Here is a 129,229-nt window from a genome sequence, read left to right as displayed (position 1 = left end):
ACCCGACAAGTTCATAGGGGAATTCTATCAAACATATAAAGAAGAGCTAATGCCCATCCTTCTCAAACTATTCCAAAAAATTAAAGAGGATGGAACACTCCTAAATTCATTCTACAAGGTCACCATTACTCAATAGCAAAACCAGACAAAAATGCTACCAAAAAAAATTTACAAGCCAATATCTCCGATGAATAGAGATGCAATAATTCTCAACAAAATATTAGCAAACCAAATTCAGCAATATATAAAAAGGATCAAACACCATGATCCCACCAGAAAACTACTAGAGCTCATCAAGGAATTCAGTAAAGCTGCAGGATACAAAACTGATATACAGAAATCTATTGCTATTCTATACACTAAAAATGAACTATCAGAAAGAGAAAGCAAGAAAAAAATCCCATTTAAAATAGCATCAAAAAGAATAAAATACCTAGGAATAAACTTAACCAAGGAGATGAAAGACCTAAACTCTGAAAACTATAAAACACTGATGAAGGAAATTGAAGATGACACAGAGAAATGGAAAGATATCCCATGTTCTTGGATTGGAAGATTAATGTTGTTAAAATGTCCATTCTACCCAAACCAATCTACAGACTTAATGTAATCCCTATCAAAATACCCATGACATTTTTCGTGAAAGAAAAATATCTCTTTCATAGATGCCACTAATCTCATTCTTGAGGTCCTATCTTCTAATACCAAAGGTCCTATCTTCTAATACCATCACACTGGGGTTTAGGATTTCAATATAAGAAGTTTTGAGGGGACACATACATTCAGTCTAAGGCTGAAGATTTTGTCTATTGATCTTGTTTCTGGTCACATTGTTGGGCTCTGTTACTATTTCTAATAGTTTGTTAGTTGATTCTCCTGGAATTAAAAAAAAATTATCTGAATACACATAGGTCATTTTTCTTATTTGTTGCCAATATTTAGAGATTTTCTTTCTTATTTTGTTATAACTTTCATTATAATGTTGGATAGCAGAAATGAAAACAATCATTCTAGATTTATTTCTGACTTTAATGGAAACCATTCAAATAATTCACCTTTGTAGCTGAGGATCTTGGGGGTTGAGGATTTGGAGTTAATAACACCCTTTATTGGGTTAAGAAGGTTTTTTCTATTCCTACTATGCTAAAAAGAATTTTTTATTAGATATACATGTTGAAATTTATCAAATTCTTTTATCTATTTATATGACTGTATGATTTTCATTTTTAATCTAGTAATAGAGTGAATTATATTAATTTTTTTCCAGTGTTGAACCTCTTCTGGGATAAATCCTGCTTGGTTATGATACATAAATCTATTAATACATTACTCAATCTGATGTACCAACATGTTCTTCAGCATTTTTGCTTTAATGTCCACATTTGTCCCAACTGGTCACTTTCTGGTGGCCTAGGATTCTTCCTGTTCCCTTTATCTGCCCTGAGTCAGTAGCACATTTGAAGTCATTTCCATTTTTAGGTAGTAGCTTTTCTCTGTTAACATTATTCCATCTGCTTTGCATATTTCAGGATTCCTTATGATAATTTCTGGCCCGCCCAGCGTATTCATTTCTGTTTTCTAGTACTATTATGAATTTTTTAAAAAAACAAAAAAGATCTGTCATTTCCACGAATTTGGAATGGGAGGGACAGAAACCTTTGCATGGCTCTATCTTCTATCTTGTTCAAAATTCAAAATTGATGCCATTTTTATTTTTTATTATTATTATTTTTTTGCGGTACGCGGGCCTCTCATTGTTGTGGCCTCTCCCGTTGCAGAGCACCGGCTCCGGATGTGCAGGCTCAGTGGCCATGGCTCACGGGCCCAGCCGCTCCGCGGCATGTGGGATCTTCCCAGACCAGGGCACGAACCCATGTCCCCTGCATCGGCAGGCGGACTCTCAACCACTGCGCCACCAGGGAAGCCCTGATGCCATTTTTAGATTCTTGCTGGAACTTGATTATTTCTGGTACTTTCCAATCAGTTTAAATATCACCAGAAAACTAAGCACATCTACCTAACATTTTCTTCCCTTTCCATAATATGCTTTTTGGTTTAATTCCATAAAGTGTTAACTGTTAGGAAGAAAGGCAGTAATACATTAGCCAGAGTTGTCTGTTATGGAGATATGTCACAATATACCTTTCCTACGTGACTTTTCAACACCCATTTGGGATAATTTTTTTTTTTTTTACCATACAAATGCTATGGTTTATTTTCAGTATAGATCTGTATTAACCCTGAGAATGTGGGGCAATAGATCTCCATTTTTTTTTTCTTTAAGTCACAGCTACCTGAGATTTTATTTTTTTTATTTTTGGGGATAAATTCTTTAAATTTCTTCTTAGAATGAACCAACTTGGTCAGCTACCAACATTTGTTTTCTCCTCTGCATCAGAATAAGGATTTTTTTTTTCTCCAAATGAAATGCTGGTTACCTCAGCAACATTAAGAAGAGTTTTCTTTTTAAGTACCCTTTCCCTTGAGGTGAAAAGGATATTGTACTTTCTAGCAGTTTCTTTTCTTCAGAAGTTTATCACAGACAATCTTTGGCCCAAACAGGGGGGCAAACTGCTTTGGGGTGGTTTGTTTAAGGACAGAGGATCAATTCTTGTCTCAGAGTTTCCCAAATTGCAAAGTTGGAACTGCGTGCACATATCCTAAATTCGTCCTCGGAGGACACTGTTATTTCTCTAGCAAGCAAGACTTGGCCCAGGAGGAAGCCTAGGATGGCCAACTCAGGCTATCTTAGGAGACTGCGGTCGTACAAGACATGCTGCTGAGCAGAGACTGCACTGCCTGCATCCCACATCCATTCACTGAGTCTTGATATGTATACCAACAACATTCATTCATTCATTAAATATGACTGACCGCCTACTGTGTGCCTGGCAGTGTTCTGGCAGTGCAGATTCAGCAGTGAACAAGATAAACAAGATTCTTAAAATATAAATGTCCTTTTAATACCATGCTGTGTTTTGAAAGCTTCAATTTTGTATTAGATTTTTTGATGCTGAGGTAATATGATCTTGGTAGGGAGGGCAGAACCTTTTTTTCCTGCAAGGTACACTGTGAAATGATATACCATTTCTTTCCTAGGAAATGAGATATGCAAAGAGATCATTGGTTTGTTTGTCATTAGATATGCTAGAACTATATTGGATAACCAGGTTTCTCTTAACTAAGGTCCTAACCACTAACCCCACCCCTATCCCCCAACCTGCTCACATTGGGGCATAATTCTTTGGCGGATGACACCTTCTATAGGTACGGGGAAGGGAGGGTTAAGAGAGAAAACTGCCTCTGATCAATACAGCTGCATCATCATCATAAATAATTTAACCACATACTCCGTTTTTAGTTTCTTTGATCTGCTTCTATCATGATGCCTGGTTGTGTTACTGCCACAGAAGTTTGCTCTTTGCGAGGCTAAAGAATCTCCTTGCAGGACCTCAGTCATCCTCCTGGGGCAAAGGTCCACTTTGTATTATTCCTCCTGCCTCATAGCTCAGCATCGATGGTTTTTAACCATCCTGAAGGATCCTGAGTGCATTGTTGCTTTGAGATGTTATAAGCCAGGGATAAAGGAAATTACTTATTAGTGTTGGGAATAAGATAAATGGGCTGGTTCTCACGACCATCTTCCTCTAATTCCTTGTTTATTTTAGAGGGTTGTTTGTTTTGTGAGAGTTAGGGGAGTGAAGATATAGGAGGAAGGAGAAGGGATCATTTTCAGGACCTCATATTCAGATCTGGTATTGGTTTTGGCAGCAGTGAGTGAGGAGATGGGGGGGTATTCTGAGGAAGAAATTAGTGTAAGATTATCATATAGCAGAGTTTATTGGCTCTGGCAAAAGTGATAAAGTGTGTCTTTGTTTTATTTTGCCACAAAGACATATTTTAAAAATCTCCTTCTTCTGTCACTGGTCGTCAACAAAGAACACAGCTCATATCTCCATTAATTGGAAGTTAAAAATGTTAACAACATCAATATTGGCCACTGACTTATTGCTTAATCTAAGTATTTGCTAGGGCTTCGAGCACTGCTGTTCTATTACAGAGGGGAGAAATATCTGGGAAGGAATTTGCAAAGTAGAAGAAAATGCTAAGAAAGGGATTCTATAAGCATCGTACTATAAAAATAGTGTCGACTTTGAGCAGTAGGAAGGACAAGCTTTTGGCCAAGAAGCAGCCACATTTTCACCTACAAACTGGCCAGCCAAGGCAGAGGGAAGCTATGGTGTATGCTTAAAAGTTTTAAAACAGCACCTTTTTCTGAATAAGATTAATGGCACAACGGGAAAGCACACTGAGAATTGTATTTATTAACCTGTCTGCTGCTTTTCTGTAACTACGATATGTACTCCCTTCCCATAGAACATCTCCTTCAGAGTCTGGCTCTTCTTGCTCAGTTCTCCTCAACAACTCGGCTTTACTTCAATCTGCTTCTTATTTGAATCCATAATTGAAATGGAGGGATCTGAGTCTTTCGTGATGTGAAACAGATATACTCTCTTTTAAGGGCTCAAACCACTTTTGCGGCCCCTTTCCTAATGCCCACGCATCTTCAACTATGTCCCGAAGCTCCCAGGAACTCCAAGGTTCCCCCACAGACACTGCTGCCCATGTACTCTGGCAAAAGAAAACGGGGAATTCCATAGTTTGACTGGTGTGGCCAGGGTCAGAAGGTAATTACAATCAGTAACAAACTGAGAATAAACCGCAATACCCCAGGCACAGCCTCACGCTCTGACTCTGAACTCCTATCTCTTCATTTACTGAGACATGCACAATTTTGAATTCTATCAGGGGAAACGTTATTATGACACTTCCCATTATAGAGGATTCTACTATGATTTTCTTTCTAACATCATTTCTGGAACACAGTGACACTATAAGTATTTCCCTAGAGAAGTAGCAATATAGCTACATCAATATAAATGAGAAGAATATTTGCTGCAAATATATCTATTTTAGATTTCCGTCAGCTTGCTACGGGGGGAGCGCTGTATTTCACCCAGGCATTTCATAGTATATTGTTTACTCTTAAAAAGGAAAATTGTTAATATTTATCTTCTAGTATCCTTTCACGTAAAGATTCACAGTACGCGTTTTACTACGTGTAATGTGTACCTAGCTGAAATCTTTCTATCTCGTGATTCCAGAAGGAGTTTTAAATTTCTTTTTTCAATATTACAAATTTGGTTTACCTGTACGAAAAGAAGTACTTTCTATTTAACGGTAAAAGTACTCACTGAGTAACAAACTCTAAATAATTTGTTACGTTACCCCATTATTTTGTTAACAATGAGACAAAAATGACTATCATATATAAAGTATCCAACACCTACTAAGCCCACAAATATATATTCAGTGAATGAATGAACATATCTACCTTACAAATGGAGAAACTGAAGTCAAAAGAAAGGTTTTAGCCATAATCATGTATAACTCAAGAAATCCCCTGAAAATCTGATTCAAATATTCTTTTCCCTTCTTTTCTTAAAAGACAAGTGAAAGTTCTAATAATGGACATTTACTCTTTGAAAGGGAAATCTGAGAGTAGTGGTGTTTTTTTCTTTGGCGGTACGCGGGCCTCTCACTGTTGTGGCCTCTCCCGTTGCGGAGCACAGGCTCCGGACGCGCAGGCCCAGCGGCCATGGCTCACGGGCCCAGCCGCTCCGCGGCATGTGGGATCTTCCTGGACCAGGCACGAACCCGTGTCCCCTGCATCGGCAGGCGGACTCTCAACCACTGAGCCACCAGGGAAGCCCAGAGAGTAATGTTTTGTAGATAAAAAACCTTCAGATTAAAATTTCAGAATAAAAATAAGGAAGAAAATTATTTCATCTAAACACCACTTTTGTCTTTCTTTTAATTGTAAAATACTGAAAAGACCATTTAAATACTATGAAGTTACAGAGTCTCATCAATTATAACTCGAAATTGTGGATAAGAAAAAGATGGAAATCTTCGTAAAGTTCTAACTTTTTAAAAATTGCATATACCACCTTGTCTTTTCTAAATGACTACTGCAAGTGGGAAATAAAACCAGAAATACAGCCTTGTCATCACCTTCTACCAGCACCACAGTTCTAGTCTGAAAAACTATTTTACAGCACTTCAGTCCAAAATTTATTTTCTCCCCCTTCTTTGTTATAAAACCTTGATTAATGTGCTCAACTTAACAAACAAATGAACAAACAAAAAACAAGCAAAAACACAGCCTTCTTTGTAGCTAGGGGTAGCCAATGAGATGTCACTGGAAGTTGTTAGGTGGGGCTTCTGGGAAAGCCCTCTGCCCCCTCCTTCCTTCTCTTCTAACTGAAACACAGTTCTGAGGCCTGGCATTCCAATCCCCATCTTGGACTCCTGAGGAGAACCTGAGGATAGAAGTCACGCACTAGGATGGCTAGAGAAGAGAAAGAGATGAGCCCAAGTCTCTAGGAATCGTGGGGCTTCCATTCTAGCCTTGGACTACCTACCGCCCACCTTCTTTCACTCAAGAGAAAATAAAACTCTAACTTGTTTAAACCATGTTATTTGAGTTTTCTGTTACATGCAACCAAATCTAGTCCCGACTGCTAAAGCCACATTATAGCTATTTGACCTTTAGCTATTCATTTAACTTCTCTGTATTTCAGTTTATTCATCTATAAAAATGGGCACAATAATAGTCCTGGCTCAGAGAGTTGTTATAAGGATTAAATGAATTAATACATGTAAAGTGATTAGAATTGTAACCAGAGCAGACTGACCACTCAATGAATCCCATCTGTTACTATTATTCACTTGCACCATCTATAATATCATACCTGGAGTTTAAATGTGAAGGGAGAGGGTGTGTGAAGAAACGAAATCACTGCATTTGTTTCTTGCCCCATTCTTCAGGGACGGAGACCTGAGCAAAGAGCAGAACAGAACCCTGATAATACGATAATGCACGCTTCTCAATTAAAATCACTTTACAGATTACCAAGCACCTTCACATAACTGAGTTCCCCTAAGCCTTACCAGAGCTCTGAGATGAGGGTGAACGTTGAAGCTTGTTTGTGTTGGCAGGTCATTAGCTGACTGGCTCAGTGGCCAGAGTCCAAGTTCACTGTTCCAGTGAGGGCCAGTTGGCTGGATTCCATTTCATAGCCCTCGATTGTGCAGCATACTTAGCCGTGGTTAACTGCTCTCTGAACATGATTCCAAGTTTAAATCGTGTGGGAGAAGACCTGAGGGAGTATAACTCAGCCATGCTGGAGAAACTGAAACTAAGTGTCTGCCTTCTCCACCAGCCAGCAGGTACATGTGGGTTGTGAGGCTTTTTTTTAAAAGAGAGATTTCCTGAATCTTTTTCAGAAATCTGACGTTTTTTTCAGCTAGTTTATTTAGAAAGCTTCTGAGCCTTAGGGTTTTTTTTTTTAAGTATTTATTTATTTATTTATTTATTATTTTTGGCTGTGTTGGGTCTTCATTGCTACGCGCGGGCTTTCTCTAGTGGCGGCGAGCGGGAGCTACTCTTCAGTGCACGGGCTTCTCATCGCGGTGGATTCTCTTGTTGCAGAGCACAGGCTCTGGGCACGCGGGCTTCAGTAGTTGTGGCATGCGGGCTCAGTAGTTGTGGCTTGTGGGCTCTAGAGTGCTGGCTCAGTAGTTGTGGTGCACGGGCTTAGTTGCTCTGTGGCATGTGGGATCTTCCCAGACCAGGGCTCGAACCCATGTCCCCTGCATTGGCAGGCGGATTCTTAACCACTGCACCACCAGGGAAGCCCGAGCCTTAGGGTTTTAACTTGAGAATGCCTCTCAGATTAGCTCCACTCTAATCTTAATATAATAATGATAACAGCTGATATGTACTAAGGCACACACTCTGAGTCAGCACTATTGTAAGCGCTTACTCCTACCATCCCATTTGATTCTCATGAAACTCTACAAGGTAGGTAGTATTATATCCGCCCTTCAGAGAAGGTCATCCTAAGCCACAAACAGTGGAGTGACTTGCCCAGCATCACCGGGAGAGGCAGTGGCAGAGCCAGGAGAGAGCCCATGCTCTTAGCCAGCACCTTGTATCTGTCTTAGAGTCATAAACTCTCCACTTTCTGTCTTTACACTCCAAGCTTCAGTCCCTGCGGAAGGAGGGCAGAGGTGTGATTCTTTGACCAAGTGCCTTTGATTGTGGCCATATTTTTATCACTTGTCATTCCGTATTCCACTCTCTCTTTACTCACAAAGGATGGTAAACTCTCTCAGGCAGTGCTTCTACCAGATCAGATACCAGGATTGTACTGTTTTCTGTTCTGGGGGCGCTTACTGCCTTTGGTTGACCCTTCATCTGAGCTCACTATGAAAAGCCCATGAGAACCTCTGGTTTGCAGCTCCAAGTCAACTTCTCCAGGGAGATTTTTTTCTGAAGAGTCCATTCCTGCTAGTGATACCCAGTTGGGGAAAAGTATTTCCTGTAACACACGCAAGAACAGAGCCTATTTCCTTGATCCTAATTGGCACTATCCATGTAATAACAGCGTTTTGGCAGAGTCGGGGGGCGATAGGGAGGAAGTGACACAGAATTTTTAAAAATCAGAAAAGTATAAAAATGTACTTTACTTCTATGATCTTCCTCCCAAAACCCGTAACCCCAGTCTAACAATGAGAAAAACATCAAACAAATCCCCAAGGAAGAACATTCTACAAAATACCTGACCAGTACTCCTCAAAACTGTCAATGTTATGAAGAAAAGTCTGAAAAACTGTCACAGCCAAGAGGTGACATGATAACTAAATGTAATGTGGTATCTTGGATAGGATCCTGGAACAGAAAACGACACCAGGCAAAACCTAAGGAAATCTGAATAGAGTTAATAATGATAAGAATGCATTAATATTGGTTAATTAATTGTAGCAAATATACCCTGCTAATGTAAGATGTTAATAATATGAGGAACTGGGTGCAGAGTGTTTGGGAACTCTCTGTATTTATCTTTGCAATTTTTTTGTAAATCTAAAACTTCTAAAATAAAGTTTATTAAAAAAACAAACATGGGCAGTGTTGTCCAGTCCTATTGTATATGTAAAATTCTACTGGGCTGGCTGACATACTGTCCTCACATTTATAGAAACCCTGAACCCAACACCCCTCCTCTCCTCTGAAGAGCTTTGGGCAGTTTATAGAGAGAGACACCTTAGTTTTTGTTTTTGTACCAATCTACATGGCACATTTTATGATCCCCGTGTTATAGAGTAATGAGATCTGGCACATGCAGTGACTTGCTCAAGGTCACCAGGATGGGGGCAGAGCTGGGCGTGGAGCCCTGTTTACCTTTCCTGGTACCACTGCAGGCTGGGCAGGGAAACCGGCTTAGATGAATTCAATTCCATTCAATTCAACCGACGTTAGCTAACGCGTACTAGTATTGTGAGCACTGGGAATTTTAAACTGAATGAAATTCAGCTCCCTGCTCAAGGGCCATGTTGTGGTGCAGTGGGGAGAGACAAATACATCAAGAGTTATTTTCAATACAAGAAGCTGAGTGCCGAGCAGACATGTGGAGAGTGTTGAGGGAGCTGGGACGAAAGGCTCCCCCAGACAGGAGGTGGCTATTTAGCTCTAGGAAAAATCTCAGCCTGAAGTGCAGGTGAGCCCTGATTAGGGAAAATGTGTTTCTTGGTTCCTTAGGGCCCCTGCTGCATCCGATTTCTTACAGTCCCAAAGGCTCTTCTGAAAGTTCACTTGGTGGCAGGAGTGGGACTGCAACACTGAAGCCCATTTTCTGGCAGGGCATAAATCTTACATTCAGTGGCCCAGATCTTGTGAGAACATGAAAGGGCTTTGATATACATGAACAGCAAAATAGCAAAAAGAAGAAAAAAGGCCAAAAAAGTTACAGTCCAATTTACTCAGCTTCCTCCTGTGTCTGTGAGGTATAAATGAAGGGAGATCCGTGCAGGATTTTCTCTACTGTGAGGTATGTTGGCATTCCTAAGAGAGTATGACAGCCTGAATTTTCTGTTTGTGCTTTTAGCTAGTCGGGACAACGTAAATTAATGCTATTTTCTTATACCCTTTGATAGTGGGGCATAGGCATTTCTTCTGTAGGTTGTGAACCACTTCCTGGGCCGACTTCCTCCCTGTGGGAGATTTGAGGAGCCATGGTAACTCGTCAGTCCCCTAGGCCATGATCTGAGGCACTGTACAAAGCCCATTTGGCAAATGCAAGAGATTTTTTTCTTTCTTTTTAATAGTGAGTGTCTGAATTAAAGAAGCAATTTCCTAAACTGGAGGTTCCAAATCAGTTGTTTCTGCTAGTTTTATTCTGTATATTTTTGAAATTATTTGCTCCCTTTCCGTGTTTTCTGAAGATGGCGAGCAGCCAGCTGTTGGGTCCTCTTCTGTCATTGCTTGGAGTCTTCTCTGTCACCACCAGGCCCTCTCTGGTGTCCTAGAAGTTCCTGCTCTCAAAGACGATGCCCACATCATATCCTGAGAGAGTTAACATCCTTCCCCTCACACTCATTTTCCTAAACTCAGAAGAGAAGAGAAAAGAAACTCTATATGCTTGGCTTTGTTCAGCGTCTGGTGTGGTCTCACAGGCTGCAATTCCTTGGCAAATTACCCCAATGATTCTTCAGCCATCAGGGGGAAATTCGTCTTTTATAACATCTTCCTTTAATGAGTCTTCCTAACACCGTGAAATGACCTTAACACGCAGAAGAGGATTTTAAAAATGGTGTGTACGTGCCGCGGAGCGGCTGGGCCCGTGAGCCATGGCCGCTGAGCCTGCGCATCCGGAGCCTGTGCTCCACAACGGGAGAGGCCACAACAGTGAGAGGCTCGCGTACCGCAAAAAATAAATAAATAAATAAATAAATTTAAAATGGTGTGTAGAAAAGGCTGGCTGAGGATGTGTGTGGACATAAGTTCACCATACTTGGGGAAGAAAAAGGATACAATACAAGAATGTGATTTTTAAAGTGGATGCAGACCAACTAGGAGTCAGGATTTTTTTTTTAGTGTTTTTAAGGAAAAAGTGATCAGTCTTTAGTGTTACATTTTTGGAAAATAAGCAATGAACAGTGATTTAGTAGACAGTAGTCATATCAGAAGATGTTTTTTATCTATAACTTATTTGATATGATTTAATTTCTCTTTTCAATAACTTCATTGCATTTAAAGTATATTAAATTGTGCAAAGATAGAACATAATTTTACATCTGGCCTGAGGGATAAGAAATGGGTTTACATGCTATCCTGCATTTCATGAAACTGGCCACAAATCAGAGGAATAAAAACAGAAATATTTTGAAATGATTTATATATACAATATACACTACTGTTTTAGGAAAATTACTTTCCAGTAAAAATGGCCAAGATTCGCTGATTGATTTTTCCAATAAGCATGACTTTCACACCTACCATGTGCTGTGTCACAACTTAGAAATTCAAAAAAAAAAAAGAGATGAATAAACCAAAGCTGCTGACAGCAAGCGCTCACGGTCTGCCTGAGACAATGGACAGTAAACAGGTAATTACTGCCCAGCGTGCGAAGTTCTCTAGCAGAAGCACATAAGCAGAACCAGGGAGCAACAGGGTGGGAGAAAGACTATAATGGGCCAGTGTCTTGCTTTGTCTAATTCAGCTGGGCAGGTGAAACTGGACTTTTAAGTTGACAGTTGAAGGATAAGAGTTCAGAAGGGCAGGTAGAGGATGTTCTAGGCTGAGAGGCGGTCTGAGCAAAGTCAAGAACAGAGAGAGCAGAGTGCCTTCAGGTATCACGGGTTGGGCAGAGGGGAATGACCAAAGGTGAGGCTGGAAAGGGAGGCAAGGGCTTAGGTCTCCAGGGCCTGACACAGCATTATGCTAAGGAGATACATGTTACCCCGTGGACAGCACTTCTCTAACTTTAACGTTCACAAGACTCACTGGGGAGCTCATTAAAATAGATGCTGATTCTATGGGTCCGAGCGTTACCTTTTCTAACAAGTGCCAGGTGATGCTGCTGCTGCAATGAAGTGGTTTTCAGGCCTCACTGAGGTAGCAGATATTCGCCAATTCCAATAGCTGAAATGGATCACCTGTGTGCTAAGATATGCCACCTTTAATCCTTTGAGAGGAAGGGTTTGGGGTGGGACCTGGGCCAACAGAGCCTCTAGAATTGTGCCCATAAGCTGCCTCCTGGGCTTACTGTGGGTGCCCTACCACCTTTTCTATGTGTTCTATGATGTGAGGAGGGTGGAGAAGGCAAGCCAGTCCAAACAAGCGGCTCTGCACTGTAAGAACCACAATCTGGTTTTCTACGGAGAAAACACAGTGCTGCAACAAATAGCCCGTTACCCAAAGCAGCTGATATTGGTTGTAGGCGTGGCCCAGAGCCTTCCCTCCTCAAGCATTAAGCATTAGGAGATTGAAATCTTGGTTCTAGTTCACCTCTGCAGGGGACTCAGTTCATCCAGGCTGTGGTGGTGTCTGCGGCAGCCCAGCTCTACCAAGCTCAACGTTTCCACTACGCAGGGGCAACAAATGAGTGGTGGAAATGAGAAATGAGAATCTTGTTCTATGACTTTCCAGATATCATCGTTTATTTTTTATAAGTTATTTTAAGTCATTCCTTAGTCCTTTCTCAAATTATAACAGAGATGATTAAATTGGCCATTTTTCCTAATAACCGGTAACAGAAATCTGGAAAAGGAAAATGCCAGGCTGCGTAAAATAAATGAAAACTTGAATTTCTGCTGAGTTGATTGGTCTTGAGGTCACCATCATATGTAAGCATGTAAATATAAACACATTCACACATATGTGGTTGCATGTGCAGGTCCTTTTATAGAAGCTGGTCACACATATTGCCTCTGCAGAGGGCTGCAGAATGGGGGTTGGTGTGGGAGGAGAGTTCCTCATCAACAGTACCCTTTTTGTCCTGTTTAAAGTTTTTCTGATATAACTGCTTACCTTTTTAAAAAAAGAGAAGACAGATGTCTCAGTGGTTGAAAAGCATGATGACACTTGCAGCACCCTTTAGTCTGCTGGTTTGGGCAGTAACACTTTCCTCCTGGGCCACCTCGTCTTGAAGCTCTTTTTGTTCTGTGTGTTTAAGGGGAAAAGATGAAAGTCATCAGGTCTCCTGAAGCTAAATTACCCAGAGCCTGAGTAATTTATTAAGGAACTAAACCTTTGAAATAAATTCCCCGGAAGTCAGAATTTTTTTCAATTGTGTCCTCAGTTGACAGTTTCTGCCCTCTCTTCAGAAAATGGTGAAACATAATAGAAATGAGATGTAAGATTACAAAATAAAAATGAACTGGAAGGAAAGACATATCTTTTTAACACAGGGAAACATCTTCATTGATGCCCTTCCTACCACCTTCTCTTCCCCAAACACACTATGACAGATCTCTGGGGAAAAGCATATTCCAGATAGATGCCATACTGACTATTAACACTTAATGGATAACTTTCATTATGGTATTATATATTTATAAGCAGAGAAGAAGCATCGTGTCTTCCATAAACACTATGAGTATTAAACATACAAGTTATAACCCAGTTTGCAACCTGCTCTGACTTAAAATCTCATTTTAGTGAACTGGAGTGAGCTCTCTGAAGTCATTTAGACACTAAGGTAATACTGGTACATGCCTGTTGTAGAAATGAAAGCTGAAATAATTTGGTTTGGAGCTCTATGTTCTGTAATCTGTATTTCCTCTCCTCATAGAAGGTAGTACAATGTTTGAAAAAAGAAGTAGCACTTCCTGAAACTCATTTGTCTACTTACATATTAATAGGCCTTCCACTTAGAAATTCTCCCTGCATTTTTAGGTTTCATCTAGGAGGGATTTAGAGATAAAATCTAAATATTTCAACGTAGTAATTAACATTGAACCAGTCCCCACTTCCTCAATGTTTTCAATAAAAACATCTTCCTTCTCCAGTGCTGGACATAACCGCATCGAGCTAGGTCTGACAGAGAAAATCCAAGAGCTGCTGGGATCCTTACCTCTTTTGTTCTCTTCCAAATCTTCAGGCTTCTTAGTACTGAGGAACTTCTGGTGTTGGGCAGGGTGGGGCGGGGCCGCGTGGGGCGGGGCCGCGTGGGGCAGTACATACATATACTTTGCCTCCTAAAGACCCTACTCCCAACTACCATTTAAGAGACATACATTTGTCAACCTGAAGTCACCTTAAGCTCATCTACTCTCCATGTTAGAATGGACCTTTTGAGTTATTTAATAGTGATTCTTAAACCTGACTTCTCATCAGAATTACCTGTGGAACTTAAAAAGATTCCTGACTCTACCATAACCTTCTGAATGAAAGGCTTTGGAGGTGAGTCTCATCTTTTTAAAGTGCAGTTCTGAATTTGTCAATCCAAATTCTGAATGTATCTCTATAATATGAGAAAAAAATTTTGTATAACACAAACCATTATCACAACTAACAAAATTTAAAATAATTATTTAAAATCACTAAATATCTATTTCATATCAAATTTCCCTAGTCCTCTCAAAAATGTCTTTTGAAAGTTAGTTTGCTTAAATTAGGACCCAAGCCCAAGTCAGGTCCATGTGTTCCTATGTCTCTTACATTTCTTTTAATCTAGAACAGTCTACCTTATCCCTCTCCTTCCACTTCCTTATGCCATTGGCTTGTTGAAGAAACCAGATTTATCTTTAGGATGTGCTACCTCTGACACAGTTGGATGCTTCCTCGTGGTGCCATTTTACTTTTCCCATTTCACTGGTGAGATCTAGACATTAGCTCTAGCAGATTGATTAGCTTCAGTCTCTGCTGTTTTTGGCAAGGATGCTTTGTAGCTAGTACTGTGTACCTCACTCTGCATTAATCAGGAGGCTCTTACTGATTGTTCTCCTTTTAGAGACAGCAGCGTTGATTAGTGGATTCAGGTGCTGGCAGCATGAGCCTTCCTTTTTTTTTTTTTTTTTTTTTTTTTTGCGGTACGCGGGCCTCTCACTGTTGTGGCCTCTCCCGTTGCGGAGCACAGGCTCCGGATGCGCAGGCTCAGCGGCCATGGCTCACGGGCCCAGCCGCTCCGCGGCATGTGGGATCTTCCCGGACAGGGGCACGAACCCATGTCCCCTGCATTGGCAGGCGGACTCTCAACCACTGTACCACCAGGGAAGCCCGAGCCTTCCATTTTAACATTCTCCATCACCTTTTCTCCTAATGGTTTCAGTATCCACTGATGGTTTTAGCCTAGAATCTATGAGCATTTTCAAAATAATTCTTTTCTGCCATCATTCCTTTTACATTTAAACTGAGAATTTTTCTGAAAACTGGAACTTTCCCTCATCAACTAGGATGATTTGTTTACTCTGAAAATGCAGGTTGTTCAAGAACAGGCAATAGGAATGTTGACTTTTAGAGAAATGAGGTAAGGTTCTAAAATAATGGTGTCTGTTTTCCTGTTTGACACTTCCCTGTCCAAACTGACTGTCATCTGAAAGTGAGTCTAGATATGCACTGCCAGCCTGCAGTCCTCTGCTTCCTCCCTGGCTCCCAGCTGAGCTTACCTTCTCCAGGGCAGGGAGCTTACTGGTTCCATTCCAGCTTCACACAGCTCTGACGTTGCAGTCCTTTATCTTTCTCACATACGGATTCATTTATCAATTCCACTATTCGAAAAATATTATTTGTTGTGCATGTTTAAAGTTTTGAGCAGTCCAGTTACTGGTGGAGCCAGAATGTGACTAAGGAGGGGTATATGTTAAGATTAACCCCTAATCCTCACATGCTCTAAAGCCAGCTCAACTGATCACACAATAAAAAGAGTTCGGTGATATGCAAATCAACTTCAAGGCAAGTCCCCTAGGCCTCACCTTCTTAAGATGGCCACCCCCTAAGCCCCCACTAAACAGAAATTCTAGAGTTGGCACTGAATCTAAACCTTATTCCGCAGAACGGCTCTTCAGCTATTTGAATATGATAAATATGGCCCATTTCTCCTTGCCCCCCTAGAAAGCCTGATCTTCCCACTTCTGACCTTTTTAATATGTGGTACCTTGAAACCAACAGTACACAGTGGTGTCATCACCTCCTTCATTTTAGCTGCCCTATTTCTATTAAAATGATACTTTAATAGGCAGGGATAGTAACTTTGAAAAACTGTCGATTGTTTTTGCCTTTGCATTTCTTGTTCCACCAGAGGCACTCATTTACCTTGAGAGGTTTAGCATATTACAGCAATGAGGAAGGGAGGGAATAAGCAGCTTTAGAGTTTGTAGCAAAATAAGAATCATAAAGCTAGCCTTTGTCATTTGAGAAAGGATTTTATAAATTAAACTGCAGTTTAAGGACTTCCCTGGTGGGGCAGTGGTTAAGAATCTGCCTGCCAATGCAGGGGACACAGGTTCCAGCCCTGCTCTGGGAGGATTCCACATGCCGATGAGCAACTAAGCCCGTGTGCCACAACTACTAAGCCTGCACTCTAGAGGCCACGAGCCACAACTACTGAGCCTGTGTGCCACAGCTACTGAAGCCCATGCGCCTAGAGCCCGTGCTCCGCAACAAGAGAAGCCACCACAATGAGAAGCCCACGCACAGCAACGAAGACCCAATGCAGCCAAAAATAAGTAAATTAAAAACAAAAAAAACCCCTCCAGTTAACATGTCAAGGCAATGGTAGAGAGAACTCAGAAAATGAAGAAAGTCCCTGCCACAAACGAAGGGGAGAAATCTTATTTACTCCCAGCCCTGGGAAAGTGTGGAAAGGATGAAAGAGATGGGCAGAGGAGAGGAGGTGCGTGGAATGCCTAGTTGCAAGGTCTAGACAGGTGTGAAGGAAACTAAGGACATAGGGCCTCGTAGTCTGTCAGTACAGCCCTTAGATCCAGGCAAGAGCACCCCATTCCAATGCTCCCCATAAGACTGGTGGGTCCCCTTTCTAGAGCATGCCCCCAGCTACCAGAGATCATGGAATTCCCATGTGAGCCGACTTCCAGGGCCTCCATGGGGTTCTCTCTTGGGTCCCTTTTGGACTGTGCTGCCAGGGTGTGTGTTCACACTTGGGTCCAAGGTGTGATGATGGAGCAGCTGCCTGGGGGAGGTGGAGATGACATAGAGCTTGTCAAGGTGTCGGAGGGGGCCTAGGGTGGGGAAAGAGGGCTGGCCATGGGCTGGGAACCCTGAGGAGGCCAAGATTTCTAGATCTGAGCCTGAGTTTCCTTTGAGATGCTTGATAGGGTGATGTTGGTAGGGTAGGAGGCTGGACATGTATGTGGGCAAAGATCACCTGACTCAGACTGTGTGGGGTAAAGAGAAGCTTGTGCTCAGATGGAGGAGGTGCAGGGGGGTGGAGAGAGATCAAGTGGGTGTGAAAGAGCCACCCCCTACACTCCCTCCAAGAAGAAGTGGATGTGGAATCTGTGGATCTCTCTAATGACTGCAGGGAGCCAGGGCTGGCAGGCTAGCAAATCAGGGAGAAATCTTTCCCCTTTGCCTGCTCTGCTCCAGCCCAGCAGCACCGACTGCCAAATCATGGCCTGGGGTGGAAAATGAAGTTAATTGTGCACTTATGCTATTCACAATTATTTGGTATGACTTGCTTTCCCCCCCACCAAATCTGTTATTATATTTGTCGGTCTAGGAGGATAGAACATAATTTTCTGGTGTGATTTGTAACTCTTAAATATTTAGACACGTGGTACATGAGGTGGCCTTCTGACCTGCTTTTCCAGGCTTCCTAGAAGAGGCTGCAGTCCTAGGAGAAGTAGTTTTAGCTTACCTCTACACCCAGGGTGGCTCAGTACCATTAAGTGGAAGGGGAGGTTACTAGATAAATGAAATGACAGTGTTTCAGGAATAAAGACCTAGGAGCTTCTGCATAGGCCAAAGAGATGGGGTGGGGTGGGGTGTGTGTGTGTGTGTGTGTGTGTGCGCGCGTGTGAAGGGGACAGGAGGGTGCAGATACAGTGTCACTAAAATCAGGGAGATTGGCGGTGGCCTGGGATTAGAGCAAAACGGCCATAGCGCTGGGACTGTGCAATTAGCGGCAAGTGGCAGCAACCCACCTGCAAAGGCCACACTAGGCCGGCGGCAGACACCTTAGTAGACACCAGATCAGAGCAGCAACCTGCAACAGAGGCCCCCACGAACTGCCAGGAGGCACATATACTCAGCCAACAAGGAGCAAGAGAGAAAAAAAAAAAAACACTGATATCAGAAGAGACTGAGATTGTTCGCTGACAAATTTAAATGGCCCCGCTCCTTAGCCTCCGCTACCTCTTGATAGATGAAGATACAGGCAAATGAAGATTGGGTCCATTTGAGAAAATAAATGTCATATTTTCTTTGCATAGCTGAGCATTCATTACATTTCAACGCTATTACCACAAACTAAGATCACATTAGCTTTTTTGGGGTGGGAGCAAAGAGCACATCGTTGAATCGCACTCAGCTTACTGTTAACTAAAACTTTTTAAAATTTACATTTGCAAATAATTATGGGGTTCTTACTTGCTTCTCCTGCCCAAGCTGCTTTTTCTAAATCAGTGATTGGTTCTCAAATTTCAGTGTGCATCAGAGCCATGTGAGGGCTTTCAAGAGTTTTAAGATTTTCTCATACAGCTTTTGGACCTCAAGTTTACATACACGTTTCTTGTTTTTTTTTCTTTTTTTGCAATCATAAAAGGGCTCTTCTCTTCAAGAACATCTTCTAACTAGTTTAGGTTTATATACATATATAGTCTTTTATTCTTTTTAGTAAACATTTTTATTGAACTGTAATTATACGTACAGAAAAGTGCACAAATCATAAGTGTACAGCTTGATAAATATTCATAAAGTGAATGCACCTATGTAACCAGCACCTAAATTATGAAACAGAACATCGCCAGCACCACAGACTCTGCCTTGTACTCTTCCAGTCCCTGTGGAACAAAAGAAACCAGTTGAAAACTAATGCGTTGATTATGATTCCACTTAAAAGAAAGTTCAAAACCAGACATAACTGATGGTGATTTAAGTCTTGATAGTGCTTACCTTTGAGGAGGGAGGTAGTGATTGAATGAGGGCACTGATTTCTGACACCATAGACAATTTTGCCCATTTTGAACTTCATCTAAATGGAATCAGAGTAAGCACTCTTTTGTGTCTGGTGAAGGCTACTGATAGTTGTATGTTAGTTGTATGCAATTGCTACTTTACTAAGTTCTCTTACAGCTTTTCAACAAATTCCTTTGTGCTTTCCAGATATAAAATCATATTTTAAAAGTTTTCCTCTTCCTTTTCAATTCACCTCTTTGTTTTCTTTTGTCTAATCTCATTGACTAAATCCCCCAACACAAAGTTAAAATAGTAGAGGAGATAGTGGGCCTTGTTCCTGACTTTAGTATCGACATTAAGATGCTGGCTTTTGGGCACAGGTACACTGTCAATGAATTACTCATCAATTTCTACTTATTAAGTGTATTTAACATAAATGTTAAATTTTGTCAAGTGTCTTTTCTGCAAAGATGGAGATAATCATATGATTTTTCTCCTTAACTCTTTTAATATGATGAATATTAATGGATTGTCTAATAATATTCTTGCATTCCTATAATAAATCCAACTTACTCATGACTTAGTATTTTTTGAAAGTGCTGAACTGTTTGCTAATGTACTGTTAACATTTATGTACTGATATATTCGTAAGTGAGAGCGGTCTATAATTTTCTCTTTGGTACAAACTTTGTCAGGTTTTAGAAACAATGCTTATCATGTTCACTTTACAAAATGAATTTAGAAGCCTTTTTTGTATTTTTTGCCCTCAAGAGTCTCTTTATAGCCCCTGGAAATGTTTAAACAACATTAGGATGATTTAATCATGACAGTTTGGTAGAAATACCCTTGAAACAATCGGGGCCTGATTTTCTTTTTGTAAAGAGTCCATTTGTTTTGAATTTCTGTATCTACTTTGGTAATCTTGGCAACTGGCATTTTTCTAAGAAAGGTTATTATTTTCTAATTTATTATATAAAATTACTCAAAGTAGTGTTATAATTTTGAAAAATTTCCTGTTTTATGTTCTCTCTCTTGTCATTTAAACTTTTGTGTTTTTGCTTCCTCCCTTTTTTTCTTGAAAAGGTTGTCTGGTGGTTTGTCTATCTTGTCTTCCCTCCTTCCCCCTTTTAATTAATCCCTTCCCTTCTACTTCCTTTTGGTTCGCTTTTTCCTCCAGTTTTTAAGACTCGATTGTGTAATTCTTAGCTTTTCTCATTTTTATTGATATTGCTCTAAAATTATAAATTTCCTGTCATAATGGCTTTTTTTAATCAATAAATACTAGGTTTTCATCAGTCTTGTGGTCATGTCCTGCTGGTGTGCTTCCAATGTCTGTGGGGATATTGGGCTGCTTATTCTTTTATTCCTTAAAACAACTTTGAATGGGCTTTGACTGTAATCCTTACAAGGTTTTGTTTTTGTTTTTGGGTGAAATGAGTTTTCCTGTACTTTTAGGAGGAAGGGGTGCCCTAGGACGACTTTTCTTTGCTCTACGGCCCTAAAGTTCCTCTTTCATTTTCACAAAGTGATTTAAAAGATTATCTATGTCCACATATAATGTCTAGGTATATTGACTTTCCCTCCCAACATTTATCTGGACTCTCTCTTCTCTTTGTCCTATTGTACCTATCCTGTCCAATTTGGATTCTAATTCTAGCTAGGCTTTATCTCATTAGTCTTAAGATGTATACAGGACGGGCCCAGACTGCTCTAGCACAATCATCAGACCATATCATATTGCTCTAACACTTACCTGCAAATGGGGACCTGTAGAACCCCTCCCAGTTTCAGCTTTTGTTCTCAGACTGGCCCACTGTACTCTCTAGTGAGAAACTGGGGGGCAATGCTATAGTTCTATTCTCAAGGCTGTCAGAAACCAGCTGCCTGTCTTTCACCTCCTCCCACAGAGATGCTGAAACTATGTTGGTCAGTGGTTTGTCCTTATAAAACTGTATTCTAAAGTTCATGGGGACACCCTGTCATCTAGTTTTGTAGAATAGCTATCCTAGTTACTCTGGATTCGAATGGGGAGATTCAGAAACTACAGTGCTGCCATCATCTTCCTCGAGTTTAAACTCTGTGGGATCTCTATTACAGAAAAGAGAGGTTTTAAAAACAATTTTATGATGGTTATGACAAATTATAATTAGGAATTTACTTTATTTACTTAGTACTATGCTAAGTACTTTATATGTATTACCTCATTTGATCTTCAAACAATCTTGTGAGTTAGATTTTTCCCCCCTCATTTTATCAAAGGGGAAGTTAGGGTCCAAGATTACACTGGTGAACTGGCAGATCTAGGATTTAAACCCAAGTCATCTGACTCCAGAGCACCTCCTTACTATACTGACTCTCAAATATTATCAGGCCCAACAGTTTCAAACTATGTACCACTGTTGGCAAAACTTCTATTTGAATTTGAATATTTATAAATAATTATTTAAGATCTAATTAAAATGTACACATATTATAGGTCAAATCTAAAAGCACTGTAGATGATAAATAGGTTGAATTGTGTTATATGACCTGATGAACCTTGTTTTCATGCATATGCTCAAAACAAGGCCTCTCCTACCATAGTCTAAAAAATACCATACTGGAGTTGGCCGTAGAGCATAGGGAACAGAATTACTGAGACTTCATATTCCCCTTCTTATTCTATCACCACTGCTAAAGAACCAAGTATATATATGAAATAGTGCTTATAATTTATTTTATTAATACTTTTCTTGTAGGTAACTATTTAGAAAAAGTTGGGAATAGTTTCTCCACAATTCACAATGGGCTGGTATTTTTTTTGGTCAATATGCTGCTGTGGAATGTGAACATTCACTGGCCCATAAAGTTTCACAAGGAGGTCTCTCACGAGTATATCAATTAGAATCATATTGTAATATATAATCTTATGCTATTAAATTACACAAGGAGTTAGAAAATATTTAGTAGTTTTTTGAAATACTTTGACCTTGGAATTCTCCTTCATATGAATACGGTTACTATTACTAACTTTTTAAGCTTCCAACCACTAATGGCAATTCAGGAAAAAAAAAAAAATGGGGGCTTTTTGAATAGTTCTAAAGCCGTTACATATATGCCATTTTAACTCCTCATGTCTACGAAATGAGTTAGTTTGAGATGTAGATGTCTTAATTTGTCAGAATTTAAACTGGTACAAACTGGAATAACTCATGGAAGGATGACATCTGTTGTTAGGCTTATTTTATCCCCACCATCAGAAAACTGATTTTATTTCTAATTAAAAAAACATTTTTTTTTGACTTTGGCAAATTGAGGTTTAAAACTAAGCATGCCAATAATAAATGAATCATTTCTCCAAGTATATACTAGGTTTCCTTTGGGAAGGACCATTGTTTAAGGGTATTTTTTCTCCACTCTAGGAAAGAAATTAAAATAAAAATTTAAATATTATAATACCTAAACAGTGATATTAGTAACTTAGTTTTTATACTGATACTTGTAAAACTAACAATCCAACATTTATTATCACCAAGACTTTAAATGAAACCCAGTCCCTCTGGTGAAGAGACTTCCTTCTCCATTTCAGCACTACTCTCATAACTTTGAACGTCATAGAGCAACAGTGACAGATGTAATTTATTGATAAATTGATTACTAATAAAAATGAGTTTTTATACTAATTCCTTTACAATTAGCTAGGTCACAGAATGAAGAAAACAAAACAAAGAAAAGCAAAACCCCAGTCCTTAACCCCTAAATGGTACATTTCCTCCCCACTTACCTGAAAATACAAAAATATGAATGACCGTGTATGGAGCTACACCATTAACTTTACTTGAGTGGTGCTATTTTTTTTACTTAAATGTTTACTTATTTCATTTGAAAAAATTAGAAAATCATCAGTTTGAAATTTGAGCAGCTAACACACTGGGGCAACAAACTAAAAACAAGAATCCAAATGGCTAAAAATAACTCAGTTATAAAAGTACAAGTATAATTTACAGTATCACATATCTCAGAAAAAGAAACAAAACCATTAAATGGCTTTCCTTCTAGATAAGACTGTTTGCTCTGCAGAAAGGAAAAAAAAGGAGCTAATGATTTGAGATTAACATCAAACATAACTGTTATTTACCCCAGCAACATCTAAAATAAATGACCCGCACAGCACAAAACTTCCCCATTCACAATCACATACAGTTATATTACTTGTCCCTCAGTTACATAATAGTCTTCTTAAAACAATCTCCCTTTAGAAAATTATTGTATTAGTTAAGCCTATTCATTCTTGCTATGAAGTTAATTTCATTTGTATAGGCCACAAAAGTTTAATTGGCACATTTTACTTAAGTCAAAATAAGTCTTCTTTTTAAAAATTCTGGGATCATCTGTTTTCAAAGAATAATCCCAGATACTTAATTCATTAAAGCAATGTTCTACCATCAGCAGTCAAGCTTTTTAAATGATCACTAAGTGTTCACCTGAAGATTATCAATGCTATGTGAACTGTAAACTTTTGAAGATTTGTATTTATGATACAATTTTGTACTGAAGAGCATTTTAAAAAGATAACCTTCATACATACAGTTAGTTTGCCTCAGAGAACTTAGAAATACAGTATATAAACATTTAAGAACCACAACAGAGTCCACTGTGGTTCAAACTTCAACAAAGATTTCCTTGAAACCTAGTACGAAGGTTACTGGCTCAAGACCATATACCAAAGTGACATCAGCACAAGATTCGATTGTAAGACTCTACCTCTTAAAAAAAAGAGCACACTTGGTTATACATGGCTTTTAACCTTGAGCTACAGTTAGGCTACAAATCCCCCCACCCTCCCAATCTAAAGTTAGTCATGTGGAGAAGTGTACATTCTCTGAGCACTGTTTAGAGTCCTTGGTTTTCCAGCTCTGATGGAGATCTCGAAGGCGCTCAGAAGTCCGTGTGCTTACGTTCAGGGCAGGATGAACTTTACAAATGCCACTTTCCTCCATTAGTGACAGGCCACAAATTCCAAAGTATGCATGCAAAGCATCTGAAAATAAGGCAGTTTTATCACAACAGGCATTCTTATTTGTACAAAATATTTTAGCTACTTATCAGCCCATCACTACATTAAAAATAAATTTAGAAAAATACTAAATACAGTTTTTGAAATATTTGCTGTCTCAAACCCCAAATTTTTAAAAACCAGGTGATCAAAATCAGATGATACATTATTCAAGAAAACATCACTAACAAAGGAGAACAGTTCCTAGCTGAAGAAGTGACACTACCAACATCCTCTGTGATTAAAGAACAAAAAGGAAGAGTACCAGTGATATAAAAGACTTCTCACTCTAATGGGTTTTCCCTTTTGCTTACTATAATATATGGAAACAAGGAGCTTTATATCATAAACAGAAGTTTTTTCTTAAAAGTGAAAATAAACCTCAGAATCTAAGTAGCATTAGCCCTCCCCCCTAAGTTTTACCTCTGACAGTTCCTAAACCATACATGATGACAATACTATGTTAAATGAAAGAAGCTTAGGCAAAATAATCCATTCTGGAATGCTGTACCATATTTAATTTCCCTATTTCAGGTAATGTCAGTCATTCTAAAAATATATGACCTGACAATAAAAACAAACTCACACATTCTATTTGGTCATAATAATGTGAGTGTTCATACCATAACAATTCTTCTACAGTGGCCTCACTACTGTTTCCCATCTTTCAGGGGGCAGCAACTTTCTTCCATTAAATGGCCACTGAAATCACAAGGCTGTTGCTTGCCTGAGAGCCTTATATGACTTCTGAAAGGGCTCAGAGCTCTGCAGTTATGGGAACGCTACAAAATGCAGATTTTGTAGCAGTCAAAATTTTTTTCTGTTTTTGAGTTCGTCATCATTTATGGTCTCATGAGCTATTAAAGTTCAAAACATCTTTTGTGTCAAAAGAATTAAAGAGAAAGTTTTACTCACAAAAGTATCATTTACTTTTCAAAAAAGGAATGACAGATAGTTGTGCTTACTCAATGTTATTTGTGAAAAAGTTATTTCACCAATGAATGTCCATGTTAATCCCCTTTTATGTCTTTTTCAGAGAATACTTAGGTTTCTTCTAGCTCATTTTCCTCTAATTTTCAGACCACAAAAAATAAACTTGATGTTTCCTATACTATTATAGTTTTCTTGCAGTTTTTCTAAAATTAAAAAGCAACATTAAATTTTATTGTACAGAAATAAGGAAACTTTTCTAGGAAAAGAATGCAACAGAAAATACACTTAGAATAAATAAAATAGGATCTTACACTTTCCAGTAATGTAAGAATTTTTTTTTCTCAAAAGGATGTTTTGTAAAAGCTAATGAAATAGAAGGTAATGTTTCAATCCTCAAAAACAAAAAAAAAACAAAAAAAAAAACCCTCTTTGTCTGTAGGTGATGACGTATTCAAGCACTTTAGAGTTGAAATATATATTTTCCTCATAATAAAACTTCATTTTTTCATAAGTTTTTCCTATAAATGTACATAAAATCTCTGTGTGTCAAATCTGCTACTAGATTGATTTATTAGAACCAAGAATAAGCTAATTTTAAAAACTCTTACTAAAATGATTTTTATAACAGCTCTGGGAACAGATCTTTTCCACATAAATTCAATTTATCATACAAACACTTCCTATGCTCTGTAATGTACAGGATCTGAAGACATTGTAACATATCTATAAAAAATATTACATCCAAGTATTTACTCAAATGTTAAACAACTGATCTCTCTAGAAAAAAGCTCCAATAATTTTCTTTTAAAAAAGCTACTGTAAAAAATCAAAATGTATCTCAATATGTTTATATAACAAATGCTTTTCAAGAGACTGTCATTTCCCTATTCCCATTATTTGTTAAAACAGTACATTATTTTTTAAAATAGTACCATGTACTGATTGAAAACAATGGAATCAATACCAAAAGAACTGTTTTCTTGAGGCACTTTTCAAACATATTTACAGCTATGTGTTATAGATATCAAAATTTAAAAATATTATTTTGCTTTAGAAATTAAAAGCATTGTACATTTTTTAAAAAGAAGCATAGTTTGCATGAAAATACACGTAAATATGGATGTCAGGAAATATTCCTGACATGATTCCATGAGCCCCTTATTTGTACTTCAATTCAGGTACATATTCTGACCGTAACTGTTCTATGACAAGAGAGGAGGTGAAGAGGTTCTAGACTAATAATAAAAACCATGACACTACTGCAATGCTGCAAAAACAATCATTCCTTAAATCTAGTGTCATATATTTATAGCTAATACTTGGTCAATTTGCTTATGAAAAGTGTCAGTGTTCTGACTTATTTTTAACAAAGTCTTGAATTGAGTTTTTTGGAAGCTATAAATAGATTCATTTTGTTGGAGGTGAAACCTAAGGGGGAAGCGCAAGCAGCTTGGAGAACGATGCTAGCGGTGGGAGAGGAGCCAAATCCTGGGAGGGCCTTGTGTGCAGTGCCAGCTGACTCTGAGTGCTAAGAAAGTTTTTCAACAATTGTAACAGACTTAACAGAAGAGTTTAGATTAGAGGTTCTCTTTTGCATCAGAGATCCCTTTGGGAGTCTGAAAAGAGCTTTGGCCCCTTTCCTCTCATTTAAGCGAATGTACATACACACACACGGTGTCACTAGGAGGGGCACTGGACTAGAGGAAGACTGGTAAGACATTTTCAGAATCCTAGGCCTGAACTTGGGCCTAGTGCCACCGAAGTTTTGGGGCAGGGCAGAGCACGGAGATGATGAGCTGTGCTGGCAGGCTAGGCCTGAGGGGTCTGAGATGGCATCCATGTAGTTACTGACTTTATTATATTAGGGCATGCAGCTTAGACTATGGCCTGTCTAGGTTTGGAAAATAGCAGAATTATCCACATATTTTGAAGAAATGTCATTATTTCTGAAGAACCCTTTTAAAAGTACTTATGAAATACAAGAATCTTTTGTTCTTCACATCTATGCCTTTCCTGAGCTGGGAAAGCATGGAATATTGTATTGTCTGAATCTATTTGGTTCCTGAGTTTTAGAGAGTGAATGGTTTGAGAGTTCATATAGCAAAAGTATTCATCTAAAAAAATAACCTGAATCTGCCAAAATTCAGAGAATAAGAGTATGGACAGTGAGGGGCACCTGTATTCAGGATTTGAGATTTCTGATTTAATGACTTATGAAAAGAGTAAGAACTAGCTCCCTTTTGGATTTAAGAGTAATTTATTCTGCAGAGCTCAAGTGACAGCTAGTAATCCTAAAGATCTTGGATGAACCAATTCTATTTTGGACAGGGACCATTCAGACCATCTGCCTTACTGCCCGCAACAAGATGAAACACTGCTAAGTGAAATATATGGAAAAAAGGGCAAACTATACCAATACATCTTGATAATCAAATCCTTCCTTTACACCCCAAAGACCCTAAATCTACCATAAACTTAAACAATTTACCTTTTTAAAAACATTATTTAAAGTAAGTTTACAACTGTGCCTATATTTTCTATCATATGCCCTTTCTGACAAAGATGCTTGAAGATCTACTCAAAAAATAAACAAAAGTTGTTCTGGATTTATACAAAAAATAAATTACCTGGATGACTATCTGGCCACTTGGCAAATCCCCCTACGAGGCGATCTTGAGTTGATAAGATATAATTTCTATTTTTCTCGAAGTTAGTATACTGGAAAATTTTCAGAAGCTGAAATGACATGACAAATATAAATTTATTGACATTAAACTTTCATATTGACCTTTGGCTCAATTTTCAGATATATGTAATTTAAATATGCTTTTCTCTAATTAAGTAAGGCTCTCAGAGCAAGCCTAGGGGGCTTGAGCATTTAAAATTCTCAACCACATTAACTTTTTTTTATCATCTTATCAAATATACTCTCCTTTTCTTGACCCACTCACTATTTCCTTCTTTTGAACCATACCCAACTGACTTCTCTGCATCACATTTAGCTACATTCAAAACACAACTTCCCAGTATGCTCAACTTCATCAGTTATTTTTAAAAGGGCAATTTAATTAACCTATATTCTAACTCTTATGACAGGCTTTTGAACTATTAGTTACAAATTGCTGGTAATGAAAACTAAAAATATTTCAAAAAAGAGCAACAAAAATTATTAACCACGTGCTAGAGACAGTTTTGTTTGAGAATAGTAAAAAATTAAAGCTCTTTAATTAGGAAAGATACAAGGTGAGACAAATACAATTTTAGCATAAAAAATTATGTAGCTTAAAGATTTAGGACATGTATTTGTCCTTTCTCTGAAGATCCCATTCAATAGAAAAATATAAAGGATTGTCAAACTGTGAAGAGAACGGGGTCGGGGAGTGGTGAGCAGTAGGTAAGAAAGTTCAAGAAGTGTCACAAAGCAGCTGAAAGTGTGTCAATAAATCAGAGAGCCACGAAAGGTATTAATGATTAATAAAGAAGCATTATTTCTCAAAAAGAGAAACAAAACCAATAATAAGGTTATGGTACAAATAAGAAACCAACTTATTCATTCATTTGGTTTAATTAATAGAATATAAGCAGAGACTCTTTAGACTCCTGATGCTAGAAACATTTTTCATCAAGTGGCACATAGGTCATTACATAGAAAGAAGGAACAATAATCTTAACACTGTACTTGGTTTAGCAATAAAAAGTATTTATACAGCCCTAATATGTGATTACTGGTTTTCAAATTTTAAAATCAACCTAAAGGCAAAGCATAAAATATTTGATCATTGTTACTGAACAAAATATGAATGTCACCTAAGCTGATGTTGTAAAAGTAAAGGTAAACTGAAAGGTTTAGAAGGGAGAGGAAGAGAGATGGTTCAGAACTAAAAAAAATATATACCAGTAACAATCTGCTGGAAAAAGGGGAGGCCAAATCTTCATTTTTCATAGTTGGGAATATGTTTTCATAGCTGAGATAATGCCTAAAGGTGTTAAGTCAAGAAATCAGCATATTTAAAGTTATTATTTAAAGTTATCCATAAGAATTAAAAATTTTAAAAAGGTTTAAAAGTAGTTGCCTTTAGAAAGTTGTCAAAGACCACCAAGGTCATATCAAAAAGACTCAAGAAACAACTTGAAGGGGCTCCTACTGGCTAAAGATGGGACAATTTGAGCATTAAAAAGAACAATGTAATGGACTAAAATATATTAAAATCTATGAGTTCACAGTGATACTCAAAGGTTAAAAAAAAAAAAAACCCTAAAACCCAATTATTTTATTGGAAAACTTTAGAGGATGCTAGGGAACCAACTCACTGACTGAATGAACATTATTAAAATTAAGAGAAAGAATCATCTGCCTTTCTCTGTATAACCATACCTTAAGTTAAAGTGAAATTCTTCTTTATAAAAGAATCCTAGTTAATAAATTTAGAGGAAATGATAGACTATCACCATATAGCAACCCCCAATGACATAATGGACCTAAGTAATGATCCCCAACGGCTGCTAAAACCATTCCGTAAGAAGATGATGAAGCTTTTATACATCGGCAACAAACAACCCAAAAGAAAACTAGGAAAGCAATTCCACTCATAACAGCTTCCAAAAGAATTTAAATACTTAGGAATAAACCTATCTAAGCAGGTGAAAGATCTGTATGCAAAAAACTACCAAACACTGGTGAAAGATTAAAGATCTAAATAAATGGATAAACATTCCATCATCATGGATAGGAAGACCTGACATTGTTAAGATGTCAACAATACTCAAAGCAATCTACAGATTCAATGTAAACTCTATCAAAATTTCAACAGCCTTTTCCCTAAGAAATGGTAAAGCCAATCCTTAAATTCACATGAAATTGCAAGGGGCCCTGAAGAGCCAAAACAATCTTTAAAAAGAAAAATGTCAAGAACTCATACTTCCTGATGTTGAAATTTATTACAAAGCTACAGTAATTAAAACAGTAAGGACCAATGCAATAGAATGGAGAGCCCAGAAATAAACAGATGATTTTCGACAAAGGTGCCAAGACAATTTAATGGGTAAAGAACTGTCTTTACAACAAATGGCATTGGGAAAGCTGGATGTCCACATGTGAAAGGATGAAGCTGAAGCTCTTGCTTTATACCATATACAAAAATCAACTCAAAGTGGATCAAAGACCTAAGTTCAAGAACTAAAACTATAAAACCATTGGAATAAAACATCGGGGAAAATCTTCATAACATTGGATTTGGCAATGATTTCATGGAATAACAACCAAAAGCACGGGCAACAAAAGAAAAAATAGATAAATTGGACATTTCTCCAAAGAAGATACACAGGATGGCCAATAAGCACATCAAAAGGTGCTCGATATCACTAATCATTAGGGAAATGCAAATCAAAACCACAATGAGATGTCACCACATAGCCATTAGGATGGTATTATAAAAAAAAAAACAGAAAAAACAAGTATTGGTGAGAATGTAGAGAAATTGGAACACTTATACATTGCTAGTGGGAATGTAAAATGGTGCAGCCACTGTGGAAAATAGTTTGGTGGTTTCTCAAAAAGTTGAACATGTAATTACCATGTAATACACCGATTCCACTCCTAGGTAATTATCCAGAAACAGATATTTATTTTACACCAGTGCTCACTGCCACCATATTTACAAAGGCAAAAGGTGAAAACAATCCAAGTGTCCATCAACAGATGAACAGAAAAACAAAATGTGGTATATACATAAAACAGGTATATTTACTCAACCATAAGAAGGAACGAAATTTTGATGTATGTGACAAAATGGATGGAGCTTGAGAAATATAAGCCAGACACAGGACACAGTAGATTATATGATTCTACTTATATGATGTACCTAGAATAAGTAAATTCACAGAGACAAAAAGTAGAATAGAGGTTAGCAGGGGCTGGAGGGATGGGAGAATGGGGAGTTACTGTTTAATGAGCACAGTTTATGTTTAGGATGATGAAAATGTTTGGGGTATAGACAGTGGTATTGGTTACATAACACTGTGATTTGTACACTTATAAATAGTTAAACTTTATTACATTACGTATATTTTAACACCATAAAAAAAAAGTGAACAAAGAAGGCTCATGGGGAACTTTATAATGGATGAATCAGTTTTGACAACTCTGGAGCCCTTTGATCAAAAGGAGAGACAGCCAGAGATTATATTATATGCCTCTTGATGTGATGCAATAGGAAATATATATCATCCTGACTTGATATTTAATGATAAGGAACTATGGCTGATTTCTTAGAAGTGATACTACGGTTCCATTTTTTAAAAAGCTCTTTTTGTTTAGCGATTATACTGAAAATTTTCCAGATAATATAAAAAATGGTATCTGGGATTTGCTTTAAAATATTAGTCAGTGAGGGTGAGGGAAGTGGATAGGTATATGGATGAATGAAGGCTGGCTTTGGGATGACAACTGTTGAGATTGGTTGATGAACATATTAAGGGTTCATTATACACTATTCTCTCTTCTTTTGGGTATGTTTGAAATTTTTCATAATTATAAAAATTAATATGGTGCACCTGAGGAATGGCACTAAAAGTGAGGAGACAGAAGCTACTGCCTTCATTTTAAATTGTTCTATTTTCCCAATTCATTTCAACCACATGTATGAATTTTGTTTAAGAGAAAAAAATTAGGATATTATAGTAAGTCCCCACATACGAACCTTTAAGTTGTGAACATTCAAAGATGCAAACGTGCATTCACATGTCCAATCGCGTAAGTCAGTTCACATGTCTGGCGTACATTGTCACATGCGTGCATCCTCTACAAGTGGTTGTGCTTTTTGTGTACTCTACTGTACAGTACTGTATAGAGTACAGTAGTACAGTATCTTTATTTCAAGCTAGATCTGCAAGAGGACGACTTCATTGAATTCCTTGCTGTGCAACAGGAGAAGTTTACTAATGAAGACCTGATGGAACTGGAGGCCCAGAGAAAGGATGAAGAGAGACAAGAGGAAGAAGTAGTAACTGAAGAACCGAAGAGATTCATGATGCAGGAAATGGCAAGGGGATTTTCTTTATTTGAGGAGACACTGTTAGTTTTTGAGGCACAGGACCCGAATGTAGAACGGTACACGAAGGTTGCAGCAGCCATTCAGAATGCAATCCAGTGCTAGCGTGTCATCTATGACGAGAAAAAAAGAGCTACTAACCAGACATCACTGGATCGTTTTTTCAAGAGGGTAGATAGAACTGAATCCAGCAAGGAACCAGAACCTGTGCCATCCACGTCAGGCGTGAGTGAAATTGCAGCTTGCCCTCCATCTCCTGTTGCTGACGATCCTTTGGCTCTACCATCTCCCACCTCCTCTCCCTCCTCCAGTCAGTAACTCTTCTTGCCTGTTCACTCGATGCCAGCCCCTGTATGCCAGCTGTGGTACTGCACTATAGTACTTTTCAAAGTACTATACTGTAGGATTAAAAATGTTTTACTTTTTGTGTTTGTTTTTTACATATTATTTGTGTGAAAAGTATTATAAACCTATTACAGTACAGTACTATACAGCCGATTGTGTTAGTTGGGTACCTAGGCTAACTCTGTTAGACTTACAAACAAACTGGACTTACAAACGCACTCTCGGAATGCAACTTGTTCATATGCAGGGGACTTACTGTGTATAGATGATGAACATAGACTTTTGTTAGATTCCTGAATATCAGGCCTAGGTGATATGTTTTAAAGGCAAAAAAGGCGATTTTAAGGTATTGAAAACTTGTGGGTATGCAATGGCTAATAAGCTTATGTATTTAGGTACATCAAAAGGTAGTAGAGATGGGGAAAATGTATGAACATATTAATCAATACATTTCAGAAGGCTTACACAAATAAATTAATACAAAATAGAAAACCTTAGATGGTTTCTAAAGAAATGACCCATGGTTTATCCTTTAAGATTAAATTTTCCCATAAACCCTTTACTGGTATGTTCAGACAGATCTCCCCACTAGACAGACCACTGATCAGTTTCAGGTAAAAGTTTTTTATGACATTACACCTACTTTCTTACATAGGTTCTGGGACACTAGAGCTTTATAAGAATAGAAATTTCTAAGTAGTACAACAGATAATTGAATTCTGTGGAAAAACCATACAGAGACTAGCTTTGCCAGAGCAACAGGAAAAACCTTTTGCCCTAAACCTAACAATATTTAATGAACATTACAAAGACCAAACCCTTTACACACAGTTTTTTTATTAACAAAGAGTAAAGGTTTCTCATTTTTATTATTTCTCTTACCTTTAGAGTTGCTCCCACCCAAAAAGAATAACAGGTGTCGACAGGCTTATTAGGTCTTCCATGATAACCATTTTGTTGTCTCATTATACACCACCTCTTTATCCTGTTCAATTCTTTTTCTGAAAAAACTTCTTCTAGTTTACCCATCAGGCACAGTGATGCAATGCCACAAAAAGTTGATCCTCCTGTTAATTAAAACCACACAATACTTTAAACTTATTAGATGTCTAGGAAAATAATATGAAATGATTGAAGAAAAAAAGGGTTAAATAACTCTAGAAAATAGTGAAATAAAATTAAAAGACAATTAATTTTACTTTTATTTCACTATTTTATTTACCTTAATTTCACTATTTAAAATAACCACTAAGCACTGGAGTCTTCAATATGAACTTGATGAAATAGAAAAAAATTAAAATAACTTAAGGCCGTAAGAACAATTTTTTAAATGAAAAAAGATTTAGAAAGTAGTTCAAAATTATATGGTTAATGGGAGAGTTGAAACTAAAATCTAGAACTCCTACTCCCTGTCTACTACTCTATCACCTGAGTCTGATTTTAATTCCCTTAAAGACAGTGTATTGATTATGAATTGAGGTTCCATCTGCCTAAAGCTACAGACTGATTTTCACATATAACATAAACTAGAAGCTTATATGTCAGCTTAAGAAATTTAAGGAAGAAAAGTTTTAGCAAAGGGCAAGAGTGTGTGTGTGTGTGTGTGTGTGTGTGTGTGTGTGTGTGTGTTGGGGATGGGGGTAGTGTGGAGAAGAAAACTGTATCTGGAAGTAGATGCACAATACAGGTCCATGCTCACTATGGTAGACTGACTAATGCCCCCCAGTGATATCCAGGTCCTAATCCCTGAACATGGGCATGCTACCTTATATGGCAAAAAGGACTCTGCAAATGTGATGGAAGTTAAGGATCTTGAGACGGGGAGATTATCCTGGATGGGGTGTACCCTAAGTGTAACCACAAGTGTCCCTATAAAACGGGGGCAGAGGGAGATTAAACCACAGTCAAAGAGGAGGCATTGTGACTATGGAAGCAGAGACTAAAGTGATGAGACAAGAAGTCAAAGAATGTCAGCAGCCACCAGAAGCTGAAAGAGACAAAGGAACAGATTATCCCCTGGAGCCTCCAGAAAAAACCTGCTCTGCTGACATCTTGATTTGAAGCCCTGTAAGATGCAGTTCAGACTTCTGGCCTCTGGAACTGTAAGAGAATAAATTTGTGTTGTTTTATACCCCTAAGTTTATTAAAATGTTACAGCTTCAATAGAACCAATATAGTCACAAAGGTAATTACTTTCCTCGGGAAATGAAAAGTCAGTATTTTTCCATAAAGGAAAAAACAACAACAAAAAAACCCCCACCACTTTCCATTGGCGTTATCTGCTGTCAACTCCAAACAATTTGAAAATACTTATATTTCCAACTTATTACAACTTGACCTAGTGATTTTTATTAATTCCATCTCTTTAAATAGATTGTTCCTAATATGCCTCATCCTGTAACTTTCCTTTTGGTGTTACAAATCTTGGCTGTATTCTCTGGCAAAGGAAAAGTGAGCATTCTCTCTAGAAAATGCAAGGCAGCTATCACATTAAAAGGGTCACTGTCAAAAAATAAAAATAAATAAATAAAAGGGTCACACTGTAAGAACTATTTAGTCTTCAGAATTTTTCCCAATGGAAAAAAAAAGGGAGATCTATGTTAGTCATGAGTGAATTAAAACAAAAGTAAAACAAATTTATCATAACCTTTTAGAATAATTTCTATTCAGCAACTATCAATCTTATTTCCCCTTCAATGACCTACTAGTTTCAATTTCTCTTTCATGAGAAGCTGGCCATGACTTCAGGTATTATTACATCATTAAATATAAAGCCTCTAAAAGAAAGTACATAATCTTTAAAACTATCTACCAAGAAATAAAGACACACTTAATTGTTACTCTCCAAAATAATTGTTCGGATTTTTTAAAGCAAACTGGCACAATTCAAAATAAAAATACTCTTTACTTTGCCCAAATGACCAGATTTTGAAAATGACAATTTCTGAAGTAAGCCTGGTCTCTGAGTAGCCAAACACAGTCATTACAAAGTCTATTCTTTAAGCTAAAATTCACTTATCAACATTTACCCCTGAGAGGTTCCTGTGTAAACAATTTTAGAACACCAGTTCTAAAAACCTGGATTAAAAGTAGGATGTTAGAAGAGTGTTAGAGGCAGACAAAAACAGCAAGAAAAGACAGGTAACATTATGACAATAAGTACAGTAAGAAAAAGCAGGCACAAGACCTCAACTAGAATATCCTTTTGGGGCTAAATAGGATTAGGTCAATGATTCCTACAAGCTTCAAAAATCTTCGAGAATGTTACATCACTATATATATTAAAGTACAATTTAAGAATTCCTTCTCATAATAATGATCTGAATTCATCAAGAAAAGATAAAATTCTGTTCATTATGCCCTGGTTGAAGAAGGTTATGAAAATAACCTTCTGTATCGAAGGCATGTAAGAGTACGAGAATATTAAGACACATGCAAATAAGAGAAAGATTTCCACCTGAAATTGCTGAAAGTTTGCCACCTAAAGTGGAATGCTTCAGTTATGTGGATAATTAATGTACACAGAATACCACTGTCATAAAAAAATCACAGCTGGGAGGGACTGGTTCTCTCTTTACAACCTACCCCAGTTCTTCCAGTTGCAGGGTAAAGGAGGTGTTACTGACTCTGGTTCTGTTTGCTATGCTTTACTTATGTTTTAACTTATTGTTCCCATAAGGTTTTAAAGCTCGTTTTTAAGCATTCTCTTAGTATCTATTTGTATATACCAAATAATTTGAAAGAATCTATGTGCTCTGAAATGTGTAATTTAAGATGGTCAACAAACATACAGCTAAAGTAGAAAGCTAAGTAAACAGGTACACAAATAAGTACATCATTTTACTCTTAAACACCACATGAAAAAGGTAAAGTGAGGTAGATTCAAGGGAGTTGAATGCTTAGACGAAATCAGGCCAAGTAAAGTTTAATACTTCTCTTCTGGATTAAGGAGTAGAGATATTCTGAAAGAATCATGGAATCAAATGAGTATATGTGAACTCTTACATTATGAATCTCAAGAGGAAAAGTAGTTTCAATCCTAGCAAAGTAGGAAAATCTAATTCTTCCAAAACACATGAACATTTTCCCCTAAAACTGTACTATCATAAAAGAATCACTAGGATAAACAGAATCATAACATTTGATAATCATGGCCTAGAAGGGTACAGTGTGCCTATTTAGTTCTCGTGACAAATGGACTCCAGGCTAAGCAGGTGTTGGAGAACAGCAGTTGAGTTAAAGAGAAAAAGAAAACAGTATATTAAGTAGCATTTAGACTGCAGAATTAGGACAAAGAACACATGAAAAAACTTGATTAACATCAAACTGTAGCAGAAGTACACATTCTAAATTCAGCCTTCCCAGCTTTCGGATGCAGAGTGGAATACAGCATAACTAACTCATCGAATATGTACTGGACAACTACAATATTCAAGGGCATATGGAGTATGACATAAATAAGACACGATCAGCTTACAACCTAGCAGAGAAGGTAAATAGAAGTAAATGGTACGAACCAAGTATTACGGGAATATAGAAAAGGGAGAAATTGCTTAGGGCTGGGGGGACAAGAAACAATGAAAGATTTTACAAAGAATGTGACAGTGAAACTAAGCATAGAAAGATGGGTAAAATTTGAAGTTTAAGGAAAGGGAAATGAAGAGAAGTAAAGGGGAAGCATTTCAAGTATAGGAAAAAGAACATTAGTAAAGTCCAGGGGTGAGAAGGCATGTAAGAACATTTGGAGAATACATTTTCTCTGCAACCTAGAGCACATGGAAGGGATCTCTCACATTACAAAGCTAGGCTGGCACTGGACCACGGAGAACTACACTAAGAGATTTAAATATGGGCAGAATGGTACTGCTGAACAAGCATAGGGTTTCAAGACACTTACCTGATATGTGAGCCTAGGAGTTAAGTTACTTACCTTCTCTGAGTAAAACGACAATAATCACTGTGGTGGTTTTATACTGTGTTAACTTGGCTAAGCGAGAACTGTTTCCCAGAATCCCCTTCTTTATATGGTCTGAAGCTAGAGAAATCTGTGTGAGATCTCTAAGGTGGAAGTGAAGCAGTAGCCATTGCCCTGGTTGTGGGCACAGAAGGTAAGAGACAAGGGTAGAGGTGCTGTGAGAGTCTAGCTTGCCCTTATTCTCCCATATACTTGGAATCCAAGTTCTTTCTACTTCTTGCTCTAGTGACACCAGGCCCACGAATGGATGTACGAACAACAGCCTTCCAGTTACATTCTGGCAGCTGCATGCACCTGGCTCTCCAGATTCCCCTGCAAGGTCTCACTTGTCCACCTGTGCCAGTGCCTCAGGAGAGCTTGTCAGTGACTCTTTCCTGATCCACCTACTACTCCTTTCAGGGCCTTACTTCTCCATCTTCTTCCACAACCATGTAAAATCTTACTCCTATAATAAATTCCTAGTCTTTAATATTCATAGTGATTTTGCTTCTGATTGAATCTAACTAATACAAAGATGTCCACTCTCGGAGGGCTAGTGTGAGGATTAAGTGAGAATAACTGTTAGCTGGCACAGAGCAGCTGCTTAATAAATAAATTCTTTTCCTTTTAAGTCCGTAAAAGGTTATAAACTGGTGACTAACGGAGGACTGGTGTGACTGGCAAGTTAAGAACAACAACAACAAAAAACAGAACAGGAGATTAAACACCCCAAATTCTGGATTTCTGGCTCTCTGAAAAATCAGTAGATCAGAATAGTTCCACATTCCTGAATAGCAAAAACAGACTTGGAAGGAAGGAAAGAGCAGAATGATGGTTTTTAAAAATGTGCAGCTTGAGAGATATAAAGGTAGCTAGCTCTGCCTGGCAGGCACACAGAAAGGCAGTATGCAGCTCAGAAGCAACAGTATAGATTTGGAAACAAAGTGTGGGTGCCATCACCCCAGGGATGATTGACAGGGAACCATCTGTTAGTTCATTTAACTATGTGCCACATGTTACAAGTGTGGGAGATAAAACAGTGAATCAAACAGGCCAAAACCTCTGATCTCATGAGGCATATATTATGTGGAGACAGACAATAAACAAATAAATAAAATAAAAGTGATATGGAGAAAAATAAAGCCAGAAAGGGGGACAGAGAATGGGGTATGTATCTGTGGTTGGTTTGCAATTCTAAACAGGAGGTGTGTTAGTGGGTGGTTTGCAATTTTAAAAAGGGGGCTTTTCCAAAAATATCATTTGAGCCAATACCTGAAGGATGTGAAGTGAAGCCAGGTGTTTGCTAGGGATGGGAGTGGAGGATTCTATATAGAAGGAATAGCAAGTATAAGAGTCCTGATATTTAGAAAGATGAATGATCCAATGAAAAGAAGGAAGTTGGACTAAGATAAAGAGGTGAGAGGAAGAAACAAAAATAGTGAAGGAGCCAGAAACAACTTGTCAGGAAGAAGGACAAGAGGAATTGATACTTCAAGAAAGAAGGGGGAGAGGCTAACAGCTTCATTTGCTTCAATAAATAGAAGATGAGGAATGAGAAAAAGACACTGGATTTGAAATGTAGACCATTCATGACTTTAAAAGAAATATTTAAGTTGCCGAATCTTACACAGAAAAATTAAAGAACAAGCCATTTGTGTAGAAGGGCAAATAGTATACCTGGACTACTATTCTAAAAAGATTAATAAAAGGAGAAAAAGGGAGAACACCATGACTTCAGAGTGCCCAATCTGCAAGACTACTTTTTAGAAAGAGGTTTCTCTTGCCAGTGTAGACAGTGATAAGATAGGGAAGGGAGGCTATACCAAAGCCTTCTAGAGTAGTACTTCTCAGCCTATCTAACCTCACAGCACACAAGAACATTAAAACGTCTGACATTTGCAGAACACACAGCGGTGACCTGAGGAGCGAGCTCCTGGCACCTAAACGGGAGCTCTAGACACCTAGGTCTTGGCTGCTCCAAAGGCTCAGGCAGCAATAGCTTGGCATGCCTACAGCCCATTTGCAGCACACCCTGTACTGTGGCACCCTGCGTAGGAAGCCCTCCTCTTGGGCTTTAGACCTTAAATCTACCAAGACAAAAAGAGTGCAAAAGGAAGGTGTAAGCTTTTTGGCATGAACCACAGCCCATCAATGATGATCTTGCTGGGTGTGATCCTACTCAAGTCATACTGACTCCAAATCACTACTTGTGTGACTCAGCAAGACTTTTCTTCCATCCAAGAGTATCAAGTTTGAGCGGCCCTCTCTGTTTCATATCCCAGAGAACGTAATCCCATTTTCTGGGGAACAACAGTGTTTGTTCCACAGGTCTCCTGCACTGCAAAGTATCTCCTCCGCCTGAGTGCCCATTAACATCCTTTACGATAGTGAGCCCAGACCTCGTCTTCTCAGAAATTCTTATAGATGCCAGATTTCCTCTTTGTGCAACTACAAGTATATCCCTCCTTACCAAGTAGTGATGACCAGTGACATAATTGCTACTGCCACCCCCAATCTCATATAGACATACACAAGAATTATGATGTCCTAATTATAGTATGGCTTCAGAGGAAAATCCAAGACAGTTTTCTATACGCCCCTTAGTGACACGTATACTCTACAAATACCACCGAAGGAGGGAGTGAAAATGTCAGAGAGGGAAGAGATACCTGATAGGACAGGTCCTAGGGAAAGCACAAGGAATGTGTTTTAAAAAAATGTTTATACATGGTTTACAGTTTACAAACCAGTTTCCCTCATATCTCTAAAAATAATTTTAAAGAAAGATATAATTATTTCTACTCTGTTGATGAGGAAATCCTCAGAGAGATTAAGTAAGGGGCCTAAGCTACATAGCTAGTGTTAGGGCTGAGACCTGAATATTGATGTGTTCTTTCTACTCTATTGTGCTAGCAGAGGGATGGACACACAGGTGAGCACAAAAACACTGCTGTGATGAAGAGGAAACAAGGATTTCACTCAGAGAGCCTCCCTGATCTGGGCTCTTTTTTAAAAAAAAAAAAAGGAGCAAGGAAGTGCATTTACTTCTACATGATATATTCCACTTGAAAGAGTTCAGGCTATTGATGTTTTGACAAACTAAGTGACTATCGCTCACTCTGGTTCTGCCAAAATTGAGGAAAAGTGTGAAAGGAAAGACTGTATTAATGTACGCAGTGAACATATGCTATGTGGCAAAATGTTTTATCACTATGACTTAGGACAATTATATTAAGGAAGGTAAAAAAAATTTTTTCTTCACAAATTCATTGATTCATGTTTAATATTCTGTATCTAGCTTTTTAGTATTACACCAAAGAAGAAAACGTGCTGTTTTCTAACAATATTTTAAATCATCCCAAGATGTTTTCATGCAACTAACAGCTGAAATGATCACCAGAAAGTACTGTTTGAACATTCTGGTCTGAATAATCTCTGAATGGTTACTGACCTAGGAGAGGCTCGAGTTGGCACAGCAGTGTCAACAGAGAGAAGTAGGAAAGAAGACAGTCAGGCTGCACCAAGAGTTGAGACAGACTTCTGAGGTCCTACATGTTGAAGATACCATGATGTTATTTGAAGGAACAAAAGAAACTACATGTCCATTTATTTTAAGATGCCTTACCATGAGATTCAAGTCCAGCTCCCTGTGCCAACCCATTGTCATAGGACTGAAAAAGAAAAATATGTTCAGTTTAATAGGGAAATAATAATAAATAAATAAGTTGTCATTATGCTAATTTTTTGTCTCTTGATCTAATTTTAGTTCTCCTTTATATTTTTCAAAATATGCACTCTTTCCCACAATGAAATAGATCTAGGCATTTTCAAGTACCTGCTCTTGTCTTATTCACCAAGCCAAATCAGTAAATGTATGCACTAGGCATATTCTAAGAATAGACTGTCCAAAGATGGCACCTACATATTTAATTTCTACCCAATAAGAAGCCCCAACCTTTATTCCTCTCTCACTTTCAAGAATATATGAATTTAAGGAAAATGTAAGGATTTTATACTCCTATAACATTATAAACACAAATCTATTTTGAGGCTCTTAGGTAGCCAATGATAATGGTGCCTGCCTAAATTTGAATCTCCCCACATATCCCACAAAATCAAAACAGGATAAGAACAATACAACTACATAAAACTGAAACCTTGTCAAAGCTAGAAGACATGCTCAAGCTTCAAATTTCCTTTCTACAGAAGAAGAAACATCAAATCCCACACTCCTGAAATACTTTTGCAGAGAGCAAGGGCAATCTATGAAAACTTGTGAGGAAGAGAGAGGAGGGACGCTAATGGCAGGTCTGAGATTACCTAAAATCACTAGCTTAAATCACTAGGAAAAGCCTCAGTGTGAAATACAGGCAATCCTTGCTTTGCACAGTTCCAATATACACAAATTCCAGGTACCCCCGCTTAGTTAAGTAACATAGTATGGTTCAAATTTCAGTAAAAACAATATATTAACAGTTAGCAACTGCATAAAGTACAAACTTGCTGCTAGCTCCTCAGTCCACAAACCATTACATACATAATAGATGTGTATCACAATCAGTGACCAATCATGTCACCTTTTTCAAAGTCTGTAGTAATTGGTCACTGCACATGTTTTTCAGTTCACACAGACAGCAATGTATGTGGCTGTGCTGTCTCTTTGTCTTTTAGTGATAAACCCACATGATGTTTTAAAAACATAATCAAAAAAGGAGATTGGCTACCAAAGATGAAAGTGCAGTAAAGAAATGAAAAGCAGTTAACACTGAAAGTGAAATTGAGATCAAACAGAGTAATATAAGAAACAGCTATCATGACAGTGCTGGCTGATTGAGACTAGATATGCAGTCAGAAAAATCAAGTGAAGGCGAAATATCTACATAAATGAGGAAAGTGGCTCTGATGAAAAAGATGGAGATGTTCTAGAGAAGAGATGCTGGCAAAAACTTCACATAAAAGGAACTCTCAGATATTTCACAACAATGAAAATACAAAGGACAGAATGTTGGAAGCTGATACAAACTTAGAAAGGAGTATGATCATTTACCAAGACAGAAAAGATGCCTGCTCCATATTATAAATTATATAATGAGAAAACAAACAGTGCTGTTCAAGCTACTATTGATGAATGTTTTTACACAGAAAACACTTTAATTTTCAATATTGCTAATGTTTTAAATTATGATGTACTAATAAATAAACATTGGTTTTACCATTTAAAAATTCTGTATACATTTATAACGGTAATAGTTTTTAATGTTTTGGCAAAAAATTATAAAGGTCACAGAACAAGTGTCATTTTTCCCACTGATGATTAAAATCACTGTGCATCATTTCAGCCTGCAAGACCATCATTACAGTCTGGCACTACCAGGCAAAGTGAGGATGCCTGTACTGTAGGAGCTCTGGTAACGCTGAACAGTGACTACAGAGAAAAGACCGAGGAGAGTGTGCAAGTCAAGGTGGCAGCATTCAATGGGCATAAGTCTGGTGAAGACAGTTAAAAAAGGAAGGGAGAAGGGCCCACTGAAGACCAAATAAATGAAAACTCCAAAGAGCAAAATGCAAAAACCCGGGAAACAAAAGAGAACCTTTCTCCTACCAGAAAATCACAGAACTCACAAACCTTCCCCAATCACTGAACAAACAAACAAACAAAAAGACACTCTAAATTAAAGAAACCATACTTTGTTTCTCTGCACTGAAAAGAGGGCACTCTTAAACTAGGAATTCTTGTAAGAAAAAAAAAAATCCACTAATGACTAAACAGAAAAAGACAAAGTAACTCTGAGATGAAAACACAACAATCAGAATGAAAACATCCCAGTATAGGAAAATCTGCCTTCACCTCCAAAAAATGGTGATAAAGCAAAGGAAAACTGTAATACAGCACCCCAAACTCAATTGCATATCCTCAAATAAGCATTCGGAAATATGAATAGAGATTTAACGTTAAAAAATGAAAAGGATAAACAGTAGGAAGAAATAAAAATTAAATGATTTCAGGAAAACACAGTAAGGGACATTTAAGAAAGGCTGAAAACAGCAAAGAGAATAAAAATGAGATAAAGAAGTAAAAAGGGTCAGAGAGAAAGTGGTTGAAATGAAAGATAAGCAAAGAAAGAAAACACACTAAATTGGAATACCTAAAGAAAAAGGAAAAATAATGGACTACAAGTAGGGGTCAGCAAACTGGGGACTACAGGTTAAATTTGGCCTGTGGCCTGGTTTTGTACAGTCCTAAAGTTAAGAAAATGGTCAAACTCATTCCTAATAAAATAAATGCAAATTAAAAACACTGAGATACCATTTTTCACCCATCACATTGGTAAAAATAAAAACTGTGTGAAAACACATTCTATTGGTGACACTGTGTGGACACAGGCACTCTCATACACTGGTGGGAATATAAATTGGTTCATACCTTTTGTAGAGAAAATGGGCAATATCTGATAAACTTTATGTATGCATTTACTTTTTTTATACAGCAGGTTCTTATTAGTTATCTATTTTATACACATTGGTGTATATATGTCATTTCCAATCTCCCAATTCACCATACCCCCCGCTTTACCCCCTTGGTGTCCATACTTTTGTTCTCTACATCTGTGTCCCTATTTCTGCCTTGCAAACTGGTTCATCTGTACCATTTTTCTAGATTCCACATATACGTGTTAATATACACTATTTGTTTTTCTCTTTCTGACTTCACTCTGCATGACAGTCTCTAGGTCCATCCATGTCTCTACAAATGACCCAATTTCGTTCCTTTTTTATGGCTGAGTAATATTCCATTGTATGCATGTACCACATCTTCTTTATCCATTTGTCCGTCGATGGGCATTTAGGCTGCTTCCATAACCTGGCTATTGTAAACAGTGCTGCAATGAACACTGGGATGCATGTGTCTTTTTGAATTATAGCTATCTCTGGGTATATGCCCAGCAGTGGGATTGCTGCGTCATATGGTAATTCTTTTTTTTTCCTTTATGTTTGTTTTATTTTTTCATTTTGAAAAAAGCATAACATATGCTTTTTAAAAATTATTAAAATAAAACCCTAGAAAAGCATAACATTTTTTTAAATTTATTTTATCAAAGGTATATACATTCATCATTTAGAAAGTTAAATGGTACTGAAAAATTTATAACAAAAATTTGTAACAAAACAGTGATTCCCTGCATCATTCCTCACACTCCTCCAGTACCCTTTTCCAGAGGCAACCACTTTTCAGTATTTGGCCATTTCTTCTGGAGTATACATCTTGGTGCTTCCAAATAATATGCCTAGATCATACTGTTTTAAATTGTGACTTTTAGACATATTCTATCATTTATTATGGTAGATAAGCATCCAACTCTCTTACACCCCATTCCCCTCTGTTCCTGTGCCCCATGCTCCGAGGATACTACACTTTGCTTAAATCAACTTCTGTGATTATGTAACCTGTCTACGAAAATACAATTCACAGTTGAGCATTGTGGACTATGGTTGTTTATTTTCTTATTTTTCCTGAAATTAACTGTTACCTTTTCCCCCATTTGTGTGCTTTACTTTGTACTGACCGTCTAATAGACACAGCTTCTGATAGACACAGTCAACCACCATTAGACACCTACCAATGTCTGTCTTTCTCTTGAACAGAGCCCCCCACTCCTCCATCCTTGTCCTATCTGGGTTGAGTGCTCTCCACACTGTTGCAGAGCTGTCATCTGGGGACTTCCCTTCACTATCAGCCTTGGAACTTCCTACGTTTTTCACCTGAGTTGGATTTCTTATCTTTTCCTCTTTCTTGGTTTACTCTTTTGTTTTGGTGGAGAACATCCTCTAGGAGTCAAGGCAAAGAAGGATCTTTCCTTTGTCCCAGTGTTATGAAATTTCACAGTAATGTTCCTGGGTTTGAGCCTATTTTCATCCATTATAATGGGCCCTCAGTGGTCCTTTCAGGATATCTGGAAACTCAGATCTTTCCCTTCTGAGAAATCTTCTTGAACTTTTTTTTAACATCTTTATTGGAGTATAACTGCTTTACAATGTTGTGTTCGTTTCCGCTGTATAACAAAGTGAATCAGCTATACGTATACATATATCACCACATCCCCTCCCTCTAGAGTCTCCCTCCCACCCTCCCTATCCCACCCCTCTAGGTGGTCACAAAGCACTGACCTGCTCTCGCTGTGCTATGCAGCTGCTTCCCACTAGCTATTTTACATTTGGTAGCGTATATATGTCAATGCTACTCTCTCACATCGCCCCAGCTTACCCTTCCCCCTACCCGTGTCCTCAGCTCCATTCCCTATATCTGCATCTTTATTCCTGTCCTGCCCCTAGGTTCATAAGAAACATTTTTTTTTTAGATTCCATATATATGTGTTAGCATACGGTAGTCGTTTTTCTCTCTGACTTACTTCACTCTGTATATGACAGACTCTAGGTCCATCTACCTCACTACAAATAACTCAATTTCATTTCCTTTTATGGCTGAGTAATATTCCATTGTATATATGTGCCACATCTGCTTCATCCATTCATTGGCCGATGGACACGTAGGTTGCTTCTATGTCCTGGCTATTGTAAATAGTGCTGCAATGAACATTGGGGTACATGTCTCTTTTTGAATTATGGTTTTCTCAGGGTATATGCCCAGTAGTGGGACTGCTGGATCATATGGTAGTTCTATTTTTAGTTTTCTAAGGAACCTCCATACTGTTCTCCATAGCGGCTGTATCAATTTACATTCCCACCAACAGTGCAAGAGGGTTCCCTTTTCTCCATACCCTCTCCAGCACTTATTGTTTGTAGACTTTTTCATGATGGCCATTCTGACCGGTGTGAGGTGATACCTCATTGTAGTTTTTATTTGCATTTCTCTAATGATTAGTGATGTTGAGCAGCTTTTCATGTGTCTCTTGGCCATCTGTATGTCTTCTATGGAGAAATGTCTATTTAGGTCTTATGCCCATTTTTTGATTGGGGTGTTTGTTTTTTTAATATTGAGCTGCATGAGCTGTTTATATATTTTGCAGATTAATCGTTTGTCCATTGCTTCATTTGCAAATATGTTCTCCCATTCTGAGGGTTGTCTTTTGGTCTTGTTTATAGTTTCCTTTGCTGTGCAAAAGCTTTTAAGTTTCATTAGGTCCCATTTGTTTATTTTTGTTTTTATTTCCATTACTCTAGGAGGTGGGTGATAAAAGATCTTGCTGTGATTTATGTCGAAGTGTTCTTCCTATGTTTTCCTCTAAGAGTTTGATAGTGTCTGGCCTTACATTTAGGTCTTTAATCCATTTTGATTTTATTTTTGTGTATGGTGTTAGAGAGTGTTCTAATTTCATTTTTTTACATGTAGCTGTCCAGTTTCCCCAGCACCACTTACTGAAGGAATTGTCTCTTCTCCATTGTATAGCCTTGCTTCCTTTGTCACAGATTAGTTCACCATAGGTGCGTGTGTTAATCTCTGGGCTTTCTATCCTGTTCCATTGATCTATATTTCTGTTTTTGTGCCAGTACCATATTGTCTTCATTACTGTACCTCTGTGGTATAGTCTGAAGTCAGGGAGTCTGATTCCTCCAGCTTCGTTTATTTCCCTTGAGATTGCTTTGGCTGTTCAGGGTCTTTTTTGTCTCCATACAAATTTAAAGATTTTTTGTTCTAGTTCCGCAAAAAATGCCATTGGTAGTTTGATAGGGATTGCATTGAATCTGTAGATTGCTTTGGGTAGTATAGTCATTTTCACAATATTGATCCTTCCAATCCAAGAACATGGTATATCTCTCCATCTGTCTGTGTCATCTTTGATTTCTTTCATCACTGTCTTATTGTTTTCTGAGTACAGGTCCTTTACCTCCTTAGGTAGGTTTATTCCTAGGTATTTAATTTTTTTTGTGGCAATGGTGAATGGGATCGCTTCCTTAATTTCTCTTTCTGAGCTTTCGTTTTAGTGTCTAGGAATGCAAGAGATTTCTGTGCATTAATTTTGTATCTTGCAACTCCACCAAATTCATTGATTAGCTCTAGCAGTTTTCTGCTGGCATCTTTAGGATTTTCTGTGTATAGTATCATGTCATCTGCAAACAGTGACAGTTTTACTTCTTCTTTTCCAATTTGGATTCCTTTTATTTCTTTTTCTTCTCTGATTGCCATGGCTAGGACTTCCAAAACTATGTTAAATAATAGTGGCAAGAGTGGACATCCTTGTCTTGTTCCTGATCTTAGAGGAAATGCTTTCAGTTTTTCACCATTGAGAATAATATTTGCTGTGGGTTTGTCGTATATGGCCTTTATTATGTTGAGGTACGTTCCCTCTATAACCACTTTCTGAAGAGTTTTTATCCTAAATGGTGTTGAATTTTGTCAAAAACTTTTTCTGTATCTATTGAGATGATCATATGGCTTTTATTCTTCAATTTGTTAATATGGTGTATCACATTGATTGATTTGCGTATGCTGAAGAATCCTTGCATCCCTGGGATAAATCCCACTGGATCATGGTGTATGATCCTTTTAATGTGTTGTTGGATTCTGTTTCCTAGTATTTTGTTGAGGAGTTTTGCATCTATATTCCTCAGTGATATTGGTCTGTAATTTTTTTCGGTAGATCTCTGTCTGGTTTTGGTATCAGGGTGATGGTGGCCTCATAGAATGAGTTTGGGAGTGTTCCTTCCTCTGCAATTTTTTGGAAGAGTTTGAGAAGGATGGGTGTTAGCTCTTCTCTAAATGTTTGATAGAATTCACCTGTGAAGCCATCTGGTCCTGGACTTTTGTTTGTAGGAAGATTTTTAATCACAGTTTCAATTTCATTACTTGTGATTGGTCTGTTCATATTTTCTATTTCTTCCTGGTTCAGTCTTGGAAGGTTATAACTTTTGAAGAATTTGTCCATTTCTTCCAGGTTGTCCATTTTATCGGCACAGAGTTGGTTGTAGCAGTCTTTTATGATGCTTTGTATTTCTGCAGTGTCCGTTGTAACTTCTTTTTCATTTCTAATTTTATTGATTTGCGTCCTCTCCCTCTGTTTCTTGATGAGTCTGGCTAAAGTTTTATTAATTTTGTTTACCTTCTCAAAGAACCAGCTTTCAGATTTATTGATCTTTGCTACTGTTTTCTTTGTTTCAATTTCATGTATTTCTGCTCTGATGTTTATGATTTCTTTCCTTCTACTAACTTTGGGTTTTGTTTGTTCTTCTTTCTCTAGTTACTTTAGGTGTAAGATTAGATTGTTTATAGGTTTTGGATCATCGTGTTTTTGTCATTTGTGTCTAAGTATTTTCTGATTTCTTCTTTGATTTCTTCAGTGATCTCTTGGTTATTTAGTACATATTGTTTAGCCTCCATGTGTTTGTTTTTTATGGGTTTTTTTCCCTGTAATTTATTTCTAATCTCATAGCGTTGTGGTTGGAAAAGATGCTTGATATGATTTCAATTTTCTTAAATTTACCGAGGCTTTATTTGTGACCCAAGATGTGATCTATCCTTGAGAATGTTCCATGTGCACTTGAGAAGAAAGTGTAACCTGCTGTTTTCAGATGGAATGTCCTATAGATATCAATGAAATCTATCTGGTATATTTTGTCATTTAAAGCTTGCGTTTCCCTGTTAATTTTCTGTCTGGATGATCTGTCCATTAGTGTAACTGAGGTGTTAAAGTCCCCCACTATTATTGTGTTACTGTCGATTTCCTCTTTTATAGCTTTTAGCATCTGCCTTATGTATTGAGGTTCTCCTATGTTGGGTGCATATATGTTTATAATTGTTATTGTTTTCTTCTTGGATTTTGGTCCCTTCATCATTAGGTAGTGTCCTTTCTTGTCTTTTGTAACATTCATTAATTTAAAGTCTATTTTATCTGATATAAATATTGCTACTCCAGCTTTCTATTGATTTCCACTGCATGCAATATCCTTTTCCATCCTCTCACTTTCAGTCTGAATGTGTCCCTAGGTCTGATGTGAGTCTTTTGTAGACAGTATATATATGGATCTTATTTTTCTATCCATTCAGTGAGCCTGTGTCTTTTGGTTGGAGTATTTAATCCATTCACATTTAAGGTAATTATCAATATGTATATTCCTATTTTCTTAATTGTTTTTGTATGTCCTTTTTTTCTCTTGTGTTTCCCACTTAGAGAAGTTCCTTTAGCATTTGTTGTAGAGCTGGATTGGTGGTGCTGAATTCTCTTAGCTTTTGCTTGTCTGTAAAGCTTTTGATTTCTCTGTCGAATCTGAATGAGATCCTTGCCAGGTAGATTAATCTTGTTTGTTGGTTGTTCCCTTTCATCACTTTAAAATATCCATGCCACTCCCTTCTGGCTTGTAGAGTTTCTGCTGAGAAATAAGCTGTTAATAACCTTATGGGAGTTCCCTTATATGTTATTTGTCATTTCTCCCTTGCTGCTTTTAATAGTTTTTGTTTGTCTTTAATTTATGGCAATTTGATTATTATGTGTCTCGGCATGTTTCTCCTTGGGTTTACCCTGCCTGGGACTCTCTGTGCTTCTGGGACTTGGGTGGCTATTTCCTTTCCCACGTTAGGGAAGTTCTAGACTATAATCTCTTCAAATATTTTTGCGGGTCCCTTCTCTCTCTCTTCTCCTTCTGGGACCCCTATAATGCAAATATTGGTGCATTTAATGTTGTTCCAGAGGTCTCTTGGGCTGTCTTCATTTATTTTCATTCCTTTTTCTTTATTCTGTTCTGTGGCAATGAATTCCACCGTTCTGTCTTCCAGGTCACTTATCCATTCTTCTGCCTCAGTTATTCTGCTATTGATTCCTTCTAGTGTATTTTTTATTTCAGTTATTGTATTGCTCATCTCTTTTTCTTTGTTCTTTAATTCTTCTAGGTTGTTGCTAAACATTTCTTGCATCTTCTCGATCTTTGCCACCATTCTCTTTCTGAGGTCCTGGATCATCTTCACTCTCATTATTCTGAATTCTTTTTCTGGAAGGTTGCCTATCTCCACTTCATTTAATTGTTTTTCTGGGGTTTTATCTTGTTCCTTCATCTGGTACACAGTCCTCTGCCTTTTCATTTTGTCCATCTTTCTGTGTATGTGGTTTTTCGTTCCGCAGGATGAAGGACTGTAGTTCTTCCTTCTGCTGTCTGCCCTGTGGTGGATGAGGCTATCTAAGAGACTTGCGCAGGCTTCCTGATGGGAGGGATTGGTGGTGGGTAGAGGTGGGTTTTGCTCTGATGGGCAGAGCTCAGTTCAAACTTCAATCCACTTGTCTGCGGATGGGTGAGGCTGAGTTCCCTCCGTGTTGGTTTTTCAGCCTGAGGTGACCCAGCACTGGAGGCTACAGGCTCTTTGGTGGGGCTGATGGTGGACTCTGGGAGGGCTCATGTCAAGGAGTACTTCCCAGAACTTCTGCTGCCAGTGTCCTTGTCCCCATGGTGAGCCACAGCCTCCCCCCACCTCTGCAGGAGACCCTCCAACACTAGCAGGTAGGTCTGGTTCAGTCTCCTATGGGTCACTGCCCCTTCCCCCTGGGTCCTGATGCGCACACTACTTTGTGTGTGCCCTCCAAGAGTGGAGTCTCTGTTACCCCCAGTCCTGTCAAAGTCCTGGCATCAAATCCCGCTAGCCTTCAAAGTCTGATTCTCTGTGAATTCCTCCTCCCATTGCTGGACCCGTATGTTGGGAAGTCTGACATGGGGCTCAGAACCTTCACTCCAGTGGGTGGACTTCTGTGGTGTAACTGTTTTCCAGTTTGTGAGTCACCCACCCAGCAGTTATGGGATTTGATTTTACTGTGATTGCGCCCCTCCTACCATCTCGTTGCAGTTTCTCCTTTGTCTTTGGACGTGGGGTATCTTTTTTGGTGAGTTCCAGTGTCTTCCTGTCGATGACTGTTCAGCAGTGAGTTGTGATTCTGGTGCTCTCGCAAGAGGGAGTGAGTGCACGTCCTTCTACTCCACCACCTTGAACCAATTCCCCCGTATGCATTTACTTTTTGATTAAGCAATTCCACTGCTAGGAATTTATTCTGAAGTTATATCCCCAACAATACATAAGCACACATGTAGAAGGTATGAATTTCAACACTGTTCGCATTTGGAAAATATGTAGCCTATATATAGAAGAGCTGGAAAAAGCTATGACATGTGCACGTGATGGAGTACTACAAAACTGTTAAAAAAGAAATGAGGAAAATTTCTATGACCTGATATAGAGTGGTTTTCAAGCTATATTGTTAAATGTAAAAAGCAAACTGAAAAAAGTACTCTTTTGAGTAAGAAAGCAGAAATAAAAATGTACATATCTGTTCATCAAAAAGAAGTACAGGGAGGCCTAACCAAAAACTAATGAGAACGTTTACCTACAGAGTGAATGGGAACAAGGTGGCAAACATGGGAGTTAGGAAGGGGGTGGAGATAGAAGCAACAGGAAGCCCTGTGAGTTACACATCTCTGAATATAACTTTTTGTATAGTTATGACTTTCAAAACCGAGTTAATATTTCACATATTAAAGAAATAAAATCAACAAAGTTGGGGGGAATCCTAAAATAGAATCCAAACAGAAACAAATAAACAACTTTATTTCAAATAAATTAACATAAACAAACTAAAGGTTGGGGGTGGAGGGAATAAAAGAAGTAACTCAAGTGTTTCTTAAATATAACATTTTGACTATATACCTTCAGGCTCTAAACAAAAAGAACCAATGTATTTTCTGGATAATAGTAGACAGGTTTGTCACTCTCTGAGAAGGGAGTTACAAATGAAAAAAGGAAGGTTAAAATGAACCTAGTGGTATTGGATTAAAATTTGAGGTATTAGTGTGAACTCACGGTTTTTGATTGATAGAGAAAAAGATATAGATGTGTATAAGTGTGTAAGGGGGATGTCTGTGTATATATATATATACATTTCCTACCTCTGAGAGAGAGGCTAGAAGCAGTGATATCCCAGTACCAATAAGTACATTTTGTGCCCAAATCGTGGTTTCTAAACATCACCCTCCAATAAGAACTAGAACTCCTTGAAGAAATGACCAATTTCAGAACTGAGGCTGGGAAATTAAACTATGAACCTGGAATATCTTGTACCAGAAGACAAGGAGGTGGTCAAAGAATGAAGGGGACATACCAAAAGGGCACAAGGGGTTTGTGCTGGCTGAAGGGGTGAAGGGGTTTTTGCTGGCTGAATCTGGGACAGCATCAAAATAAATAATGATAGTTACAGATAATAACCCATTGAGTAAAACAAGAATCTAGAGTGCCTGTTTAAATTAAATAAATAAATAAGTAGATAAAGGTGAAGGGAAAGCTTTCCATAACTGTAGAATTTTAACTGATAATTACAGAATGAATGATAGAGCTGGAAAATATCAATGCATACTAATACTAGTGGATAAGTTTGATGAGGGACAGGATATTTATACAGTCTCCAAGTATCTCACCATGAGATACTAAATAATTACAAAGGGAAAAATGCTAACTTTACAGAGGAAAATCTGGCATACACCACCTTAACCAAGTGATTAAAGTTAACATCACCAATGATAGAGCAAATCAACATGTTGTACCTCCAAATACAATGCACTGAGAAGAACATGGTGTTATTTCTGCAATATTCATGCCAAAATGTATATCTCCCACCTTTGTCTATAACATAAATCTCCTTTCCTCTTAAAACTCCTTTTATAAAGCACACCATTGTAAAGCAATTATACTCCAATAAAGATGTTAAAACTCCTTTAAAGGTTTCGTCTTTCTGCCTCCACAGGCTTTTAAAAACCTGTGCTATTATAGATTCTATAAAATCTGATTCACATTCACACATTCAATTAAAAATAACTCCATTCCTCTAAGAACACATTTTTGTTCTGAAATATGGACTAGTAAAAGTTGAATTAACAGCCTAAAATATTCTAATCTATAAAACTTTCATATTTAGGAAGTAAAATAGACCTGGGAAGCAGCACTTCTATTTCTCTGGTTGTATATGAGAGACTAAAAAGTAGAGCAAAGGATAGTTCTGGCTGAGACTAAACTAAGTTTTCCTTACTATTGTTGATAAAAAGACTAAATTGTATTGTGTGAAAGAATAAAATTTCTACTTGATATTCTCCTTAAAATAAACCTTAGATTAAAAAAAAACCCCACATAAAAGTATTAAGAAACCAAAAGTGATCCAAAAATCTACTGTCAGCCTAGTCAATCTTGGTAGTCAAAACAGTTTAAGGAACTCACACCTCACACCCAATATAGGAATAATCTCACCAAGGGCACTGTAATTCTCCTTTATGCTTGGCTGCAACTTCCCAATGATCCCTATTAAGATAGGTTCAACATTTACCTTTGAGATTTTACTATTTTTTGCTTCTAAGGCTGACTAATCTCTTTCTGCTAAAGACAGTTTCTTTGGACACAATCAGATTACATTTAAAATTTAATGGCTAAAGAGTCACTTCCTTGAATATTATTCTTAAATGGCTATTCTGATATATGATGTACCCAGAAAGCAATCTTATTATCCTTATTTCCAAATTATTGCTAGAAGAGATGAGGCATGCCCCAGCCCCCATATATCAGCAGTAATAACTTAAAACAAAGAGTCAATTTATCAACATAACTCACCATACTTCTTCTAATATAGTTGATGGCTTTTTTCATATCCATGCCAGACCAGTTGTTGAGCATATAGCAAATACAGGAAGCACAGTATACAAATCGCATGTCATTTTCACTGCCTTCAGGTACTGCACAAAAACTGAAAATAATAACCATATGATTTACTGTACTATAATTTATTTTTTTGTAGGGGGGTTAGTTAGAAACACCTACTTCATGTCTTCACTCACAGAAAAAGCTATCACTAAATACAGATTTAAAAACCATATACTACTTGTATTATTCAATAAAGGACTATTAATTTGAATAATATAAAACTATCTCTAAATCAACACTGTACTCCCAAGTTCAATTTCTGGGTAGCTTAACATACTACCACAGTTACTCTTTCCCAGATGCCACCACTCAGAGTAAGTTTCTTTGCTCTCAGCCATGGAAAGCTATGGCACAGTGGCTTGAGAATTAACAGCAGAAAAAGTAGCAGGGACCTATTGGGTAGTAAGAAATTCTCAAGCCCAAGTTCTGCTTATGTGAAATTTCTTCTCAATGTATATATAGATAACCATTAATTAACTGATCATATTGGTTTTTGTTTTTGTTTTTGTGGTACGCGGGCCTCTCACCATTGTGGCCTCTTCCGTTGCGGAGCACAGGCTCTGGACGCGCAGGCCCAGCAGCCATGGCTCACGGGCCCAGCCGCTCCGCAGCACGTGGGATCCTCCCAGACCAGGGTATGAACCAGCGTCCCCTGCATCGGCAGGTGGACTCTCAACCACTGCGTCACCAGGGAAGCCCTGATCATATGGTTTTAATTTAATTTTCACATATTTAATTAGTTTTAGAGAAGTACATAATAGTTTGTATTTCATATCTATTCTTTTATTTATAAATAAGGATAAGATAGCAGTGACCAAAGACTATAATGAATTATTGAGAAATTAGTCACATGTACTTGCTGAGGTAAATATTTAGTTTTATAGTATTTCCAATTAATGTCAATTTACCTTATATGTTTCCACTAATTTTCCCCTCATCAACAGCAGTGTTTTTAAAATACTGACAGGAAAATAGACACAGCAGTAGATGGACTACAGCTATAACAACGTGGCAGGATTTGTTTGCAAAGTCTTTTCTTTAGATAGCATCACTACTGTTTTATCACTTCCTAAACTTAAAAAAAATGTTTCACCTTAAAACTTTTTTTTTGTTAGACACACCACTCAAACCATCAAATATTAGTGAACTCACTACTTTTTCTATCCTTTAATAATATCACAGAAACTACCTACACTAGAATATAATAATATTCAATGTTCATCCCTTTTGCCCCCATCACTATGTCTTAAGGCATAAAAGTTTAGATTAAATGTATGTCTGCTTCAAAATGTCCATTTTTTTTACCCAGAATGTAAATTAAAGTAGATCCTAATCCTGAAACTATTAAACCATTTATTTATGGATCTATTATCACCTTTAAAAAAAAGAAAAATGAACTGAGAAAAAATGGAATTGTTATTGTGATTACTTTTATTTTCATTCACATAAGAAATATTTCACTGATTAGGCACTTAAACCGTATGTATACAGTGAACTTTAGGTGGTTCTAATAAGAGTTTATGATAAACTCTACAATTCTAGTATAGGATTATATCTATTTTTAATTCCAAATGATTTTTCTTAAAAAAAAAAAAAAAGACAAGTAACAAAGAATGACCCATACCTTCCATCTTCTAGCTGAAGGGCTCTCAAGCCTGCTAAGCAAGCTTCTTTATTTACTCGGCTTAGGTCATCTCCAAGAATAACTAAGCATGAAAGGCCAGTGTAGGTCATTGCTATGTGGCCACTATCATAAGGATGAGCTGTTCCAGGATTCTAGATTCAAAATTAATATAATGTTAATTAGAAAACTGAAATGAGATCTTATTTCATTATGCAATTTGACAAGAGGTTTTAGTAAACAGTAAAATTAAATGTTGTTTATACTGATTTGCATAGACATCTGATAGAGACAAACAAAACTCAATTTCGTGTATGTCTCAACATAAGTATTATTGCGTACTTTCCAGGCTACATAATTTTCAGTTTTATCCTCAAGTTTATGGAAGTAGCTCTGATATTCAAATAAGCCAAATTATTTCAACTTCCTATTTGACCAACCATATCACTTATAATTTAAGTCTTATAAAGTTAGAAAAGCATGTAGAAATAATTATTTTTTATGCTGTACAAATTCAAATTAAATACCACAGTAGTGATCACCATTTAAAAATCCTACAAAACAATACAGTTGAAAAACATTATTCTATTCTCATATGGTTTAATTATTTGAGTCTCTAATAATATTAACACTTAGAATGACAAAAAAATGCAAAGAAGAGCTCAAGATACTAATATTGAAAAATTCTCTAGAAATAAAACAATCTAATTTTTAAAGTTTAAATTACCAAATGAGTATTGATTGCAAAAAGTCTTTTGTGAAGACTGTTAGACTAGTAATTGCCCAGGCAGAGCTGGGGAGTCAAACTAGGAAACTCATATAACCAGAATATTTATTAGATTAGTTTCACTGATTTGACTGTTTCAACAAAACTATCAACAGTTATCAAAGATCTCTTAAGGTTTATAAAATATGTGACTCCTTGTAGGAAATCCTGTAGACTCTAGCTGGCACTGGCATAGATAAAATTAATTTAAAAACTTATTAAAGTAAAAGTAAAAATGTAAAACCAAGTAACTTTACATTCTGCAATACACAAAGCATTTAAAGTTTTATAATTATTTTCCAATAGCCAATCCTGTTTGGTTATTTTAAAAAGATAATTTCACTTAAAAAATGTAAAATTTCACATTGTACTATTTCTCAGTTTAAGAAAGTTTTAATTTTGATAGAATAAGAGTGTATTTTAAATTCATCTTTCTCACAGGATTTCCTTCTGTTTTAGTTTGGGCTCATCAATAATTGCTTCAAATACTAGAATAACTGCCCATAACATTAGAAAGTTAAAATGAAGCTTGTACCAAGATTCTGGTTAAAACAGACTCCTCTGCTTTCTACAATAAATGTTAACTTCTACACTACTGTAAGGCATCAAATCCTGGCTCTACTACTCACTGCTGCATTTTCTCATTCTGGAAAATGGAGATATTAGTACCTATTTCACAGGGTTACTCTGAGGATTAAATAAAATTACTGTCTATACAGATGCTACTTATCTTACTGATGATGATGCAAGTGCAAGGCAAATATCAAAAGGGCCACTACTTCTTTGGAGTCACGACTCAAGGGTCTTGAAACCACTAGTGACTTAATCAGAATACTTTGCTGCTCACTGACCTTCTGTAGTTCTTCATAGAATAAGTTTGCAAAGGTGTTCAATATCCTCTATAATCTGAACTCACCCCACCTATCCAGCCTTACATATACAATTCCTTATATGGTCTCACAAATATGACAAGCAAATTTTCACCGTGGTATTTCTTTCATTCTGAGCTCCTCCTTAGAACTCAAGCTTTAATTACTCCTGGATATCCTATTCCACATTTATAATTGCCTTCTTAGAAATCCTGTAACGTTTCATTTTTTGGTACTCACACTAAATATCTGCTATGTTAAAAACACTGTGGGGAATCCGAACAGAAATCAAATGTGGACCTTAACCTTGAAGGGAGAAGAGGGCTACTTGAATAAGTACAGTACAAAGTAGAATGCTGTATGTGTCATGATGGAGATACAATAATACATGGATAAAGGATTGTTTTCTGCAGCAGAAGAGGAGTTTGGTTAGGTACAGATGAAGAGGTGGCGTTACAGGTAGAAGAAAAAGTAAAAGGAAAGCAGAGAAGGAAGATTCCAGGCTATGTAGTATGTGTTAAGGACAGTACATAATTTAATAGAGGATATGGGATTTGTTGAAGGATAACAGTGAGAAAAGGGGGTTGAGAAGATCCATTAGTGTTTCTCAAAAAGTGTTCTATGGCCACTAAAGGTCCTGGACATTTTTCAGGTAAGTGAATGGCCCATAGGTGGTTTCAGACGAAAAAGCGAAGATACTATTTACATACTGTATTGAAAAATCATATGTGCCTCCTCAGATTCTCTTGGCTTCATCTGTCTCCTGGATTCTCAGCCACCACCCTAAGTGACAACTCCTGTGGCCCTATATGATTCCAGCTAGAGTCTCTAGCTCCCTCTAGCACTCAAGATTCAGATTAATGCAACACAGAATGGAGTGAGACCTAGCTTCCCCAGAAAATGCCAGGGTCTCGATGAATTCAGGGCCCAAAATGGTTTCAGGAGACTCTGTGAATCAACGGCAAAAAATGTTTTTTCCTTACATTTTATCCTTTTGTTTCGAAAATGCCTTGGAAGGGGGTGAGGGGAGTAAGGGGGCTGTCTCTTAAAAGTAATGTTATCAAAGAACTGTTTTACCCCAACAAGTTTAAGTATACATCTGTATAGGGTATGGTGCTGTATAATGGTCATTATTATCAGTGTCATGACTTTTAGATATCTTGTTCATTATGACTAAATGGAGAGCTACCTCTATTCAGGACTGGCTTAAATTGGAAAGTATTATATGTATGGAGAAAAAGGACAATTTTTATGGATCCTTAGTTTCCAGATTCTCTGTTAAAAGCAATTGGCATACATGATTGGAGACACCTTAGCAAAGTCATATGACTTTGACACAGGCATGCTGGTCTACAGCTTAGGGCAGAGGAAGAAAGTTGAAGCAGTGCCTCTATCAAATCATGTCACCTTTTCCAAAATCACTGCTATTTATTCCAAAATTTTGAAGCAGAGTATGGAAAAATTGGCAACATGTCATTTACCTTCAGCTTGGAAAGGGATATAAATCTTGATGTACTCAGTGTAGCCAGATATTGGCTTGTAACCATTATATAAGCAGACTGACCCCCATCAAGGAAAAAGTTTCTATTTTGTGAGATCTCTTTCCACAAAATGATGAAGTTTTGCTCTGCCTTCTATTGTAGAAAAATATTTTATGCACAGATGAAACACCTACAAAAGTTTGTTTGGGGTCTGCTTCTTTGAAGAAGAAAAAAAGCTTCTCATATGTTAGGATTCACTGCTTTCTATACCTGCATGTGCTGGTACCAAAGCCTCTGCCTGTAAGTCTGAAGACAGTCTGCCTACCGTCAGGAATGTCATCGTAATTCATCACTACTTGGGTCTCCAATCACTGCTTAGCAAGAGCTTTCTCTTTCATTCCTAAGAAATGTGAACCAAATATAAAGTCCTTCTGTAACACACGGTTCATTGGTTTCTTAGAGAACAAGTATCATGTTCTTGAGTGCTTTATTTCCATTTTCTCCAAGAAATCACCAATAATTTTTACACACACACACACACACACACGATAGTAAGAAAGACAATTTTTTAACAACAGGAATTTCTGTTCATTTATATACTGTGCATTCTTCCAGAAGTAAGGTGGGTATAGCTTTCCCTTAAAAAGTTCCAGTTCATAACACACAGTTTATTAGACAGTATTTAGCTACACTGAAACTTGGAGGCCTGGTTCTTTCTGTTACTTTCTTAGTTTTCTTTCTTACTAAAATCTCTCCACTCCCTCTCCTCCTTCCTCCTAATGCAAAGAGAACTAACCTTTGATGGATTGAATGGAATACCCAGGTATGAAGAGCCTCGGAAACCACAGCGATTTAGATTTGATCCTGGAAAATAAAAATAGGTACTTATTTTAAATGTACCTTATTTTTGTACAGATTCTAAAGCAGTTCAGTTATACAGTCTCTCAGAAACAGAGTATTTTAGTACCAAAGTTTTGTCACTGTCTCCATTTTCATGCTAGGCAACACTGAATGTCTGGTCTAGGAGCTTTATGGGAATTTCTTCATTTAATTTCCAAACCAGTCCAAACCAAAACAATGACCTCCTACCAGGTACCTTTAATTTAAACCTAACTCACTGAGTACAAAATGCTTTCATACTTTTCCTAAATGACCATTTTCATGTCACCAACATATTCAATCCCTCATGTTACAGAACAGAAAGCAGAAGCCCAGATGTTAAGTGACATGTTCAAGGTAATAGCTGGTTAGCAACATAAAAGGATCTAGAAACCTAATGTCCCATCTAGTGCCTTTTTACTTTAACTCATGGCTTCTTTACAGGGGAGCAAGGTAAAGGTATAAACTGCTCTACAGTCACAGAAAATATATGTACTTTGTATTTTAGTATTAGACCTTCATTCTAAGTCCAATACTTTGCTTTGAAGTACAAAAGAACATTGTAAGTTAGCACTTAGTCTCTAGTTATTCAAACTATGTTTACTCACACTGATATTTTTCCTACCTAAAATTTTTCAAGATGTCAATGGAATATAACTGGGAACTTAACAAAGAAAATATCTACATCCATGAAAAGGGAACTCTTGTGACTACTGCTGGGAATGTAAATCGTTGCAGCCACTATGGAAAACAGTATGGAGGTTCCTCAAAATATGAAAAATAGAACCACCATGATCCAGCAATTTCACTTCTGGGTATATATATCCCCCCCAAAATGACATCATTATCTCAAAGAGATATCTGTACTCCCACGTTCATTGCAGCATTATTCACAACAGCCAAGACGTGAAAACGACATAAGTGTCCAAAGATGGATGAATGGATAGAGAAAATGTGAGCTATATACAGATAAAATGTCATATGTGTTACACATACACAGACAGAGACACACACACACACGGGAATATTATTCAGCCATCAAAAAGACGGAAATCCTGCCTTTTACAACAACATGAATGAGCCTTGAGGGCATTATGCTAAGTGAAATAAACCAGACAGAGAAAGACATATAGTGTATGTTCTTACTTATATGTGTAATCTAAAAAAGCTGAACTCATAGAAATAGAGAGTAGAATAGTAGTTGTCAGGGCTGGCAGCGGAGATGTTGGCCAAAGGGTACAAACTTTTAACTATAAGATGAATAAGTTCTGGGGATTTAATGTTATGTACAGCATGGTGATTATAGTTAACAATACAGTATTGTATACTTGGAAGTTAAGACCTTAAATAGTAAATCTTAAATTTTATCACCACACACACAAAAAGGCAATTATGTAAAGGGAATGGAGGTGTTAACTAACTTTACTGTGGTAATCATTTCACAGTATATATGTGTATCAAATAATCATGTTGTACACCTTAAATTTATATATATGTCAATATTATCTCCAGAAAGCTGGAAAAAAAATTTAAAAATATAAATGAAAAAAATGGTCATACCCACAATAAGAAAATAAATATGGTTTTGAGAACTATTATAAAATCAGCATGATAAAAATAGAAGGTAGGAATGTAGTACCAACAGACTGTACATGCATTGCTAATAAAAAAAAACCAAGTTGGGCTTCCCTGGTGGCGCAGTGGTTGAGAGTCCGCCTGCCGATGCAGGGGACACGGGTTCGTGCCCCGGTCCAGGAGGATCCCACATGCCGCGGAGCGGCTGGGCCCGTGAGCCATGGCCGCTAAGCCTGTGCGTCCGGAGCCTGTGCTCCGCAACGGGAGAGGCCATAACAGTGAGAGGCCCGCGTACCGCAAAAAAAAAAACCAAGTTGACTTAAAAACAGGTTCCGAGGTGAGGAACTAGCTTCATATCTCTTATGACTGGTACATGACTAATCATAATAACTGGTTTTCAGGTACTATAAACTATTCAGCTTTATACACCCGAAATACTTAGAATAGTAGCTTATACATTAATTCTTTGAGTAATTTAGGAAACTATCCCTAAATTTAAAACTCTCCACCAAGCATCTTCCCCCATTAACAAAAAAATTATTTAAAAAAGAATGCTATCTAATGGTGATAACGATTTTGATGAACATGGTTCTCTTATCTTTGCTTAAGAATTTTAAACTGGTAAGCCATTTAAGACTTGCCAATATATAATGAGTTATACAAAGGCTCATACCTTCTGACTGGTAATGATACACCTGAAAATCCACTCCAGTAACTTCAAATATGAGATGGTCATATGCACAGAAACACTCACTATAGTATTATGATGGTAAAAATTTTGAAGTGACACAAAAATCCAACAGGTTAAATATAACATACTATACTCAAAAGAACATTATACTGCTATGAAAAGTAATGATTAGGGAAAACTACATAGTAACATAGAGAAATATATGCTCAAGTTAAAAGAAAAAGCAGGATACAAAAATATATGTGAATTATGTTTATAATTAGGCGAAGTGGGCTTATCATCAAAGCCTGGAAGAGAATAAAATAATACTGTGTGGGAGGATATGAATAAAGGTGAATTTTGTTCTCTTTATTAGTCATTGTTGTCATCACAAATTACTACAAACTTAGCAACTTAAAACAACACCCATTTATCATCTCACAGTTCTGTAAGGTCAGAAGTCCAAGGCAGGTCTCACCAGGCTAAAAATCAAAGTGCTGGTAGGGCTACATTCCTTAATTAGAGACTCTGGGGAACAATCTGCCTCCAAGTTCATTGAAGTTATTTGGCAGAATCAAGTTCCTTATGGTTTTAAGACTAAGGTCTCCATTCCTTTGCTAGCTGTCAGCTGGGGGACCCCCTTAGCTCCTAAAGGGCACTCTTGCCATTTCTTGCATCTGGGCCCCTGTATCTCAGAATCAGCAATGGTGCTCAAATCCGCCTCATGCTTAGACTCTCTCTGGCTTCCCCTTCTGCAGCATCTCTCTTTTGCCCTCTTTAATCTGCAGTTCTCTGACTGACTCTTCTGCCTTCTTCTTTACTAAGGGCTTATGTGATTATACTGTGCCTGTATGTATAACACTCATCGACAATCTCCACATTTTAAGGTCAGCTAATTAGTAACCTTAACTTCACCTGCAAATTCTGTAGAACTCAGTGTTTGATTAAATAACCAGGGAACAGGAATTTTGGTGGGAGAGGGGGCAACATCTTTAGAATTCTGCCTAATACTCCTTCCAATACTCCAAATTGGATGTTAACACTGTACTTTTAAAATCTAAGATTAAATTATCCCTTCCTTACCAAGCCATGGGTGCCTTTATCCTTTTATCGTCACTTGTTTTAATCCATCTTTAATTGGGCGAGGGGTAGTGTCAAAAGGTATATTTTCCTAGGCTCTATATTTGATCTGATGCCTAAAATGTTTTCCTATTATGACTTAAAATTTTTGCAATCAGTTTTATTTCCTTCAGACTGCCTTTTTAAAAGTTATCCTTTCAAGCTACTGATTTGCTGATAGTTTTCTATGAAAATCAAATCCTATTTCTAGTTTTGATGGAAGAAAGCTCTGATTCCACGTTTCAGGTCTGAGTTTATACTTCCCTTAGGAAGCCTTTCTGGAGCCCCCACTAAGTTAGTTAGGCTAACTAAGTAACTTAGTTAGCCTCTGTCAGCCTTACAGAGGCTGACATACAGTAGGGGTTTAATAAATATCTGTTTCTCAATGAAATTATTTCCTTAGAAATAAATGAATGGAATTTCTATTTGCTCATTTCTGTGTTTTTATGTCACTTAAATTATTAACTTTTCTGAAAAGTAGCAGAAATATTGATGCTGAAAAATACCACATAAGGTTAGGAGCTGTGGCATGGACACTTGGAATCAAACTCAATATCCTATTCTTGCTAGCATTGTGTTCTATAGGCAAGTAACAACCTCTCTGAGCTGGTTCCCTCCATTTTTGAACTAGGAACAATAATATACTACAATCAATATTTAGCAGGGTTCTTCTAAAGGTTCAAGGGCATGTTTAGATGGTGTTCAGCACAGTGACTAAGGCTCAATAAATAGTAACCATTTAACATCAGCTAATTAGATGTTATCAAAAGTGAAATAGGAGGAAATTAACAGCTTCTGTTACAATTTATCAAGGAAAGTTTTCTTTAAAATAAAAATACCTTTTCTTCCATTTTCAAAATGGAGTACATATCATCATCTTAAAAAATTCATTAGGCCATTCTTTCTGGTTCCTGTCAAGATTTGTCTGCTATTGTGCGTTCTTTTATAATTCTAGTAAGCTTACCTATTCATGATAATTATTAAAATATAAACATGCAATTTATTCCAAATTTACAACTGCATGCAAATTCAGGATACAGTTTAAACCTCTTTGGAGGTTTTTAGATAGCACCATCTAGTGTTCCTATTCAGTAGTAACGAAGCGAACAAAGTGTGATCCGGCTGACCAACAGAATCAAGTACAGTTTGGAAAAATATAGATGCTCTTGGGTCCTAACCTTGGCCCACATCAAAACTCTCACAGTAGGGCCTGAACAATCATATATAAGAAAGAAAAATAATCCCTGTCTGATACACAGTCAGAATTGAGAACCACTGATGTGGTGAATGCATACATAAAGTCAAACTAGTTTCCTTGTTTTATGGAAGCAGTCTAGATAGCTATGTATCAAAAAAAACCCAGATTACTTTAAAAAAATGAAACTGGGTCTATGGAAAGAAAAGGAAAATAGCAAAAATGGGCATATGCAGATGGATATAATACATATATGTGTATTTATGTGTGAGCATGTAGAGGGATGTGTTATTAGAGAATATAACATGTTTAGCTATCAACCATAAGGAAAACAATCCCTTTATCTGCATGCTTGCACATGCAAGTCAATTATTAAGCTACAAGGCTGACTCCTGCTTGATGACTGCGTCATATCTCATTTACAACCTAGGATTTTACTACTAAGCTCATATAAACACCAATTATATGTCAAGCATCACAAAGACAATGCATTTAGATATTCTCTAAAAAGCAAAGAAAATGATTATAAACCCACAGAATGTAAAACTTTAATGAGTTTAAAAAGACTTATTTTAATCAGCAGTTATTTTGCTTTTCATAAGAAAATGTGTTTCCCCTCTTTTAGGAGAAAATTTTATTGTGAATGATAAAATAAAAATACATTAAAAAATTATATTTAGGTGCTTCTAATAAAGGACAACTCTTGGGCTAAAATATCATATTACTAATGGTGGTCATGCTGCTTAAATATAGTTCAAAACTTGTTTTGGTCATCTTCTTAACTTTCTAATTCTCATTTTGAATGTTAGGTTTTTGCAATAAGCAAAGAGAATTCAAGAGAGGAATGTGGTGATTTAATGTAAAAATTTAAAAAAAAAACGTTTATATTTTATGGCTATAGAAGTAATTCCTCACAGGTCTCAAGAAACACAAGGTTTCCTAGTAAAAGGACACACCTTACATAACTGTTTCAGGATGTCAAGAGAGACCCAGACAAGGTACATAAAATATTATATAATTTAAAAAGTGGTTTTTTTAAAATCTATTTTCTAAATTTCACAGATTAGTTTTAGAACAGGGCAATTAAACAGAAGGCAGGTGGGAGATTTTCTCTCATAAGAGATTAGAAATTTAATAGTGTTTCATCCAACCAAATGGTAAACTGATTATTTGGAATTGCAGGTGGACTGTGAAAAGACCTGTAGTACAGACTACCAGACATGTGACTAGGGGCAACTGGGGACATCAACCGACCAACCACTGTGAGACTATCTTTGCAAAAAGTTCTTGATCTACAATGCTTCCCAAACAGGTGCTCTATAATTTCTAAAGTCTGCAACATGCTCAATTTAGCCACATGAAACTATACTTACATTTTCAGCATGTTGTTAAAAAAAAAGGCACAAGCTGACTGAAAAATCTACTAAAAAACTGAAATCATTCAACATTTTACCTTTTAATATTAAACCACCTTATCTACAATTCCAAACACTTAATTCTAATGTTTTATGAGCTCTGTTATGGAAGAGATACCAGATTTATTTTCCTTTATCACCATAAGACAGCCTCAGAGTTCTCATGAAAAAATCCATATCTTACAGAAAAACATACATGATAAACAGAGCATCTATTGCATGGGACTAGTATTAGAAAAACTGAAAATTAGAAACGGAAAACTGTGTTCTAATTTTGCCCCTAGCATTAACTAGCTGTATGACTGTGGACAAATCATTACTCTCTCTGGATCTTAATATCCTCATTTGTAAAATGATGGACTATAATATTCCTTGTTTGGTTCTAGTTCCAAAATTCTCTGGTTGTGTCCCTGATCAGAGAGGGTAACACAAAATTCCCAGCCTGATCCCTCGTGTTTCCTAAATACTTCCTGATATTGATGAGAAGGGCCCCAACTCTCCAATGGTCTGACCACACACTTATTACTAGGATACCACAGGGTCTTTACAACCCTGGAATTAAGTGGAAGGCCAGGGTTAATTGTGATTAAATATTCACAATGTACTTAAGTTCCATTCATGATAGTCTCCACTAGGGCCCTATATACTTCACCAGTAAAGCAGCACTGGGGCCTGGAGTCAGAAGCCAGGGATTTCAGTCTGACTCTATTACTTTCCATCTGTATATGGCCTCGGGCAGGTCTCTTAATCACTCTGCCTCTCATTTTCTTCTCCACTTCTGGGGAAGGCAGATTAGGGGAAGAACAAATTTGATGATGTCTTTGAAAATTACAAAATATTAAATAATGTACAGCATTGCTTCTGCCAGTAGCAAAATATGGATATTTGTGTATAATCATATAAATGGGTTTAGTTTTTGTTTATTTTTGTTGTGTTCTGAAGAGCGGTTAAGCTAAAGTTTTTAAAGTTGAATTTTAATACAGAAACATATTTATTCTAAGCATTCAAACAATGCAGATATATAGAATAAAACTAAAGTACCTTATCCTGCCATCCCCTACCTCTGTTTTCATCTACTTCCCCCTCCACAAAGACTGTCTATGCACGCTTTCAGAGTTTTTCCTATACATTGATGTTAACAGATGAGTAAAACAAAACACCCCTGTACATGTTGGCATTTATCATTTAACTATATTTGATGAACAGTTTCATGTCGGTACATATATAGATCTACCTCACTCACTTTACTACTGGGCTGTACTCTTTACTGAACCATAGTTTATTTAACTGTTTCACTTTTGGTGGATATTTGTTTCTAATTTCTTACTGTAACAAACAATGCCAAAACATTCTTCTATACAGATTTTTGTGCACATGTATTAGTTTCCTGAGGTTAGTAACAACTTACCATAAATCTGGTGGCTTTAAACAACAGAAATTTATTCTCTCATAGTCCTGGAGCCCAGAAGTCCAAAATCAAGTTGTTAGCAGGGTTGGTTCCTTCTGGAGGCTCTAAGGGAAAATCCATTTTATGCCCACTCTTAGTTTCTGGTGGCTGTGGGGAGTCCTGATGTTCCTTACCATGTGGACCCATCACTCTAATCTCTGCATCTGTCTTCATATGGCCTTCCCCTCTGTGTCTCAAATCTCCCTCTCCTTTCTCTTGGAAGGACACCAGTCACTGATCTTGAGATCCTTACTTTAATTATACCTGCAAAGACCCTTATTCCAAATATGGTCACATCCTGAGGTTCTGGATGGGCATATATTTGGGGGGCCATTATTTAACTAATTACAACACACACGAGAATATGCAAGGATAAAAAGTTACACTGCTAAAATGCTCTTCAAAGGCTGCAATAATTTTTACTTTCACCAAAAGAATATTAAAGTGCTCTTTTCCCCACATTCCTACAAACTTTTAAAAACTTTTTGCTATATTGATTTGTTAGATAAAAAATAATGTTAACATCCTTGTTTCTATTGCATCTCCCTAATTTCTAGTATCCATTAATCCTCTTTTCATGTATTTAATGACTATCTGTACTTCTTTTGCAAACTACCTATTCATAAATTTTGTCATTTTCTAAATGGCAATGTGTCTTTTTTTTTTATTGTTAACAATTCTTTATAGTTTGGATATTAATATTTTGTCTGGTATATATATTGGCACAATTTCCTCCAAGTCTGTCAGTTATCCAACTTATTCTTTCCCTACATAACATTTAAAAATATTTATTTAGTCAAATCTACCAAATTTTTCCTTTATGGTCTCTGGGTTTTGTTTAACACTTTTAAGATTTTTAAATTCCCTAAGATTTTATGTGATATCACAAAGTAGGACAAATACAGAGCTAAGAGTTACAGAAAGCATGTTCTATGCAGTCTGCAAATGTCTTATGAATGAGAAAATATTTGAGGAGCCAGAGGACGCTCTAGGCTAAACGTGAAAATAGAGAAAAGAAGAAAAGTAGGAAAAGGTGTAGGTAATTTAGCAGTCCAACAACTGTTGATAACATAAAAATGCTCTAGGCACCAAAAGGGAAAAGAAATGTAAGACTGACACACTCACTGCCCTCCAGAAGTTTACAATTCAGATGTAAGCAAAAATATTTTAAGCAACAGTTAAGCAACAATGACTAAAAAAATTAAAAAATTAGCAATGGGCTTCAATCCAATAAAGTCCATGTAGTTGAAAGTACAATGGGAAAGAGAATTCTGATGGATCTTAAGAGATGGTGAGTACACCCTAATTCAAAAAAATTTTTAACTTTCATCAAAGTTAACTTTCATCAAGTAATGAACTTCTGCAAAGTAAACTCACCTGTATAACTAGCACTCAGCTCAAGAAAAAGTGCATAACCAGCAACCTAGAAGCCCCATTCTACTTCCTTCTTGTCACTCCCCAAAAGCTCAGATTCGTTTTACCTACATTTTCACTTTGTATTAATAGAATAATATACTATATACTTCTTTATCTCAAAACATGTTTGTGACATTCATCCAAATTTCTGCACATAGGTCTAAATTGTTCTTTCCCATTACTGTATACTATTCCATTGTGTGAATTATAATATCATCATTTATCTATTATATCATTTATCTATTATATATACTATATATATCATTTATCTATTATTTATCTATTATCTATCATTATATCATTTATCTATTATACCAGTGATGGGTAGTTTGTATATTCCTACTCTGGACTCCTGTGAAAAATACTGCTATCAACATTCTAGTACATATCTTTTGGTGAATACATTTTTTCATTTCTGTTGGATACCTACTAGGGAGTAGAACTGCTGGTTCACAGAATGTACATATGTTCAGTTTTAGTAAATATTGCTAAATAGTAGTTGTAAAATAGTAGTTACAGTTGTGCAACATTCTCATCAACATTTGATATTTTCCATTTTGGCCATTCTAGTGAGTATGTAGCAAACACAATTATTAGGGATAATATGAAAGTCCAGATAACAGCAAAGCTCTCACAACAAAAGATCAAATAATGAGAAAAGTAAGAAGGCTTCAAAAAGAATATGGATATTAATTAGCTGGAGCTGGCAAACAGTCCTTAAAGGTAGATAAAAATATAAGAAAAAAAAGAAAGTAGGAAGCATAGTGAATAAGTGACTAGTGTTCTGGTAACTGTAACCTATAGCGTGAGTCTCTCACTAAAATGCTATGGTCCCTACATTTCTAGAGAGACAATAGCTATTTTATTCCAAGGAAATGAATATCATAAATAATTTTAAAAATAATATATATTTTAACAAAAACTTATACAATAGCTTTCCTATGTACCACAGTGTATAATTTCATATCTGTATCAGTGAAATATATTTAAGAAAATACAATGTATAATTTGATTAGGACATGTATTTTTAGTAAATAAAAATTATACATAATCTAAACAAAACTACCTTACATCTGTCTAATATCTAAGTTTTTAAAAAGTTCCAGACTTTCACTTAAACTAGTGAAAAAAAAATCCTGATTAAAAAAGGAAAACACAAATTATTCCCATTTTGTAGGTGACTAGAACTGTGACCTCACCGCAGCCACAAGCTCTCAGGGAATGAGAACCATATCTTATAATTTATCACAGCCCCTCTCCACAGGTTTAGCAGAGTACTCTTAGCAAAACATTCAATAAATCCTACTCACCAACATGTTAGAATCTATAACTACTCAGAAATATATCATATATGCTGCTTCATGTAGTTGGTGAAAAATGATTAGATATTTATGTAATAAAATTCTGATAGATCTAAAAATGCTTAATCATTTTTTAACAAGAATTCATCAACAGGCACAGATTTTTTAAATTATGTATTAAAAAATACTACAGGGCTTCCCCGGTGGTGCAGTGGTTGAGAGTCCGCCTGCCGATGCAGGGGACACAGGTTCATGCCCCGGGTCCGGGAAGATCCCACATGCCGCGGAGTGGCTGGGCCCATGAGCCATGGCCGCTGAGCCTGCGGGTCCGGAGCCTGTGCTCCGCAACGGGAGAGGCCACAGCAGTGAGAGGCCTGCATATGCAAAAAAAAAAAAAAAAAAAAAAAAAAACTACAAACTTCAAGAACAATAAAGTAGAAAGCCACAAACCATGTCCAACAGCATCTGCTAACAGATCAAAGCACTTTATTTCTAAATAAAGCTTTAGCTTATTATTTCCCCAAAGTTCACCTGGGTGAGATTTATACATCATTACTCCAACCAATGAACCACACAGTTAATTTATAAATGCTGACTCTTAAAAGAAAGGTAAGTAGTGACCACAGACAAAAATTGCATGATTTTCTGTGAGTTTATCTGCTTGCTCTAATTCAATTCAATGTTAGAATTTCTAACATTTATAAGTTAAATAGATATTAGGTATTTTACACTTAATGGAGTGAACAACAGAGTTTATAAAACTTGTGTGTATTTAGCTGATCAATAATTTATGAATTTTGAGAATTTATTTAATTGATCAAGATGTATAAAGTTTTAAGAAGCATAAAAATGACTGAAGTATAAATAAGAGCTCTAAGAAACCATTAAAGAAATACTAATGGAACTTTAGAGGGAAAATGGCCAAGAGATTGGAATGAAACTTTTTGACAGCAATGAGTTTTTCACTGAAGACACAAAAAGAATGGTTGGGAATGAAAAATAGAGTGAATGCTACAAAACTAATCAAACATAAATATGGACTACAATACTGCTCAACAAGCAGTCGTGAGCATGGAAATATGCAACACAGCATGGTGTACAACTGTGAATCTCCATCCAACCTTAGACATTGCTAAATTGTTCTCTCCAGAGATTAATGACTAACTAGACTTGGTCAGCACTGTGTTTGAACAGAAAGAGAGTGTTACAAGGAAAACACAGATGAATAAAATATGTTAATAGTTTAAGAACAAATACTAAGATTTCCGAGTGCAACACATGTTATGCCAGGTACAACTAGTCACACCAAAAACAAAATGCTAAAAACTCACTCACTGTCTTCTGTGGGAAGGACCTGCAGGGAGTAAATCCACTCGATTATATCATCCTTGTTCACCACATCTAAGGAGTCCAACATATCCAGCCCGGAGAGCGCAAAAAATGCAATAGTCAATCTTAAAGAGAAAAATATAAAATTCCATCTTAAGTATCAAACCAATGAAGTCTTTCTGGTTCAGAAAAATAATAAACTCATTCCAACTTTACGATAATTTAAACAATATTCCCAACTTGCAAAAGCCGAAAAAACCAATTTATTCTTATAAGTTAATAGTATCAATCAAACCTTTGTTTTAATTTTTAATAAAGGGACATTTAAGGGTTAAGAAATCAACTCTACTCATCTGAAGTATACATGAATTCACTGAAACCAGTTTATGAGCAACCTGAGGGCTAAAAGTAGATTTGAAAAAGAGAATTCCCTGCACCTAATCAGTATACATAAGGCCAAAAAGGTGGAAAATATATAAAAATCTCAATTTTCACTGATTTGCCAAGAGCAATTATGCTTGTAGCTGGTGCTTAATTCTTAAGGATGTTAGAATAAATCTATCATTATTCAAATTTGTTTATGAATAATGGGACCCCTTGGCAAAAATTTATAATGAATTTTGGGGAATAAGGAACACTTTTAAAAATGCAAATGCATTTCAGTTTCCATTTTCCTAGAGACGAACATTCTTCTTCATTCTTTTTTTCTTTTTCTTTTTGCTGTACTCGGGCCTCTCACCGTTGTGGCGTCTCCCGTTGCGGAGCACAGGCTCCGGACGCGCAGGCTCAGCAGCCATGGCTCACGGGCCCAGCCGCTCCGCGGCATGTGGGATCCTCCCGGACCGGAGCACGAACCCGTGTCCCCTGCATCAGCAGGCAGACTCTCAACCACTGCGCCACCAGGGAAGCCCGAGACGAACATTTTTGATGAAATGGAACACTATAAAGCAATATCTTTCCCCTCCAAGATTGTGCACTAAATCAGAAATCTACGCCTTGTGCTTTCACATAAAAACTAGTCCCCTTAGTGGTAGCTTTTTACTTAAAGAGTTTGTTTCATATATTTCCTTTCCTGTTGAGATGCATTCTACAATGTTGTTTGATTGAGCATGGTTATCTCGTTTCCATATTCTAATAATTCCTATGACTAATACTGATAAACTAATACTTCAAATTATCTGGTCTAAAATCTTCTAGCAGAGCCACTTGATGCATTCTATAACCTTCTAAACAGAGATTCCAGGAGAAAATTAAGCCTTAATGCCCTAAGGCAACCATTGTATATAATTAACTTCTCTGCATCTAGAATGGTATTACCAACTTTAGGAGAAATGAGAAAATAGTCACTCATTTTTTTAAAGGGTATAATTCTCTCTCTGATCCCTGGTTGAAAAGGCTGGCATCCATTAGATAACAGGAGGAGAAATCAGAGAGCAATTTAATTCCAACCAAAGCTTAAAGGCAAAAACTAAAACTGAGATACTGGTACACTCAAGAACAATACATTTTAGGGCTTCCCTGGTGGCGCAGTGGTTGAGAGTCCGCCTGCTGATGCAGGGGACACAGGTTCGTGCCCCAGTCCAGGAAGATCCCACATCCCACATGCCACGGAGCGGCTGGGCCCGTGAGCCATGGCCGCTGAGCCTGCGCGTCCGGAGCCTGTGCCCCGCAATGGGAGAGGCCACAACAGTGAGAGGCCCGCGTACAACAACAGCAAAAAAAAAAAAATTAAGAAAAAAAGAACAATACATTTTAGGAAACTCACATTATCGAGAGTATTACTATGTATTAGGCACTGGGCTAGGAAATTTCTCATATATTATCTCAATTTAATTCTAACAACTCACTGAAATCCACTTGAATTAGGGAGGTGATTTATCTGGATAAGATCAGAAATAAATTAAGGGCAGTGGAACACCTTTATGTGGGGAGCAGTAGTTCAGAGCCCAGATCTGCAAGAAAATGAGCTAGCCTCAAATCCTAGGTTGGTCAATTTCTAGCCATATGTAATCTGGTTAGGTTACCAAACCTTTTCTAAGTCTTTTCTAAGTCAGCTTCCTTATCTGTAAATCATTAAACTTCACACAGTTATTGTGCTTACCTGCTCAAAAGCAAGCACTAAATAAGTGGAAGCTATTATTATTGGTATTTCCCTGATTTGAAGGGACAGGACTTAAACTTACACTATACAGGCCTTTTCATTAGTTGCCAACTTCCACCATCCCCCCAATTGCTCTTCTCCAAAACAAAATATTTTAGACATGGGGAACATTTCTACCTAACAGTACTCACATGTGAAAATCACTGCTCTTGGTGCTAATTATGTTTCATGAGATAAGGTCTGCCTTGTGCATGATATGCACTCAATTTATTGAATTACCTAACAAATAAAAGACCTGCAATACTACATCTAGCCCTCCTGGAGAGCTATCATAGGGTTCAGTTTGGCTGTAATCTATAAAGTGAATGACGACAGTCTGGTAAAATTAAGCATCTAATATTTGAGTTTATTAAATCATTATTACAGAGAAAAGCAAAAGGAAGAGAGATAAAAGTGAGGAACAACATGAGGTGTTGATAAAACAATCATCTTCCTGTTACTAAAAAATGTTGTAAGAAAACATATCCAAAGAGCTATAAAAATAAGTAGGTATTATTTCCTAAGTTAAAAGCAGAAATTATCTAGTCCATCTCTTTAATTTTCTAGTTCAAGATAAGAAAGTCCAAAGAATTCAAGTAACTTGAGATTTCAATGCTAGATAACCAATGAAAACTACTCAAGGAATTCTGAGTCCAAGGGGTGTTTCTCAAATGTGGCGCAATTAGAATCAGCTTAAAAACAAACAACTTAATACACCACCAACAAAACCAGGAGAGGCCTAGGCCTTACTCCACGACAAAGGTATCATAAATTCTAGATGGAAGGTAGGGTCTGGGACCTGGTGTTTGGGTAAGTGGGGACGGGGTGGAGGATGGGGAGCTTCCCACATGATTCTAAAGGGCAGCCAGGCTTTAGAAGCACAGCGATTCTCCACTAGGGCAATACTGTTCCCCAGCGGACATTCTGAAGACAATTTTGGTTTTCACCACTAGGGAAGGGTGCTATTTGGCATCTAGTTGGTGAAAGCCAGGGATGCTGCTAAATGTACTATGATGCACAAGACAGCCCCAGTCAACAAAGAAGTGTCTGGCCCAAAATGTCAACAGTGCTGAGGTCTAGAAACTCTCCTCTAAAGTCATACTGTTATCTGTATATAAGAGATACCTGAATGATCTGTTTTTCTGTTTTACTTGCTCCACGGTATGGATGCAAACACCAGAATTCAGTCATCCGATGGTAAACTATTTTGAAGTCCTGCCTACTTAACTATTAAAAGCTTCTCGAGGTCCAGCATTTTCAACTCATAGCAGTTTAGACTAAGGTTTATAGGATTAACAACACTATAGTGAAAAGCCTGTTTATCAAGTTAAGCACCCAGCAGTGGCTGGCAGACAGAACCAAGAAGTCAGTTTGGAGCAAACATCCAGACTTCCTCTAAGGATAATAATAAAGTATTCCTTTTCTGACCACACTAGAGTTCTCAAGTAGTCCTAAAACACTGAGAGGGAGAGAATTAAATAAGTCACATGGAATAAAAAGGAATTCTGGGCTGTGGGCCTCTGGGAGAAATAATGTAGGGTTTTGTGGTGCCCAGTTGACTGCTGCTTGGGGCAGAGACTGCTGGGCAACCTGCCTTGGTTCAGGCATCTAGAGGGGTAATCTTGCCAATGCATGCACCTAAAATCAGGCCAGTGAAGTGATTTTTACTTTATTACTTCTTTGGAGAGCATCTGTCTGTTTTCTTCCTTTCTTCTTTTCCCTAGAATTGAACTCTGAAAAACTGAACTAAGCCATGTCTTCCTGCCCCTTCTCCTCCTCTGGACAGTATATATAAAAAGTTTATCTTACTTGGACGAACAAGTAACATCCCCCCCACCGCCCCACCCCCCCCACCCCCACAATCAAGTTGCTTCACCAATAGATCAATTTGCAGGTAAACTAAATGATGTTTCTAAGCGCTACTACAGATAACATCCTCTTCCTTTCTAAATCTGCTCCTTTTGCCTCTTGTTCTCTAGACCAGTTGCTAGTTCCAACCCTAGAATTCTGGGACTCCTCCTTCTTTCTTCATACCCTCCTTTCTGTCCCTAATTTTGCTGTCCCAGCACTTGACTCCTGGACTATTGCAACAGCTTCCTAATTGGTGCCCCTGGTTCTGGTTTTGTCCCACTTGATACAATAACCAACCTCAAATCCAATGATCACTCTAAAATGCATATCTAACCAGAAAGATCCACTGCTTGGCAACTGCCCGTCACTTACATGGTATCAAATTCCCAGGTTCTTGACACGGCAAAGAAAACCTATGTCTACCTCTCCATACTAAATTCCTACCACACCTGCCTTACATTTTGAACCACTGTCAGAGAACTGACTGGTGTTTCCCTGCTCAATACTCACTTATCTATCTTTATTGTCTTTATTTATTGTCCTTTTGCCTATAATCCACTCACCCACACAAAACCTCAACACATTCTTTAATATTTAGCTCCAGGGTTACTTCTTCCAGGAAGGCTCAGACTCTTCCTCAGAGTCTCTCTTCAGGTTGATTACGTAGGTGCTTCCGGAATGCCCTGTGAATATCACAATCACCGTGCAAACAAAATCAACGTGGGCCAGGGGATCAGCAGCATCAGCCTCACCCGGGAGCCTGTCACAACTGCAGCATCTCAGACCCTACCCAGACCTACGTAATGAGAACCTGCAGTTTAACAAGATCCCCAGGTGATTCATATGCACATTAGAGCTGGGAAGCAGTGTTGTATTAAATAATCTGTTTGTACTTTTGTTTCTCCTATTAGGCAAACCGTCTCAAACTTTAGTGTGCATCAGAACTACCTGGGATGCTTATTATGAACCTAGACTCCCAGGCCCATACAGAAAGTCGAACGCAGTAGATCTGGGGAGGGGCTCAGGTATGTGTATTTTTATAAGTACTCTGTTATCACTGATTAAAAGCCTCCCTCACCAACACACTTTGAGAGACACACTGCCAGACTGTGATATACTTCAGATAATGGAGAGAACAAAAGGAGAAGTTGCTGGCTGGTAGGCAGCTCAATGGTTACAACACAGGATACAAAGGGGATACGGAGGAAACCAGGATAGAAAGATTGTGAATGTCTTGGGGCGGGGGAAAATCATCTAAACCCTTCCTCTAGAAGAGCTGGGTCTGTAAAAATAACATAAAAGAAAATGGTCAATATTTTGCTCCCCAACTTAAAAAGGCCTACTCTAATGCCCACTGCCCAAACACAAATGACAACAATATCACATAACCAAAAAGCTCTCTAAGCCACTCATGAAAAGAAACCTGTTAACTGACAAAGCTCACAATCCAAGGTCTATCTATATTCACTTGAGTTAACTAGTAACCATCACTTTTCAGAAGTTAATATAAAAGAAAAACCTCGAGTGAATCAACAAACAGTATACCTTATAATTTTCATAAAGCCACTGCTATTAGAAAAATTAAAATTATTCTATTGATCGGGCTAAAAAAAACAGGGAAATAGAATAATTTTGTCAAAATGGTGGGTCAGAAAATAAGGGTCTAAATGTCTAGTTCAATATTAGCCTTCCTAGGAGTCAGCTGTTTCACATCTATCAGTAAAAAGAAATGAACACAGGAAAACCTGAATCATTGCTTTATACCTATCCCCATACCCAGATACATGGTAGCCCCTCAATAAATGCTTGTGAATTGAACTATAATACTAGCTAAGAATTATGACTCAGTTAATACATCGTTTTATCTTAAAACTCTATTAGTAAAAATTTCGTGACCCAGTCACCTTTGCTTAAAAAGTTGGAGCTTCTCCACAAGCATCTTAAAGTCAATTATGAGTCACATACACCACAAAAGGACTTAATGCTGAACTAAGGAAAGTAAAGAATGTGAATCAGGAAAGACAAAAATTGAAAAACTTAAAAAAAATTACCACAAAACCCAGTATGTGCATATTATCTTAAATGTGGTTATGAATTGAGCCATTAAAAAAACCAAAATGATAAAACATACTTAAGTGACAAACATGAGGCATAAAAAGGATGTAATTAATATCTCTTAAACTAGTGCACTGTGATATTACATATCTATTATCTAATATACAATGCCTGGTGTAAATCCTAAGATCATACTAAGTTATTAAATCTATTGTTAAGTTAGTTGTTTAATCAGACAATTTATGCTGCGAGCAGGATTACAGTTTGCTGCCAACATGCGTTAGTCTGTATGATTTTGTCCTTGCTGAATTTTATAGACCAAACACACTAGCATTTTGAAAATGCAACCACAGACCTGTGATAGCTACAAGCAAAGTTCAACTGTTTAACAGTCAAAATAGGACGGATGTTTTTCTTTATTCAAATGCTTTAAATTAATATAAAATTAATCCTCATAAAATATGTGATTTATCAATGTATTTCTAAACATCCCATATCATTACAATCAATGACTGAGTCTTGGAAATGTTAAATTAGATCGAGGTATGAGCTCTGCTAGTCAATCAATATACATAGATGGAGAAAGGAATATAAACGATGCTTCACTCTTTCTTTAGCAAAAATCTGTTCATCCTTCAGGGCTCAGCTCGGAATAGTTATTCAACAAATATGTCCTTATTGCCTTCTCTTATGCCAGATATTAGTCAAGGTTCTAGTGCAATGCTGTCCAGCAGGACTTTTTGAGATGACGTAAATGTTGAGATAGAAACAAAAGCCACAGGCCAATGTGGTGACCGAGCACTTGAAAAGTGGTATCTACTGGAAACAAAGGAAGTGAATTTTTAATCTTATTTCATTTTAATTAATTCACATTTAAATATTGAAATGTGGCTACCAAATTGGACAGGGCAGCCCTGGTATTACAGAGGTAAACAAGAAAGACAAAAATCCTGCCTTCATGAAGTCTACAATCCTGTGTGAAAGAAGGGTATCATCAATATATAATTTCAGGTGGTGACTGGAAGTAGTCTCCTTTGGAAAGGGTGATTAGGGAAGGTCTCTCTAAGGAAATCCGGGTTAGGAACCTGCCCTATTGAAACTGCCTGTACGTCTTGTTCAGCTGTCCTCCAGCACCTACCATAATAAATATTTCTTGACCATGCATGCGAAAGTAATCTATAAAACTTCCAAAACTGAAGTGTTCAAAATACACCACAGACTCAGTTACGAAAATACGGAAAAGATCAGAGCAAAACCAATTGGCTCTCTCTTCCAAGCCAGTCCCATGAAGCTTTGGAGTCTCACTTCAAAACACAACAGTGCAAAGCAAAGATCGCCGCCTCCTTTCGTTATTCTCATCCCCAGACGTTTACTCTTAATGACTAACTCACAGTTTCTTAGCCTCTGCCAGATCACAGTCCTCAGACCACCCCAACTCACAATGCTATTGCAAATAAACTTTAACAGGCTGCTTCCAGCAACAATGCAACTCTTTCGCCAATCCTATCATTAGATTTACGATTCCTGGAAAGTTCTTATCTACGCAAACCTTAGAAGCTCCCTATCGCTCCTATACACTGAACACCATACAGGCATTCAATTAAGAATTAATGACTTTATGGACGAAAGGGAAGCACTGGAGAGGCTATTTAGGTAAAATACGATGACAAACCCTTTGTCTTTTTCTGTTTATACTCGGAAGCGAGGCCAAGGGACTCACAGGTTCGGAGCAGGGTAAAAAGGAAGCTCAAAGTTGAGACGAAAACATGGTTGAGAAGTGAAAAGGGCGAAACCTGTAGATTCCAAAAGCCCTCGACTTACAGCTCGCCCCAGCCCTCTCGCCGTAGCTCGCGGGAGCGAGGGTGACTGCAGCCCGGCCCGGGAGGGGAAGCAGTGCCGGGTGGTCGGTGGCGCAGCCCTCAGCGGGCGCCCACTTAGCCATCAGGCTCCGCAGCGCCTTTCCGGGGGGCCGGGCCCTGTGTCGGCCTCGCTGACTGTGGCCACCAGTTACCTGCTGGTCTCGAGCGAAGAGTAGCGCTCCGGCAAGACCTGGAGGCAGCGCTGGAAGAACCGCACGTGCCGGTCCCGTAGGAAATCCAGCCGCTCTCCCTCTCCACTCCCAGCCGGCCTCTCTTCCTCCGTGGCCGCCATGCTGCTACGGAAACGACGTCCGCCGCGACCCGGAAGCAGTTGCCTCGCGGCGCGAAGAAAACCCAAGGGGCAACACCTGGGGGTCGGGTGGGGCGGGCAAGTGCGCCCTCCGCTTCCCACTTCGGTGATTGAAGCTACACGCTGGCAACGGAAGGCCTTACGCGGCGCGGCGCTTTATCCCTCCCATTTCTCCGTAGGTAGCGCACGACCCCGCCTTTTCTACGCTAAGCTCCAAAGGTTTGCAAACACCTCGCAAGCCTTGTAAAATTCAGCCCACAAATCCACAAATCCTTCCAGAACTTTTATCTTGGATATTTGGGAGGAAGTGCAAGGTCAGTAGCTTCAAGTTCGCTTTGAGAAAAGTAAGGCACTAAAGAACATGAAGATGGTACATATGAAAATAGAGATGGGCCACTATAAATTTGCCAACAGACTCATTTTTGGAAGGCCACAGTTTTAAGCTGAATGGATGGAGAAACTCAATCTACAAATCAAATTATTTGGTTATGGGGATAACCAAATGCTTATTAAATAATTATCGACACACACACACACTCCCTGTTCACTCGCATGCGAGGATTTGTATCATTTGCTTTTACGGGACAAAGATTTTACTCCTTGAGTCAATATGTCATCCAGCACCAATGTTGGATCAATTTGCAACGTGTTCTCTACGCATATGCTAAAAAAATGAAATAACATAGGCTTCTAGCTTTTTTTTTTCTTCTTCAAAAAGAGGGATTTAAGTTGCTTAAACCATATATTCTTCCCTTTAAAAGTTTACGATTCAGTCTTGGGGGGAAAAAATCCACGCAAAGATCAGGCCTGAACTTGGTTTTTATAATCAACTAATAGAAGTTTGGGCATAATTTCAATTGTTAGCTTTCTTAGAAAATGTATTTCTTAAAAAACATACCACGTGGGCTGGAGTTATCCTAATTCACCAATCCAAAGCACCCTGCATAATGTTAGGTACTAGTAACTAATTATGCACAGGTACTCCTGCATGTCTTTAACAAATATTGCATTAACAACTGCCAGGTAGGGGCAGAGGGCTGTCCCTGGTGCTTCCCTACAAATACAGAGGCCAACAGTCCTTGCCATTTAGGTATACCCAGTTTAGAGGAGTTTTCACTTCATTATTACAATGAAGATTTTTCTCTCTCACTTACACATATACACCACAAAATGTTTGAAGATGTTCAAAGTGAAATTACATCACACACATATAACTTACTAGAATCAATTATGCACATTCTATATAAACTCAGAAAGACAATCCTATTCAACCTGGCCCTTAAAGGGGAGCCAATATTTCATCTGATTCTCAGCCCACGAACCACTAATCTGATCCAAATCTGGCGGAAATACTTCTATGGTGGACTCATTGAGAGATAATATACCTCCTAGGTAAGTAATCACCCACCTTTTCATGGGTGATTCTGACCATACAAGATTTTTGACATACATGTGACAGAATCTAACACCCTACATAAAATGTCACTCTACATTATTAGTTAAGAAGTATAAATAGCACAAGTCTTCAAAGTATAGGAATGATAATCTATAAAATTGAATACTATTTATCCATTAAATGATAATGTTTGAACTATACAGAAACAGAAAAATATGTGATGTAATGTTAAGCGATTACAGTGTAATATCTAAAATGTATTCTAAGACTACCTATTTAAAATATGTAGGTGTATTTCTGGAAGAAATTACCTTAGGGTAGTGGAATTATGGGTGCTTTATAACATTTTTCCTTTAGTGTTTTTTTCTAAATTTCTTATTAATATACTTTTTAATCTGGTATAAGAAATGTTTATTTGACATCTCTTCTATGAGCCTGTAACTGTAGACATTATTAATTATGTTTATTGTACGTCCTATATACAAAGGATCCATATGATAAATTCCTCATTTATTTTATCAATAGATTCAGTTAGAAGGACTAGTTTCTTCAAAATACTTCCATACTTACTTTTATTAAAAAAAACAAAACAAAAAATAAAACAAAAAGCTATAAGAACCATATCACCCAGTAAGCTTACCTTAGATGCAGGAAACTAAAAGCTGTATTTGCGTACAACAAAAAGCAACACGTTAGAAAGTAATGTATAAGAAACCTTTACTTTTCTGTATCTTGTCGCTGTTCAATTCTGTTTTTAAATTTCCTTGTCCTGTTCTTTGTTTTATTTCTAAACTGCCTCAAATCATTTTAAAAAGTTAAGGAGAACAAGTACAATAAATGAAATGGGCATTCCTGATTAAGGATGTTTTATATTAATTCTCTCATTTTGCACCAATAATTGTATAATCAGAATTCAGTTTCCATAATTTGGAGGCCATCTACTTTGAATATTAACTTTGAAATATGAAAAGGTTTTGACTACTACTCATAGTAAATTTCTGAGTCATTTGACCTAAATGTATCAAATTACAATTAAAGATACTCTAATATAAAAGTTATAAGAAATGAGTTTCTATATTTATTATGTATATGATGCCTTTCCTATAAGATGGGAACTCATTAAAGTTAGGGACTAAGATTTTTTTAATATGAAAAGTTGAGTCAAATTAAGTTAAATTGTGTTTTCATTTACAAAAGTTTGGAGATTTTAAAATTAACTCTTTTGACCAAATATATTAGTCTAGCAATTTTAAAACATTTTAAATACCACTAAGAGAAATCATAGTATTCTAAAGCCAGCTTATTTCAGATAATGTTTCAAAACAGAAGATTTTCATATTTTGAGGCAAACAAAGCAGAAAAGAAAACTGCATCAGCCAAGAAGATGTGAAAGACACAAGATTTTATAAATGTGTGGAGTCCAGAAAGGCTGAAAGGAGATTTGGAATAGCTAAAGGAAACCAAAAAGATTAAATATCAATAATACAAATAATAGGGTATATATGAGATGAGAGGCATATTTTTAAAATAAATATTCTCTATATAAAACAAAGCATGCTTCAAACAAATACAAAATATTTGGTACACAAAAATGTAGTAACTGACAAATTACCAATTTGTTAAACTTAGAAAAAATACCAACTTATTTCATAACTCAAAAAAAAAAACTTTACATTTTTGTTACTCAGGCTAATTTAGCTCCAAGTTATAAATCTTACAATTTTGGTTTAAAAATGTTACTGTATGATTGTCTCAATTTATTTTGCTATGCAGTGACAAAAACAAAGTATCTTTCAAATGTTCTAAGTATTTAAATGAAATACTGTTTCTAACATAGACTTATTCAAGGAACTTTTACATCAATAATAGGCCAACTTGTACATTAATTACCCTCTTAGTATAAACAGGAAACACTAATGACAATGCCTCATGGAACTTAATACCTGCCAATTCACATGCAACACAATAATCAATCTGACTAGGCTAGTAATATTTCAAGACCACAGTCACTCTCTCCTATAACGGAATACGCTAACATTCTCATCAACTGAATGCCAATTTCATTATCCCATATTCTTTTCTAAACTCCTTGTCTCCAGGTTGGAATAGCCCTAAGGAGAAGAAGAAAAGAGCAATTACAAATATATAGGATATTTTTTTAAAAGTTCTGATTAAATGTTAACTTTAAAAAAAGTATATAGATTTGTTTTATCAACTTTTTATTATAAAACACAATATACATACATAAACTGCATAAAATATATACAATTTATATGCAGTTTATTAAATTAGTATAGAGTGAACACCCATTCTAACTCCTTTTTACCTATGTGGGATATGTAGAAGTGGCCCAGAGCCTGTTGGTCCTATCTTTTTGGTGCGTTCTTCCCAACCTTTGGTAGGTTTGTAAACTCTAGAGGGATCTCTACTAATGTTGTTTTCAACCTGTAATCAGAAGTAAAATGAGTGCCAGTTAATTTATATGAACTATTAAGTTTGTACTTGTAAGATCCTTAGTAACAGACAGAAGTTTTAAGGAAAATACTTGATATTCGCTAGACAGAAATAAAACCGTTTCAGTAAACTTATAATTGTGCTCATATAGCTAAAATAAAATTTGGATTATATCAATCTATTAATAAAGTGTTAATTTAGGGGTTTTTCTAGTTCAATTATTTTTTTTTTTGCGGTCCGCAGGCCTCTCACTGTTGTGGCCTCTCCCGTTGCGGAGCACAGGCTCCGGAGGCGCAGGCTCAGCGGCCATGGCTCATGGGCCCAGCCGCTCCGCGGCATGTGGGATCTTCCCGGACCGGGGCACAAACCTGTGTCCCCTGCATCGGCAGGCGGTGGGAAGCCCAAGTTCAATTATTTTATTCTACTTCCACTGTTGTATTTTTTTCTATTTCTATCATGAGGGAAATGTAATGCAGCAAAGTATGATAGTGATATAGCCAGACAATAAATTTAAGGTAAATAAACACCAGTAAGTCCTTTGTTTTATCCATGAGAGTCACCAGTATCTTTATCACCAATGAAATTAAACAATGCTCATAGCTGCTATAGGTCTAAAATATAGGCTCATATAGGAAGAATGAAGAAAAGAGTGAAGAGTAAGAAGAGAGAAGGAATTTAGGGTAAAAGAAAATGAGGTGCTTATAATGTGAAATGGTAGAATTCAAACAACAGCTGCTTAAGTTGTACCAAGTCATTTTTTGTAATATGTAAATAAATAAGTGTGAAATAAAGGAGATGGATAAAAAGAAAATGGATTTTATGTTTGTATCCTTACAAATCAATGAATTAGGATAATAACAATGAAAATAAATTAATCTCAGGACTGAGTACCTTTTCTTTTAATTTTGCCAGTTTTCTTTGTTTTTCTGCCTTTTCATCTTCCTTTGATTGTCTATCTAGAATTTTCAGTTCAAGTTTATGTAAATCCTAAAAGACATATACCAACAAAAAAGATAACATTAAGAAATTAAAATCAGCTAGAATCTGTTTCAAAGTTTATTAAAGTAAACTTTAATAAAGTTTAAAGTAAAATTAAATTACCTTAAGTAGCAATACTCCTTTAATATCAACTTTTTCCAAAAAAGGTAAGAGCTTTATTTTCTGAATATACATGTAATACACGCACATCCTTTCTGAATCACCTTCTTTTAGGTGTTTCTTGTTTTATTTTATGGCTCAGTCTAAAACTTCCTTTTAATGGGTGAGTTAGCCTGTTTTCACTTATCAATACAGATATGTCTGGTTTTAGACCTCTCATATATTTTCTGTATAACAGGTTTTCTTTTTTTTCCTAAGCCTTTAATTATGTGACCTGCTTGCCTTTTTGGGGAGTGGATCTTTTGTTATTTAGGGAGATTTTTATATATGAACTGAAAGAAATCCCACTAGTAATGTGTTTTTTTCTATTATTTTTCTTTGTATTTCCCTTATTTTTGCTTTATGAGTGTTGTTCCTATGTATTCTGATGCATTAACAATTCATAGCACTTACCTCTCATTTGTACTCTTTTTCATTTTAAAGTACCCTTCCTTGTCTTTTTTAATACATTTGGACTGAATTCCACCCTGTCTGATAATAAGATTGCAACTTCTTTCTTTGATTAGGATTTTTCTTATATACATTTGTTTAAAATCACCTATAATCCTCTCAGCAATAACCTTGATTCCTTTAAGTATATGTTGAGTATCTATAATGTGCTAGACCCTAGGGTAAAGGATGAACAAAAAGGGCAAAACCTCTGCCTTCATGGAGCTTACATTATGGTAGGGAGATGGACAGTGAACTAGTAAGCAAATCACCTATAGGGAAAAGCCAGCCAGTTCGGCAAAGGAAACAAGACATTCATGGCCTGGCCTGTGGCTACCTTTCCAGCCTTGTCTCCTGCTGGTTCCCATCTCCCAGTTGATGCCCTAAAAATACTGAAGTGTTTACAGTTTCCCCCACAAACTACTCTGTTACACTCCTCCAAGTTGCCCATTCATGTTCACTCTACTAAGAAAGATCTCCCCTTTCCTTCCCCTTTCTTCTCTTCCAAGACTCAACTCAAGTATCACCTTCTGTCTCACACTCACAGTTATGGTAAGCTTTCTTTCTTGCACATCCACCTCCGAAAGTTCTCTGTCCACACCTCAATCACCACACTGTTTACCATATTATACTGAAGTCCTCTATTTGCACACCAGTCTTTCCCAGTAGACTATAATCTACTAGAAAGCAGGGAGCATGGCCCACTTATTTTGGTGTACTAATGCTAGGTCCAGGCCAGATATATAAGAAGGATTCAATTAATTTTTGCTGAACTGAACCTGGAAGTAATACCTCCATGTGTATCACTGAAAAATTATTTAGGAAATGTATTTACTCACTCTTTCTTGAAACCTGGAAATTTCATCAGCAGCGGTTTTTCTTTTTTCTGCCTTTTCTGTCTTTTCCCTAATCTCCTTTTCAAGTCTCAAAAATTCTTCCTGTTCCTTCTTCTGCTGGGTATAAGTTTCTAGCAGCAATTTTAGTTTACATTGGCGTTGACGTTCTTTCTGCTGCTTTTTCTCCTTCTCTTGCTCTTCTTTTAACTGGGAAGCATATTTCATTGACATTTCTATACTTTTCTGTTTTTTCCAAGCTTCAACTGCCAATTTCTGCTTCTTTCTTTGTTCTTCTTTTTGCTTTTGATTATCTTCCTGTTTATTATGAAAAAGCATTGGTATGTTCTCCGCTTTTTCCTTTATCTTGAAAATTTCCTCCTTTTTTTGCTGCTTTTTGGTTTTCCAATTCTGAATAGACTAAATGGTTAAAACATAGCAAGAAAAAATATTTTTAATAGCCAAAAGCATTTTATTTTTTAATTTGGCCACACTGTGCAGCATGCGGGATCTTACTTCCCCAACCAGTGATCGAACCTGGGCCCCGGCAGTGAAAGAGCTGAGTCCTAACCACTGGACTGCCAGAAAATTCCCACCAAAACCATTTTAAAATACAACCTCAAATCCATCTTTCTTTCTAGAATAGTGATGCAGGATGCTAGTTGCTTAGTTTTTAAAAGTGTTTTTTTAAACCAATGCAGGTTTTTTCTATTTCTATTTGTAAAAAATTTAATGTATCTTTTAAAACACTGAATAATGGCTATTCCATCAGCCTTTCTCTTCCTCTTTTAATCCCCAGGTACACAAGGACAACACCTCATTAAGTATCTTCCTCCCCTTTACCTCCTTCATTTGTGTTCAGGGGAAACATCCCTTTCCTCTGATCATTTCACTTCTGCTTCCAAATCCTCTTTCTAGGCTTAGAATCCTTTCTGAGTGACCTATCTCTGGTCAAAATATCAGAAGAGGAATTAAAAGTGGGGTAGTTGAGAGTATGTGCTCTGAAGCCAGGTATTTGGGACCAAATCCTGGTTTTGCCATTTACTAGGTGTAACCTTGGACGAGTCACTAAATGTCTCTGTCCTCATTTTGCTCATCTGTAAGTGGTAGGCAGCACTTCTCAAACAGGGTTGTTGTGAAGTTTAAATGAGTAAATGCCTGGCACATAGTGCTTTGTAAGTGTAAAAAAAAGTAAAAAGTAAAATAGCTTCAGATCTTTATATATGGGTATGTAAAGATTATTTAAAATTCTAGCAGCCTTCTCTGACATAAAGGAAACATCCACTGAATTACTTTCCCCTCAAGTTGGGAAATCATTTCCTCATCTTTCCTTATGGTATATCATTCATTTTCATTAAATAAATCCTTATGCTATGTGTACTATACGCAAGACAATGTGACGGGAACCATAGAAGATTAAAACAATATCAAATGCCATCTAGTATAGTGCTACTCAAAGTACTGGTCCACAACAATATCAGGAATTCATGCCAGGATGTACATCAGTGTACTGCTTCCTCAATGAGAAAGTTTTCTATGAAAAAACAGCCACCTGAACTAAATAGTGTACTTACTGGGTAGCTGATTCTCATGCAATCATGATAACTCACTGAAGACCAGAATAGTTTGCAAACTAACATCCAGTCCATGCACCAAGTTTGAGCAGCATTGCTTGAGGTGAGATATGTACATAAATACTAGAATACAGAATGTGCCATCGCACATCACACAAGACGTATAAACAAGTACTAGTGAAATTCTGAGCGGACTATTTATGTTTGAGTGAGCAGAAAGGAAGCAGCATCTGATCTGGGCAGATTTGGGCAGGTTGATAGTGGAAGGGGGAAGAAAGAAGGAGGTTCCAAAAAGTGAGAACAAGATAAGCAAGGGTAGTTGGGCCAGAAAGTTCATGGAATGTCTGAAAATAAGTATGTTCATTTAGGCAAAACACAGGATATATTAGAGGAAATGGGAGATAAAAATGGTAAATTTCCTACTCAACATTTGAAACTCAACAGATTTGAAACTGCATTCCTGATGCTGTACCCCCAAACTTCCCTCTTCTCTTCCACCATGTCCTACTTCAGTAAATGACACCTCCACTTTCACACCCCCTCTTACCTCACCCCTACATCCGATCAATCATCAGATATCAGGAAACAGAGTGGCTGGGAATAAGAAGAGAAAGCCGGAATCCAGGTGGTTTACCTTCATTACAAGAAGCACTGTGTCTGTTCCTTTTCCCTAGAGAGGTGGTTCTCAAACTTTAGCTTGTTAACACAATAACCTAGAGTACTTGTTTAAACACAGATTTTGGGGCCCCGCCCCCAGAGTTGAGATTAGGTCTGGGGTTGGGGCCTGCTAAATTCTAACAAGTTCCCAGGTGATGCTGACTTTGCTGGTCCACAGACCACTTTGCTGGCCTGTGGACCTCAAGTTTTCAGTATCGTGGAGAAAAAAATCCCAAATAATTCTTAATTGCTTGTTATTTTGAGTTTTTAAAAATGACTTATGTTTCAAAGTTTTTCTTAAAGTTTCAAGTCTCAACCTTACGAACATTCAACTTATTTTGGGCAGAAACAACTGCAACAACAAATGCCAGCTATTTCTTCTAAAACTTTAGACTACACGTGCAATCAAATATTTCTTTAATGCTCCTTAGGTATGCTGTTTGTTGAACTGTCATACCTTTCTTGTTAAACCAATCGAGTTAAAGTTTATCTAGCTGAAGTCTACAAAAAAGTGACTCAAACTTAGACTATCTAAACCCATGGTTCTTGACCAGGGGCAATTTTTACCCTCCAGGGGACATCTGGTAATGTCTGGAAATATTTTTGATAATCGCAATTCAGGGGCTGCTACCAGCATCTAACGGGTGAATGGGTGGAGGTCAAGGATGCTGCTAACCATCCTACAATGCACAGGAGAGCCCCCAGAGCGAAGAATTATCCAGCCCAAATGGTCAACAATGCTAATGTTGAGAAATCCTGATCTAAACCAGAGCCAGAATAATATTTTTGTGAAAATGGAACTTTTTAGGTATTTGCTGCAATTAAGAGTTACCCCTTTACTCTGGAGTTGCCAAAATTTTGAGTCTTTTAAAATAAACAATGAGGCTGAAGTGCCAAAACTAAAAGAAACTTTTGAGTCAAGAGCTTCCTTTCTACTGCCTCTTTATTTTCTGTTGAAAATAATGTGGCCTTTGCTGGTAAGATGACTTTTATCAAAAGCCTGGGTAAATCTGCATTTCCCACACTTCTAGTGGACACAGAGGGTGTTGCCCACTGTCAGACATTTTCTGACCCACTGTATTATTTACTGGAGTAGATATGCTGGATGTTGAGGATGTCCAACTATAGTTCCACTAAAATGACTTCACTTCTCAATGCCTCAGTTTCACCCTCTGTAAGATGGGGGGAAAAACTGTAACATACCTCATGGGGTTGTTGTAAAGTTAATAATACGTGTTAAAGAGTTTAGCACAGTCCTAGAACACAAAAATATACAACAAATAATAGCTATTATAATTGTTATTACCTCTTTTTTCCTTTCTTCTAGGGCCAGAAATTTTTGATACCATTTCTCATGCTGTTGAACTTCATCCTGTGTTCTTCCAGGAAGGTGTTCAAGAACTTCTCCCATAAATGCTGGCTTCCCTTTATGCTTGTTTCTCACCTTTACAAAGTTCTGGTGATCATAATCATCCCAGCCCCCTTGTCGCCCTCCTGCTTGCTGAAGGAATTTTTCAAACTCTACCACTTCTTCTGGAAGAGTACTTGGTGTTACTTTGTCTACAGGAACTTTGCTCGACATTGCTCTGAAAGCTTTCTCTGTTTCCGAATTATCCAAAGCCCATGTGTCAATTTTTCTTGATATGCCACACAACTCATTATTAGTTGTCTTCTCTTCTTTAATAAGCTCTTCATAGCTAAAATTTTAAAAATAAAGTTTGAAAAATAAGATACAAACCAATCCATATTAACCCTTCATTTTTCTTCAAATTTTATTATTCCCAACTCTTTTGATGTCATTTTCTCCACTTTACATTATTAACATTTATAAATCTAAGCCTTAAAAGAGTTTCCTCAGAGAAAAAACAATCTTTCAAATTCTTATGTGAGATTTTATAGTGTCCAAATATAAATGAAAATTCACTTCAAACATGAAAAGCAGTCTAAAACCTAAAGCAAAAGAAAAGAGGTTTTATGTTGCCTTTGTGTAAGACTAGTATTAAATACATAACAATAAAATAGTTTACATACAACAATCTAGTAAAGAGTTATTGAAAAAAAGGTAAATAATTGTATATTAAAATGTATTTAAAACATACATCAACCTCTGCTCTTCCTTAAAAGTGTTAATTGCATTTTCAATTTCTTCCATCATTTCTCTGAGCTTTTCAACAACTGTAAAAAGAAAAAAAGGAAAAATTATGCTATGTCATATTTTATTATATGACTAAGAATTAAAAATTAGGAAGAAAATTAGAATGTTCCCTTAATTTAAAAACATTTCTTGGGGGGCTTCCCTGGTGGCGCAGTGGTTGGGGGTCCACCTGCCGGTGTGGGGGACGCAGGTTCGTGCCCCGGTCCGGGGGGATCCCACATGCCGCGGTGCAGCTGGGCCCGTGCGCCATGGCCGCTGGGCCTGCGCATCCGGAGCCTGTGCTCCGCAGCGGGGGAGGCCGCAGCAGTGAGAGGTCCGCGCACCGCAAAAATTATATTTATATATTTATTTATATATATATATATATATATATATATATATAAAAAAACACATTTCTTAGCCTAAAGGACAAGAAAAAAATGTTCTTTTAAAAAGTGAATTTTTATGATTGCAGTTTTTTGTTTTTGTTTTCTTCTTTTTTGCGGTACGCGGGCTTCTCACTGCTGTGGCCTCTCCCCTTCTCCCGTTGCGGAGCAGAGGCTCCGGACGCGCAGGCTCAGCGGCCATCGCTCACGGGCCTAGCCGCTCCACGGCATGTGGGATCTTCCCGGACGGGGGTACGAACCTGTGTCCCCCGCATCGGCAGGCGGACTCTCAACCACTGCACCACCAGGGAAGCCTCGATTGCAGTTTTTTGATTACAGATTTTTTCCTATGCACATATCTTAAATATTTTTCCCAAAAAAATATTTTATACCACATATATTTTTTTGTGACATGCACTTTTTATTTAACAAAATGTTGTAGTTAACTTTCCATATCAATATACATATGGCTACTTCATTCTTTTTATGGCTACATGGTATTTCATTGTCTAATGCTACCCTAATTCATTTAATTAATTCTCCAACTGATGAACCTTTAAATAGATGCAATGCTGTAGTAACTATCTTTGCATACATATTTTTGCATGCTCAAATAAATATTTTTAATTTTTATTTTATATCAGAGTATAGTTGATTAACAATGTTGTGCTAGTTTCAGGTGTACAGCAAGGTGATTCAGTTATACATACACATGTATCTATTCTTTCTCAATTCTTTTCCCATTTAGGTTATTACAGAATATCGAGCAGCGTTCCCTGTGCTATACAGTAGGTCCTTGTTGGCTATCTATTTTAAACATAGCAGTGTGTACATGTCAATCCCAAACTCTCAGTCTATCCCTGCCACCACAAATAAATACTTTTAGAGGATAATTGATAACCTTAAATGCTATATCAAAAAAGTATGCCCACTTTACAGTATGCTAAATACTGTCACACTGTCCTTCAAAGAGGCTCTATCTCTTTACAGTTCTTGAGAGTGCTCCTTCCCATGTAATTCTAGCCAGTTCCAAAATAACCAAAAATTTATTGTCATTGATTTAATTGACATTTTTATAATAATTAATAAGCCTGAGCACCTTTTCACATGTGTTTTGTGTTTCTTTTTGCTATAATATGCAACTTACAATCTTTGCCCATTTTTCTGTTGCTCTAATTTGTAGGTACTCTTTACACATTATGGATATTAGCTTTTTAAGTTACATATATACTGCTAATATTTTCCTAATTTGTATTTCAACTTTGCTTATGGTTTTGAGGTATTTTTTAATAGTCAATTATGTCCACTTTTTTCTTTATGGTTTCTGATCTTTGTCATTCTTATAAATTACAATACAATTATAAAAATATTAACCCATGTTCCTTTCTAATATTTTAATGGTTTCATGTATTAATTTAATAAATAATTATATTTACTATTTTTTATTGCTTACTATGTTATAAGCAGTGCATAAATGCTTTACGTGCATTGTCTCACTTCATTCCTGCAACAACTCTATGAGTTAGGTTGTATGATTATCTCCATTTTAGAGCTAAGTAAATGAAAGCTCAAAGAGATCAGGTAACTTGCCTAAAATCACTTAACTGATAGTTCAAGGATTTGACCCAACATGTGTCTGATTCTTAAGTCCATACATCTTGAGCACTTTACTGCATTGCTTTGATCTCTCAGAAATGAATGCTGGCTTAAGCAAGGAGGTAAGGATACAATTTTGTTTTTCACAAATGACTAGAATTTGCCCCAATACTACTTAGCCATTCCCTTAGGTATTTGAAATGCCTCTGAAAGGCAATAATTTCAAAAAGCAAATGATGGGAAAACACTAGGCTAAGAATCAAGAAATCAGTCTTTTTTTCCTCTTCATCAGCTGAATCTGAATCTTTGCATACCACAGATTCTTCATCCTGTATGTGACACTATTATCTGTTCTGTCTACTTCATAAGTTGTAAGGGTTTGATAGCATTTTAAAGATAAAAAAATACATAAACACCAGATATTACAGTTTTCTGATGTATCCTTATTAATCCCTAACCAAAAAGTAGGGCTTAGCTCCTCCATTAATGCCAAATAGAAAAATTCTTACTAGAAAAATATAAACTTTTCTAATGAACAAAAGAAAAAACTAATACATGAGAAAAAATATAAAATCTAAATTTACTTACAATCAGGTGTAGGCTTCACATCTTTTAACTGATGCTGAAGTTTCTTTACATTGTTGTGTATTTTGGCCAATTGTTGCTGGATTTTTACTCCTGTAAGGGAGAAGTATGTACTTTAAAATAACTCTATGACAAATGTGGTTCAGGATTCTTCACACAAGACTTATTATATAGAGATTATACTGCTCATGGGACTCCCTTATAGTCACCACTTATGTCACTCCCTTATGATCACCACTATTTAATAAATGATAGTGAAGAGCAATTAAATAATGAACAAAAGATGGTTATTTATAAGTGTCAAAACAGCCTGAACAAACTCTTGCTCTAACTAAACCATCTCTCAATTTCCTCTAATGTTTTAAAGCACAATAGGCTAAATCTTACTATAACCTGTGCCAAGGAAATGTCCTTGGAAATATTTTTTTAAACTCTAGAGACTGAGTTATTGGACACTCAAATACATGGATCAGTAGCATAGGTTTAGTCATGTTTTGTTCTTTAACAGTTTTTTTCTTTCTCTTTTAATTTGTTATAATTTATGGACATAGATTTTGACCTCAACTACTGTTGGAATATTAAAACTGTCTAACCAATATTAATTCTATGAATACTGACAAACTTCCTAGTGAGAATTAACTTCATCTAACCACATCCTCTAAGATGGGGCTGGTGATACCCACTGGTGTCACAGTCATGGCCTTGAGGAGATGTCTCAGGTGCCATTTACTGGTATGTATGCTACAGGTTGCCAAGCTCAGCCAAAGGACCAGTCTGAAGTAAAGTGTTAGGCCCACAATAAAAGCCTGAAGAACAGAAGAGGGTCTCAAAGCCATTTTCAGATGTTCCGTATCAGCAACAGGAAGACTGGGTTCTTCTTTCATATTTTCTTTCTGAAGTTGTAATCTTACTTTAATATTTACTTAAATTATTAGGCTAAAGTCAAATATTCACATTCATACACATATTCATATATAGTAATATTTTATCATCTTTGGGTATTTTACTTATGCACCCCCCCTTATTTTTTTGCAACTTTTCCACAGATGAACATGAGGCACCAAAAGGCTCTGTTCAAAAGTCCTTAAAAGCAATTATTTTTTTAAAAGTTTACCTTTAGGCCTGAAGCCAGTGCTAATATTCAAAACAAACCTCAAATATGTGTATGTGACTTTGGCTTGTTCTATTTTTTATTAAAATTCAAGTGTTCCATAAAAGTAGAAACTTTATCCAATGTATTTTACAGTCTTACTGTTGAAACTTTAGGTCAAGAAACTTCCCTAGTAAAGTAATCAGGAAAGTGTTTTTTGTTGTTTTATTTTTGCCACAGTTTGATCAGCTACAGTGATACTGCTATAGGGCAAATGATCTTTTTATTTTTTTAATTAATTAATTAATTTATTATTTTTTTTGGCTGTGTTGGGTCTTCTTTGCTGTGTGTGGGTTTCGGTAGTTGTGGCTTGCAGGCTCTAGAGCACAGGCTCAGTAGTTGTGGCACACGGGCTCAGTTGCTCCGCGGCATGTGGGATCTTCCCGGACCAGGGCTCGAACCCACGTCCCCTGAATTGGCAGGCGGATTCTTAACCACTGCGCCACCAGGGAAGTCCGGGCAAATGATCTTTTATTAATTCATTTGGAACTGACATTCTGCACTGCAGGCAAACCATTCAAATACAATATTACATAAATTCAGGCTAAAATTGTGGCATGATATTTGATGTAAGGAATATGTATTTAGTACTCCTGAGCTGTAATATGTGAAGCGGAAATTTCTATATCCTTATACTAACACAGTGCATTCCTTTTTCTCCTAGATAAAATAAACACAAAGTGTGAATAAAGAGAGGCAAAATTGTAGAAGAGAAATAAAATGATAAAAATAAAGTTGCCTTAAAAGGGGGAAAATCAAATAATTTAAAATGCACAGAATGGAGACACTCTACTTAATGGCATGACTGAGAGACAGAAAGATCAGCCTTGCTGTTGTCTGTAAAAGAACTGAGGGACATTAAGAAATATTAAACAAGGGATGCTTAGATTCCTTTATGAATCAAAGAGGAGAACTGGCAATTTGGCATTTATGTTAGGTCTTATCATTCCAACACAAGAGGGAGAATGATTCTTGCCACTATCTCACAAAAGATGACTTTTTAAAATAGCGCAATCTTACATTCTGAAAGGAAAAACTGATTAAAATATTCTTTTAATTGACTATAAGGGAGTCCCATGAGCAGTATAATCTCTAAATAATAAGTCTTAATATTTTATAAAGCTTAGTGGGTTGATAACCATTATTTTTCCTTTAATCAAAGCTAAGATGTTTTTATTATTATAATATAAGGACTTTGCAGCATATAAAATCTACTCTACAAGGAAACAAAGTATTCTTGTAGAATTCTTTTTTAAGGCCAACATTTGGTACACTGTTAACAATGATTAATATTCATAACAAACAACAGAACATATTCATTGTACAACCTCTAAGGCACTTTCTTATATATTATTTCATCAGATGCACAGACAGCTCTACTATGGTAGAAATGGTAGGTTTTATATCACAGACAAGTAAACTCCAGTTTAAGCAATTATGTGACTTGACCACTTCATACCACTAAGTACAGGCTCTGAATCTGCTGATGCTTACTTTGTCCGGGGCTCAGTCAGTAAGATCGTGGTGATGAGCTAAGATCAGACAGCCCAGGAATCAATTTCCCTTTACTTTAAAAAAATTTAATAGCATTAATTGATTTGACAACCAGAAAACAAAACCCTCTTTTTCCTATTAAAATTAAAGAAATACACACAGAAAACGATCCAGTCGGAATAACTAGTGACCCCAAAAAATAAATACATACCCCTAAAAGATAAACTCATTACCAGCTAGAAAGTACCTTGATAGAGAAAATAACACAGTCAATGAACAAAGACAAAGCACAGGGCAAAACTATAACTTTATATCTCAGGTTTTGTTCATCAAGAACTCAACTTACTGTCTGTTTTCCGGCTGTTAATCAATTTATTTTCCAATTCTTCCAGCATACTATGTTCAATTCTGAAGTCACTTTTTTGGTTGTAGAAATGATTGTGTTTATCTTTTTCTATGTTAATGACTCTTTAGGGAAAGAAACAAATAGTGTAAATATGATTTAAGTATATTTTTAATTGTTTAAAATATGAAGATACTTACAATCTGTACTTTCTATTTGGATTAATTCATCTAAGGATTCAAAATATAATTACTTGGATCAATAAGGCTAAGGAGTCAAAATAGTAGTTAGAAAACTATTAAGTTCAACTAAAATCAACAGTAATTTGAATTGTTACTTAAGTTACAAAATGTTAATTTAAGAAAATTTAATCATAGACTTGCTTTGAAAACACATAAACTTTTGGCTATTGATTCCAACTCAATCTCACCATGGGCTGAAAATTGTCACCACTGCTGATGGCTGCTTTCAATAGGAGATACTGTTAACTTTGCAGCATGAGCCAAGACATTTAACCTCTCCAGGCATGAACATCCTCATCAATAAAAAGTGAATAATAACAACTCACCACTACCCAACAGGGCTGTGATTAATATTGTATGAGATAATATATGTGAGGGATCTTTATACAGTAAAATGCACTATGGAAATGCAAGTTATTAATATTAGTAAAACTAAAACTTCAAAAGGCAAACAATCTAGGAATTTTCTTATATTTAAGGGATACTGTCTACATTTACTTCAAAGCTTCCTTCGTCTCATCCTTGCTCCTTGGCTTTAGTCCATCTACCTATTGGTAGGTAGGACTTTTAATGTTAGCTTGAACCCCGGGGTAAAACAAGACAATTACCATCAAGAAACTTTTTTTAGTTGGACACAGAAATTTACTTTCTCAACGCCTGTTTTCTTTCTCCCACAAGGTGGAAATTAACATGACTTCTCCACTAATCCTGAATTTAATGAGTGGTGGAGTATCTCTGGCCACTGACTTAATTTCATATAACCCGAGGGGCAACTATCTAAGGTAGAGTTTCCCAATCTTTTTCACTTGCCACACATAGAGAAAAATTTAATATCCATAAGGCATACTGGGGTAAACAGATGAGAATGTCACAGGCCCTACCTGGCTGCCCCAAAGGCTGAAGAGTCCAATTCTATCTAAGGTAATGCATTTTGGAAATTTTTTAAAAATTGTATTTTATCAAATTCTGAGTATTAAAAATATAAGAATTATACAAATACAGTGAGAATTCAATCTCACAAGACTACAGTACGGTCTAACTTTTCAAAATTCGAACAGTACACTTTTTATTGGTAGAATTTCTAAACAGACCCAACTGCCACTAATTCTGGTCCAGAGACTATTTCTTACAAATGACTCCTTTTCTCTTGGTTCCTTAGCAAACTGGTATTGTATAAATTCAGAGCAGTGTTTGTACAAAGCCTCCAACTATAGGATAGGGTTGGGTGTTCTGAATACTAATTCTTTTATCTTTACTCATGATATTCATCATATCATATGGTGCTACTGATAATGTTAAACATTGAGTAAATATCACTGGTTATTTTAAAAATACATATACACTAAAACTTAAAATAAATGCCAACTTCTCAATCATTCTAGTCATAATGTGCAGGATGGATCTGAAAGGGCAGAGACCAAGGAAGGGAAACCAATGAAAAGGCCAATAAAAAAACCTCAAGGGTACAGCACAGACGTTTCATTAAAATTATTCACTCACTCAAAAAGATTTACTGAGTGCTCACCTAGGTAAGTAAAAATGTATTTAATCTGTTACTTGATATATGTGATCTAAAGAAATAACTTCTGTTTTTGTTGATATACACTGTCTCAAAATGGTAAAAATAAATAAATAAAATTTAAATAACTATACTTAAAATTAACTTTATACTAAATAGCTTATTATCATTTGTCTATTTCACACTTCTCACCTTTCTCTTGTTTTACATCTGAAAGACTAGTGACTAGAATTTCATAACTTAGTGTGGGACTGGATAGGGTGGAGTAGAATTTTTATGCTGTTCACCATAAAATGGCTAGTAATGTTATTTGAAGATAATGTTTTTATACTTACTGATTTTTAAATTTTTCTGCTGTACGTATGAATTCTGCTTTCTTAGTCCGACTAACTTTCTGCTTCCAGTTTTGAAGCTGAAAAGGACGAATTCCACCTGAAGTACCAAAACAGCCATCACTCTGAATAGAAAACAAAAATAAATTTATCCTCAATAATAAAAATGGTAGGAGATGAAGGTGGAATTTTTTTCAGAGAAAAAACATCAATGATGGAGTTTCTCAGGGGATAATTTGGGGGCCAATCTTATTTAATTTTTAAAAATACATTTTGTGGAAGAAGGAATATCTATCTTAAAATGCTAAATTAGTAAGTAAGATATGTAAAGTCTTCAGGGATTTTCAGAAAAAGATCTAATTCTTTCATTCAATCAGTCATTTACCAATATGTATTGAACACTTATGATGTGACAGGTGCTGCACTAGACACTAGGGAAACAATGACAGCCCATGATAATATGGCGCTTGACTTAAAGTCTAGTGAGGGGAACAGACTTAAAAAGAAAAGAGTAAAAAAGCAATAAATTAAAAACAAAAACATGGTAAGGGCTATTAAGGAAATAAAAAATGTTGAGATGAAGATAATGGGGCAAAGCATTATTTTTTTTTCTTTTTTTTTTCAGTTAGAATGGCCACAGGTCTATTTGAGGGGATGATGTTTAAGGAAGAATGGGGCCAGCCATGCCAAAAACTATAGGGAAAGGTGTGCCAGGCAGAGGGACTAGCACGTGCAAAAGCCCTAGAGCAGGAAAAACCTTGGCTAGTTAAAGCAGAGAAAAGGCAACTGTGACACGAGATTAGTAAAGTGCAGAGTAAAGTAGGAGATGAGGATACAGAGGTAGGCAAGTGGCATATCACTCCAGCATTTTAAGTCACTAGGGGAGTCTGGATTTTACTGAAGGGTTTAGAGTAGGAGAATGCCACGATACACTTAATTTTTTTTTTTTTTTTTTTTTTTTGCGGTACGCAGGCCTCTCACTGTTGTGGCCTCTCCCGTTACGGAGCACAGGCTCCGGACGCGCAGGCTCATGGGCCTAGCCGCTCCGTGGCATGTGGGATCCTCCTGGACCGGGGCACGAACCCGTGTCCCCTGCATCAGCAGGCGGACTCTCAACCACTGCGCCTCCAGGGAAGCCCATATACACTTAATTTTTAAAAGAAATCCTTCTGGCTAATTTTTTGGAGAATAAATTGATGGAAGGTGGAGGAGGAGGTGAGGAAAGACTGGAAGCAGGAGAATCTATGAGGCAGGTGACACAGCAACACAGACAAGGAAAGATGGTGTTCAGGGCTACCAGGGTGATGGTGAAGATTAAAAGTAAGAAGACTAAATATATCTGGGAGGTATAACCAAGAGGAATTGCTGACAGCCTGGATGTGGGAGAAAAAGAAAAAAGGAAACAAGCCTTTAAATTTTGAGAAGCAAGCAAGAATAAAGTAATGAATTTAGGAAATACTTCTAAAATTGGGATATAATCCACATACCATAAAATGTATACATAAAGTTTACAATTCAATGGTTTTTAGTATATTCACAAAGGCGTGCAACTATCAACAGTATCTAGTACCAGAATATTTCCATCATAACCAAAAAGAAACCCTGTACTTATTAAGCAGTCACTCCCCATACCCCTAGGCAGCCATTAATCTATTTTCCAACTCTGGATTTGTCTATTCTAGACAATTAATATAAACAGGATCATACAACATGCAACCTTTTCTGTCTGGTTTCTTTCACTTAGTAAATTTTTTTTTTAATTTATTTAATGTATTTTTTTTTTTTTTTTTTTTGGCTGCGTTGGGTTGTTGTTGCTGCTCGGCCTTTCTCTAGTTGTGGTGAGCAGGGGCTACTCTTTGTTGCGGTGCACGGGTTTCTCATCGCGGTGGCTTCTCTTGTTGCGGAGCACGGGCTCTAGGCACGTGGGCTTCAGTAGTTGTGGCTCGCAGGCTCTAGAGCGCAGGCTCAGTAGTTGCAACGCACAGGCTTAGCTGCTCCATGGCATGTGCGATCTTCCTGGACCAGGGATTGAACCCGTGTCCCCTGCGTTGGCAGGCAGACTCTCAACCACTGAGCCACCAGGGAAGTCCCTAGTATAATGTTTTTAAGATTCATCCACGTTGTACCATGAATCTGTACTTCATTCCTTTTTATGGCTAAGTCATATTCCATACAGATCTAGCATATTTTGTTTATCTACTCATCAGTTAATGGACAATGGGATTACTTTCACTATTTGGTCAATATGAATAATGCTACTAAGAACACTTGTGTACAAGTTTTTTAAGTATGAACATATGTTTTCAATTTTCTTGGGTATATACCTAGCAGTGGAATTTCTGAATCATAGGTAACTCGTTTTTACTTTCCCATTTAAAAATTTCGTGTTTTTTTTTTTAAGCTGTGAGCCTTCTTATAAGTCCCTTATCAGATAAATGATCTGCAAATATTTTCACCAATTCTGAGTTGCCTTTTCACTTCCCTGATAATGTCTTTTGAAGCACAAAGGTTTCGAAAAAGTGCCAAACTGTTTTCCACACTGGCTGCACCATTTTACATTTCCACCAGCCACCAATGGGGGTTCCAGTTTCTTCACATCCTCACCGATACTTGTTATTGTCTATCTTTTTTTATTACAGTCATCCTAACAGATGTGAAATGGTATCTCACAGTGGTTTTTCGTTAGTCCATAATGACTAATGATACCGAGCATCTTTCCATGTACTTATTGGCTATTTCTTTGGAGGAATATCTATTTATCTCCTTCCCTATATTTAAAATTGGGTTGTGTTTTTATTTTTGAGTTGTAAGAGTTATTTATATATTTTAGATATGTCCTTATCAAAATATGATTTGTAAATATTTTCTCCCATTCTCTGAGCTGTCTTTTCACCTTCTTGATAATGTCATTTGAAGCACAGAGTTTTAAATTTTGCTGGTCCAATTTATTTTATCTTCAGCTGCTTGTGCATTAGATGTCATATAGAAGACACCATTACCTAATTAAAGGTTATGAGGACTTACATCTAAGTTTTCTTCTAAGAGTTTTACAGTTTTATCTCTCAGATTTAGGTTTCTAATCCATTTTGAGTTAATTTTTATATGTGGTGTGTGAGAGAAGTCCAACTTCACTCTTTTGTATGTGAATACACCATCTGTTGAAGAGACTATCCTTTCCTTATTGAACTATATTAGCACCCTTGTTGAAAATCAATTGCCCACAAATGTAAGGGCTTACTCTTAACTCTCACTGGTATGTCTATCCTTGTGCCAGTACCATACTGTTTGATTACTGTAGCTTCACAGTAAATTCTGAAATTAAGAAGTGGGAGTTCTCCAACTTTGTTCTTTTTCAAGATTGTTTTGACTATTTTGGGTCCCTTGAATTTCCCATATGAATTTTAGGATCAGATTGACAGTTTCTGCAAAAAAAAAAAACAAAAAAAAGACAGCTGAGATTCCGATAGGGATTGCATTGATTCTGTAAATCAATTTAGGGAGTACTGCCATCTCACGAATATTAAGTCTTCATATTCATGAACACAAAATGTTCGTTTAGGTAGGTTTTCTTTAATTTCTCTCAATGATGTTTCTGCGTTTTCGAAACATATGCTTCAAAAACTTAAACGTGTTGCACTTCTTTTGCTAAATTCATTCCTATGTATTTTATTCTTCGTTATACTATGGAATATTAAATTTTTTAATTGAAGTATAGTTGATTTACAGTATTGTGTTAGTTTAGATGTACAGCAAAATGATTCTTACATTTTTTTCAGATTCTTTTCAATTATAGGTTATTACAAGATATTGAATATAGTTCCCTGTGCTATACAGTAAATCTCTGTTCTTTATCTATTTTATATATAGTGGTATGTATCCATTAACCCCATACTCCTAATTTATCCCTGCTCCCCCTCTTTCCCCTTTGGTAACCATACTTCTTTTGTTGTTTTTGTTTTTTCTGTGAGTCTGTTTCTGTCTTGTAAAACTTGATCTGTATTATTTTTTAGATTCCGCATATAAGCGATATCACATACTATTTGTCTTTCTCTGTCTGACTTACTTCACTCAGTATGATAATCTCTAGGTCCATCTGTGTTGCTGCAAATGGCAATATTTCATTCTTTTTTATTGCTGAGTAATACTCCAAAATGGCACTATTTTCTTAATTTCATTTTTGAATGGTCCATTACTACTGTATAGAAGTACAACTGATTTTTGTACATTGCTCTTGTTTCCTGCAAGTTCCTGCAAACAGCTGAACTTGTTTATTAGCTCTAATAGTTTTTTTGGAGGATTAGTTAGGACTTTTTATATACAAGATCATGTCATCTGCAAATAAGGATAGTTTTATTTCTTCTTTTCCAATCTGAATGCTTTTTGTTTTTCTTGCCTAGTTGCCTGGCTAGAATCTCCAGTGAATAAAGTGGTGAGAGTGGATATTCTTGTCTTATTCCTGATCTTATGGGAAGTCTTCAATCTTTTGTCATTAAGTATTATGTTAGAGGTTGGTGTTCACAGATGCCTTTAACAGGCAGAGGAGTTTCCTTCTATTGCTAACTTGTCGAATATTTTTATCATGAAAGAGTGCTGGATTTTTTCAGTTGCTGTTTCTGCATCTATTGAGATGATTATATGGTTTTTGTCCTTTATTCTATTAGTATGTTCTATTATGTTGATTGATTTTCATATACCTGGAATAAATCCCAACTAATCATGGTGTAAAATCCTCCCCTATGTTGTTAGGTTTGGCTTGATAGGGTTTTGTTGAGAATCTTTGCATTTGTATGCATAAGAGATACTGATCTGTTATTTTCTTTCTTGTGATGTCTAATTTTGGTATCAAGGTAACAATGGCCTTATAGAATGAGTTGAGAAGTGTTCCCTTCTCTATTTTATGAAAGAAATTTGTTATCAACAAAAAAAACCCTGACATTTATATTTACCTCTACATTTGTCTTTATTATTATATATTACAAATATATTTATATGTACCTTTATTATAATAATATATTATATTATCATACATTACCTTTATTATACCTTTACATTATACTGACTTTTATATTTACCTCTATATTTACCTTTACCAGTACTCTTTATTGATATTATTCTTCACTTGGATTTGAATTATTACCTAGTATCTTTTTACTTTTGCTCGAAGGACTTCCTTTAGTATTCCTTGTAGGGCAGATACGCTGGCAATGAATCCTCTCAGTTTTTTAAAATCTGGGATTGTCTAAATTTCTCCATTTTTTTCACTAAAGATTTTTACATTTTACTTGAGAAATGTGTGTAGAGAATACAATTTTTAAAAATTTGTTCATTAGCTTATAAGTATAATATAATCTTGATCATACGGGGAAATTATGTTTAGCTGAGGAAAATATGCTCCAATTCTGAGAAGTACTATACAGTTGACCCTTGAAAAATACAGATTTGAAGCAGGTGCACTTATACACAGATTTTTTCCAATAAATATACTGGAAAAAATTTTGGAGATTTGTGACAATTTGAAAAAAACAGACGAATCACACAGCCTAGAAATATCAAAAAAATTAAGAAAAAGTTAGGTATGTCATGAATGCATGAAATATATGTAGATACTAGTCTATCCTGACATAGGCATAAGGTGATAGTCATATAAAATTAATAATGCGTTAGTTTTCTTACTGTTTTATAACTTTGCTTTCAAAGAATTACATTACCGTACAGTATGCTTTTCTCTCTCTTAATTGGAGAAAGTGCCTAGCAGCCTAACATCACAGGTAAGTGGTTTTTGAAAAAAATGGAACAATGTTCCCAATGTTACATTATGCATATGATGATAATATTGTATGCCATAAAAATTTTATAATGATTCATTCACTGGTGTATAGGCTAGGCTATTGTGAAGCAAATGTATCGACTATATTAGGCTACCATAAAGCAGTCATATTGTTGCTCTTCATTATCAGTGCATGGACCATTATATTTGTAAATAAATATGAATTTCTTCTTCACATTATGTTTTCATTTTTGATGTCTAGTGTTAGTAATACATACAACATCTATAGTGTTTTGTATAAGACAATACTGATGTAGATACTGACTGGCAATTCATCTTATAAACAAATCATGTAAACTTACAGTATCGATAAGTACAGTACAGTACTGTTCATGTATTTTTGCCTCCTTATGATTCTCTTAGTAACATTTTACTTTTTCTAGCCTATTTAATTGTAACAATACAGTATAATGACTATATACAGTCATTATATGACTGTATACAATACAGTATAACAAAATATGTGTTAACTGACCAAAAGATCAACAGTAGGCTATTAGTAGTTAGGTTTTTGAGGCGTCAAAAGCTATACATAGATTTTTGACTATGCAGCGGTTGGTGCCTCTAACCCTCGTGCTGTTTAAGGGTCAAGTGCACTTACTTGTTCTAGTTATGTGAATTCCAGGGATGCGGACTTCTAGGAGAATTTACATGGGAGCCAATAGAGGACCTGTGCATATGTTTTCAATTTTCCATAGTCTACCATTATCCATTATATTTTACTGCCATTATATTTTGGGGACAATAGAGTGAAGATGTCCTTATAATTAGTGGCAGCAAATTTTGTAACCTAGGTTTCCATTTTATATGTTTTTTATGAAAAACAACTTGGCAAACAATAAAGTCTTTGGGTTTTACTAGGCTGTAAGGGATAAAACTATCTATATTTTTAACAAATCAACTCACTTAGAGCTTGAGTTAGCATGTTTCATTGGCAGAAACACTATGCTGGAAACAGAGCCCCTATTGAGATGTATATCTAATAACAGAAATCAAGGCAAATTATTTAATATCTTTAAGTCTCAACTTTATTTTTAAAGTTATTTTTATGAAAATATTTTATTGGATAAACTCCAAGCTCCCTTTGAACTCCAATCTCCTTTGATATTTAAATTGAGATATAATTGACATATAAGATTATATTAGTTTCAGATGTACAATATGATTCAATATTTGTATATATTGCAAAATGCTCACCACAAGTCTAGTTAGCATCCATTACCAGAGTTACAAATTGTTTTTCTTGTGATGAGAACTTTTTAGATCTACTCTCTTAGCAACTACTGTTAACTAGTCACCATGATGTACATTACATCCCCAGGACTTATTTATTTTATAACTAAGTTTGTACCTTTTGACCACCTTTATCCATTTTGCCCAGCCCCTATCCCCTGCCTCTGACAACCACCAACCTGTTCTTTGTACCTATGAGTTTAATTTTTTTTTTTTAGATTCCACATTTAAGTGAGATCATATGGTATTTGTCTTTCTCTGACTTATTTCACTTGACATAATGTCCTCAAGGTCCATCCACATTTTTGTAAATGGCAAGATTTCCTTCTTTTTATGGTTGAATAGTATTCCAGTGGTGTGTGTGTGTATCATATTTCCTTTATCCATTCATCATTAGCGGTCATAGGTTGCTTCCATTTCTTGGCTATTGTAAATAATGCTACAGTGAACACTGGGGTGCATGTATCTTTTCAAGTTAGTGTTTTCATTTCCTTCAGATAAATACCCAGAATCGGAATTGCTGGATCATATCGTAGTTCTATTTTTAATTATTTGAGGAACCCCCATACTGTTTTCCAGAGAGGCTAAACCAATTTATATCCCTACCAACAGTGCACAAGGGTTCACTTTTCTCCACATCCTCACCAACACTTGTCATTTCTTGTCCCTTTGATAACAGCTATTCTAAAATGTGCAGTTTTGATTTGCATTTCCCTGATGATTAATGATGCTGAGCATCTTTTCATGTACCTGTTGGTCATCTGTATGTCTTCTTGAGGAAAATGCCTATTCAGTTCCTTTGCCCATTTTCCAATCTGATTTTTTTTTTTTTTTTGCTATTGAGTTGTACAAGTATATACTTTGGATATTAACTCCTTATATGACTTGCAAATGTTTTCTCTCGTTCAGTAGGTTGGCTTTTCATTTTGTTGATGTTCCCTTTGCTGTGCAGAATCTTTTTAGTTTGATGCAGTCTCCTTCATTTTTAGACAATTACTTTTCTGGACACAGAATTCTTGGTTGAGAGTCCTTTTCTTTCAGCATTTTGACTATGTCTATCACTCCATGCCTTTGGAGTCCAAGGTTTCTGTTGAGAAACCAGTTTTTACTGAGGATCCCTTGTATGTGTTGAGTTGCTTCTCTGTTGGTGCTTTCAAGATTTTCTTTTTGTCTTTGTCTTTTCTACAGTTTGATTATAACATGTCTAGGTATGGATCTCTTTGAGTTTATTCTACTTGGAGTTCACTGAGTTCCAACAATGTGCAGATTCATATTTCACCCATCATTTCTTCAAATATTCTTTTCCCCCGTTTTCTCTTTCCTCTCCTTCTGGGACTCTCATTAGCTGTGACACTTGATGGTATCTCACAGGTCTCTAAGGCTCTGTTCATTTTTCTTCATTCTTTTTTTCTTTCTGTTCCTCAGTCTGGATAATCTGAACTGACCTATCTTCTGCCAGCTCAAATCTAGTGTTGAGCCCCTCTAGTGAATTGAGTTCTTGTATTTTTTAACTCCAAAATTTCTATTTGATTCTTTTATTATAATTTTTCTCTTTATAGATTTTTCTATTTGGTGAGACACCATTCCCATAGTTTGTTTTATTTCTTTAGAAATGGTTTCCTTTAGATTTTTGAACATATTTAAAGTAGATGATTTAAAGTCTTTGTCTATTATGTCCAACATTTGGTCATCTTAAGGGACAGTTTCTTTTTACTGTTCTGTTTTTTTTTAATTCTTCTGTGTGTGGACCATACTTTCTTGTTTCTTTGCACATCTCATAATTTGTCTGTCAAATACTCAACACTTTAAATAATATAATGTGGCAACTCTGAAAATGAGATTCTTTCCCCTCTCCCAGGTTTGTTGTTGTCCCTGTTTGTTTAGTCATTTTTCTGAACCAATTCGGTAAAGTCTGTACTCTTTGTTTGTGTGGCACTGAAATCCCTGTTTTGTTAGCTTAGTTGTCCGTGAACAATTGGTTGGTCAAAGATTTTCTTAGATGTCTTGAACAAATTAAGCCCCCAGTCTTTGCTGAGGTGGTCTAAGTACATGCTGGAGCATGCCATCAGTACTCGGGCAAGCAGTTTAAAACTCTACTTTAGCCTTCACTTCCTGTTGCACAGAGTTTCAAGACCAGCCAAAGGTGAGGGCTCAGGCCTTCTTAGGCCTTCTCTGGTTGCATTCATTTCCTATCACTACTATAACAAACTTACCAAAGATTAGTTTACCACAAACTTAACAACACAAATTTATTCTCTTACAATTCTGGAGGTCAAGTCTAAAATTAAGGTGTTGGCAGGACTGTGTTCTTTCTGGAGATTCAGAGGAGAATCTATTACTTCCTTACCTTTTTTTCAGCTTTTAGAGGCCACTTGCATTCCTTGGCTCATGGCCCCTTCCTCACATAACTTCACCCTCTTGCTTCCACTGTTACCTCTCCTACTGGTTCTGATCCTCCTGCTTCCCTCTTACAAGGACCTTTGTGAATATATCGGCCCACCCAGATAAACTCCCCATCTAAAGATCCTCAATTTAATCATATCTGCAAAGTTCCTTTAATCATGTAAGGTCACATATTCACAGGTGCTGGGGATTAGGATGTGACTATCCTTGAGGGGGGAGGGGGATTCTGCACTCTACCACACACACACAGCCCTATTCATGTGTGTGATCTTCTAGAGGAAATCCATTTTGAGTAATCATTTAAAGTCAGAAAAGTAATGTGCTTATTACTGAAGGACCACTCCAGGCAGCCAAATGCCATAAAATACAAGTCATCACAGGAAGGTCATTAGAAACAAATCAAACAGAAGACACAGTTCTATCTTGGTACAAAACCAGAATGTACACTAGGTGATACTGCTAGAGATACTTCAAAAAAGTTATAATTCAGCTGCTGGAAAGATCAAGAGGGAAAGGGCATCTGAGAGGACAATCAAGAGATTCATGGTCTTCGGCCTTGAAAGGCAATGGCTGAGGAGAATTATGGACAAATAATATACAAATATTAAAATGCATAGAGAGGGTACATTATTTCTTTCCAAAATGAATGAGAAATTCATGGGATTCCACACTCTATGGAGGTTGTAAAATAAAACACAATATAAAATAGTTCTAAAACTTCAAAGATAATTTTTCCAAAATAATTTAAGGAAACAGTTATGGACTGAATTATCACCCCCCAAATTCACGGGTTGAAGCCCTAGATTTGGAGAAGCAATTAAGGTTAAATGGGATCATAAGGATAGAGTCCTAATCCATTAGGACTGGTGTCCTTATAAAAACAGGAAGAGGGCTTCCCTGGTGGCGCAGTGGTTGAGAGTTGGCCTGCCGATGCAGGGGACGCGGGTTCGTGCCCCAGTCCGGGAGGATCCCACATGCCGCGGAGTGACTGGGCCTGTGAGCCATGGCCGCTGAGCCTGCGCGTCCGAAACCCGTGCTCCACACGGGAGAGGCCACAACAGTGAGGGGCCCACGTACCACAAAAAAAAAAAAAAAAAGAGGAAGAGACACCAGAAAACTCTCTCTCTCTGCATATGCACATGTGAGGACACAGCAAGATGGTGACTGTCTACAAGCCAGAAACTAACCCTGACAGCACCTTGATCTTGGACTTCCCAGCCTGCAAAATGGTAAAAAAGTAAACTTCTGTCATTTAAGCCATTCAGTCTGTGGTATTTTGTTATGGAAGCCCTAGCAGGCTACTATAGGAACTTTAGATATTTTGGCAGACATCTCTAATATCATGAGGAAAATTATCTCTTCTCAGGAAAACATTAGTTGGTTTCACTGTTAGAGTCATTAGGAATACTCATTCATGAAATCCTATGACAAATATCCAAGTTCAGTGCTAGGATGTAGAATTTGAGTGTATAGTGTGTATGTGTGTGTGTCTGTGTGTATGTGTATGTGGTATGTTGGGGGGAATACACAGAGGGATAACACATAGTTAAACTCCTCAAAAAGCACAGTATGGTACAGTAGAGATTCTAATTGTTTTTTTTTTTTTAAACCCAAACACACTTGAGAAATTCTACCTCACTACTGCTGTGACTGTCAGTCATGAGGCTCTGCCTTCCCTAAACTGGTGAGAGGGTATAAAGCAGGGTGTCTCAACCTCAGCACTACTGATATTTTTGACCAGGTAATTTTTTGTTTTGGGGGAGCTGTCCTTTGGCCTGTACCTACTAGATGCTAGGAGCACACACAAACACCCCACAGTCCCCCTGCAGCTGTGACAACCAAAACTGTCTCCAGACATTGCTGAATGTGAGAAACCGATGTCACAGTTGAAACAGCTCCACAGGTGATTCTGATCGAACACCAAGGAAGGCAAACCTCTGAGAATCACTGTAGTTGGCAAGAGTGTGCATTAGGCAACTTGTGAGAAATGCGAACCAGGAGGTTAAACATGGTTATAAGAATTTGGAGAACAAATCATTTTCAACTAAAGTAAGCCAGAGAGAGCCACCAAGAGGACTAAAACACTAGGGCCATACATTTTAAAAAAGATTTTAAAAGTATTTTAAATATATCTGAAAAAATTATGTATCTATTATGTATTTTTCTGTATTTTATATTTTTTTCCTGAGACATTTGGGCCAGAGTTAGAATAATAAAAAGAAATACAGAGGATGTGTGAGAAAATTTGTCTGAGGTGGAATTTCTTGAATTTCTTGAAACAGGTAAAGACACTGTATTTCCTTAGAGGAAGAAAATGATAGAAGCTGTCCTCAGCTCATAACAGCCTTCTTTCAGGTTTGGACTAATCCACAAATATTTAATGAGCATCTACTATGTTCCTGGACTAAAGAGGCACAGCTTTTGGTACTGGGAATACAATAGTGAATAAACTTCCAAAAGTTTCTTCCCTCATAGAGGGGAGGGTTTACATTCCCAGGCAGGGTGGAGAAAAATTTAAAAGTAAGCATAAAATATGTAATATATTATATGGTAATAAGTGCTATGGAGAAAAACAAAACCAGAAAAGACAACAGGGTGTGCTGGGTAGGGGGATTCAGTAAGGGGAGGTCAAGGAAAGAATCACTGAGCTGATGGCATTTGAACAAAGATATCTGAAGGCGGTGATGGTGCTGGCCATGAGACCATGAGCAAAGAGATTCCAAGCAGAGGGAAGAGCAACTGCAAAAATCCTGAGAGAGGAGTGTGCTCCACCTGTCTGAAGGCCCACCAGGAAGCCAGTATAGCTGCAGCCGACTCAGAGCAGGGGACTGGGGATGAGGTGACAGGGAGGTGGTAGGGGCAGCTCAGAGGCCCTGTGGATCACGGTAAAAACGTTTGTTTTTACTCTGAGGGATCTGAGCAGACAAGTGTCATTACTGGACTCAATCACCTGACTGTTGATAATACTTGAGGAAGGCAAGAGTGGAAGAATAGAAACCAACTAGGAAAGTATTTCTGCTGGGGGAGAAATGATGGTGTGGACCACCATGTGAGGTGGTGAGAAGAGTGGGATTCTGGACTTATTCCGAAGGTATAACAGACAGGAACTGCCCATGCTCTGGGATGTGGGCTGTGAGAGAAGGAGAGGTGCTCTTTGACCTGAGCAACTGGACCCAACAATTCTCCTTGGGGGATCCTCTGGTCCTCACTGCAGAGAAACGGGTCCTGAGAAGATCTCTGGAAACACATCAGCCTCAGACCATCCCATGTTTGACTCCTCCTTGTGTTCCCAGCGCTGATACAATAATACAGCAGCCACCAGTCACTGGGCACCGAATCTCTCTCCGACCAAGCATTGTACCAGGGGCTTCCCAGACAATGTGCACGGCTCGGGAAACTGCATATTATCAGTTCCAACGTTTAGATTAGAAACTGAGTCACCGAGAGGTTAAATATGTTCCTATCACACGCTAGGAAGAGGCAGAGCCAGCGTTTCCACCCAGATCTTCCTCCTCTCCAAAACCTCAAGAGAGGCGGCTCCGTAAAAGCAGTTAAACGCACAAGCGAACAAAGCGAAACGCTGGCGTGTGCCAGGCCCCGAGCAAAGGGAGGCTAACACCGCGCCTCCCGCCTCCCGGGGCCGCGCTGCAGAGCACACCTGTTCAGCCTGGGGCCCCGTCCAGCCTCTGGCGCCTGCAACCTCCCGGCCCACGTCTGCCTCCTCCATTTACCTGTTGCGGCACAGGCGTTGCTCCCACGCGGGTCCCGGTGGCCGCGCCCGCCCCGGCCACAGCCCCCGCTACAGCTGTGGCCGCCGCCGCCACCACGACCGTCGTCAGGGCGGCCATCTTTCCACACCGATCCGCTCGGTGCGCTGCGGCCCCCCAGGCCTGGGGTGGAGGGGTTCGGGCGTGGGGAGATTCTGGCTCTGCCGGGGCGGCAGGGTTCCCCCGGCAGGGAGAACGCTGCCGAGGTGCGGGGCGGGGCCGGAGCGCAGGGCGGGGCGGGAGTGCGGGGCGGAGGTGGGCCGCGGTGCAAGGCGGGGCGGGGTCGGGATCAGGGCGGGGCCCGAGCGCGGGCCGGAGCGCGGGCCGGTGGCGGGCTCGGCTTCGCTGTGCTCTGCGGCGCAGTTGTATTACAGTGCACGTTATCTACTCTTTATTTGGCAAAAAGTCTTTCTCCCCGGCCCCTGTCCCCTAACCACCGGGAAAATTCATTGTTTTTCACTGTCCTACTTAAATTTATTCGTGTTATATATAGATATATGATATACATAGATATCTATATATCCATAGAGAGATATACTTTACATAATAGAACTTCTTTCTAGGTTTCTACTAAGTTCTGGTGAAACTGAGTCTAAATTAAAAAACATTATTGATGAGCCTGAACAATATATTTCACATGTTCAAACAAAACACAGCATGCCCTACACTATCAGATATCAGACGCAGGGATGTCACACTCCTAGGACTTGGCCATTTAGAAGAGAGACTCCAAAGATACAGTGTTGGGAAGGTGGGGAAAAGCCAGAGATGACTCCTGCAGTCAAGGCATTGGCAACCAGTGGCAATTCAGCTGATTTGTGGATGCATTGCGTTTTCCTCCTTTAAAGGAATGTATTCATGCATTCATCGATTCATTAATTCAATCAATATCCAGCTGCTACTATATGCCAGACCTTGAGAATTAACTGTTGAATTAGACACACACACGAAGTTCCTTCTCTCCAAACTTCTATCAGGGAATTCAAACAAGTAAACAAACAGGGTGTTTATCGAGCACTTACTTTGTGCCAGTACTGTTCTAAACAATCTAGTGAAGTAGGTACTATTATCATTTTCATTTCACGGATAATGTTAAGTAACACAAGACCATATACAAGTAGGAACTGGGATATAAGCCTAACTGGTCTAACTCCAGAGACCATCCTGGTAGAGATGTTAAAACAGGCAGATGGAGTCCAGGAAAGAGACTAGAGTTAAATATATGAATTTGGTCTTCATCTCCAAGTAGAAAACATCTTAAAAAGTGAATGAGATTACTCAGGGAGAGTATAAATTGAAGTCCGGGAACTGAGGCCTAGAGCCCTCCAACACAGATGACACAGACAGGAGGAGTTGACAGGAGAGGTCTGTGAGAAGGGAGGAAAGCCGGAATCCTATGGAAGAAAGTGTTTCAAGAATGATCAACTGTGTGGTCTGCTGCCCAAAGGTTGAGTGACATGAAAACAGACAGCTGATGGTTGGATTTGACAATGAGGAGGCCACTGGCCACCCCACCCTGACAAGAGCACTGTCAGTGGGGTGGTGAGCCTGGCTGAGACAGCTGAGGAGATGATGAAGGTGAGGGGTGGAAATAATGTCTTTAGACAACTATTTTGATGATTCTGTGATGCAGGTGATCAGTGAAATGAGGTGGTAGCTTGAAGATGTGTGATCAAAGAAGATACATGTGGTGTGTGTGTGTGTATGTTTCAAGCTGGGGACTAGTGGAGGGCATCTGTACCTTGGAGTCTAGGTCACAGATGGAAAGTTTGATGTCTGAGAGGGGCACCTGCTCTTCCTTACTGGAGGGTTGCAGCACAAAGTGGTTGGTAGCTTTGGAGACAAAAGATGGGCTGCTCTCCTTTCCCCATGCACTAGAAGGAAGAGGGAAGCTTCCAGGTATTGAGAAGGTAAGACCTCTTTAATTTATGTACTTACCTTTCACCCAAAATGAGGCCTGTTGTCACAGCACTGTCTGAGTTCCTGTAACTGTTAGTCTAGAATAATCTGGTAGCCTCAAGGGAAAACAGTCAACCAATTACTTGAATTGAGTGGTCTCTGCCAGGGACAACACTGGATTGGATACTATAAGGGAATATATTAATAGTAACAACACGCAAGATGGCCACTTTAAGCTTTTTACTGTTTTATTAGGATGAAAAATTCCAAAAAATGATTAAGAATCTCGTAAACAGAAAACCAGAGCAGGCCTTTGCAACATGAAGATTAGGCAGCTGCCTGGGCCCTCACTTTGGGGCCCTTTCAGTGGCCAGAGCTACAGAATATATTCTCATTGTATAGTTTCATTTCTTACATTTTGTACCAATTCTAACAGTACATCAGAGGTTTGTCATTCCTTAATTTCTTTTATATTTGTATTTCTTTTCTCTTAAACACTAAAAATCTTGGTTCCTTAGAATATCAACATATTTACTTATTTGCTTTTTCTTGCAACAATTATGTAGTTTCAAATTACAATTCTGAAATTACCACTAACAGTAAACCTACTGAAAGAAGTTTAAGATCATTTTGTAGTTCCTTCTGCCCTTAGAATATGTCCTGCACAGGATATTCAGTCAGAGTGTTGTGTTCAAGAGTTTACTGAAATTTCTCTTTTCTGGGTGGTAACAGAATCTATTTTTAGGTAGTCAGATTCTTTTGATTGTATTTGTCTTCACTTTTAGTGTTTCCTCTATTTTTTTTTCTTTATAGTATCCTTTTTAAAAACTATGTAAAACATATGTAATGTATGTAAAGTCAAAATGATATGACATATTTAAGGAAATCTTGCCCCCAAACACACCCTCTCCATGGCCTTTTCAACTGATCCTCTATATGTGACCATTTTTTATTAATTTCTGGCTTGCTCTTTTACATTTCTTTTTGCAAAAATGAGTATATATATATGTGTTCTTATTTTTCCTTTTCTCTTACAAAAACATATTGTATTATTTTGCTAGTGCTGCCATAACAAAGTATCACAAACTGGGTGGTTTAAAACAATAGAAATGTATTCTCTCACAGTTCAGGAGGCCAGAAGTCCAAAATCAAGGTGGCAGCACAGTTGGTTCCTGAGTTCCTTCCTCTCCTGAGAGTGAGTTATCTGTTCCATGCCTCTCTCCCAGCACCTAGCACTCTCTCCCAGCACCTAGGTCACTAGCACCCTGTAGTATTCCTTGGCTGGTGGAAGCATTACTCTAGTCATTGCCTGTATGGTTGGATGGCCTTCTCTCCTATGTGTCTGTGTCTCTGTGTCGAAATTTGCCTCTTCTTATGAGGACACCTGTCATTGGATTAGGGCTCTCCCTAATCCCGTATGACCTTATCTTTACTTTATTACATCTGTAAAGACCCTGTTTCCACATAAGGTCACATTCACAGGTACTGGGCATTAGGACTTCAGCATATCTCCTTAGAGGACACAATTCAACTCATAACACACATATAATACTCTACACCTTACATTTTTCACTTAACAATATATCTTACAACTCGCTTGATGTAAGTTCACAGAAATCCTCCTCATTTTTTTAATGGATGCATAATACTCTATTTTACTCAACCAGGCATCTATTGACAGATGTTTGGGTTATTTCCAATCTTTTGCTGTGACAAGTATTGGGGAAGAAAAAATATTCCTCTACCTTTCTAGGTTCTTCTGAGAGTCTAATAATTAAATTGACATGACACAGATTAACAGGAGACAAATTTTAATTTCATACATATGGGAGTTCACAGAAACAGGAGACTCAAAGAAATGACCAAAGCAGGCAGCTTTTATACTTTTTAGACAAAGAAACAATTAATTTGTGAAGAACTGACAAAGACACTTAGGCTTGGGTATTAATTAGTGAAGAAACTAAGCAGAATTAGTTTACATAGCCTTTTCCACTCTGAATTTTCTATCCCTGGAGGTAAAAATGTCCCTAAGTCTTGGTGCTCAGAGGTTGCCTTTCAGATGGGAAATTTATTTCCTGCTTTCAGGCAGAAAGAGGGCAGGGTCAGGGAGTCCATCTTGCACTGGCTGTTTCTCAAGTAACTTGAACTCAAAGCAATCAATATGCCAAAGTAGCGTATTTTGGGGTGGCCTGCCCTGAACCCCATCACAAGTAATGATAAGTATTTCATATTTGGGGAAGTGTATCTTCAGTGGAATTGCTGAGTCAAGTGATAAATGCAAAGGCAATGTAGTTAGATATTGTTAAATTCCTTTCCATAGAAGTTGTACCATTTTGTACTCCAACTAGCAATGCCTGAGGGTGCCTGTTTCCTTATTATTTGCCATCACAGTATTTCTTCAAGTTTTTGTATTTTGGGCAATCTGAATAGGTGAAAAATGGTATCTCTCAGGAATTTTAATATACCATTCTCTTCTTATGAATGAAGCCTTTTTTCGTAAGTTGAAGAATGTAAGTTTTTTCTTTAAACTGTTCACATCTTTCCCCAATGGTATTTAGTCTTCCTCTTCCCAGTTTCTTTTTTTTTTAATAGATCTTTATTGGAGTATAATTGCTTCACAATATTGTGCTAGTTTCTGTTGCACAACAAAGTGAATTAGCCATATGCATACATATATCCCCATACCCCCTCCCTCTTGAGCCTCCCTCCCATCCTTCCTATCCCACCCCTCTAGGTCATCGCAAAGCACTGAGCTGATCTCCCTGTGCTATGCTGCTGCTTCCCACCAGCCAACTATTTTACATTCGGTAGTGTATATATGTCGATGCTACTCTCACTTTGCCCTCCCATCCCATGTCCTCAAGTCCATTTTCTATGTCTACCTCTTTATTCCTGCCCTGCAACTAGGTTCATCAGTGCCATTTTTTGTTTTTTCGATTCCATATATATGCATTAGCATATGGTATTTGCTTTTCTCTTTCTGACTTACTTCACTCTGTATGACAGACTCTAGGTCCATCCACCTCACTACAAATAATTCAATTTTGTTTCTGTTTATGGCTGAGTAATATTCCACTGTATATATGTGCCACATCTTCTATATCCATTCATCTGTCAATGGACATTTAGGTTGATTCCCTGTCCTGGCTATTGTAAATAGTGCTGCAATGAACATTGGGGTACATGTCTCTTTTTGCATTATGGTTTTCTCAGGGTATACGCCCAGTAGTGCGATTGCTGGGTCATATGGTAGTTCTATTTTTAGTTTTTTAAGGAACCTCCATACTTTTTCCATAGTGGTTGTATCAATTTACATTCCCACCAACAGTGCAGGAGGGTTCCCTTTTCACCACACCCTTTCCAGCATTTATTGTTTCTAGATTTTTTGATAATGGCCATTCTGACTGGTGTGAGGTGATACCTCATTGTAGTTTTTATTTGCATTTCTCTAATAATTAGTGATGCTGAGCATCTTTTCATGTGCCTCTTGGCCATCTGTATGTCTTCCTTGGTGAAATGTCTATTTAGGACTTCTGCCCATTTTTTAACTGGATTGTTTGTTTTTCTGATATTGAGCTCCATGAGCTGTTTGTATATTTTGGAGATTAATCCTTTGTCTGTTTCATTTGCAAATGTTTTCTCCCATTCTGAGGGTTGTCTTTTTGTCTTGTTTTTGGTTTCCTTTGCTGTGCAAAAGCTTTTAAGTTTAATTAAGTCCCATTTGTTTATTTTTGTTTTTATTTCCATTACTCTAGGAGGTGGGTCAAAAAAGATCTTGCTGTAGTTTATGTCAAAAAGTGTTTTTCCTATGTTTTCCTCTAAGAGTTTTATAATGTCTGGTCTTACATTTAAGTCTTTAAGCCATTTGGAGTTTATATTTGTGTATGGTCTTCCCAGTTTTTAAGAGCTCTTTATCAATTAGGTGATTGTTATATAATTTTTTCATATAAATTGAAAATATTTTCTTCTAGGTTTTTAATTTGTTTAGTGACTTTTGCTTTTTTTTTTTTGGCTTTGAAAAAGTTCTTTCTATTTTTATGTAGTCAAGTTTGTCAATGTTTTAGTATTTTCTTTGATGCTTCTGGATTTGTAATCATAGTTGGAAAGGCTTTTCTCACTCCCAGTTTATAAAGAAATGAATCCTTGTGTTCTTGTACAGTTTTACTTTTTACATTTAGATATCTGGATAATTTGGATTTCATTCTGATATCCAGGATGAGATATGGATTCAATTTTACTTTTTCCCAAAAGGCTACCTGGTTATGCCAAAAATATTTATTTAAAACAGTATATTTCCCCAGTGATTGAGGTGTCACTTAACTTTTCACATATAATTGTTCTATTTTGAATTTTTTGCCTATTCTATCATTCTGTATATCTAGTTATGTATCAGTGAACATGCTTTTCTTGTTTATAGGGAAATTATACAGTGTTTTAATATCTTACAGGGCTAGTTCCTCTCATTGTTCTTGTTTTTGGGTTTCCCTTCCTTTTCCTGCTTACTCATTTCCCAAAAGAACTTTAGACTCAACAGTCTACTTTAAGAGAAAAATCTCAATATTTTTAATGGAATCACATTAAATTTCTTTATTAACTTGGGAAGAATTAACATAAGTATGATGTAGAGTTGCCCTACCCATAAACGAGGGATGCCTTTACATTTGTTCCAGTCTACTTTTGCATCTTTGAAGAGTAAACATTTTAAGCTTATTCCTAAGTTTAAAAAAATATTCTCTTGCAACTACAAGTGTGATTTCCGCTCCCTTGACATCATCTAGCTAGTTATTCTTCGGATATATGAAACTATTGATTTTTCTTTATTAGTTTTTTATGCTGCTACTTTAATCAATTCTCTTAATTTTGGTTTTATTTTTAGAATGATTATCTTAGGGTTTCCTTTTATTCTATTACATTATCTGCAAACAGAGATCATGTTATCGCTTTCTTTCCAATTCTCACACTTCTTCCATACAGGAAGATGGAAGAAGGCTGTCAAACCTAAATGTCCATCAACAGAGGAATGGATAACGAAGATGTGGTACACATATACAACAGAATATTACTCAGCCATAAAAAGGATTGAAATTGGGTCATTTGTAGAGATGTGGATGGACCCAGAGACTGTCATACAGAGTGAAGTAAGTCAGAAAGAGAAAAACAAATATCGTATATTAACGCATATCTGTGGAATCTAGAAAAATGGTATAGATGATCTTATTTGCAAAGCAGAAATAGAGACACAGACGTAGAGAACAAATGTATTCATACCAAGGGGGAAGGGGTTGGGAGGAATTGGAAGATTGAGATTGATATATATACACTATTGATACTATGTATAAAATAGATAACTAATAAGAACCTACTGTATAGCACGGGGAACTCTACTCAGTGCTCTGTGGTGACCTAAATGGGAAGGAAATCCAAAAAAGAGGGGATATATATATATACGTATAGCTGATTCACTTTGCTGTACAGTAGAAACTAACACAACGTTGTAAAGCAACTATACTCCAATAAAAATTAACTTAAAAAGAAAGGCTTTCAATTTGGGTTCCCCTGAAGTCAGATCATGAAACTAGGACTTAGAAGAGGCAAATATTTTGCTTTAATAATTATGTAAAGATCACTATTGCAAACTGAACAATGGTGGAGCAGTTATGATCCATCCCAAAGCTACATAATAATATGCTGGAAAATGTGTGGAATTGCTCCAGACAGTTAGGCAAAATCAAATAGACTCTTATGCCTGGGCACCAGATTTATTCTTTTATATAGGCTTAATTATTAACAAAATATTTGTATTACTGTCGTAAATACACTAACAAATGGATAATTTTATGGTGAGCTATAGAATTCACCAGTATAAACTGACAGGTCTGGAATAAGGTTGCTTCATATTGACTTCTGAAATCAGAATAAAAGCTAATCAATAAGGGAACCCTCTTGCACTGTTGGTGGGAATGTAAATTGATACAGCCACTATGGAGAACAGTGTGGAGGTTCCTTAAAAAACCAAAAATAGAACTACCATATGACCCAGCAATCCCACTACCGGGCATATACCCTGAGAAAACCATAATTCAAAAAGAGTCATGTACCACAATGTTCATTGCAGCTCTATTTACAATAGCCAGGACATGGAAACAACCTAAGTGTCCATTGCCAGATGAATGGATAAAGAAGATGTGGCATATATATACAATGCAATATTACTCAGCCATAAAAAGAAATGAAACTGAGTTATTTGTAATGAGGTAGATGGACCTAAAGTCTGTCATACAGAGTGAAGTCAGAAAGAGAAAAGCAAATACTGTATGCTAACACATATATATGGAATCTAAAAAAAAAAAAATGGTTATGAAGAACCTAGGGGCAGGATGGGAATAAAGATGCAGACCTACTAGAGAATGGGCTTGAGGACATGGACGGGGGGAAGGGTAAGCTGGGACAAAGTGAGAGAGTGGCATGGACATATATACACTACCAACTATAAAATCAATAGCTAGTGGGAAGCAGCCGCATAGCACGAGGAGATCAGCTTGGTGCTTTGTGACCACCTAGAAGGGTGTGATAGGGAGGGTGGGATAGGGAGGGTGGGAGGGAGGGAGATGCAAGAGGGAAGAGATATGGGGATATATGTATATGTATAGCTGATTCACTTTGTTATAAAGCAGAAACTAACACACCATTGTAAAGCAATTATACTCCAATAAAGATGTTAAAAAAAAAAAAAAAGGATACCTCTTGATATCCCTAATGGAAAAAAAAAAAAGCTAATCAATATTACTTATGTAAGGGGTGATAACTTCCTCCACAATTTTTATTCTCAAATAAAAACAGTTGAACTCCTTCCACTGACCTTTAAATGACTATCCCTATACAAAATGTTCAATTGTTTAAACTTAACTATATTTATAGAAACTGAAAAGAGAAAGTTGTGTAAAGACTTCCCAGTCTTTCAGCTCTTTTTTTATAGTTCCTCAGCAATATCAGAGTTCCCTAATCAGATACTCTCCAACAGATTGTCAGTTCCCTGATAGGGCAAAAATATTTATTGTTGAACAATAACAACAACAACAGCCAAAGCAACAACAGTGAATCTTTACACCAAATGTAGCTGTTAAGACAATTTAAAGGTAGGTCTAGATAAAAGGAAAAAATGTGAATATTTACTTTAAAAATAATAATCCTTACTTTTGATGGCCTATCATGTGCCAAACACTCTTAACAACACACACAGCTACTCTTTGCTGTAAATAAATAAAGTCTGAGAATCTTAGTCAATAAACTTTCTAAGATAATACAGCTAGAATATGGCAGAGCCAAGCATCAAGCCTGGATCTGACTTAATAGTTAAAACTTATTTTCCTAAAGCAAAAAAAAACTCCAAGTCTATTTTTCTTCTTTTGAAAAATAATTTTTTTCCTGGAGGCCAGTAGAAAATAAAGAAGATAATCACTTGTGTTTGAATGGATGTTGATTATTCTTTTGCAGGTAGTCCCAGGTTTACATCCTTCAGATCAGACTCAGGGAAATGAAAAATCTTCAGTATGGTTGACAGTTTTATGACTATACCATTTAGTCCCAATAGAGCACTTTTCCCTGAAAATTCAAACCCATTTGATGAACATGAACCTATCGTTAAAAAATTAATTTCAGAAGTTATCACAGGGTCATTCTTCTACAGTTAGATAGAAAATTAAACTCATATATCATCTATATATTCCCTTGGATTTATGGGAAAATTTTCAGGAACTCCTAGCTCACAGGAACAAAATAACTTTTCAATTAAGTATTTATACTCTTGCTTGAGAATTTTAAATCAAAAACAGATCTCTGTATATAAATGTGGAAGTTAAGGAATTGTACATCATGAAAATGATAAAGAAAATATTACTGAATGGTTGGGACTTCTGTAATGTTTGAGATTTTTGACAATTATCATGTATTAATTTGAGCAGCTGTACTGGCTGCCTCCAGGCTTCCTTTTATGTGAGAAAAAGAACTATTTTTAAAACCAGTGCTTTTTGAATTTTTGTTAAACATAGACTGAGATAAACTTAACATTTTAACACTAGCTGGTGCTTATAACACCAGTAAATGTCTAGTGATGGGCATAATCTGGAGCACAGAGACACTGTATGGCTTGCTCACGTTGGAAGGAAAATCAACAAGCGTTAGGCCATTATCAGGGAAAGACTGTAGACACCAAACCAGGTTTCCAAGGACAGGGAAATACAAGGAAGTGCCATTCTGACTTGGGCATGGAAGTAGGCAGCACTGAAAGACTGCTCAGAGGGTGTTACACAACTGTCTGCAGGAAGTACTTGGTGGAAAAACCTCAGTGGAATCAAAAGAGAAAGAAAGAAAGAAAAAAGGAAAGGTTTTGGTTTTGTACAAATATGTAAAGCCAAGCGTGTGCCTGACTTGGCTATATTGGTCAGTGTAAATGAATAAGACATAATGACTAGTTCTTGCAGATTTCTTTCCCCTGCCTATCAATATTTCTGCAAGGACTAGTTCTTAGCTGGGGAGGCAGGGATGTTCACTTTCTTGGCAGAGCTTGGGACTGTAGCTGTCAGACACCTACATCAGAATTGCTCTCCTTCTTTAAGGCTGCCAAGCCACAGGGAGACTACCTGGAGAAGGTCACAGACAAGGGGCTTTCAATAAAGAGTAGACTAGATGACAGATTTATAAGGTAATTCTACTTGACATATCCTGAACTCTATTCACTGAAAACAGGGACTATATTTTATAACACTCATGAAATATTCACAAAGATGACCATATATTTAGGCCACAAAAACCTCAGTAAATGTCAAAAAGCAGAAATAATGCAGATATAATTCTCTGGTCATGAAAGAAATCAACTGAGAAGACAGAAAGACCCTATCACATAAAATTTTTAAAATCCTGAGTCAAAGAGGATATCAAAACTAAAATTGCAATTTAATTAGAAAACATTGGTAACATTACAAACCAATATCCAAGTAATACAGCTAAAGCCATCCTCAGCAGAAAATTAGCAGTTTCAGTAGTTACCTTAATAAATAAGAAAGAATAAAAATAAATGAACTAACCATCTAGCTGAAGAAGATAGGGGAAAAAATAATCAATAATCAAAAAAGGAAAAAAGGAGAAATGAATTAATGTGAAAGAAAAAAATAATAAAATAAAAACCAGAGGAATGATAATCCTAATGAATAAATTTAACCAGTTAAGACAGATTAACCACTAGCTAACCTGATCAAGAATTAAAATTAAGAAAGCACAAATATACATAATAAAAATACAAAGAAAAGAATCACAAGAGACTATTTTTTTCGATTATCTGCAAATAAATGTGAAGATCCAGATGAAATGAATCATTTTTCTAAGAAAACACCGTTTACTAAAGTTGGCAAATTAAAAATCTAAACATTAAAAACCTAAGAAAAAGGAAAAAATTGTTAAAATGGTAGGCTCCCAAAGAGCACCAGGCCCTGAGGGCTTCATAGGCTGATTTTAGGAAATTTTACAGAATAAACAGACTCTAATGCTTTTTAAACTGTTCCAGAGCAGAGACAAAAAGAGGAAAACTTCCGAATTCTAATAACAGTAGCATACGTTTGTTACCAAAAACTGACAGCAATAACACGAAAAGCAAGCTACTGACAAAAATCAGTTATGAATATTGATGCAGAAAATGTTTACCAAGTTTCAGCAAACTGAATCCAGCAGCATCTTAGAAGAATTAAAGGAAAACTAGTTCCCCCCACTCCCAGTATCATAAGAATGATTCAGTTTCATTTCCTATGTTAGGAAGTGGTTGGGTACAGTTGGTTGGCTCACTCAGCATCTATTTCAGCCTCTTTTTAGTGTGCCATGTATACTGCAGAGGCTGGAAAGCTCAGAACCCTCATTTCCCAGGCTCCCTTGCAGCTAGGTTCCTCAATGTAAATTATGTTTTACTAATCAGATACACTTGTGTGAAATTCGATTTCAGAACTCATTTAAATAGGGGAAGACATAGTAGCAAGGCACACATTTTGCTGGGACATATTATAGCAGACATAGTAAAACTCTGCAGCTGACAGTTCTAGCATTAGTTTTCTGATTCAGAGGTGACAGATAAGAAGGTGTGTTCTGGCAGCTAAGAATTCTGGTGGCAACTTCTCGTTCCCAGATCACATTAAGATGGTGTGTTCCTGGAGCTAATGGTGGGACCATGACTTTCTACTGTGGCAGAGGGAGCAGGTCTCTTGGTGGGCCAGTTCTACAGTGTGGATTTGGGAGTTATTTCTAGAGAGCTTGAACCTCTAGCTCTCCACTGATTTATAAGCAGTTCACCCCGTGTATTAAATCCCTTTCTGTTTTCTGCAAGTGAACTCTGAATGATAAAACAGATTAAAAGAAAGAAAAAATGTACAATTTTCTTCAAGTATGCGGGAAAGGCATTTGATAAATTTCAGTATCCATAATTAATTTTTAAAAATCTTCATAAAATAGGAAAGATCCATATTTCTTAAAAGCCAGCATTATGTTTAATGAGGAAACATTAGAAGTATTCCCATTAAAATCAACAGCAATACAATTATGTCTACAGTCACCACTATTATTTAGCATAACTCTAGAGGTTTAACCAATGCAATAAGACAAGAGAAAGATATAAGAGGTATAAACATTGGAAGAGAGGTACATTTATTACTATTTATAGATAATTGTATACCTGGAAACCCCAATAAACTCAATTAAAAATCTGTTGCAAACAGTATGAGGACTTATGAGATGGATGGGTATCAAATTAGTGTGCAAAATTTAATTGCTTTCATCTATACAAACAACCAGTTAGAAAACATCATGGACATGTCAATTACATCTCAAAGTTAAAAAAGAAAACATAATGGAAATAAAGACCAAAATTGCAACAGCAAAAAAGGAAATATCTAAAAATAAACTGAAACATAGTGCTTAACAAAGACAACATTTTAAATTAGTAACTCTTTCAGAGAGGACTTACACAAAAGGATAACTTTCATACCCATGCATGTCTGAAAATGCTTTTATCTTGCTCATACCTGAAGGAGAGCCTGATTCGGTAGTGGACTCTAGATAGAAAGAAATTTTCCCTCAGAATGTTGAAGATATTGTTCTCTTGTCTCTTTTATCCAGTATAGCCACTGAGAAGTCCAATAGCAATCTGATTCTTGTCCATCTGTAGCTAATCTCTTGCTTTAATTTTGAAGCTCTTTAAAAAAGCAAAATCAATAGTAAATCACTTTGCTATTTACTGTCAGAGGTTTGAGCAGAACTCAAAGCCTGCCAAATCCAGCAGAGCACTGGAGTGTTCTCTCCATTACATCTGATACCATAATGCCTACTTAATGCAGAAAATATAATGCCAAAATTGTAAGCAAAATTAATCTTCAACCAATTCAGCTCATATTCTTTAATGATTTCCTCCCAAAGACATTTGAGAACCTCACCTTTCCTAAACTACAGAGAACTGCATTTCAGTTTTTATCCACCAGATGTCACCTGAGAAACAATAAACAACAGTGGGGAGTCTATATTTGATTCTTTGCAAAAGAATAATGTTTTCATCTTTTATGCATAAAAATTAGAATGTTCTTGCTAGGATATACCAGCAGTAGGGATATGAAGGCACATACCAGTTAAAACCCAGACAGAAAAGTAAAAACATTTACTCTCATATTCAGATTCTCAAATATAGTCAACTGACATTCAAGTCTTTTAAATAGATTGAGTTTCCCAAATTTTATACTAAATATAAGAGTTCTTTTTAGTGAAAATTGTTAGAATAGCTTTTAATACTAATTTCTACATAATGTAAGTTAAAAAACTCAACTACTCATACTAGACTGTAAGCCAAAAGAATAGATACTACTAACTCTGAAGTTCACAAACTCATTTTTACCAACAGTCTCATTCAGACTTCAATAATCTATTATCCCCTGGTGTGTGTGATGAGACTCCTTAAATGATCTACAAACCCTGTGTGATCTGGCCCTGACCACCGTTCTTGTTTCCCACTCTTTCTCTCCTGGTTCTCCAGCTACCCTGGGCCTCATTCAGATCCCCAAATGTGCCAAGTATCCCTTTGCCTATGTTGGCAGTGCAATCTAGAGTGAACCTCTAACCCTCCCTTTATCTTATTAGTCATGATCCTTCTGCACACGGTTTGAATGTCACTTCCCAAGGAAGCCTTCTTTGGCCACCTCCACCCCTACCGAAATTTGGATCCCTTCCTTCATTAACAGTTGTCAGCATTTGATTTGATCTAGAGAGTAGCCTCCATGGGGCACCCATATATTTACCATCTGGTCATCAGTAGTGCTTAATAAATATAAATAAATTTATATTTACTTATTTGTAAATAAATAATGTTTAAAATTTATTTAAAGAAAGAATTACTGAATATGGATTACAATGTTTGTACACCTCCCCCATTAGAATGCAAGTTCCATGAGGAATGAGCTTAGTTCTGCTCACTGTTGCATCCTTAGCCCAACACAAGCCCATTGCAGGCATCAATAAACATCTGTTAAATGGATCCATGAATAAATGAGTAGATATCTTCTACACAAAAAATTAGAACACATTTGGACACATACATGAAATGAGGATTAACTTTAGACAGGGCTGCCAAACACGGGAACAATTAAATGTCTTTTTTAACAGCTATTTTTGTCCACTGGCCAAGTGGTATGTGGATGACAAAAACACTGGTCACCTATGAGGCAAGTTCTAGGTGAAATTACACTTCACTTATGTTTTTTAGTAGAAATTTTGTTTCTTATCACCCTCACTCACTCACTTAGGAACCAAGAAAAAATACAACACTAAATCCTTTTATAGGGTTTTCTTCTTTCCTGGAGAAATTACTGGGATTTGTCAAGTAGAACAGTGCAGTGCAATTATTGACTATCTCTTAGGTGGGTGCAAGGGTGAAACAACTCTTCCACCCAGCCAAGGGCTTAGATGGGGGATTTTTCCAGGCACTGCCACAACATGGCACAGGGATCCTGAATGGAATTATTCAACCAGTTATTCCACATATATTAATCACATATTCAACAGCTATTTTTAAATTGAGTACTCATTATGTGCCAGTTATATTGATTTAAGCCAGGGCTGCAAAGCCAAATGAGACATGGTCCTTGTCCCCAAGAAGCTTACTATCTTTTAGGAAAGACAGGCTTTTAGGGAAGACCAATAGCTGAAGTCCAGCATGGCCCACATAAATGCGATGTACAGGGTACCATAGGAATATACAGCTCAATGTAAATTAGATTTGGGTCGGGGGTCAAGACAGTTTCCTTAAAGAGGAGACACCCAAGATTAGTCTTCAAGGACAAGAAACATTTAACTGTAAAAATAAAGAAAAGGCAAACAGTTTTTTTTTTTTAATAAATTTATTTAATTTATTTATTTTTGGCTGTGTTGGGTCTTCGTTGCTGCACGCAGGCTTTCTCTAGCTGCAGTGAGCGGGGATTACTCTTCGTTGCAGAGCACGGGCTCTAGGCACATGGGCTCAGTAGTTGTGGCACGTGAGCTCTAGAGCTCAGGCTCAGTAGTTGTGGCGCACGGGCTTAGTTGCTCCGCGGCATGTGGGATCTTCCCGGACCAGGGCTCGAATCCATGTCCCCTGCATTGGCAGGCGGATTCTTAACCACTGTGCCACCAGGAAGCCCCAAATAGCTTTTTAGAAGAGAAAATAACCTGAGGGAGGGCTCAGAGAAATGAGACACTATGGCTTGTTTAGGGAATTAGAAGAGAGTTAACTAGAAGCTAGGAGACTCTCAAAGACAAGTTAATTCCTCCACTCCCACTCTCACAACCCAACCTCCCGGTGAATTTTTCTTCCTTTCTTTCTTTCTTTTTTGTTTGCGCATGAGGAAAAAATAGAGACAGTAGAAAAGTTTTCAACATGAGTGACAGTTATGGCAAACGCAGGTTTTCAAATCAGCACGAGCTACTATTACTAGTTTTCTAGAGAAAATAATTGAAGCTGGTCTTAGAGACCAGGCAAAGACTCTAGTGAGAACACACTGCAACTGCAAGAGATGCTCTTGTAGCCTGGGCTGCAAGAAACCAGAGCCTAAGGGAAAAGCTGATGAGCTGCCACTTTCTAGGGAGGTATAATCTCAGGGAAACAAGAGTGAGGGGAAAAGGAGTGAGGCAGAGGCAACGTGAGGGAGGCTTCAGTCAGCCTGTGGTTGGTAACGAGTATAGTTAATGCTCCATCTCATGCGATGTGTTCAGTAAGACCAGATAAGCTATTGCATCTCAAGGCAGCCCATCAGGAGAAGGGAAGGGAAAGGAATCTATCTCTCAGCTCTTTCCCACTCCTCACTTGCCATTGGTCAACAGTGGGGCCTGTGGGGCATTAACTACCCTGGAAAGGCATGACTCAGTGTCTCCAGGCACCAGGGGGAAGCTGAGGTTATACTGCTTTACTGAAGTAGGCATTTGTCATGTTTTTTGGCTACTCATTATCTTTGGGCTTATGTTATATTTGGAGAATGTCCAAATATAGGGTCCAGGTTCTGTCAGTCAGACCCACTTGACTGAGAACTCCATGGGGAAGTGAGCAAGGTACCTCACGCAATCCATCATGGCAGGTGGAGGGAGAAGCAGCACCTCCGAGAGACCATGACCAGAGGTCCTAGCAGTAGCCTCTAGGGTCCGCCACTGGGGGCAAGAGATGAGCTGTCTAGGCCTAGGGACAGTGAGGTATCCCCTAGGACCATCCTCCTATGTAAGCTGCATGTAGCTCCTGGTCTCAGAGCATCATAGTTGATTCTCTGGTCCTCACCAGGATTCTGAGAACTACTTAAAACCTTTAATAAAAAAACTATTTTTCCCTTAAACTAGAATGTGTTTTGTTTTTTGTTTTTGTTTCGTAAATCAAGGACCCTGAAGGATTCATGCAGCCTAAAAATAAATTTGGGGTTGTCTTTAAATTATGACATACTTCTAATCCTAGATTTGCTCATTTATGTGAAACATGTCTCATTAATTTCTATTCCATATCCTATAATCAAAGAATTCTAGAATCATAGAAAGATCCTTTTAGAGACTATTATGTTTTATCACTCACCTTTGGCTTTGAGCAAATCTTCATATCACTCCCACACCCATTTGAGGGAACGGAGTTTCTCCTGAAATAAACAAACCAACAAAAGGTAGTTTATACTAGCTGAAATGTCTTTGTGTCAGCCATGCATTGAGTAGGGCTGAGAGGGCACTCTTGGGACATTTTATTTATGTGAGAGACAGGTGAAGGGCCTGCAGGCTGTAACCTAATTTAGTCAAAAACTTCTGGTAGAAAAAAAACAGTGACCTATAAATCAGTAATTTTCCTGTAATATCTAGTGAAATCAGGTCACTATTTCCAGTGCTAAGTTTGTCCCCTGGTCTCTTAGCATTTAAATATGTCATGAATTTCCTTTTGATATGGTTTATTAATAAATTTGTAGGAAAAACAAAAATTTAAGGCAAAACCCATAGTGAAAACTATGTACTGGGACCAAATATCTTTGTCAGGCATTGTCAAAATAAGCCTGTCAAATGCCTGGAGTTTGTCCAGGGGATCTGTGCAGTTCCCTTTAGGGGAACAGTCAAACAGCCCATAACGCTTTCTCGATTCAAATTCAAGTTCACCACACATTTCTCAACTGAGAGAGGTCCCAGTGAAGTGGTTGAGGGCTTACGGACTCTTGAGTCCGACCTAAATTTGAATCTAGATTCTCCCACTAACCTACTAGCTGTGCAAACCTTGGGCAAATTACTTCTCTGTTTCCGTCCATTTCCTTTACCTGTCTTGGTGGGCTGTCTGTGAGGTTTAAATGAGGTGATGGCTATAAAGCCCTCTGCACATGGCAGAGACCCAGCAGTCAGCAAGTAAGGCCCTGAGTTTTCCTACACACGTGTGCTCCCCCTCAGAGACCCATCTCAGAGGAGAGCTCCGTGGAGAACAGCAAAACGTATCGCTCCATGAAAGACTGGTCTTTCTAATCCACCAAATAGATGAAAAGCTTTTTTTTATTTTATAACCTCCATTTACAAAATGCATTTAGTTACATAATTAGAGCAAATGCCCAATATTTAATTTGTTTCAGTAAAATCTGGGCCCAATCCTCTTTCAATTCAATAAAAATAAAATCCTACTGCAAGACACACTTCTCATCTGTCCCACTTTGAAATTCTCACTCAAATCTGTGTCTATGTGAAATTCTTGCTAGAATTAATGTTCCCTAAGTCTGCCCAGATCGATGTTCAATAATTTACATGAAGAATATTAAAGCTTGGTCAAGACTATAACTCTTTCAGACAGTTTGCTTGACATTTAAAACTTCCAGTTTTAAATCTGAAATTAAATTTCTTTCTTGTTAATTGTTTGTCTGCCTTCGCTAGTATATAAGTCCTGTGAGAATCTAGAATTTCACCTGGTACATAATAGAGACTTAATAGGTCACTGTTGAATGAATGCATGAATGGTGAATGAACCAGTAAGCTTTTTACCACACAACTAAAAAAATAAT

At 37.2% G+C, this 129,229-nt stretch overlaps 2 protein-coding genes across 3 annotated transcripts; both read right to left on the bottom strand.

Annotated features, from left to right (window-relative positions):
* Window positions 1-18,372: 18,372 nt before the first annotated feature.
* Window positions 18,373-79,250, bottom strand: PGGT1B (protein geranylgeranyltransferase type I subunit beta; the record flags this gene model as incomplete). The annotated part of the gene is made up of 9 exons (XM_082836599.1): window positions 18,373-24,002; window positions 27,578-27,686; window positions 33,227-33,411; window positions 40,924-40,969; window positions 53,881-54,013; window positions 55,595-55,746; window positions 59,504-59,571; window positions 71,060-71,178; window positions 79,111-79,250. 9 exons carry the CDS (start codon window positions 79,248-79,250, stop codon window positions 23,821-23,823), a joined length of 1,134 nt encoding a protein of 377 aa, XP_082692725.1. The 3' UTR covers window positions 18,373-23,820.
* A 3,363-nt stretch (window positions 79,251-82,613) lies between these two features.
* Window positions 82,614-110,861, bottom strand: CCDC112 (coiled-coil domain containing 112; the record flags this gene model as incomplete). 2 transcript variants are annotated; one of them, XM_082835550.1, is made up of 9 exons in its annotated part: window positions 82,614-82,775; window positions 82,991-83,109; window positions 85,545-85,958; window positions 89,076-89,466; window positions 89,869-89,944; window positions 92,474-92,563; window positions 95,461-95,582; window positions 97,554-97,675; window positions 110,745-110,861. In XM_082835550.1, 9 exons carry the CDS (start codon window positions 110,859-110,861, stop codon window positions 82,745-82,747), a joined length of 1,482 nt encoding a protein of 493 aa, XP_082691676.1. In that variant the 3' UTR covers window positions 82,614-82,744. The 2 variants fall into 2 exon arrangements, with proteins under 2 accessions (XP_082691676.1, XP_082691677.1); XM_082835551.1 differs by lacking the exons at window positions 97,554-97,675; window positions 110,745-110,861 and adding an exon at window positions 84,010-84,105 and having other exon boundaries at window positions 95,461-95,565.
* Between the last annotated feature and the right edge of the window lie 18,368 nt (window positions 110,862-129,229).

The sequence above is a fragment of the Leucopleurus acutus genome (genome assembly GCF_964270905.1).
Source record: "Leucopleurus acutus genome assembly, chromosome: 3".
Taxonomy (NCBI): domain Eukaryota; kingdom Metazoa; phylum Chordata; class Mammalia; order Artiodactyla; family Delphinidae; genus Leucopleurus; species Leucopleurus acutus.
The sequence above is the reverse complement of the archived record's forward strand: the minus strand, read 5'-3'. Positions and strand labels throughout refer to the sequence as shown.